Raw genomic sequence first — 144,179 nt, 5'->3', positions numbered from 1 at the left:
TGACGCTGTGAATTGATATTGCAGGCATCATTAGACGGTTTGTACTCTAATGGGTAGAGAGCTCTGTTAATAAAAATATACTTAATACACAGCCTTCATGTTAGCCTTTTTTTGGCTCATTTATGATTGACTTTAGGCCATTTGATTCTCTGAAAAAGATTCCAAAATATCCATTGCTTTTTCAGCTGATGCAGGAACCTTCTATAAATTAGGTCTCTAAGAAGGAAGGACGATGCCAAGGTAATTATTTCATTCTATAGTTACGCAGACATACCAAGACTTCCTCTGCAAATTTCAGTAGACATCAGCTGAAAGGTCAGTATTGAAAGGACACAAACAATTAAGGCCCATAATACATCCCTTCAGAAAGGAAAGGTAAGCAGCACTTACGGTGCTAAAGGATTGTGCTACAATTTATGGCTCAGAATTTTTAGCTGTTTCATGATGGGTTTACTGTAGGTTTTCTGTATGGTATTTAAGACTGGTGGTCAGAAAAATAAGAGCATGTGTGCTCTGTAGAGAGCAAAAATCATAACAGTGACATTTCATCGTCAGGTTAGTAGAAATATTCAAATATGTACTGTTACCTTAAATTCCTCACATCTTGGCTTTCCACTAATTCTTGCTGTTAACATTTTAATTCATAGTCATTTGCTGCTCAATCAATTGTTGTATATGGCAAATAAAAATAAAGATGGAAGAAAATTCTAGAGGTCATCTTAGACACTGCTCAATTTTTTAAGGGAATTGACAGACCTTTCGGGTTGGAGGTGGGGATATAAATCAATTTGATTAATTGATTTAATCAATTGCTAATTTGAATGGAATGTGTTATTGTTTAACAACCATCAAGAGAGATAACTGCATAATTAATGCTAATGAGCTATTTTACAGAGTCATGTTTGCGTTCCTGTAAATAAAATTACAAATGCAGTTAATACAAATATTTTAACCCAGCTTTCAAATCTGCATCTCTGTAATGGCTGACTGTGACTGAACTATTCAGTTCACGGCAGTGTTTTCATGGACCACGTCTGACACTTCATTGACCACACGCCCATGAGCAACAGACAATAATTCCAGTCTAATCCATGCTCCTGCCCCAAGACAAAACCAACAGCATCCAACAGCAGTCCCAAAGTGATACAAATACCCTGTTTGTTGATTGATGATTTCAAGTGAAACTAGTGTGTGTTTAAATATTTCTGCTAACACCATCCAGAAGACTGAGATCTCTCCTTCTGTAGGGCAAGACGAGCACTTGCATCTGCGAGTCATTTGGGTATCTCCTGCTGGATTTCTCAACAACTTCAAGAAGCATCCACAGGCATAATTCTTTCTCTCTAAGACAGTCATCTTCATGACAGCCTGATGCCAAGATTGATGCTGGTAGTATCTGTAGCGCCGTAATTATTTGGACAGTAATTATGTTGAATTGCTGGCTGAAACAGCAATATGAAATCACAGACATTTACTGAACTAATCTAGATTATACATATCAGGTTTAGAAATACAGCATTAAGACTTTAGGCTTGAAAAACATTTTATACAGGATACATTCAAATTACCACAGAGTCCTAGCCTTTAAAACCTGGGTTAGCTTTCGGCTGGCCAGAAAAGCTATTCTTTTTTTATATCTGTGGAGCTTCAAGGCAATCAGTTTTATTCAAGTCTGCTTTGAAAACAATCTTATGTTGATAATTGTCTTTAAAATAAACTGAGGTGCGATGGAAGGGAGTTGTACTGGAAATTTGAATAGAATCTTAACTCAAATGTCTGCTAACAAATGATTGTCAGCGCAGCAAGGAGTAAAATGCAGCCACACAGCCCCTCAGTGGCAACAAAAACTCAAGTCACAGTTTTAAAATCTGATTGAACACTGTCATCTGGTGGCAATTTGAAGAGAGTACAAAAAAACTCCAATGTGGGATTTGTTCCACAGGCTTCTTCCATTTGAAGACATTTATTTTAATAATCAATTAATTTGCTTTAAATTATCTAGAACTCAGCCCAAGGTCTGGATTGCTCACATTGTTAAAGAGGAAGCTTGGCACCACGGATCCTGCTAGTTAAGCCAGAAATAAGTTACCACAAATTACAATTTATATTGGAAGCAATGCCTTAATATTTTGGTTCTGCAGACCATCACAGGCTCCTGCAGCAACCCAGCCAAGAGCTCCTACTGGGCACAGAGCAAATTTGTGCAGAAACTTCAGAGAAAGATGTGGAAGCGATTAGAAGTCTAACAAAATGAAAAATTCACATGTTACACACAGGTTGTATCTTACTTAGCAAACTGCTGAGCTGACATCTGTCTTGGCAATTCAATCAGTAAGTGTGGCTGGGACAACTCTTTTAAATGTTTTTAAACACAGAAGAGGAGCTCAACCATTTAGGTTTTCTAACAGTAAGGTGATACTATTGTTGGAAGTATTTCTGGTTTCTAATTTCAGATAATTATTTTTCAGAGAGAAATCAATAGGTCTCAGTTAAGATCTCAGCAAAGAAGTTTATGATCAAATATCTTTAAGGTCCCTTCCAGCTCTAACCATTCTATGATTCTATAATTCTAAATATGTACCTGATCACCTGTCATCAAGAGAAACCCTAGGGCCGTACAATGACCCACACCACATCCCAGAACAACAATGTGTGACCCTGACAAAGTCAGTTTTAGGTCCATAAATTGGACAGAAATGCATAGGGAGTCTTACATGTATGGTCTCATCAGCTCAGCAAGTGATAACAAGTAAGACACAGCAATAGTGGCTGTCACTGAAGAATCTAGAGTGATGCAAGTGCTCTGAATGCGTTAGAAACAAAGCATGCTTGCAGCTCTGACACAATACAAATGCAGGTAAATTCAACTGTAAATTAAAAGAAAAACAACCCCACATATTAAAGATCCCCTCTGCGTACTCAAATCAGCATGGAAACAAGGCGCATCAGAATAACCAGGGCCGGACACTCAGCTGTGCTGAGCAAGGAGATGGAAGAGGACCAGGTATCTCCAAACCAGCCAATTCTGTAATATAAAACTAATGAGGACTTCAAGGAAGGATATACACTACAACCTGCAGGTTTGTTAAAACAGGCTTCAGTTCTGAGCATTCATAGTTCTCTCTTGCCACAACAGCATAGATAGGAAAAACAATTGTGGTAGACTAGAAGAAGCATCAAAGGGTTAGTCTCTAGATTTGTATTGCGGTATGACATATGCGGAGGTTCTCACTTGGTTTGCAATCACACAAACTTTTGCTGCCTGGAATTAGAGGTTTGCGGGACAGACAGACAGATAACTAGAAAAATTAGCCCTACTTTTGTATTTTAAATTTCTGGCCTTGACCGTATACACGGGATTGTTTGCTGACAACTAAATCCCCTTTGGTAGAGTTAGGTAGTTATCATTAATGGTCTGGTCACAGCAGGGACGTGGGAGGAGGGAGGACTACACAGTTCATCATTTGATGCTGCTCTCTCTGGCAGGATGAACACATTTGTCACTGGCAAAAATAGCTTTAAGAATTTATATTTAACTTTCCCTGCTAATCACAAAGCTGGTAAAGTTTCAAATTAAGGTTAATTATACAGGACAGAGCTCAGTTCTTATGCATGACATTTGGCCAGGACTTTAAGACTGAAGTTGCTAGTTACTAGTTGGTCTTTGTTTAAGCACAGGATTCATTCCTTGTCTTTGCAGTTAAGCTGTTGAGGCTGCCTATAAATTAAATTCACCAATCCAGAGGAAGCAGTAGCAACCTAACAACTGCATTAAACTCAAAATATAGCTGACAAAATTAAATGCTGGATGAATTGCTGCCAAAAATAGCAGTAGTAGCCACCATCTTAAGCTTTTGGGGAAGGATTCAGGATACCTGAATAACCCTCATGACAGGATGGATTTTAGTTACCTCTGTTGACATCCTAAAAGACAGTCTGATCCATCTAAAAATTCCCTGCACAATTGTAGAGGTGATAAATCCTTTAGCCGTCTGATGTGAAGAAAGAAACATTTGTCTTCAGCTTAAAACTCCCTGCAAACCAGTCCAAGGCAGACAAACACCAGAGCAGCAATTCACCATGCCCTGGTGATCAGGGCACCCAGCTAGGATGGGAGACAGATAGATTTCATTAACTTTGGGGTCAGCCAAGGTCGGAAACAAGTGCTGTGACCAGTGGACCACTACACCAGAGACAAGCAGTAGCCTCACTGTCACATGGACCGGCTCCCGTCAGGACGTGTGCAATATTATACAGGTCCCCACATTGTAAACTGAGAGCTAGATCTCTTCCTCAGAAAAGCCAGGGCATCCTTAGGAGGTGTCTCAAGTCTACGTTGCTTCCAGGGAAGTGGGAGGCAGATACTTCTGTAGACCAACACCAGGAGATACGATGTGTCTGAGCAAAGGCGTCCCCACCGGCCAAGAGAGGGCTATCTGGTTCCTGTCCCCACCTTCAGACCTAACAGCCAAAGTTGATGAATTAGCACAAATGCTAAGGACCAAAGCCAGGCAGATGAGATTCCCACCATTTCCTCACTTATTGCTTTAAGCAAGGTTTGAAGTAAACATATTCTTTTAATTGTCATTTCAGCCTCACTCGCATCGAGTAGTCTGCAGGCAGGAGGGAAGAGCAGAGAGGAGGGCGAAACCAAGGCCACAGTTGTAACGCGCTGCTCCTTTCCTTGCAACGTTACCAGTTACCATACCGCTCAGTCCTGTTTATCGGCCTGTAGTTTGCCCCAGGCTCCCAGAGTTTTCCAGCACCGTTTTGAATAACTGCTTTACAGTAGGAAATGCAAATTCATTTAAGCCAAAGGTCATTTGCTGTTCCTCAGAGAAGGAATATATTCAAACTGTAAAGCTATTGTCTCCTGTCCTTGACCTGAAAGATCCCTAAGAATCTGCTCTTCTGCCCACACAAGAGACAGGAGGGGGATTGACCTTCTCCCATCCTTGCACGAGCCACTCCACAGGGAGAGGAACAGCAAACCAGCTGTTCTCGGGTGGTCCCCCCGTCAAGCATTGCGCTGCCGTCACTCGGCACCTTAGACAACTTCAGGCGCCTGCTAGCAGCACTGTTAAGCAGAAGCAGGCAATGCCTGAAACTTGAATGCGCAATCCCAGGGCAGGCTTACCTACACCTGCCAACGCCTTGGACTCCCCTACCACTTAGACAAGTGTCTGACTAGCTGGGGACTACGTACGAGCATTTGAAAGAAGGCCTTGAGAACGTACGTGGAGAGGAAGGAAATTCAATCTGAATGTCTCACGTTGCCTCTTTCCTTTAAACCCTTGAGGCAGAGGAGAACAGCTTCCTGCAGGTAGGTGCAGTTAGGAAGTTGATTTATTTCTTCTCCACTACTCCAAGGATGAAGAAAGAGGAGCTGAAAAAAAAAAGACAAACCAAAAAAAAAAAAAAACAGATTCCTGTCCCCAGAGAAAAGGACATGGAAAAAGATATATTCAACTGCTAGCTGTCTTTCTGATGGTGATGTGAAGATTACTGAGGTGCAACAGCATCAGGTGAAGAGAACATAGTATTTTCTGCCATGGATGATGACGACCACAGGAACCAGTCCCTAAGCACAGCGCTGGAAACACCCCGGAACGCTCCAGAAGTGATCTCAGCCCACTGGCAGCATCAAGAACTGTAAACAAAGTGAGATCCCGTTACTTGTCCAAACTGTGCAAGGTCGCTACACGCCCAATTGCTATTCCTGAAGAAAAAACTAGTTAGCGGTAGAGCAGCATTTGATAAAAAAAAATATGCAGGAGACTGAACGAAGTTTAGGGGAACCTACCCTGCCTGGAACAACAGCAGTAGGCTGGTAAAAGTCAGGAGTTTGTTCACAGCCATATTCCAGACACAGATGAGATGTCAGATAACATAAGGAAAGCATGTTAAATATGTACACAAATTGGCTGGAGGTTTGGGGGTGTGCATGTGTATTTTGTTTTTAAACAAAACATTCAAGTGAAGGAAAAGCAAGTTGCAAAGACAAACTCAGGATACAGAAAAGAAAACGGGATGAAAGACACTTCAAACGTGAGATTCAGGCAATTGTTCTGCAAACAACTTTTCTTGCCTCTGGCAAGGAAATACAGTGAAAGAGAATGAGATTTTATATGTCTGTATTATTGATGCTAGTACAGTCAAGCAAAAAAAAAAAAAGTGTTTATAAAATTCGGGAAAGCATCCACTGTATATTTGATGACAGCCTAGAAGCCCATATGAATGTCAAGCAAGCAACAGAGTCCTGGCAGATGTGCTAGGTTACAAAGACTTCTTTGGCTTAAATACAAGCAAGAACAAGAAAAATATAAGGACTAAAATTAAAGTCAGCATAGACAGCACAGAAATTAATGATTTCAGGTGAAGCACATTAATTCAACTTAATGACATTGAACTGAGGTCAAAACAAGTCCCACAAGAGATATATAAAAAAAAACCCAAAACATGCTGATGGCTTACTATGTTATGTTACTTTCCAAGATAACAAAGCCAAGTAAATTAAGCTAAGCAATGAGTTGCCACCAAGACATCAGCTGCTTTTACATATCTTGTTTCCCAACATTTTACTACATGACCATTTCAGCAGAGAGATTTTGTGCAATCTCCAAGTACCTTCATCAAATTGATAGTGCACCCAGAGCCAGAATCATCAGTGCTTTATGAAGCTTTGTGATTTACATTTTTTGAAGTAGGAGTAACTATGTGTATGACACATCTATGGAGTCCACACTATTAAATACTAGTTGGCTACATCCATGAAGGAATCGGCATCTGTTCTTGTCAGGACTGTAAACATTACAGCCTAAAAATCCAGTCTTTACTCTGGGCCTTCTCTCTTCTTCCAGAAAATCTTGCCACAAGGTAGTTGAATAAAACAGTCATACGTCAGATATGAAAGCTACGTTAAACCATATTAATAAACTTGACACTACACTAAGGTTATCTTCCTCCTTGACTGTATTGTAACATAACTCATGACAAACAACATGATTGCTGTCATTGCAGCTAATGCCTGTCAGAGAACTGAAGGTTTACTTCTCTAAGTTAAGGTTTTATTTGATTTTTCTTGCACATTTAAACATTTAAGCAGTATGACTTTCTTTGATCACATAGAGCTTTTCACATCAAAGGGAGAAAATGCAGTTTTTTCTGCCAAATCTCTTCCCTAGCTGCTCCCCATTCATGGTAGTTTACTCGCCTCCAATTGAGGGGGATTTTTTTAAATATATATAGTCTGCAAGAAAACTCTCACAGCTGTTTAACTGCAAGAGTACTGATTTCTTCTTAGGGGCTGGCTAGCTGACCTGAGACGGCACTGCAACCAACTCAAGCTTGGGTGTATACCACAGCTTAAGCACTTCAGTCCATTATTCAAAGATCTGGCAAAATAACCAGACGCAACTGACTCAGGGGTGTTACTGATGTTAGCATATAACACTGATAGGATCCCGGGTAGCTCTAGTCCAGCCTCCTCCTCAAGCAGGGCCAGCTGTGAGACCAGACCAGGCTGCTCAGGGCTTGATCCAGCTGGGTCTTCAAAACCTCTAAGGATGGAGCCTGCTTAACCTCTCTGGGCTGCCTGCTCCAACCCTTAGCTGTCCTCATGGAGTTCCTTATATCTGGTCAGATAACCTTCCCACACATCCCAGGGTGCTGCTGTTGGCTATCCCCAAAACCATCTGCCCTCCAAGCTAGACAATCCATAGTCTGTCAGCCTCTTCTTGCAGGGCAAGTGCTCCTGCATGACCAGCTTGGTGGTTCTCCTTCTGGACTAGTTCCAGCTCATTAACCATCTTTCTTGTACTGATGTGGAGGGGGAAGCAAAGCTAGATGCAGTATCTAGACTTGATCAAACAAGTGCTGAGCAGAGGGGATAATGGCTTCCCTGAATCAGGCTACACTCCTGTTAATGCAGCCTGGGATGCTGGTGCCCTTCTCTGGTGTCAGGGCACGCTACTGCCCATGCCCAGGTTGCTCCCCAGCCAGTCAGTACCCAGCCTGTGTTGCTGCAAGGGTTTACTCCTTCCCCAAGTTATTTCTTTTATCCTTGAATTTCATATGGCTCAGCCTTTGCCTGACTAAAAGATCTCAAGGAAAAAAGAGTTCATTATCTAGTTACTCAGTAACATTGCTTGCATAATAATAGGTTTTATACGTAGATTTTTTCTGAAAAAAAAAAAAACGAAACCCCAAAACTATTTATGCAAGACTTCCAGTGACTGTAGACTCAAAACAGAGGTTGTACTTCAGAGGAAATTCCCGTACTTCAGGCAGACATCCAGCTGCATCTAGAGCTGCTTTAGCAGCAAGTGGTTCCACTTCTTTGGCCAAAGTGTAAACCAGCGCTGTTCAAATATTTCTTACCTTCAGAAGCGATAAGCAAGAATGCAGTATCTCTTAAGTTTTATACCCCAAGAGACCCCACATTCAGAGTGGCAAGGGATTCTTTTGCCTTGATTCAATATTAACCATAGCATATTGCATTGTCATAAGTACCTCTCAACATCTTGTCTTAGAGAGCTACCAACTGGCCTGGAGCACTTCGGCTGTTTGTCCATAACTTTCTAAGCCATGGGGAGCCCAGATAATCCATCCCTTACGTGCTGAGATACCATGTAAAACCACTTGCTTTTGACTTAGTCACAAATAGGTTTCTCCAGAGAAAATCTTAAATAAAATTCCTTCTCCATAGTTTGTATTACGTGGGGGTACTGAGATGCCCTGTGATGCCTTTCTAGTGCGAAGAAGCCTATGACCTGATTTGGGAATTACCCCTCGGTGCTGTTATTGCAAGGCCATCAAACCTAGAGCTGAATGGCTTCTCCCCACCCTGCCCTTACTTAGGGACAACAGTTATGCCTTAGAAGACCCTAGACATCTAAAATCAGTTTTGTAGTCTGACTTAACCTGCTGCTCCTGGAGTGCCTCATATTAGAGGTATTGAGGTCTATTGTGAAAGCACACCTGAACCAGCGGGGGTCCCAGCAGGAGCGGTGCCTCTGCATCTCCACGGCAGCAAGGAGGCTGCTGGAAAACAGTCAGCTCTCTCCAGGGAACTTTTCTTCATGCGGAGCAAAAGTGCATAGCCCTTGACCGACGGTGCAACTTCACAGGCAAGAGCATCAGTGATTCCTCACACAGGGCAACCACGTGTTAAAACTTAACAAGTTGCGTCTGAAACCCAGATAAGTTTATGGGCTGGCTAGATATGCAGGCAGCTGTAATCATCAATATAAACAGGCTTTCAAACAACCAAGTAATTAATGATTAAGCATCACTAAATAAGTAATCCACAATGCACTGGACAGAAGTAGCAGGCAGAAAGGCATATCCTAATGCACCCAGGGACTTTGCTGGTTTTGATCTCTGGATACTGATTCAGCAGCAGAGATCCTGGCTCACTATATTTAGATCTCAGACGCGTGATGCTTAAGCTGCCATATGCCATGACTAGGGTTGGGAACTTCCAGAAATAATTTCTAAGTACAAAGGATATGTGCATTTAATCAGTTCCTCGACATCTGTTTCATAACATTGCATAACTTCTGTGTGGTTCATCAGTTTAGTTTCTCCTCTTTGCAGCAATTGATCAACCAAGACATTGACAAGTTAATAACTTTGTTTTCTTCTTACCATACCCCATTTGGAGTGCTTTGTTTTGACTCTTGTGACAAAGCAAGTTAGTACTATGACTCTGCTTTGCCCCAGGAAAGTGAACCGAGATCTGTAATTCCAGATTTTGATGAGATTTGTACAAGATGCTTGCAGGAGTGTCTGAGAGAACTCTGCATCACAATTAACTTTTCTATCAAGTTAGTCACATTACAATATACCCTTCCAAATACTCATCTTCTTACAAAGGCCACATCCTATGACGAGCTCCAGCAGCTCTTCACAGATATCAGAGCCATGCCCTAGCCATATGCCACAGGGAAGGCAGGAAGGCAAAGGGTCTAAGCAGACATCTCCCCTTTCCAAGGGAGGGAAAACCAGGCAGACAGCTAGAAGAGAACTAGTCCCCAGGGAACTGGAGCTCACTTACAGATACTTGCAGCTCAAGAAATGTTACCTTGATTTTTGCAAAGCCAGGAATAATCCCCAGATCTAACACAGGAAGATGTAACAAAAACCATCCTGTCAGAAGATCAACTATTTCATAAAAATCATAGAATTTAATCACTTCAGCGCTATTAAGCAGTAACAAGTAGTTGAGAAGGCTGTTTCAGATTATATGTGCATGGCATGCTTATTAACACCATTAGTCACAAAACCTCCATGGGACCTGCATGCAGTCTGACATCCCATCTGAATGTCATTGGCTGTGCAGATGGGGAGACAGCCTCGTCAGGTTATGTCCACCCCTTCTCTCTGCCAGCGTCTGCTAAAATTAAAGAGACAAAACATAAGACTAAGCTTTGCTTGCCAGCAAGGCCCCCTGAGATATTTCCTGCCATCTCAAAGTACGACTGACCCTCAGGAAGCAGAAGCAGCACAGTAGTTACAGACCAGTATTAAAGCTGGTCCAGTACATAGTCCAGCTGTACACCTCCAAGACAAGCTTTGGCACCAGTCTCAAACCCTCCTCTTTTCTGCCCCTCCACCACATCCTCTTTCCCCTGTATCACCAGAAAAGAACAGCCCCAAGCATAATGATTCTATAATGATTCATAATTATTCATAAGCTTTCTATGAATATGAATTCTATGAATCTTTGCAGGTTTGCAGTGTGGAGTCTAGCATGTTGCTATGGATATAGAGTCAAAAGTGTTCTTGGACACTTTTAGATCACTTAACTGAGGGTTGCAAAAGAACATGTGAATAAAAGCACAAGATGGCATGTCAGTCAAGTTAAAGGATGGAAGCTTAAAGAAAGAGAAAAAAGAAAGCCTTGTTCATAGAATCGCCTAGGTTGGAAGGGACCTTTCAGATCATCTAGTCCAACCATCAACCCAACTCTGACAAAAACTGTCACTAAACCATATCTCTAAGCACTACGTCTACCTGACTTTTCAATACCTCAAGGGATGGTGCCTCAACCACTTCCCTGGGAAGCCTGTTCCAATGCTTAATAACCCTTTTGGTGAAGAAATTTTCCCTAATATTGAAACTAAACGTCCCCTGACACAACTCGAGGACGTTTCCTCTTGTCCCATCACCTGTTCCTTGGGAGAAGAGACCGACCCCCACCTGGCTACACCCTCCTTTCAGGGAGCTGTAGAGAGCGATAAGGTCTCCCCTCAGCCTCCTTTTCTCCAGGCTGAACACCCCCAGCCCCCTCATCCGCTCCTCATAAGGCTTGTGCTCCAGACCCCTCACCAGCTTCGTTGCCCTTCTCTGGACTCGCTCCAGCACCTCAGTGTCTTTTTTGTGGTGAGGGGCCCAAAACTGGACACATTGCATAATTCAGCTGCAGAACTTGTGGTCAAGCAATTAGCAAGATTCAAGAAGCTGGATATTTCTCTGGTATCATTAGCTCAAGCCTCATGAATACTCTGATTTTCTCTACTGCAGGACATCTGTACGATGTAGAGGTACTCATAATTACAGTTTAACATGTAGGAAAATAAATGCACAGAAGTGAAAGAATTTGCTAGCTTCATGCAAATAAGCAGAACAGAGGACTGAGGAGTTAATTTTCAAACCTCAGCTCTAACCATTTCTTAAAAGCAATTCAAAAGCACAGTGCTGTGATGCACTTTCATGCAGAAAATGATTGAGATGACTGAGGGTCTATTTCCAGCCTGGTTTACGTGCAGCTTGTGCCAAAGTCAAACTTCTGCAGATGTCCCTAAACGGGACCACATTTCAGCGTGTTTTGCTACACACAAAGTAAATTATCTATCTTATGCCTTAAGCCCTCCGTTTGTTTTTTCTTCCTGTTACCCTCTAATATCGACTTAAAATACAGCTCAATAATTGTGGCGTGCTATGACAACTTAACATTTCTGCCTGTCTTGTCCTTTCAAGAGAGACACTATTCAGAAAATACACTGTGCCTGCGTTCCAGACATCGATCCTCTTAAGGCCTTCCAAAGTTACCTGCAAGTGCAGAGAACATCATGCCAATCTTTCCTGCCCACACATTGGAAGAGCAGCAGCAAAGCTTCATGGTGTCCCAACAGAGAAGTGTTTAGGCTTTTTCAGCTTAACAACACACCGCAGTTTATTTGGACCACGTTGCCATAAGTACTTCGTCTGAAGTATTTGATTCTTGTCATTCCGATGAGATGAACCTGGGTCTCAGTTCAGCTGGTGAATCCGCACCAGCGCTGGATTACAGCTGTGGCACAACACAACAAACACATCTGCTATTCAGGATCAAGTGGTGTCCAGGTGTGGTTAGAGGTGACTGTGGAACAGTTGCTAATCAAACTTCACTTACAGGGGGCTTTGTTTTTCCAGCGTTACGCAGACCTTGTCCACTAGAGTCCAAATCTTAAAGCCTCAGGCTTGCGAGAAGGCTGCTGAACACTACTAGATAAAGCATAACATCTTGCCTAGCAGTGTCCAGGAATATTTCTGTTGCCAGTTGTATGCAACTCCAAGAAAAATAAGATCTTCAAGGCGCAACACATCCTAAAGAACATGATGATCAGAACATAGTATTGCTATTGACAATAGTAAAGGGGATAAACTCATAATATATGGCCCTTAAAAAGGAGAGAGGAGAGGGCTGAACGTACCATACAGTGCTTTGAAGCCAGCTTCAAAAAATGGATGACAGCTGGCAAACTGTAACTCACTTTATAGCTTGTTCAGCAGGTGTAAATCATATTTTTCCTCACCTTTTATAGCTTTCAAGGAGCTACAGATGGTTTCTGAAGCCTTCAAATTGATCCGATCCCTGAGAATTGAAGCCTTTCAAAGTTAAGGTGTACAGACTCAAAGCTTTGATTTCATCTGGCTCAGATAAGCTGTAGTAGTATAGGTTTAATTAGCATGTGAGTTCCTAAGGGAAATAAGGCCCTTTATAGTTCTTATTTCACTGAAAACTGCATGCCAGATGCTATGGAAATCCATATGATCCGTGCCAAAAATAGGAAAGGAAAATAGAAGAATAATTATTACAGCAGAAGTTTCAGCGGGATCCTGGAGTTTTCTGCTTTTTTGCAATTTCAAAAAAAAATTACATATGCACAGTTTCATAAAAATAACCAGTTACTTTTCACCAATTTGAAATTTTCTTTAAGGGCTAAGGTTTTGTGAAAAGCCTGTATGTCCCTTTTCATACAACTAAGTGTAGAGCCAAACAGCTGTGCACTGCCTGCGTGAGCTCCCAGGACACATCCCTGAGGCTCAAAAGCCCCAGGTCAGACTTTGTCAGCTGGCTCCGTATTTCCACTTTGGCTTGGAACGGACACTGCAGATCGCACAGAAGCACCCCCAGGTCCCACGAGCAAGTCAGATTATCCTGTTCATGATCTCGGGGCCCGCAGACCCTAAGCAAACAGGGAGCTATCTTTGCCTTGTTTGAGAGCATGAATAGTCAGAGAAGTCTCATCCCACCGTAGGAAGAAATCTACACAGTATTCCAGTAATGAGTCCACCATAGCAAGAGGACAGATCTGTCCCAGCACGTCTACATACAACATTTCTTACATTACTTAGAGGTCTATAAGGGCCTGATGAACTCGATCCTAAACTGGTTCCTTTCCTGCCCTTGATACAGTTTATTGCCAAAAAAACCTCCAGCGAAATAGTAAGGACAAACTAAACAACTAGCAATTCTATTATATAGTACGTAACTGTATGGAGTAGAAAAGTAATTTGAAAAAAATTCATGACTGAGATAAGAATCCTTATCTTCCACTTTTATTATATAAAAAACCTCTAGAGGTATTTAATGTGAGCACATTCATTTGGTTCAGAACATTGAAGTATGTTGCCCAAAATGTGTACTTTAGGAAAGCAGGATGTTATAGCATATACCAAAGTATATGGTATCATTTTTGTTTGTTTCTCAGCCAAAAGCCATGCACATAGGATAGTTCCTACAGACGTTAACAGAGGAACTAGTACAGTCTGTACAGATATAACACCTGTGTTGGGCTACCTGCTCTCAGTGCCAAAAGAGACTGTTGATCATTAAATTATGTATTCCCCTGCCTGGAGAAGCTCATGGTACAAACAGCCATAGCGATATAATGCACTGGCATCCTGAAGGAAGCTTCTCCTTGATGAAGCATATTTAGGCAGGATCTTAACAACATAGAGACCGAAGCGCACTCAGACAGACATCTCACCAAGACAGGTGTTTTGTCAGCTTTCCTTAAGCAATTCAAATGGCTTTTAGCATACAAGCATACACAATTCATATTAAGTATAATTTGGGCACCACACAAATCTGATCCAAACTTGCATGTTCCATTTCACTTCTGGTTAATTTGGAAGGACATGCTTAGGTTCAACTCACTTGTGCGGGATCCTTTCCCACAGTGCTGTGAGTTCATCTTCTCCCTCATTTCCTGAGCTCAGCCTCCAAGCAGAGAGGCTACTGCCAGCAACGGGGAGGTGTTGCTCTCTAGCAACAAAAGATCTCACTCTGGTGTCAGAGGGTTCCTCCAGCAAGATCTGTGTAGGCAGTGACAAAAACTTCCTGCAGTTTCCAGCACTTCTTGACTTGCACACCTATCCTTTCAGCCTGGTTTTACCTAAGGTTTTAGAGAGTTTGGTAGAGCTGGGAGCATGTCTTCTTCCCTCCATGTCTTCTATTAAGTGTAAAATGGGTACCAGCTGCACAGAAACTCAAGAATAGGAAAGTATCAAACAAGAAAAGCCAAACAAGAACATCCAGGGCAGCAGTTCTCTAGGTGTGGGTAACCTTTACTGGGGTACGAGGCAGCTAAAGACTACTGCCAAAGCCTGTTGCAATTCTGCATCTGCAACCACCAGCAGCAGATACCAAGAAGTTAAGCATGATTCAAAAGCTATTTCCCAGTACTCAGTTCTGTCCTCCAAGGCTGAAAATAAGAAAAATTATTGTACTCTTTTAAGGTAACTTCAAGGTCACTTATGCAAATATTAGCAACATTTCAGTAGGAGCACAGGATGAAGAAAGAAATAATGAGAGGATGCAAGAAGTGGAGATGGTAGTAGTCCCAAGACGTAACAGGAAGCAAGGAGGAAGTCCCAGAACCTAACTAGACAACAAAAAGCTCAGGAGGTTTTTAAAAAAAAAAAAAAAAAGTGTCCCCATCTAGACTATTGCCCTGGGAATGGTGCCACAGCTTAGCAAGAGGTCTCACTGCCATTGTTAGTTAGGCATGGTAAAATTCTACACAGTCTTCCAGTTGTATTTCAGCAATTCCTGACCAGTTGCTGCACAGGTGTTATTAAAAGCCCATATGCCTGCTGTATTCATACCATTCAGCAGATGTTCTCATTTTGTATGGCCGTTCTTGGCTTCGCGATCAATTGCAGTTCCTGGATGTAGGCGATCCTCTGTATTACATAATGCTGCTGAGTTTCTTGCCACATTCACCCCAAACGAAGCTGTTAGCCTCTTGGTCTCACATTTCGACAGCAGTCTCAGCTGCCAGTGTAAGGACCTTCTGGATGCCAAGGCAAGCACAACACTTGGCTTGTCTTGGTGTTTTGTTTCATCCCTATGCTGAGTCTATGAGGCAAAACCAGCTCACATCCACTTTTACCCACCTTAATTAACAATTGCAGTGATTCCTAAAGACTAAGAGATTGTTCACTTTTTTTTTTCTCTCCAAGTGGTATTTCAGTTGCAGCACAACGTAGAAAGCCAGTATTAATTCTTTATTATCATCAGTCTGAAACAGAAAAGGTGACAGTACCCCTTTGCCTTCTGATGGCTGCAACTGCAGGAAACACTGGAGAGATGAACAGGCCAAAGCTTCACAGCATAGTGTCCCTAACACTTCTTCACATTCTGTTCACCAGCAACACCCTTAGTAATTCTTCTCTTTAGCTTTTCTCCGAGCACTTCCCGCAGCAGAGGACAATAATATCTGGAGCTCTCAGAACTCCTCAGATACTTACATCCATGACCAGATCTAGGACAGCCTTTCTGTCCCACAGCAGGATGCCATCAAGTCCTCATCTCCCAGGGCACCCAGCTGCTCTTCACATTGGATTAATCACTCCTTTTCTCTCTTAAAAATGGGTTTAAATACCACAAATCTCTTCTCATATCATCCATGCTCGTTCACATACCTTATCTCACAACTTCTCAATCCAGAGCAACCTTACAGAAGATGTAACCACAACACCAACACCACCCCCTTCTCCAAACTACCCTCTTTCTTTGTCACTTAGCTGGCAGCTGCCTTTTATAGCCCCATCGTTATGTTAATTAGAACTTTCTGGTGCATGGCTGTGGCCTGAGTGACGTCCTAAGGTGCTTGCCTGCTTGCTGGATCAAGACCCCCATCCTTGCAAAGCTGCTCAGAGTTAGGAAAACTCCAAGTGAAAGGGGCTAGTTGATAACAGGCAGCATTTGGAGGTGGGATGTCTCCTTCAGACATCAGTTCTCTCAGGTGTTGAAAACTGGGTGTAGGGATTTCGTCCCAGAACTACTGCAGCTGTTACTTGCTATGATATTCTTTTTCCATCATTTCAGAAAAAAATGTTTTTAAAAATCATCAATGATAAAACAATTCCGCAAGATGCAAGTGTGAATACACCTGTGGAGGGACAGCAGTTCACAAGGCTACCTCAGCAGTGACGGGTGAGTAATGGACAACTGTGGTGCTCACTGCTGTAGGTAAAGAGCTGCCATAGAAACTATGGCACACCAAGTAAAATCGTCCATGTCTGGAATACTAAATGGGAAAAATCCCAGCGCTGTTCCAGCCGTTAACTTTAAGAGGCAAAACAAGGGTTTGGTTCATACTTTAAGAGCAGTCTTGTACCGTAAGGAATGAGATTTTCCAGTTTGTCAGGAATTCAAAAAATCTCTTTAAGTTTTCCTTCCTAACTGGAATGAAGACTCAGAATTTGGTAATTTCCTGCAGAAAGGAGGTGTTGTTTCAGAAATTACAAGAAACTTCATGCGGATTTTTCTGAAATCAAACTGAACAAGGAGTCACCTTGAGACCCCGAGCCTTTTCTCTGCATTGCAGTCCTGGGAGATCCCCCCACGCAGCCTTATCCTGGAGCAGCGAGCTCAAAAGCTTGTTTCAGCTCAGGAAATTTCTGCCTCTCCTTGGAGAGTTGAGGTCACCTCTGCAGGGCCATGATCTCCTTCTACGAGTCACATTCATAGCTCAAAAAGTCTCCATCCTCCTATGCATTCATTTGAGCTCTAGCGCCGAAGTTAAACAAACCTGTTAAGGAGTTATGAGCTGTAACCATCTGAATTCTTCCCTCTGCAGCACGGAAGGTTATAAATAGAGTAGGAAACTTATACAAGTTACCCAAGTCCTTTAACTGGCTGAATACCATGTCCACACAGATGATTTCCACTTTGGGCTTTGACTCTTTAGGTGTGGAACTAACATTTTAGCTCTTTCAGTCTCTGCTCACGTCAGCTGACAAGCGCCAAGTTGTCCAGAGCCCACTTGATCATATTTTGCAAGAAAGTTTCCTGTCCGTGGCAGTCAGGCTGCTGATCACCTCATCAGTTCCTCTTGCTATTCTAAGCTGGAGGTGTTGCAACTGCACTTCCCATCTATCCAACTGTTCCTTTACAAAAAAAAAAAAGTTTTTATTGTGCCGGGAAGTATTTTATCTGTTCTTTCTGGGGAACCTCCAAAACCCAAAGCTCCTTCAACCCTGTGAAGGCCAGCTTCAGTACTAGCCTTAATTACTTCTGCAAAGCTTCAAATCTTTCACTTGCCTTTTCCTCCCTTTAGATTTTCATTGATTCCTGCAAGCGCTCCCACTTTTTGTCCCACCTCATCTCAACAGGAATATCCCAGTTTCTTTCCTAGCAGACGGGACCTCATTTGGCTGTAACACAAATTCCTAGCACCGTTCCCAGAGCAGACCCACACTTGTTTCCAGAATAACATTTCCCTGTACCTTCATTTGACACCACAGGTGATTAACACACAATATTTCACGCACACAGACCGTATGCATGGGTGGCAGGTGACTCAGACAAGCAGGTGTCTCCTTCTCTCTGTTCAGAGATAAAGATGTCCATGGGAGAAGGGACCCCACCCATGCAACTGGGGACAGTGCTCACTTTCTGATGGTAGTTTCTCAGTCATTCCTTTCCAGCAGTCACAGCCTTTGAGGAGGCTGCAGCCTAGGTTTCCGCTGGCTGTCCATTGAGTGCACCTTCAGCCCCTTAGTGACAGGTGGCACTGCCACAGAGGTTGGTTCAAGGCTTACGTGGAGTATGACAAAAGAATCACTGCACTCTTCGCTGTGCAAGGCAAGGAGGGAGCTCTAACCTCTCAAACAGCTACAAAAAGATCAGTGTGGTTGGCCTTTACCACACCTGATACTGCCCACGGGCACAGTCCCAAGAGATGCTGCTCGTCTGAGGAATAGACCATACCCAAGACCATCTGCATACGGATTAGCTGTCTCTTCCTCCCATGCCCTTGCTTATTGTCCCATTGGGCAGGTATTCCAGGCTGCCGCTTACCAAAACCACCTTCAGACACAACAATCGCTCCCTCCTGTGCTTCCCACCTGTTGGTGACTAAGAGGGGAGAAGTCCCATCATGCCGGGGCCTGTCCACTCTTTCACCACCCTGCTCGGAAAGTCTGTACTCAAGCACCCTGTCCAGGGAGATAAAGATGGCTCTTGGAGTCAGGCTTCCCAGCAAGAGGGCTGTGCTGGGAAGGAGGTGCACATGCCTGTACAATCTGCCCAACGTCCTTGCAGGTGCAACCAAGTGAGGGAAGAGGAAAAGGTCTCTGCAGCTGGGTTAGTGGCCAACTAACTAAGTGTCAACAACTAACTCAGCTCTTCTGAATCCCAAACCACAACCTATTGTCTCCTCCCAGGTCGTTCCCCAGCCTCTTGGAGGCTGCTTGCTTACAACATAAGCTACCTGGTGGCCCTTGGACGTGTGGAAACTCTGCCCATGCAGTGGCTGAGCACAGATGAGTCGAACACTGGTGGTCCATAGGCAGTAAGGGCATACCACACCTAAGGACAGGGCACTCACCCTAGAGAACAGATACATGTTTTAAAATACAGAAATACCTAACTGCTAACTGCTGCAAACCCCTTTTTATGTTGCCAAATGAAAGCAGCCATGGAGGCCTCGCGTAGAGGCTGCTGGCAAGATGTGAATCCAGCCAGTCAGCCTGCTCTTCCTGGTGCTGCAGGGACCTCCGGACTCGGAGCCTGGGAAGCAAAGGAGCATAGGACGTGGGACAGCTGTTGCTGGGGCCAGGCTTGTGGCAAAAGGCTGGCCCTGCATGCTGGAGCCAGAACACAACACACCGAGTCCTTAGCTTGAGCAATATTTATTCGCCAGAGCCAGCTCAGATTAGACGCAAATTTAAACGCTGAGGTGATGTCTATACAGCTGGGCAGATAAGCTCAAAGCAAGCTGCAGTTTCTCTGCTGGCCAAGAGGAATGGGGTACAGCCCCATCCCACGGGTACACTCATTTAGACAGAGCTCTCCTCACTGGTGGGGCCACCTGGAATCCCTCTGAGTCCATTAGGCTTCAAGGACATCCATATGAGAGGAGTCTGAGGCAGATAACCCAGAGAACGACAGGCTTTGTAGTGATCTGGCCTTTAAAGGCAAGGAGGACCAAAAAGTGACTCCACAGTGTCTCAGCCCTGAGGTGCTCAGCAGAATTTATAGCTCGCAGAAATGAGCACCAGTCCCCCGGGGCTTGCTGCATGCCTCCTCGAAAGTCTCCGACACCACAACATATAAAATTGTGGCTGCGACGGCCTACCCCACAAAGGCAAAAGCAAAGAAAAAATAAATCACTGTCAGGATCCCCTCTCAGCCTCCACATCCAGCAGCTTCCTCATTACCCTGATCCACCATTGCCAAGGGATTGCCTTGTGGGGGAGATAGCCCTCCACAGAGGCTGAGGACATCATAGATGTTCCCTCACCCATCTGCTAAAGGTAAATCCATCTGTCGGGACCCCCTAGGAGATGGTGAAATCAGGCAGCAAGATGCCCAGCATGCCCAGATGGCTGCTTGACAGACCTGTGGGGATAAAGAGGGACCGTCTGGAGGCCACAGAGTGCTCAGTAGGTGGCTGATCCTGTGCCAGGCATGCTGTTCTGCAGACATCCCTGAAGGTCCCCTTTCCTGTTTTCCTTCCAGACAGCAGCCATCTCGACTCCATTCTGCTGCAGGAGGGAGGTCCTGGGTATTGCAGATACACCATCTGCTCCTCTGCCCCATTCTCCAGGCATGTGTAGGAGGGAATGGGCAGCTTACTCCCCTCCTCCATGGGGAAAGCAGAGAAGGGAGCTGGCTTTGTTGTCCAACAGAGGCCATCCACTCAGGTGGGCTTACAGGCATGCACAGATAGTTTCTGTACGCAGCCTGAGCCCCCTGCATGGATTACAAGTAGTGTGTCCTTAGAGGAAAGGGGTTCATGCTGGGAAAAGAGATTAGTATGAGCTTGGGAACAAGACCTTGGGTTTGCCTCCATCCTGCTTGGGTGGCCGAAGGGCATGACTGTGCTCCAGTGGGATCCTCTAAAAATGTTCCAACTCTTTTCTTCAAGTTTAGGAGATCCCAGCATAGGCTCAGACAAACGACTTGTTGTGTCAGGTTTCCCTCTGGCAGCACCAGTCTCTAGGAGTACATCACTCGTGAAATCCTTGGTGTGTGCCATGCCAGCCATGGTGGCAGGGGGACATGATGGGGCTGACGAGCTGGCCATGGCACAGTCCCCATAGACAGCAGTGGCAGCCTGGGATGTGCTCATGAAGGTGGCTTAAAGAGCAAACACCAGACGTGGCCTCTAAGATACCTGCTCTGGTGCTCTCAGGGTGAAGCTCTAGGGCACTGGTGAAACTGCACCTCATGGGCAAACAGGGGCAACTGCGGGCTGAGTTAAAACAACACTTGATTTAAGCCCAAGTTTGTAGAAATGAAGTCTCTACATGCATTTAAATGATACAATATGCATTTTTCTACAGCCTCAATGCAAGGTTTAAGTTTTAAAAAAACCAACAGTGAAAGTCTTGAAATAAGCTTCGCTATCTTCATTTTGGCCAGAAGATGAGTTGGCATGAGTTATTCAGAAGGAACACGTTTTGGGAAAGGGAACATATGTGCCTAGAAAAGAAAAACAAAAAAAGGCATAGATTAAAAACTTCATGATCTCATTTGGGCCATCTTATGTGAGTTACTGCCCTGGAAAGCAGAAAGTCTTTGCTACTGAATATAGGGGAAACATCATTTGCCAAAACATCCCATTGAAAGATGAAATAAAATTCCTTAAGCTAAAAGTACTCAGGTGCTAGAGAATTTTTGTCCATTGCCTATTTTGGCAATAATTATATATCTGACTACAGCTTAACCAAGCACTACAGAAAACAGAATATTCCTTTAAATATTCCCTTTCACCAAAAGAAAGGGGATTTGTTCCTATTTGGATCCCCAAAGAAACATTTGCCATTGTTTAGCAAACATCCTTTCATCTGCTTTTGAGCAGCTAGGCATATCCAAGGCATTTATGTCAAATTTTACTTGTCCGAGTTTGTCTCTGAAATATCTTCCCTCTCCATATGTCTAGTTATGAGAACCGCAGTTTGCTTACACGTCCTCCACGTTTTTTCATGGGACTAGACTTCCTGCAGTTCCTGGTTAGTTTGGTTGTATGATCCCAGAATCTGTTCCTTGTACGGACACACTGGAGATCGCTCCAGCACATGCAGAGAAAAGCGCTGTGAACTCTAGTCCTGGGGAACAGGAGATTGAGAAGTCGTCCATTGCCAAAGCAGCCAAAACAGAGAAACAGCACAGGTCACTGCAGCCAGGCCCTTGATGGGCATCAGAGTAAATGAGGCCCATCTAGATGGTTATGGCCACTCGTGAGATGGGATCGATATCCTGTTTTTTTCCAAAGCTGATTTAACCAAAATCAAACAGGAGAAGTATCTCCTCCTCTCAATCTCAGCCATCCTACAGAAGAAAAACAGTTTTCGTATTTTAGTTGTTGTATTTTAGTTACGTACCTCAGATATGACTCTTGATTGATCTCACAGGTTGAATCTTTTCTGATGAGTATAATGGACCTTACAATAGAGAAAGCAAAAAAAAAGGCGGGGGGGGTAGAAGTCCAATTAGGAAAATATTATAGTCTCATTTAATTCCAGGTTGAAAGAATAGTGAGGGAAGGATTTTCTTTTATTATTATTTTTGCACACTGTGATGATCATTTAAAATAATCCATTAAAAACAGTCCAACAACATTTTGAGGAGTCATCACAATACCATCTGGGGTGGAATCTCCCTTGCTTTTGGGAGCTGCTATTATATTCCAGTGATTTCATTAACTTACCCCATTCTCTATACCACAGGCAGCATGAGCATGTCAAATATTAGCCTCATCAAAATTTTAAACAGTACAGAACCCCGTCTGGGCAGCACTGCCCATATCATACTATACCAGCCAAAATGAAACCTGAGCTACAACTTGCTGAAAGTTTCATTTTTCTGGATAGAGATTTTCCCATTTCATCTCTTCTCCCATCACAGTCGTCGTTTATGTCTTCCTGGTGTCTCTTCTGCAAGACTGGAAAATAATTAACACCTATTCCAATCAACGCATTTTCTTCATACTCTGTGAATGGGGACTCTCAAGGGCTGCCCACAAGCCAAGGTGTCTTTGCTCCCAGTGGAGTCTCTTCTGAAGTGAGCAGGGCATTTCTGGCCGTGCTCATCTCCTCCAACTCTTTGTGCCTAGCACACTTCTGTAACGATGCCCTGCTTCCCTTCAGCCACAGTATCACACCTTATTTTCAGACATTCACCCTTCCAACCCAAGACCAAAACCTCTGTAGAGAGACCTTGCAGGCAGAAACAGCACACGTTCCTCCACTTGCCTTGCCAGGCATGGCTGGTAGACCTGACCTCGGCTACTAACCTCCAGCTGGGGGACAGTGACTAAAGCCAGACACACTGCCAAGCACGTTGTCTACCTTGAACTGTGCTACCTCCCTGCCTGGCTGCTTTCCCCTGCACTCCTTCCAGCCAGCAGCAGGAGCTTCCCGTGGGCTTTCTCAGGAGGAAGCTGATGGCAGGGCACGGCTCATGTGGATCTCTCGGCTGCACAAAGCTCCCTCCTCCTTCGGTCAAAGGGCATCCAAGCCCACTGACCTCCAGAACAGGCTGGAAATGCTATCTGTTTCCTCCAGCTCTTCATGATGGGGAACAGGATGCAGCCTGGGAGCCTGTGGACTAACGAGGTGTTTCTAAGCTTCAGTTTTCAAGCAATTCACTTTCATTCAGGGGTTGCGGTAGTGAGGAACTACTGTGTTTCGCTTTTTCCTCTTATAGTCTGTAGCGGTGTTTGTGCTATCCAAAGAATCAATGACCTGATTTTTCAGAGGCAGTGACCTCTCGCGGCACTTCTGTTGCTCAGTACTGTAGAAAATATAGCTGCTGAAGTCTGTGGTGAGTTTTACTTACGAAGTTTTTTTCAATCTAAAAGTATAAATAATAACTGCTTCTGAAGCCCTCTGGCATCCATGTGGCTATGAGTGGTTTCTTGCACCTGGAACATGTGAAAACCTGATTCCAAAAGAAGTTACTACTTACACACGCACTAGGTTGCTGGTAACAGACTGGCCGAAGGTTTGCTTCCAGTTCACACTTCAGCTAAAAATAAAAAACGTATGGAACATTTTTTTCTTCCACTTGCTGTAGATTACTAATCAGGTCAGCTGAGGAATTATGTCTTTCTCTACAGCACCTACCAGAGCCCAAACAGAGCATCTTTTAACCCTAAAGAATGACACCAAAGATTTAAATAACATGTTATTCTTAAATTTGAGTGTTGTAGGACCTCTGAAAGCCACCTAACTCCATCAACCCCTCCTATTCTGGGACACCTCTTCCTGGGTGGACAGACTTACAGCCTTTGGGTGTTAAGTGCAGAGATAATCCATATAGAATTAGAGGAAGAGACAGTAAACTTCTGAGTGTGAAGTTTACTTATCCTTATCAAAAATGCCTTACATAAACCAGATCTATGCCCAGAGCTGTGTCTCAATTCATAGTAAGCCCTTAAGAAAGGATATGTGCAGCTAATGGAAAACAAATGTCTGTTTTGGCAGGGCCTGCAGTTAATGTCAGTTATTTTCCCCCCTTTGCTAAAGAAATAAAGAAATCGTCAAAATGAAACAGGCTAACTGAAAAGTTCTGGTTTTCTTTTAACTGTTTGAGTGCTTCTCTGATATACAACATATGCGACAGAGCTTATCTAAGTGGTTCATGAAGAGAAAAAAAACTGCTGAAGAAATCATGTTCTTTTTCATTAAAACATATAATGTCCTCAGGAAGGAAGTTCAAAGTTGAAAACAGATATGCTTCATAGCTTGATAGCTCTCAATAAGGACTGTTTTAATTAGAGTGTGATTTCTAGACTTTGTTTAACTGGAGTCTGGCCAAAACCAGAATAAGAGTACCAAGCAATCTTTAAACTGTTTTCTAAAGAAAACAAAAGCCTAGGGAGGGCAGAATTATTAGCTGTTGCCTAATATCTCAAAGCAAATTAATACAAAGTATAGTTACTTTTCATTTCTCTGGAAAGAACAGTACTGTCAACACAAGCGTAGAAACCACCAGAAGACAATTCATCATCAGGATTATGGTCACTATCTCTTATAAACCATACCGAACCACAGATACTGTTTTTGACCCAGAACACAACTTCAACTCAGTAATGACACAGATTCAGGGTCACTGAACAGCCTGTAAGATGTCAGCTTGTACCACGGTTGAGAAATCAGCAATATGGAAATACTGGGGCGGGAAGGCATTCACTGAATTTTGCCTTCCTTGGATCCAAAGGGTTCGATTCCCCAAAGCCTTGTCTCACCTGGGACAGCTTGGTTTGCAGATCCCAGAAGCTGTGAGGGTGTACAGGAGAAGAATCACTCCTCTTCCATACTCCCTCTCCTTAGGCAACTGCTTGGAGTAGGGTTAGAGGGAGATCAGACTGGCCTTGATTTCATCAGGTGTGGCTGGTGTGTTCTTCCACTCTTCCCCAAACACGTAACTGAGGGTGCTCACATAATCATAAAAACCCTCAGTGATGCAGGTGGAGAGGTGCTGCTGAGTAGTTCTAAGTTCACATATCTTCATATCATGACAGTGTCTTACCATGAAGTGGAAGGCAGTTATAGTCTTTGTCATTAAGACAGAAAGCACTGTTTCATTTTCTGGAAACAAGTAGTCAATAAAACCACTTGAAACCTCAGCAAGTGTCCTCCTGCCCATGTAAGGACACAGGAGGGGCTACTCCAAAATTTGAAATAAGTGCATGTAGGGGCATGACATTACACAGATGTTACAACGGCAAAACAGAGAGAAAGGGAGCAGACAGAACGCAGGTACAGCCACAGAGTCACTGGTGTGTGGCCCTGGGAGAAAGCCACTAGAGAGTTTTCCGTAATAGGTGCTAGAAAACACGGTTTGGGACTATAAGAGAAGAAATAACTAACTGTTGTTGGACTGGTCTTGTGTTCAAGCCAATGAGTTTTGTAGGCTCCTTAAAAATAAGGAGATTTCACCAGAGAAAGAGGTAAGGCAGGTAGGCGTTATAGTTTTCCATACTCAAGGAACAAGGCAAATCACTAGCATGACCAGAAACCTAACTATTGAGGAACAGACTTTCCAAGAAACAGAAGAGGCCAGGGGCTTTTATGTCAATATGGAAGTTGTTAATAAGAGTTTTGTCGGAGTGACGGGTTACTCAGGCACCATTCCTCCCTTCAATACAAGGAGAAATCCTCTGCAAAAGAACAGCTCACAGCCAGCAACGACCAAATGCACCTTCTGGAGAGCTTTCTGTCTGCTCAGACCCTGTCTCTCTGCTGTGACCTTCCCTCCTTGTGCTTCAGCCCAAACACCTTTGTGCATCAGACTTGCCTGACCCACTGACTGAGGCTTTGTTTCGCCTTTACTATGGCTCCTACTTGCCGCCCAGCTGCAACGTGTGGGCTGTCTAATGCTCTGACCTTCAGGCTCAATGCTCACCACATCCTTGCTCTATTCCTGAGCTCATGCCTTGCCTGGTCTCCCTGCTTTTGTCTTCATCACAAATTCAACCCCAGCCTGCCTGTCTGCTGGGCTTCTCTGCACATGTGCTAGACCCACTGACAAGATGAGCTGCTGATGAGATGATGGAGCTAAGAGGCATTAGATCCACAAAGAAATTAAAGTTCAAATACCCCAGTCAAAAGTCACTGCTTGAGTAATGAATTGGACCCACCAGAGAACTTTGCTGGGGCAGGATTTTCACAGCTTTTTTGTAACCTGTGGAGATCCAGGAAGCAGAGATCAGATTGTCTCAGCTCAAATAAGGAAAACATCTGCTAGTTTAAGGAGACCATTTGCTAAAAGGCTTATTTCTCTCTGTTTGTTATCCAGCTCACATAAATTGCTGGGAAGATGAACAGAAAGGAGGTTCCATCTTGAAGTTGTCAACTCTGAAAAACACTAAAGGAAAAAGAAGAAACACTCTTCCAGGATAGAAGCATTCAAGAGTTTAAATTCAGTTTGGCTGAGTATAGCATGAGGTGGATCTTACATGAATGCCTTCAACATAATTTGAAGATACTTTTTGTTTAGGAATTGTCCTTATCTCAGATATTATCAACCGTACAGCATCAGTCCAGCAAAAAATGATGCAAAGGAAGAGGCTCAGTAAACAGCTCCCTCATAATTCAGTAATTGCAAAGGGGAAAGTTATCTTATAGGCCATTAAAAATTGTTTCAGGGGCCTTTGGCCATCACTTGGTGAAGACCATCTGGGGTCAGCTACAGAGAAATAAGCAGTAACTGTGAAGGAATTGTATCCTGTACCACACACAGATTCTACCCTGGGTGCTGTAGTTGACCCACTTGATTTTCCATGCTGGATTTTATAAGCAAGTAATGACAAGTGGACCCAGAAAAGAGGGGAAAGACTATAGTACAGGGTCTGAGTCAATAGAAAAGACTGTGGTCGCAGCTACTTATAGGACACAGAGATCGTTTTGGAATAGCTAACTGTTACTGCCTGGCAGACCTCTCTAACAATCTTTGTTGCATCTAAATTCTAACTTGTTGCTTGCCTGAAAAAAATAACAACATACAGAGAAGCACAATCAGCAAGGAGGGAATTTCCACAAATAAAAGCAAAACAAGACTGTGCAGAACTGGCCAAAGTTCTAGCTTTACAGGTGTGCAGAGCTTTGTAATGTTCTGCTGTGACAGAAAATTCATCTGGGGCTTTTACAGGATCCTGGAAAAACGGTGCACGCTTGGTGAAAAAGGCAGAGCACTTCTCTGGTCACCTGAATGCACTGAAACTTTTCTGGAATTTAAAAAAATCCCTCATGACCGCTCCCATCTTGATTTTCTTGTATCTCAAAACTTCTAATATTGGACACAGCTGCTGCTGCATATGGTTTGAGGGCAGCATTATAACACAAGAACACAAAAAACCATGAAAGAATAGCGGGCTGGTACAATAAAGCCTGGGACCCCACAGGTAAATAATTATGCCACCTATGAGAAGCATCTGAGTACAAATTACTCCTGGCACAGCTCTTCCAGGACAGTCTTATGTTCAGGACACAGCCTGTTTCCCTGCTAGGGTCCTTCTTCTTCAGGACTTCTAAGGAACAATTTGCAACCTGTCTGGAAAAGCCAGAGCACTATGATTTTAGAGTCACACAAAAGCTTTGGCATGAGCAGGAGCAGCCAGGTGGCGTTGGTAAGAGCTGAAGGTGCTTTTGCAGGAGGAAAGGCACCATTAGGTTTCTCAAGGGAGGAGGTGGGCTTGAGAAGAAATGGTCCTTCCTTCCCTTGATGCTATTTGCTATAAATTGCTCCTGGCAATTGCTCCGCTGGTGCTTTCTAGCAGGCATGGGCTACTTCAGAAAATAGCCTCAAACACATAGACTGGGAAACAGAGACTCTGACAGCAGCAGCAGTTCTCATGAACTGATGCTGAACCTGTCCCAGGGTCTTTCATGCATTCTATTAGAATGAACGAGTGCTTTGCATTCTGACAGGCTTGTACAACTCCAGTAGTTCAGAAAACTCACGATTTCTTTTTCCTGTCATTATTTTGCCTAGGAAGCCTAACAACATGCCCGTAATCCAAAGGGAAGTAATTGGAATTCAAATCTGAGTTGTAACTTCCTGCAATAGCATTTCGTGGTGATTTAGCTCTCCGACTAGCACCTCGGCGCAGCCGCCTTGCGACGCATTTGCAAAGTGCTTAACACCAGGAATTCTTCTAGCTCAGCAAGGACCAAGATCTGTTCACGCAAACGGTTTGATTTCCTGGGACCTGCTGGAGCTTCTTAGGAAACAACAGGAGCTTGTGCCCTCCAGTCACCATCTTCCTGGGTTTTGTGGAGTCTTCCTGATGCACCTAGCAAGTCAGTGTTTTCAGAAGATGTTTTGCAAACATGAAGGTTGTGGGCAGTGTAACCACACCATGAAGCAGGTACCAGGGGGAGCACAAGGCAAAACTGCCCCCAGCCATCACTGCGACTGCTGAGACACCCTCTCAGCAGCACTTCTGGCTACACCAGACCACACGTTCTGTTGACAATGACTGAGTTTTCAGTATCAATGCAGCTTTCCTGGTAACGCTGACCTTGGGCTGGTACCTCTCCTTCAATGTCCAACTGCACATTGAGAGGGGACCGAGCTTTTGCTCAGAGAAGAAAAACGCTGGCAAGGAATAGGCTTTTAAATGTTCTGACTAAGCAAGTTTTAGCAACTGTGCTCTTGTCAAAGATAAGACACGGGAACATTTTTTTATGGGGAAAAACAGACTAATAAAAAACGGCATACATTTCCACTCTTCTAATCTGGAAAGTTTTATGGAAAAGGCAAAAACATTTTTTTCATGTTGCTGGAACCAAAAAGTCTTTGTTCTTTCACTCCCCTCACCAATGATAGGACAAAACCATATCAAAAGATCTTTCCATGTTGTCTTCTGTCTCCTGCATCTTCCCCTGCCTCTCTGTCCGCGGCCATGTGGAATCCTGCTAATCCAGCCTTTTGGATGGAGGTGAAGAGATCATTCATAACTGTGCACTTAGAGCAGCTCTCTAAGATGTTTTCCAGCAAACCATTCACTATAGTTCTCTGAAAAAAAAGTATGAAATAATCTCTCCATGTTAGTATTACATTATTTATGCTTCATTCCTGCTATCTCCTTGTTTCCTGTGGACAACATGTTGATTTATTCATGCTGTCAGGCAACCTCCTCTGACTGTGTTTCCAGTAAAAAACTGAAAGGGAGATTTAGCCGCCTACACCCCAGATGTGCTGTGGCTCCAGCGCTATGGCATCTGTGTAAACATCGGCAATAAACTTCTGACATTGAGATTAAATATGGGGAGGCTTTCCTTTTACTCCATGTTCGGGCACCTTGTATTGAAATATTTTAAAGGCATCTTTGGCATTTTTTGTTATGAAAGCATTTTGCACGCTGTTCATCAACAAGGTATGTCCCCAGGAGTCCTGCCACCACTGAGAGACATCAAACCATAGGACACCCCCATTTGAGGTCAAAGCCATGATGTTCCCACCAGGGAATACGCCAAGGAAAAGCACAGCTCTGAGCTGCTCAGGTATTAAGCAGGGCTGGAGAGGCCTGGGTGTGCTGCAGAGGCGTCACTGCTATCTCGTAAACGAGGATGCTGTAAGAGGGGTTATCCTAGGGTATTTAAATAATGGTAAGTTAAGTAGGATAATTCACTAATGGTAATTGCTTAAATATAAGAAAAAAAAAGAGGAACAAAAAAAGAAAAAAAAATCACTAACTTGATGCTTATCAACCTAGTGATTAATTCCCTGAAATCAGCGATCTGGTTTAGTGTTTTATAGGAATCAAAGCAATGCTTCTGTTTAACAATATACTCCAGAAGTGGCCTAGAGGAAGGGCACCAGTGGAGCGTAGCTGCCTTCAGTGGGAAGTGCATGGTCTGGAAAGCTCCTTTCCACATGAGGCAGGTCCAGTTCATTACCCTAATGACATTTTTTGCTCTACTCGCTCAGCTTGTACAAAACACGCCGTTGTGCTTGGGCCCACAACTTGCTGAGGGCTAGAAGAAGGGCTGTAAGAAGTGTTCAGTGGTTGTATGGGGCAGCCAGCAGGGCTGGATGGGTGCAGAATAGCCCGGTTCACACTGAGCCCATCATTGTCTTAATTGTAGCTTACTGCAGTAGTGGATTTTGACCTGCAGGGTTCTGCCAGGGAAGGGCCCTCCATTGCCACCCATATCACTCATTTTGGCTCAGTTTACAACTGCTGGAAAAGGGAGCTCAGGCTGGGAGCTACACTGGTTTTCCTAATGCTTGAGTGCTTGACTTCTCAAACATGGTGATATTTTCATATATTTTAATATAAGAGCTGGAGCAGTTTCTCGTTAAAACCCACAGAAATTGCCCCTCTTCAGTGATGAGTTTAATCCTCGAATTATTAATACCCACCAATAAAAGGCAGGAGATTGATGTTACTGCCACAGATTGGTAATGTTGCTGGAAGAATAAAGCGCTACATTAACAGACAACAGACAGACCAAGGGCTGTAGACTTAGCTTGTGTGGTTGGTTTTTCAGTTCAGTAACAGCTGATCTCAATCACTTCTAAACAAACTTCTGAAGTATTTTGTACAACCAGCTAATGTCTCTATAAATATCTTCTGTTTAACTATGGACAAATTATCTCCCAGCTTGAAAATCTAACCAGGGTTTGTTGGGGGGGGGTGTTTCTTTCATCTGTCTATGACAAATAATTATCAATAAGAGACAAAATGTTGCCTTGGAGCTCACCCAGCTGAATCTCACCATGTGTACTGTGTAGCTATGCAGTACAGAACCACAGTGTCCTATATAGCTTTGTAACTCGGGAAAACTAGCAGCTTTACAATTTAACTGCCTGTCTTGCCAGGGTTTACTTTCTGAGTCAAACCTTGAAACCCAAGAATGCCCCAAACTTCACGTTAAGAAGAGGGGAGTCTTTTGACCCTACTTCATTTTAGAGTGAAGTCCAAGATCTCATGCAACGCATGGTCTCCTTGGGCCAGAGCATGTCCTTGGCCAGGAGACTGTCCCGGCAGAAGGAACTGCTCCCCATTTACATCCTGTCGAAGCCCATTGGGAATTATGCAGGATAATGCACTTCCCTGAGTTAATCTCAGCTCTGTGGAGTAGCCCAGAGAGCCCCTGGGCTGAGGCATGGGCTCCTGGGAGCACTGGACATACTTGTCCCTTTGCCATCCTCTGCCCATCCATGTGCCCATCCCTCGTGGCACACCAGCACCAGGCAAGCTGTGTGCTGGAATGTCCCCTCAAAGCACATGTCAGGCAAGCCAAGGAAGACAGGGAGCCAAGACATCACTGGCTGATGCTGGGCAAGACTCAGAGCCCATCTTGGTGGCAAACAGCCATGGCCAGGGTCCTGTCCCCTTACACAGCCTGAAACCTGCTGCGTGTACAGTCCCCACAGGAAAATTCCCACTGGAAAAGGGGGGATGATGTAACGCAGGCAACCTCCTCCTACGACCCCTTTACATTTGGCCTTGTCCCCTTCTCTCCCCTCCTGTGGCGTCAGACAAAACAAGATAGGTTGGACTTTCCGACTCAAATACGCAGTTCCTGATTTGTTTTGCTGTAAACAGGACCTTCAAAATTATTTTCATAAAAGCTGATTTGGCTGTGAGTGTTGCTACATGTTTTATTTGAGTTAAAGCCATGTCTTCCTTCTAAGAACTTCTGGTAAACAAAAACCTCCTTATAAATCCTGATGGGAACTACTGTAAGGACGTTGGTACATTGCACATACCAGCCAAGGCAGAGAGAGCCTGCCCAACCGCAGCTCTGAACAAATGACCCAAATCACAACTTTTCATTTCCACTGGGAATTGTGGCTGCACCATAAAACACGGCTCCTGCCAAAGGAATTCATAATTTAAGAAACCCGCTATTGGGCCTAAATTCCGAGATAAAATCAAAGAAGTTACATTTCTGTCTTTCCTAAATTCAAAATACGTGGTGATTTGAAAGTGCCATATCCAAATATAAAGGAATTGTCAAAATCTCGATTTATGCTATAGTCAGACCCAGCTTTGGAACATCTGCCTGTCAATGGCCATTATCATTATAAGCAGATGCTGCCTTCAAAGAATTAGACAACGCAGAGGGAGGACATATTTCTTTTTCTCTCTCTCCTGTGTGTATGTGTATGTCCACACATATACGGCACTCAAGAGCTGCATCTGAAGAAAAATATGGAGCTATGCCAAAGCACCCTGGCATAATAAACATATATGAGTCTACTGACACCCATTACACACGGGCACTGTGGCATAGATTCATAACTTTATCACCGTGCAATTCCCCTTGATTATACTGACAGTCCTAAGAAGTTCCAAAGAGTTTGGCTGTCACTATACCCTGCACCTGAAAAAGCCTGGCAAGAAACAACTCAGCAGAAAACTTCAATTTTCCTCTACATATACCTTACTTAAAAAAATAAATAAATAAATAAAGAATGAAAGAAAAAGAAAACTTTAGCATATTATCCAGGTTTAAAAAAAAATAGCATAGTAGTAGTGAAACCTACATCTTGCTGTGATCTGCTGGCAATCAGAGAGAGGTAGCAAAAATACAGTCTGTGCATGTATCGCCTTCTGTTTGCCTCCTTTTAAAGATGTGTAAGTAAGACAGTCCTCCTAGTAAGACAATAAAGAAAAAACATACCTGAATCTCCTTCTTTTCAAACAGGAAATTGTTGTATACTTGAAAGCTGCTGTGCACCAACAGTAACTAGAGTTTTGCTAATATTATCATTACCAAAGAGTTATCTGAGGAATGCAGTGACTACCAAGCAGTAAGGAGTACATCTGGGGTACGTTTAGATAAAAAGTCTGAAAAACACATACCTTGATGTTCTGTGTCCAGAAGAAAACCTTCTTACTGTTATTGTTCACTAACCAGCCCTTTATGAAAGGTGCATTTAGACAATTCACCTATTAGGTCACCACCAGGCTGTGATTTGCTATGACACATAGCACCCAAACGGTATTTACATCACTACAAATAATCAGAGGCACTGATAAAGACTGCCAGCATCATCTGCAAGAAAAACGAGTTTGGATTTTGATATTCTGACTCCAGTTTGGTACAATGGGAAAGGAGAAGACTTATTTGCACAAGAAGGAAAAAAAACATACCCCAATAGGATCTCAAAATTGCTTGCAAATGAGACAAAAAAACTGATTGCTATTGCTGGCAAGGAGAAAACTCTCTCACACTTCATTCATGTGGCTGCACTCTCTTCTGCAGGATCAGGGTTTCCCGTGAGAAGTAACCGGGTAGGGGAATGGCTAAATCCAGCCCATGAGGTTGCTCGTTTTATCAACTTGATCTTGTGAATTATTATGCCTCCCTCCTTTACTAATGAGCCCGTTGTCTCCAAATGCTGCAGATTTGATTTTTTCAATGCAATCTGATTCAATATTATTACTGTATGTTCCGCTATGTCGCCATTAACCAAGGCATTCAATTTCCAAAAGAGTCACTTTCTCAAGTGTACACAGAATTTGAATATTCGTCACTAATATAAGTGCAGAGGCAAAAATATTTATTTTTCATTTTTTATTTAAAGATTGGTTTGATGATTTTCTGTACGAAAAGACCTTTTTCTTTCCTCTCAGAGAAAGGAAGGGCAAAAATCAGTGGGGTCCTCAGTGTAGCCAGGTGCACATGCAAGTGGAATACCCTCCAGGACACTCATTTTTATGGATATCCCATCCAGCCAACTTTTCGCAAATGAAACCCTTGATATATTGAGTGCCACTCTTTCAACATTGGTGGAAAATGGCTTTCCTTTTGCTAAACAAGGATTTTTCCGCTCCATGAGCCTGCATGATACAAAGTTCAGTGTACAGCTGTACAAAAGTCTTCTGCTCTCTGTACTGCCCTGGCCTCTTGGGCAGCAAGACGGCACCAGAAGCCAGGCTGCAAATCAGTCCCTGGTGGGACCTTTCAAATGTTGAGCCAATTCGTGCATAATTGAGCACTACAATTTTAACAAGTTTGCATTTTATTCCAATTCAGTGCAACAACCACCATTAAAACTCCTAAACGTTTATACAATAAAAGAGTAACATGATTGCCTCTCTCTCAGTCTTTTTTCCTGCCCAGAGTGAAAAGCGGTCTTGCTAAAAAGCGGACGGCTAAAAAGCCATCCAGAAGGTTCCAATTATTTCATCTTCTTCACAGAGAGGTAAAAAAAAACCTACCAAAGTCTGATATTTTTCAGTCAGCTATTACTATCACTTTGTCTGTTTATAACAGCAACAAAAGCAAACAGAAATTCCTGTTTCCGAGAGTCACCATGACACCTATAAAACTGGACAGGCTGAAAGATTAAAATGAAAGCCTAAAAAACGATGCGGTATAAATGGTCCATCCAAAAAGACTTTAAAGGTGGTTTCAGAAAATGTCAACACATGCACATTTTAGAAAAATGATGAAAAGTCTAAGTATCTAAAAGCATTTGATTTATACTGCGTGGGTGTTCTTAAGCCAAAACTGGATATTACTCATAAAAACAAGAATAAAAGACACTTCCATACTTTTAAAGCAAGATAATGTTTTATCTATAGTCATCCAGCTTTCTAAAAGCAAGTAATACTGTAATGCATTGCGCTGAGAGACACCAAACCTGGAAAGCATATCAAATGGTTATAGCATATTAAAAAAAAATAAAGTAAAATATTCAGTGATAATGCTCTGCAGAGAGATGTCAAAAATAATTACTTCAGACAAAATACCTGGCCCATGCAGTTAATGACATTTGTCTGCGTGCTGGCTTTGTACAAAGAAGCACAAACAAAAAAATAACACCCCACAAAATTTCTCAGTTAAACAGACCCTGAATCAAAACTGCAGATCTGAACACTCTAAAAGAGTGTCCAGGAAAAAAAAATTTCTAGTCTAATCTGCACAGATGAAGTTGTTCTTCACCCTCCACTCAGTGCAAGTCACTAGAAAAACAAACAAACCAAAATGAAATCGTTATTGTTGTACATCCACCCAAAACATCCCATGGTGATAGAACGTGACCATGTAGGCGATGCTGCAACTCCATGTCTTGGTCCTGTTACTGTTCTCCATGGGAGACCTTCTCCTGCATCCATGGACATCAAATACCACCAAATCCAACAACGGATGTGTTCTGCAGAATGGTAGTGAGCAGGACCTCGTTTTGAAAGAGTCAGACAAGGCAACTTTTCTCTAGGATCAGACATTTCCTTCCAAATCACTGGGAGACAGCAGAAAGGGTGCCATTAGTCACCCTTGGGCAAGCACAATGTTTGAAGGAATCTCAACCCAAGAGCTGAAGTCTCTCCTCTAGACAAATTGCAATAGGTAGTTGCAAATAATGCGGGGGTTTTCCACAAAAGCAATCATCATCAACCCTAAAATCACTAAGGCAATACAGCAAGTGCCGAACTGTGGCTTCAGCACAGAATAGCTGACCTTCATTGAAAGGAAAAAAGTTAAAGGAAACCAGGTGAGCCATACTACGCAAGCCGTGGCCAGTGCTGGCTGTCTTCTAACAGGCAAGAGTTTCAGTTCACACAACAGTTTACCAGACTAATTGGAAACACTGAAAGCTAATTTAGCCAGAAAAACTCACAATCCAAAGCTGCTTAAAGTCTCTCCGTCTTCAGGCAAACTCAGTCTTTGTTAGAAGGTGAAGGAAGGCTAAACGGCCCCATGCCTCCCAGATGGGCACAGGGTTTTACCATTCCTCCAGCTTGGCCCAGTCCTGCAGATTTTCTTTGTCTTCCTCCTTGTTTTGGGCAGAATGCCTTCTCCTTTGCAGCACCTCAACATCTGGTCCAGTCCAAAGGTACATCCCTGCTTTATCAGTTCAGCACCTCTTTTCACATTTCACTTGAAAATGCATATGTTAGATAAAGAGAAATTTCTTCCAGATGTCAGGAACTGAACATGAACACATCCTTGTAGAGAGAGAGGTGATACTTTGTGATGGGAACACTGTGGGATAATCAGAAATAGAAAAAAGTCTTCTTTTAGAGGTCAGTGCTTAAGTCTCCATCAAGACATTTTAAGTAGTTAATATCTCCGCAGTATTCCCTACCCTAACTATGCCACCCAGAATTTGTCTAAATAAAGGAAGTCTTGGGAACATTCCAGAAATATGATCTATGTATTGAAGAACAACAAACTGCAAAGACAATAAATACAAATCTCCCTTAAATCCAGCTTGGTCCTCGAGTTTGTTCTGCCCAGGCTTCCCTCCCAGCAGCTTCCCCTAAGGTGCACCTCACCTCGAGAGACATCACCTCAGTGTTCCCACCTGTGGATAGAGGAGCAAAGAAGCATCCTCTATCTCGTAGTTACAAGCTCCAAGTTACACATGTGGGGCGTTTTCTAGACACAAGGCATGTTTACTCGGCTCCTCGCCACTACGACTTTCCTCGTACAATGAGAACAAAACAAATGCACCCCTTGTTCCAAAATCCAAGCGCGGTAACTGCACATGATTGAGTGATTGCTGCCATAGTAGTGGTTTATGACTTACTACATTTAGCCTGGTTCTTTGTAGCTGCGTGAATATATATTATTCTGCTTCATATGAGAGTTAAGTCTGGTTTTGATTAGGCTTGTAGAGAGCTGTCAGAAAGTCAGACTCGAGCAAATAAGCCCCTGTAGGTTCACTTGGAAAAGCCTATAAAATGTCTGCTGTTCATTTAAATTAGGCTCAGAAAGAAACACAAACCTGAAAGCTGCCAGTGTTTATATATTTGATTAAGAATTTTTTTTTCTTGGGGGGGCAGAGGAGGCTGGGAGAGGAGTTATTCTGGGAATGAGCCTAGTCAGAGAGCAGCCTTGGGCCCAGACCCTCATTCCTGCACACAAAGCAAAGGAAAAACAGGCTTATGCAGGCACCCAGAGCTATAGCATAGCCAGAATAAATCCCTGCCTTGAACCAAAGCCCAGCAGTGGAGGAGCAGCACAGCTACTCTGCACTCATTTCTGAAACCAATAGGTTGTGGCAGTGGCTAAAGCAAGTTCTGGGAACACTTTCCTATACGTGGCTTGCTTAATTACAGCTCTTCTACACATCTCTGAGCCTCGATTGAGGAAATCTGCCTGGGCTGCAACCCAGACGGCAAGGCAAGACGGCTCATGACACCTGAGCTCCTGAAGGGCTAGCTCAGGTCTTCCCATGGGGCTGTTGGTCCCTGTCCCACACACAGATGCCCCTACATGCGGTGGCATTTTGCCTTACTTGGACTGGATATGCCAACCAGTCCCTTTAGCTTGTACTGTGCTTTTATTTTCTAAGTACTTGCTGGTTTATATAGCCATGCTTTAGCTGTCAGGGGCGGGGGGAGGTCTGCATCCCCAGCCTGGATGATGACATTGATCTGTTATCTTCAGCTCTCACTCTGTGCTGTCTGAAACGCTACTTACAGTTGGTTTTACTTAGGAGGCATCGCCTGAACCCCCTGCCTCTGCTCTTCCTGAGCCGAGCAGGCTGGCTGCTCCCTGCCCCTCTGCCTTTCACGCACGCACATCTGCAGCCTCAGCGCTCCCACACCCCTGGCTCGCGCTTTCTCCATATGAAGATAATAGGCTCAAAACTTCCCTTCTTTGCCTGCCTCTGCCTCATCTGCGTCCCACAGGCTCCAGCACGTCCCCTCCCCATGTGCTGATCCAGGGCTGTCCTCCAGATTCCTTCTTCCAGGCGCCTCCCCCCGCAGCCCCGTCTCTCCGGTTTTGGGGACACATCTCCTACTGCCGAGCTGCCGCAAATCCAACAGTGCCTCCCAAAGCCTCCGTCTGTGTGTTTTTTCCTGGGGGATTCACCTGCCCCCTGCACTCGTGTGCACACATGGGTCGTCTTTGCGGTTCCTGCTCGGTGCTTTCTCAACATGCTTTTGGCCTCATGGGCTGGGACAGAGGACAGGCATGGCCTCTGAGGCCCCTGGGCCAAGTCCCAGGGTGCAGAACCTCCCCCAGGACATCCCCCAGCACACCCCATCCCCGTGCGCTGCCAGCACACCAGCCTCCTGGGCTTGAGCTGCCCCTTCAGGGGACAGCAAGGACAGATTTCCTCGGGATTTTGGCATCACGACTGCAAATTATTTAACAGGCTGAGGAATAACTAGTTCTAAACAGAACTTGGAGGTCCTGCACACCTGTGTCTCTGACCACTCCGCATCAGCATTTAAGCCCCCAGAGGGGAAATTGGTACCTTGGACTCTAGAGGGAGAAAATTTCTCTTTTCTTTATTTCTGTCTGGCCATCCACCCAAATGCTTACAGAGATGATGTACCTGCTGCATCTAAGCAACCAGAACAAAGTGCCTTGATGCCCACTGTAGGGTCCTGGGGAGTCTCTCAGTATTGAAACTTTCTAATAATTATTCTTATCATTGCTAGCAGGAAGGTGGGAAAGCACTGGCCTGCTCAGCAGGGCAAGCGAGAGGTGCTGCCCTCATTTTTAATCAGAACCGCTCCTTCATACCGTACCAGGGTCAGGCTGCATTTGGCTGAAGACACATACACTAATTGTAGGAAGAAGTTAATAGGCACAAAGAATTATCTGTATCTTATCTAGTGCTGGCATTTTATTAATTGTTCCCAAAGACTGAGGCTTTTCAGACTTTCATTTTAATTAGAAGGAACAGTTGCCAAAAGCAATTTCTCTCAGGCAACTTTCACCATTTGTTGAAGTCTTCATTTATCTGATATTATTATGAGGCCGGGTTAAAAAAACCCAAAACTTAATATAAGAACAGCCTGTCTATTCAGGTTCTGAGAAGTCTCCTAGGCAGCAGCTGGGGGGGAAGAGCTTGCTTTGCGAAAAACCTCCTGTCTTTGGCTCAGCTGAATCTCCCAAGCAGCTTCGTTCCCTGCGTGCTGTGTCCAGTTCTGGGCTCCCCGGTTCAAGAAGGACAGGGAACTTCTGGAGAGGGTGCAGCAAAGGGCTACAAAGATGATTAGGGGACTGGAGCACCTCTCTTGTGAAGAAAGGCTGAGGGATTTGGGTCTCTTCAGTCTGGAAAAAAGATGGCTGAGGGAGGATCTTATCAAAGCTTATAAATACTTCAAGGGTGGGTGTCAGGAGGATGGGGCCAGGCTCTTTTCAGTGGTGCCCGGGGACAGGACAAGAGGTTACGGGCACAAACTTGACCATAGGAAGTTCCACCTAAACATGAGGAGGAACTTCTTTACTTTGAGGGTGGCAGAGCACTGGCACAGGCTGCCCAGAGAGGTGGTGGAGTCTCCGTCTCTGGAGACATTCCAAACCCACCTGGACGCGTTCCTGTGCAACCTGCTCTGGGTGACCCTGCTCTGGCAGGGGGGTTGGACTAGATGATCTCCAGAGGTCCCTTCCAACCCCTACCACTCTGTGATTCTGTCATTCTGTGTGCACCCCGAGGAGGTTGCCTTTAAGCCTGTTCAAAAAGACGGGAAAAGTGCACCATTACCTGCAGGAACACCTAAAAGCCCACTTACATTTCAGGGGTGACTTAGGGAGGCGCTCTTGTAGAGGCAATCTGCCTTTTGATCATATTCCCTCTAACCCTCCCTCCCTGCCTTTATTGCTCGTAGGAATTTGCGCATGTAAGCACTCACACAGCTACACGGGTTGTTTTCGTTATACTAGATGACGGAACTGCTCGAACTGCACAATACCCGGGCACAGATAGTGATTGATGCCATGCAACGGGAAGGTGGATGGGTCCACAGCCGTCTCATGGGACCAGGGGATCACATTTCACCGAGCGGTGATAATGGTAAGGCTGCATCTGCTGTGCAGACACATTGCCTGCAAAATCCAGCCCTGCTGCACAAGCAGAGGTCCCTGCCCTGGAGATTTTAGTCTGCAAGAGGCAAGGAGCTGTAAGGTAGACAAATCATGAGGACAATAACCACATCTTGTGGGTGCACAGAGACTTAGATACATTAACAGGATACTTCAGTGGCAGAGACAGCCCTGTGCATGTTGCCCACTTGGCTATTGCTGGTTGCCTAGTTCAGACATGAAGTGATGTCACCAAATCATCCCTAGCCTGGGGAAAGTCACATCCAACCAAAGGAAGAAGGACTTCAAAGTTCTGGATGGCCCAGGACTTAGAGACAAACAGCACAAATCCAGAAACATCACAGAAAATACTTTCACAGGGGTATTTTGTCCATGACAAGTGACGTACACATATTGTGGAGATGGTTATGATGGCCCTCAGCAAATTTAAGAGATGGACAAATATGACTGAGAAAAAAAAGCAATTCTCAAGAAATGAGAGCCATGTCATTAATCAATCAAAAGATAAGGAGTTAGACGACTTATAAAATATTTCCATTTTATTTTAAGCTCTTGCTAAAACCATCAGGTACAGGAATTACATTCTTTCCCTGAGGAATTTCTAGTATTTCATTCTGTTAATACTGAAAGAGACCTTCTGTCCATTGATTGGTACCCTATACTTCAACGAGTTTATAGTGACATTCTTAGCATTTATTTCTTCTCTTGGCAAAGTGGATATAAATAGAGCTAAATAAGATATTTTCCTCTGTACTGTCAAGCTCCAGGCAGTTTCTTTTATTGCTACTAAAACTCTGTAAGGTTGGTTGTTAAACTCTGCTATGGCGACTAAACGCAAGGCGTCACCCTGTGGCACTTTTTAGCAATAGAAGAACACACCATGATGCATTACGGCATCCACAGACACCACTGTCAGGGTACGCGTGCAAATGGAGTTCCCAAATTCAGAATTTCTAAAATAACCGTGCCACCCATACAAAAGGCATTTAGAGATGGAAAAATCAAGAGCCCACAAAAAAAGCATGGGGATGAATTGGCGTTCTAGGGGAAAATGATTCACCAGTTTGAAACAACTGAGGATAATAAAGCTTATTAATTGATCACAGATATTGAGCCACTTACCACAGAGATGCTACAATGGTGTAATGAAATTGATAAATGTATGATACAAAGCTCATGTCAGGACTTATCCTGAATACTGTGCACTATTTCTAGTCATCTGTGCTCAAGAAAGATGGATTGAAACAGAAATACACCCAGGGCCACCCAAACAGGATAATCAAGGGAATGAAGAGCCTCTCTCTTCAGAGAAGATGGAAAGATTTGGCTTTTTTAGCCTAGAGAAACAAAAACTAAGAGAAGAGATGATTGCTCTCATCAGTAGCGCAAATACCAAAGGAGGGAACAAGGACTTCTGAAGATAAAGAATGATACTGGCAGAAGAACAGAGAGATATAGCCTGCAAGTGAATAAATTCGGGCTGGGAATCAGAAGAAAGTTTCCAAGAAGTGAAATTCTGGAACGACACTGCAATAACAGATAGAGCGTGGTACAAAACAAACTTGTTTTTAAAACAGCAATTAGTAAGATTAAGAACAGGATTATCCAAAGCAGTTTCTGTGACAGCAGGGCTCCTTCCAGCTCTACCTTGGTGGTTCAATGCAATAGACCCTGTCTTTGATTAGAAAATCAACAGAAAGCACAGCTAAAGGCAGGGTGTATGTTTCTGATTCAGAGACTTTGCTGAATTTATTAGGAAAAAACCCTCTTTCAGTCATAGAGAAAGGGAATAGGGGAGCAACTTACCAGCCAGCCATCACAAATGAACAGTCGCTCGAAGTACAGCAATTTTGCAAGATGGCATTTTCTCAAACTAGATAAGAACTAGACATAATAAAAAATGGACAAACATTAAAAGTAGTTAATTTTCAACTTGATTTTCAGTTTGGGGTTTGTTGATTCTTTTTTTAAAGTGAAAGTTCTTTCAGAAGATCAGTCAGAATATGAGCAGGTAAATACCATTCACCTTAGAGAGCCACATTAATTTCAAAAAATTGACCCCAAAAAAACCTAAATCCAAACCAGTTTCTCCAATAATGGGTTGATAGTGATGTTCATCTCATCATCCATATGCTGGGAATTTTCACATCCTTATCAGGCAGCGACCTTTAACAGATCAATCGGCAAGCTGATTCTCCATTTGAGATCTGTTGATAACTGCTTGGATCTGTAAAAGTTATGCGTTTGTTTGCAAACTTCACTTTGTCAATCTGCTTTTAAAACTGCAGTTGAGGCTAAAACCTGCTTTTTCTGTGCATAAGGCAAGAGTGCCATCTCGTGGGAAATACTCTGCTTCGTGCCTTATGGTAGGCAAAAAGAGCTTGGGAACTTTCTTCACACAAATGTCTCCTGAAGAAAAATAGATATAGATTTTTACTTCTCTTTAAGTTGCCTCCCTCTGGTTAGCACACAGACTTTCATCTAAAATGCCCACTAGCCTTTTCTGGGTAAGGTTTTTGAAGGATTTTCTTCTGCTCCAAGATGCTCTCCTACAAACCGTGAACGCAGCGCCCTGTTTGGGTACAGCCCAGGAGGACCAGGAGGGCCCTGGGGGCAGGAGGGAGAGCACCCAGCTCTCTGCCCGCAGGCAGAGCGATGCTACCCCACGTCCAGCTACCCGGCAATAACAAGACCAGCCTTGCTGGACAAGTGCACGCTATGAGTCCTCAGGTCTGCAGTACATACACACACAATTGCCAGTCACATCTCAACCCAGCTTCTCCTATTGACGTTTTTGGTCCATTTTATCTGATTTTGTGCCTCTTTACATTTTTTGGCAGAGCCAAAACACAAACAGCATTTGACACACCAGAGAGCACAGGAAACCTTTTTCCATTTAAAATGTCATCCGTCTTACAGAGGGAAAACAACAAGGATTCACCTGTTTCTTCCATGAGCAGTGGCAGGAACAAGTGTGGCGGGAACAAGGCCCTTTCTTCCAGTGAGCTCCACCTGCATGGCTCCTTAGTGAAGAAGGGAACTGATTAACCCCAATCGTCTTCCTTTTATGCAAAGCAGGTGTTAAACAGAAACTGGCTGCCTCCTTCAGATTCCAGCCTTTCCTGCAAGGCTTCTCCTCCTACTGCCATGCTGGTCCCCATCTGGGCTCTGGTCAGCCTACTTCTTGGTAGGCAAATAAAGGTACATGTCAGCACAGCTTCTTTTTCTAGATCCCTGATAAAGTTTGTGAGTTCTGGAGCCATCAGATAGATATTAACCATAAATAAGAATTAAATAGGGTCCTGTATTCACAGCAAGTTTCCTTTTGCAGCCTGCAGTCAGTGTTTCAAGACATGCTGAAGAATGAATCTTGGGCTGGTATTTCCATGATGCTGTTGATTCAGCATTACCAATGAAGCCAAACATCAGGAAAAATGATAAACTATTATCCTCATTTATCATTTGTATACTCTTGACAGTATTATAAAATTGTTATTTATATTTTTAAATACCAGTATAATAAAATGAGAAGAAACTGTCACACATACCACTTTTGTCTTCCTGTATGAGACTCTAGACTGTTTCCCCGGACTGTTATACATGTAGTGTAAGACAAACTCACATTCCCAAGATTAAAATTCCTGTGATGGACAACCTATCACAACTCTTGATAAATTGTGCCGGTATAGTTACAGCAGTATCAACAAAAAAGACCACAAGCTTAGAGAGAACAGATGTCACCTTGAGGTTCAGCATCAGATGTCCATTTGCAATAACAGCAATTGCAATCTTGTTTAATTTCGTTTAAGCTGAATTCAGAGCAGATCAGGTGCTGTTGGTGTAATATACAAAGAGCTTAGGCTCCATATTTTATCAATTCTCTAAAAACATAACCAATTTACTATATAGTTTTGAGGTACTATTTTAAAACACACTGTTTATTCAGACTAATTGAAATGGACGTGTTATTTAGATTCCAGTTAGTCATTCCTGAAATTCCAGTCTGGGTGAGAAAAACATATGGTACTAACTGGTATTAATCAACCGAAAATGGTTAAATTCAAAATTTCACATGCATTTCATTAATTTTATAGCTGAAGATGATGAAGACAGTACTTCCTTTAAACCACAAGCTCTTCAGGTTGAGCAATACACCATACACTGACTGGAAATGAAAATACTAATTGTATTTCTATGGTAAAGGGCTGTCACAGCTCTATCTGCGTCTGGTTTTAGTTGCATAGATTCCTGCCCAAATTACAGCAGCATGTAGAAATAATCACGCTTCCTTTTCTGAGCGAAGGTGTGAGGTTCAGGACAAAGTCAAAGGCAGCGACAGCATGCCTTCAGGAAGACTTTGCACAGAACCAGCTAATACTTCACATGCCCTCAAGTAAGCAACTCACCTCAGCCTGAATAGTAATCATTCGCTTACTTGCGGCATGTAAAGTGCTTTCAAAGAATAAAACATTCAATTTCTGATCGACTTACAAAACTGTAAAGAATGGATAAAGGTTTGGGAAAAGAAAGTCTGTCTATGCAACATGCCCTAAAAGCGGTATTACAATGTGAACAAGTTACCCTGAAAGCAGTCACAAAGCTTAGCCCTAAGAAACAGAGAAAAAAAAATGGATAAAATAGTCCTTCAGATTTTCTGAATTTTACTTTTGTGTCACAAGAGATTCTGATAAATCTTTGTTGTAAGCTATTTAACATAACTGCATATTCTAATATTTCAAAAACAATGAGTATAGAAATTTTATACAATAAACTTTGTGTGATTTTTCTAAACTGCAACATTTGGGCTTATTTTTTAATTAACAAAGTACTTAAGAATCACACTTTTTCAGAAAATAGACAAAAACTGAAAAAGACTTGTTACTTTTTAAAAACTGTTCATTTTTTATTAACTAAAATCAGTCAGCCATAAAAAGCGCAAAGTATATAAAAATTCATAGGGCAAAATGGTTTCTGTGAATAGAGGATGATGCTTCCAAATAATGAATGTTTGTCTTGTCCATGCTCATTTGGGGGCACATGTATCAAGAACACAGAAACAGGTTTTCACTGAAGGTCCTGAATGCAGTTCACATAGAGAAGCATCACATCTGCTTGGGATAGATTATAGTCCTCTAATCTAAAGTGCTAAATGCCAGCTACTGTAGTCAGTTGCCGAGGTGAGCTAGTCCCATCCACAGCGGAGCGGCAGAGCTTGATGCACAGGGGCATTTCCCGAGGCAGGGAAAAGCCGGGCAGTGGAGAGACCCACCAGGAGCCAGCAGCTCTGGTGGAAGACAGTGACAAGGTGTGGGCATTGACAGAGCCACAGCAGCTACCCCAAATCTGTAAAAAACAGCCTGGGGACTACAAGTGACCAGGACTGCTGCAAACAGAGTGTGGCACAGTTTGCATGGCAGGGTGTCATCACTCTACCAGCTCAAAAGGTGAGTTCCATTGGTGGTCATCGCACTCTCAAAAGAGTAGAGTTACCGTATCCACCTGGCAGAAAGCCGTGTCCTCTGCACTCACCGGGATGGATGTGGCAACCCAGACAGAGCTCCCATGAAATCATGCAGGTCTTGGGCTGCAGGGCTTGACAGAGACTCTCGCTAGTAATGGATGGCAGTAGTGAGAACAGCAGTGTGAGGTGTGACCAGGTGGACAATCTGCTAAACTTGGTAACAGAGCTACGAGAGGTAGTAGAAAGGTTAGGGAGCATCAGGGAGTCCAAGAAAGAGATAGACCGATGGAATCATGCTCTGCCCTCCCTGAGACAGAAACAGGAACAGTCACAGAAAAAAAAACAAGTTAAGGGGATCCTGTATCCTCTCCACGCCATGCTGAAGAGAGTACCTTCAAGAAAAGGAGTGAATGGAGGCAAGTCCATGCCCGGGGTGGCAGGAGAACTCCCTCCTTGCCCACCCTACCTTCCCAGGTGCCGCAACACATAGTCCAAGGGCCACCAAAAGAGAATTCAGGGCCTCGGGATGGTTGGTAAGGGAATCTGGACCACAGGGTATTTTCTCTTCTCTCCTTCCAGTTGTGGGCAGCAACATGGGAAGAAATAGACAGACACAGTCTATTAATACATGGCTCCGTGGCTGTTGTCACCCACACAATTTTGGGGTTTTTGAGAACAGGGCAGCCTGCACAGCACGAGGCTTGCTGGCGTCAGATGGGATTCATCTTTCTGAAAGGGGGAAGAGGGTCTTTGCTCACGAGTGAACAGAGCCTCATTCACAGAGCCTTAAACAAGGCTTGAAGGGGGAGAGGGACAATATCAGGCTTGCCCGTGACAAGCGGCGGGACAACACACCAAGGTTAGAGGAATGGGGTGCTAGTGAGGGCCCTCAGCCTGTTGCTCTCACATGTGCTGGGTATGCCGGAGCACACTTGAAGTCTTACAGACACGAGGGAAGGGCTCCATAGGAAATAGGAGCCAACAGGGGAGGAGTCAAGAGGGGAGGACCCAAGAGGGGAGACACTGGTGAAATACCTCAAAGGAACAAAGATGTGTTCCTCTAAGAAAGTGACACGGCTGACAGCCCAGAAAAAGTGCGGCTACAACAATGCATGCAGCATGGGCAACAAACAGGAGGAGCTGGAAGCTGCCGTGCTGCTAGAAAGATGCAACATACTAGCCATTACTGAAACCTGCCGGGACGAATCCCATGGCTGGAGTGTGACTATCCATGGCCAGCAACAGGAGAGGAAGGAGGGGCAGAGGCACTGCTCTCTGGGTCAAGAAATGGGTGGACTGTGAAGAGCTGTCACTGAAGAATAGCCAAGAGCAAGCTGAAAGCTTATGGGTAAGAATTAGAGAGCCAGGAAACAAAGGGAGCCTTGTGGCTGGTGTCTACTACAGGCAGCCTGATCAAGGGGAGCCTATTGATGAAGCCTTCTTACTCCAGCTACAGTAGAAGGCATCACACTCACAGGTTCTCGTCCTGCTGGGGCACTACAACCAGCCCAACAGCTGCTGGAAAAGTAACACTGCAACCTGTAGGCAATCCAGGAGACTCCCAGAGGTGAGTGCCTTGAAGAGAACTTCGTAAGCCAGTTAATAGACAGCCCCACCAGAGGAGGGGCCATACTGGACCTGATGGGCATCAACACAAACAAGCTAAAGGGTAACATCAAGATTGGAGGCAGCCTGGGCTGCAGTGCTAAGGAAATGCTGGACTTCAGAGTCCAGACGGGTGTGGGCCACAGGGAAGAAAAGAGTCAGGACCCTGAATTTTAGGAAAGCAAACTTCCAGATCTTCAAACAGCTGGTCAACAGCACCTTCGGCGACACTGATGAACATCTAGTTCAGACCAAACTGATAGAAAGGGCACCTGCAGATTTGCATGCGTGACTTGTAAGTAGAGGGAGTAGGGACTACACATTCATACCGTTGCCCACGTACGCGTTCAGAAGTTTTAAGCAAAGCCTTAACGGTCAGTAACGCTGAGTTTATTTTACAAAGAAAAATCCCTTCTGGCCACTCCTCCAGCCTTCCTGGCTCAGCAGGAATGCAACGTGCTGCCTCCTGTTCTGCAGGTCATGAGCAGCCCATTTCAGAACGGCCTCCAACGTGGCCTCTTCTTTCACAGGGAGCTCATCCTTCTCCAGCAGGCGTTCCAGCTCATGGAAGGAGAGCTCCAGAAACTCTGTGGACACCCTGCTCACCTCCTCAAAGTGATGCAGGATGAACTCACGGGCTGCCTCTCGCAGGTCAGGACAGTGGTAGTAGCCTGTGAATCTCCAGATGCCCACGCAATTTTCCAAGCAGAGCTGGGACTTTGAGAACTCGCAGCACAGTCTGACGATGCCCAGGATGTTGAACTGGTCTGCCGCGATCAGCAAACTTTCAACGTTTTCCGCCGTGACCGACACTGTGCCGGTGTAGGCGTACTCCATAATGAGGCCCATCGTTTCCGGGGAAGTGCCAGGGACGTTACAGACGTTCATCTCGGCATTGCCGCAGTTGCTGGAAAACAAAGCCCAGACAAAAAACAAAGCAGTGCTGGGGAAGAAAGCGGCCTTGCTGCATTAAACCCTGACCCCGTTATCCCCTGTGCCTCCTGCCCCGGGCACCAATTTGGGCACTAGCAGTAGCCGTGCTGGGAGGCCGTGGAGTTTTATTAAGGAAGGGTTTACTAGCCCGTTTTTTGGATAAGGAGCCAGAGGGTGAGTGGGCGCCTTGCTTCACCAAGAACACCAGAGAATAACGGTGCGTGGGGAAGGAAAACCTCCCGCCTGACAGCAGAGCAGCCAGGCTGGCCACGCTCCCAGCCCTGCACCGCATCTGGGGCTTCGTCAGACACCGCTTCCAGTGCTGCTCTTCGATCTGAGCTCGCGGAGGAATTTTGGTGTCCACGGAGGTCCCGGGACTAGGGGGAACTGCTGGAGGAGAGTTGGAGTGCCGACGTAAGCGCTGGAGATACACGAAGGCCATGTGGCACAGAGCAGGAAATACTGCTGGGCCCCGTCCCCTCCTCTGTCAAGCACTCACCTGAAGTATGGACTGCAGCCGGAGAGGATCATCTTGTGAGCGTTGAATGTGACGCCATCCACGCTGATGATCACATCGCCCAGGTTCCCTTCCGGGCAAAGCCCATTGAAGGCCGGGCAAGCCACAGCATTCATCTTCCTCTCCCTGGGTGAGGACGAGGATGCGGTGCGAGCCAAGCTATCGCCCACGTCGAAGCCTGAGGCAGTGGGAGATGCTTCTCTCTCGGGTGCTGACAGCACTGTGTCCTTGCCCTCCCTCCAACCTCCTATTAGAACCCCTGCCTCTCTGCTGGCTCTGGAACGTGCCCCATAATGACATCACAGACGAGGGGAGGGGACGTCAGCCCCTGCGCAGCCCCTCTGTGGGGCCGAGGTCTGGGTCCCCGTGCTCCATGTTGCCATGGGGTCCCTGGGCTCTCTGGACTTCAACACAGCAGAGCAAATCAAAGACGTACAAACCACTAGGCACCGTCTCTAAAAGACTCCAAGCTCCTAAAAGAAAGCAAAGAAGGGGAAAGGGACTTTTGGCACACAGGAAAACTGACAGAGAAAGCACTGCGTTTATTTTACAAAGGGGAGGGGACGTGACCCCCTGCGCAGCTCCTCTGTGGGGCCGACATCTGGGTCCCCATGGTCCATGTTGCCGTGGGGTCCCTGGGCTCTGTGGTCTTCAACACGGCAGAGGAAATAAAAGATGTACACAGCACTCTCTATGAAGGACTCCAAGCTTTTAACAGAAAGCAAAGAAGGGGAAAGGGACTTTTGGCACACAGGAAAATAGACAGAGAAAGCAAGTGTTCAAAGGACAAGTAGAGTCAGGACTCTCGGTTTTAGGAAAGCAAACTTCCAACTGTTCAAGGAGTTAGTCAATAGGATCCCCTCGGAAACTGCCCTCACGGACAAGGGAGCAGAACAGAGCTGGGAGACCTTTAAGTCCACTTTCCGTAGAGTGCAAGAGCTCTCAGTCCCCTGGTATAAAAAAAAATCAGGAAAGGAGGGCAAGACACCAGCATGGTTGAGTCAAGACCTGCTGCTCAAACTAAAGGACAACAAGGAAATGCACAGGCAGTGGAAACAGGGACAAGTATACTGTGAAGAGTATAGGACATTGCCTTGTTGTGTAGGGATAGGGTCAAGAAGGCCAAGGCATAGCTGGAGCTGAACTTGGCAAGGGACACAAAAAATAATACGGGCTATGGGCTTTAAAGGGTAAGGCTATGGGTAAGGGCTTTAAACTAAAAGAGGGTAGATTTAGATTAGATATAAGGAATAAATTTTTCACAATGAGGGTGGTGAAACACTGGCACAGGTTGCCCAGAGAGGTGGTCAATGCCCCATCCCTGAAAACATTCCAGGTCAGGTTGGACGGGGCTCTGAGCAACCTGATCTAGTTGAAGATGTCCCTGCTCACTGCAGGGAAGGTTGGACTAGATGACCTTTAAAGGTCCCTTCCAACCCAAACTATTTATGATTCTCCACTTTGAAGAGAAGGAATTAGCCTAAAATGACCTCTTTTTTTTTATAAAGAGCTTGGAATGCAGGTCAAAGCCCTTTAGGAAAAAACAATTTCACAGGAAGCAATACTAACAGTGGTAAATAGCATCTTTATGCTGACATTTTACTTTCAAGCAGGTAATGTTACTTTGAGAACTGGGGTTTCACAACGCAGAACTGTCGCCTTCTCAAAGCCATAAGAAAGTATAAATACACCACCCACTTCATCTGTGTTTGTGCCTTCATCTGCTAACAGTAAAGTGGTCCATGGTTGTGCTCTGTTTACCAAATGAAAGGTACAGCTTCCACGTAAACAACACACCTGCGTGTCAGCAAGAGCCTGTGATCCATTTACTTACATGTGTGGTTTTAAACTATCAAAAACCAGCATAAAATGAAATGTACATTTCTTTAGTATACTTGCTAACTGCACGACTAAAAGAAACATGACACAGTCTTGAAACTTAAAACATTCCATTTGAACACATGCTAATGTAGCTGCGAGCCATAATGAACAGACTTTCATTTCTTTAATGCTACAGTAAGAAAATCATTGTGCAGTTAACACCAATCAAAAACTGCTGACAAAGGTTACATAAAGCTGAAAGACTATTTAATTCTGATGGCACTTTTACAGGATGACAAACTTTTGCAGTACATACATGCAATATAAAAGTAAAGTTAAAAGGCTCAAATCCCGGAGGATGTACAGGCAATTCTCCAGGGAACATTTTGATAATTTTTGGCCTTCACATTTACTTGATTCAGGCTGTAGAGTATTTTTGCTTTAACTTACCACTCATCTCCAGAGCCTCCTACAAGACCGAATCAGCACCACAGCTCACTGATGGGAGGACTTCACCAACCTCCTGCTCCCAACTTTCTTTCTCCTGTCAGGATGCTGAAAGAATCTATCTAAGATAATTTCTGAATTTAAATCTTCATCGTGCAGTAGCAAATTTAGCTCAGTCATTCACTCTCAGTATCTGCTAACTCTGCATGAATCTCTATGTTATTGAGCTGCAAACATTGAAGAAGACTGAAGATATTTTTATGAGATTGCATTTTCCCAGAAATAGGTGATAAAACATCCACATGTTTAGACTGACTCTGGGACAGCCTTTGAACTGAGACAGACGTTAATCAGCCTTCAAAGAGATGACACGCAGGAGAAATTCTCCAGCAATCTTAAAATCCCTCACAAGCATGTGCTGCTCTACATGAACACCTTGGCCCAAAGGTGGTGCTTTTTTACATCCCGTGCAGCCTCACTTCCACCAGCCCATCTGCACAGTTTAAATTAGCTCAAAAACTGCCTTCTTTTTCCTGGTATTAACATTTTGATCATGATTATACTGTTCTAAAACTATCTTGTAATGGAAGCCTTACTGGCTTTTTAAATTTATTTATTTGTCACCTATTAGAATCCACCCTTTCTGTTTCTACTTTGCTGTATTTACAAGTGTGGCATTATCCAGTCTTGTGATTTAGAGGAAAAAAAGAAAATTAAAAAAATCTTACTTAAGATTTTAGAAACTCTTATTAAAATGTGAAGTCATCAGTTTTGCATTCACGATCTGTTCTTTCATAGGGTCTTACAAGCAATTAGAGAAGTCCCTTTTTATAAGTTATTTTGCATTTGCTGGTTCATTCCTCATAATCTTTATCGGTATGCATTCTCTGCACTGTTGCCATGTCGATAAAAAGCAGCACAGGAGCTGTTAGTGTCTAAATTGGCACAAAAAGCAATCTTCTATCTGACCTGTAGATTTAATTGGCTACAAATAAGCTGCGCAGGCAACGAGTACAAAACAATATATTCCTATAAAAAGGCTATGGGCTGCAGAGTACAACTGAGTAGAGTAAGGTTTGTTTAACTAACTGTTACCATGCTGTGGATTGAGTTCCTACTTTGCTGGAAATGGTTTGCTCCGCTCTGAAACATTATGCAAAAAAAAAAAAATAATAATTCTAGAGCTGCTTTTTTACTACTAAAAAGAATCATTGGCTGTCATTTCATTAGTTTTCTCTTTTACTTTGAGACTAACTAGTTCTCTAGGTACCTGCTGGGGGAGTAAGATGAGATGGTCCACCATGCACTGCGAATTTGTCTTTAATGGCCATTTTGGGAATAATAGTTCCTAGCAGCATCACAGGTGTGTGCAAGTCTGGAACTACTCTTCCTCTCATGCTTGTCAAGAAAAACATACTTCCTTCATGTAGTCTTAGTTTTCTCACAGTTGGTATGGAAACTTAACTTCAGCTCAAAATCATAATACAGACAGGTCTTGGTAATTACATGCAGAAGACAAACACACAACACCTAATTTTTTAAAAAACCCACATCTCCTTAGTCCTTGGTAATTACAAGATTTTGAGAGAGTCTTCCTTTTTCTGCTCAAAACCACACTCGGGACATCCAAATATCTTCTGTTGCCACACACGTTGCAGGTGCTCAGTTTTTCCAGAACTGTGGTGGTTTTAGTCATGAGATCAGTGCAGAAATATGCAGTTTTACTTCAAGCCCAGATCCATAGCTGTGACCAGCAATCAGGCTCTTAGTTGCATTTTCTCTTGTGACTTCCTTAGATAACAAGACCACATAACGTGCATGTGCCTTTGTGTCCCCGTGTTCATTCAGAGTGTCCCTGTGAATGACACTCTATGTACAGGACCTCATTTTGCTCTCATTGGTTATTAATGGGCCTAATTCCAATGAAAACACATCTGTAGAACAAGAGTCACAGCTGATCCATGGCTCATGGGGACACTAAAATCTGCCTGAAATCTGATCCTGTGCCAAAGTCTCAAGCCACATAAGAAGTAGAGAGAAAGAGCATAGATGTGTAAATCTGCATCAGATCCCTGGAAAGGGAACACAAAATCTGCTCCTGTAACTTAACTTCAAAGACAAAATAGTTTCAGACCTAATAAAAATATTTTTGCTCATGTTATTACAGTGGTACTAATGAAGTGTCATGTTCCGGTGGGCTGATTAAAAGAGGAGGCAGAAAGGAGTTTTTCCTCTTTCTGATTGTTATATCCCAAAATTGTGGAGATGAATCTGGGGAAAGCACCACGTACCTTTGAATCATCAGGTATCGACTGGAATGAGACCGTGGAGTTGGGAATTACACATCAGCTCCATTATGACAAATCCTACGTTTTTACATAAAAGCACAAGGCCCCAAGCCATCACTTGTGTGGCTTGTATTTAAAGCTGGTCCTACAGATGAGGTTCTGAGAGAAAGACAGCATCAGTTCTCTCGAAAACAAAAATGCTGATATTGAAATAGACATTTACAAGGGGAACAAACTATTTAAAGTGCCAGAATAAAATCTCTTTAGGTCTCTAATTTTTACACTTAAAATGTAATAAACACCCACAGAGATAACTGGACAGGTGGGGTTTTTTTACTGTGTTCACAAGAATTACTAATCTATCGATCTGGTATGAAAGCCCATTAAAAGTGATACTGAATAGGCCACCTCAAGCAAATATTTCAAGCCCACAAATAACCACTGGCACACTTTCAAAATACTTCAAGTTCCAAACTACAATTTTTTATGATACTCCTTTTTAAGTAAAAACAAATTTAACAAGGACTATTATGGCCTTGCTAAAGCACACACCTGTGCTTTCATAAGTAAATGTCAGTGAAGTCCTGGGGATTGCTGGAGTATTGGTAGTTTATGATCATTTTGTGCAATTTTTGCATTGTAGTTAGAAAATTCAGCTTACCACAAGGACGTAATTTAAAGGATGCTGTGTGAGACTGGCACATCCTAAGATTATTGCTATTTTCTAAAATTGTAAATAAGCACCAATTAATGAAACTGTTTTCAAGTGACAGCTAACCTCAACATTCTGCAACGTTCACCATTTAGGTTATATTAAACATCCTATTGAGATAAATTGCATCATTTGGTATCTGTGGAAAACATTCTAGAAGCAATAATTCTATCTCCATCTGGAGGATTACAGCATGCAGTGCTCTGCAAATTCTGCCAAACAAGTATGATCCTGTATTGCATGCACTTTTGTTTTTTTAAATCAGAAGGGTTGAATTAGTTTCTAAAATTATAAATAAGCCTTTTATAATTCTAAAAACCACACTGAACACAAACTCCATTTGGAGTGACAATTGCCATTCACATTATTGCAAGATTTGAGGTATTCTTGAAGAGAAAAGGCACCAGTGAAGTTGTTGTATCCAGATGTACTGAATGACAGGAACACGTTCCATTAACGTCCTGTTGAAGAAAAGGACACATTTCAGTACAACTATTTTTTTCTAAATATTTAAATTGGCTTGGCTTCAAGATGGGCACATGTTCATATAGTTTGAAAACCATCACATCACCGTTATCACTTAGCTATCTCTTTGGATTTTCAAAGGCATGGAGCCAGCAGGTATGCAGCTAACTGTCTCTTGTGTAGGGAAGAGAACAAGTTTTACTTACTACAAAACTGGCCACAATAAAGGCAACCAGCAGAGAGAACTCATGACTGTGGTCTGAGTAGGGTGAAAAACAAGCTGTCAGAAATTCCAGCCTTTTTCCACACACAGAAAAGAAAGGGGCTGCCCATTTTAAAAATAAGACTTAGACAAGTATTTTAGAGTCAAAGACCTTCAGCATGTCGCTTTGTCTCTTTGCTCAGTTGTTTAAGGGCTTAATGTGAAAACCACGAGTCATGAACTGATACCCCCACTTACTTGGGCTTCCGCTCCTCACTGGTGAAGGGCTGCGGCTTCGAGACAACTGCAAGACAAACAGAAAAGGAAACTCAGGTGCACTAAAGAACTGTACCCAAGAAAGGCACCTGGGGACCCATCAACATTCAGAAAACTTGCACGTGTCACTCTGCCAGTGCAGCTCCACTGCTACAAAGTCAAATTCAACAACTTTCTAGTTTTTCTTTCACATCCTGCACACGCACATGAAAAAGTGAGTCTTACCCAAAGCCTCTCATGTTTTCAATATTCACATTTTAAGTTGAGGGCACCTATGTCAATTTAATAAGATGGGCTAACAGTTAGAAAAATATACATGATTTTTACAGAAGTAATTAAAAATATTGTGTAACTATGCCACATGCAGAACTCTGCTAAGGTTTCACATATTTTATTAGTACCACCTCTGTTCTTCCCCTCTTGCCCACCCTACACTGATTTTCCGCTCCTTTGAGGTATTAAAAGGTAAATTTAGATTACTAATTCCAGAAGGCAGGAACCATATGCTGTATATGTACTGCAAGATGACTAAAACACTTCCAGATGACACAATTAGTTATTCAGAAGGGTACTGAAGCAAGGGGGGTAGGGGGAAAGCATTTGGAGATGCACAGTTGACACTTCCAAGAATTTAATGATGATCTACTTCTCATACAGTTATCTCCACTGATAATTATACCAGGCAATATCTGTCAGTTCAGCTTCACCTCATTCCAGAACCAGCAAAGGCACTTGTTCCTAATGTTAAAACGTATGTGTGGCACATCAGCATTTTTAAAACATTGCCTACATTCTGAGTTTAAAATACTTGATGCTGTTTATACTACAAGCATTCAGCTGGGGCTTACACGATGAGACAGAAGAGGACTGGTGCTGCGGCTGCGGCTTCGGCTTCTGCTTCTACTTCTACTTCTGCAAGACCACTATGAGAGAAGTGTTTGACAAACTTATTAAATGTTCTCTTTTAAAAGAAAGACAGACTCGGCAAGCAGACTTGCCACGCTGGAGGCAAGGCTTGAGGACAGAGAGTAAACACAGTAAACTTTCTGTTGACAGAGCCTGTTCTAAAAAATCACGCATCTGCATAATGACTACATTAAGGCAAATGGAACTATTAATCCTAATTACAGGATGAGGCACTAAAACCTAACTGACATTTGATATACACAGCTCCAGCCATATAAGGAACAATTGAGAATTTATCTTTTTAAAACACTGTTTAAATCCAATGACTTCCCTTAACATGTTGCTTAACAAAGTACGTACCAAAGCTCCTCTTTTTGTGACTGCCTCTCCCTTCACAATTACAACATCGTTTTCCATCAGAGCAGGCCATACATGATAGGCCACCAAGGCAGCTGTGAAATCAGAGTCAAAACTACGATGGTACCTGTTGAAACACAGAGTACAAGAAATGTCTGCATATAAGTGCCAAAAGATAAATATGATGCTTCAAGTCATCCGTGCTGATAAAAAGCAGAATACTAGTTACAGCTCATAAGCATCTTTCTTGACAATATTTCTGTATCACAAAAATAAGTATTCTTTAAGTGAACCTGTAAAAGAAATGCCTCTGTAAGACAAATTTAGCAGAATACACTGTCTACTTGTACTGAGAGACGCTCCAACAAAGCCATCTCACACTTCAGAAGGCCACTTATTCTTGCATAAGCCCCACACAAGCCAAGGTCCTTGAGTCCACTGACAGATTAAATCTCCTAAGCAGCATTTTGGCATCTTACTGAAATATCTTGCTAAAACAAGACCCCTATAAAGGATATTACAGAAATACTCTATCTCAACTATAAAGTTACATCCTAGTATCTTATGAGACAGAAGAGGCAATTTTATTAGCAAGAACCTCAGATATTGGTAACGAATAAGTGACTTTTTAGCTAAGAAAAAATATTTTGAAGGCCTGTATTAACATACCAGGTATATATTACCTCCATAAGTCTGCAATATGGGCTGAATAATATATGTCTGCTTTTGTGGATTCAAACTCAAAACAAATACCAAACAAGTGAAATAAAAAATATCAATGCATCTACACATTACTAATGTATACACAAATGCAATTTATATAAAACAATGTTGTAAATAGAGGCATGAAGCTCTGCATGGAGGAAGGTATCAGGTGTGATGAGGTTTGGCCAGCCCTTTTATAGAATGGTATCACACATAACTAACAGAACTATTTGACTTTCTAAAAGTTTTGCTCCATTCCTGTGTTCCACATATATATGCCCCATATTTATCTATATGGATGGATATATGTGCGTATACGTCTCCCACAGCAGCACATATAGAGACATTACACCTGTTTTGAAGGCCACAGACATCAAGTAGGTGGAGAAGGCATCCCAAGACTGTACCATAGTACTGCTGCCTTCTTAATTCAGCCAATAGCTTTGGGTATCAAGTAGCTAACTGCCCAATACTTGGGCAGGATCATTAAGTAGCCATGTATGACTTTGCACTCTCCTGTCGAAGGGCTACTTTTATCTTCTCTATTTCTCTCCTTGGCTGCTGAAGCTCTTTCCCATCTGGGTTCTGTTCTATTTTAAGGTATTATTAGAAACCTTATTCTTGTGGCTTTTCTTGCTTTTGAGAGCAATTTTTCTCGGAGCTATCAATCCCTTTAGTTTTCTTGAAGGCATGGAAGTACCCTACAGTTCTCTGCCAGCTAGGAAAGCAGCCAGCCCCGACCCTATGGAAAAAAGAAAAACTATGTTGTGGTGTGCATTTTTTAAACAAAATTCCAATTTTTTAAAAGGCATTTTTCCTTTTGCTCAGATCTAAACCAGAAGAGATGGGAGTGTATTAAGATCCATATATTGTACAGCAGCCACAGCCTGGAGGTCACAGCACGCATGTTGATGATCCTGGTATCAGACACCAACTACCAGAACTCAGTAAACATTGCTTTTACAAAATGGGCCAGAAAGGAGGAACAAAGATGCACACATTTTATGAACACTGAAGACAGACAGAGACCAAACAGGGAAAGGAAAGCTGATGATAATTTTCCTCTAAAAAGATCAATTAAATATGCTCTAGAGACTTAAGTTTATCCAGAAAATTGCTCTGATGTGCATTTCAAGAAGCTTTTAATACTGGTCTACATCCTGCAATTTATATACCATCATAAACCTTAAAGACATACCGAATTTTTGGAATATTTGCCCCAAATTATTGTTTAGCGTCAATCTTAAACCTTTATATTAATTAGGAAAGAAGCAGACTATACAACATGATGGGCTTTTTTAACAGCAAGAATCTGACTGAAAATAAAGAGTTCTTACTTGGTCTCACTGAAGAGTTCTCCATCAATACCAAAAGCAATATCAAGAGGAGGAATGAGTGTCTGCATTGAAAAAGCCACACGGCACAACTCTCGAATCAAAGTGCTGATCACAATGAAATCAATTTCTGGTGGAAATGAAATCTTTGGGTTGATGTTCATGGAGCGAATTACTTCCTGAAAATAAACACAACTGAGTAATTTGAGCTCACTAATGCTTTTATTCATGGGCAAATATGGAAATCCCTGCTAAATACGCCTCTCAGCTTTATACATTTAAAAATCAGTATAAGAAACTCCCAACAATGTTGTCTTAGGCTATTCCAGAAAATATTAGCTTCAGAGAGAATGTGCTGTTATTTTAGAAACAAAGTATGAGTGACATCATTGTCATCAGTCTTAGGAGGGAGATGCAGTTTTTCAGTAGAGCACAGGCTTAAAGAAAAATATGAAGCTTAGCTTACGTTTATTTGATTAAGACTGTTACACTGTATCTTGACAAAAATATTATTCTGGCAGAGAGACATTCTAGTCACAGGCAAATAAAACAAGTGGTTACAGCCATACCACAACATTATTTTGCAAAATAAACTGCTACAAGACATAAAATCCATGCAATAAACATTTTTCCTTCTTCAGATTGCAGTGCATTTCTAGTTTACACACTCCGAATTTATTAGCTACTGAAATAGGTCAACACGTCACTTCCCCCACTGCCCTTGACTTACATTGACACTGGCTTGAACGTCATACAGATCCTCATGGCGAACTATATAATCCAGGACAGTGTCTTCAAGAGACTCAGGCCCCGAGTGACCTAGAGACAGAGTCTCTCTTACACGTACTTTGAACTGCCTGTAGGCCATCTTTGCTGCATGAAAAGACTCCTGCAAACATAAAGAACATCTAGCTAAATCCAGGAGACTGAGATTCATTTTTTATCGATTATCTGAGAGGATGAACTTAATCCAGCATCATCATTGCAAGGAGGAATATAAAACACCACCGTAAAAGTGAAAGTTAAAAATAGCACTCATCTGGGTGGACTTCTATGATTAAATCAAGTTTGATTTACTTGCAGAAGACAGGATTGAAAAGCTTCCCACCTAACCTTCTATTTTTATGTAGGATTCCATCACACACCCACGACCAATGGAATCGCATTCAAAGATACCAAGAGCAGAATTCAGTAATAGCATTTTCTGTGCCACAGCCTAACATGTCAGACAGGAGCACCTCTTGTCTGTTGGGAAGAAAGGTTGAGCTGGAGAGCGTAAATTAAATCTCAGTTGTGGGGAAAAAAACTTCAGTAAGTTAAATGTGCTTGGGATCAGGCACATTCAGAGACACACTGCCTCTCTGGCACGGGTATGTACTACATCAATTTTATAGAAAAGAAGATTAAGTACAGAAAAATAAAACCAAATTTCTTCAGACTGAGCTCATAGTAGGTGCGAGGTATCTAGGTAATTTTAAGGGACCAAACAAAACTAGAAAAGCATGTAGCTACAGGTAAGAGGGAAGCATGACTGGAAAGATTTTAACTTTCTAAAATGTAGTATTCCTAAAAGAATTCAACTAGATGAGGTGGTGTTGTTTAGTGCAGGAATCATTTACCTTTCAGAGCCATTCAGTCTTCTTATGTGCCCTTTTTTGGCACCTGTACTGTAGATCACTGACCCTGTTCTAATGCTCGGACAGGAGAGCCATAAAAGGACACTAAATTGAGAGTTCAATGTAAAAGTGTGAGGGAAAGAAAGGAAAATCAAAAGGGAAAAAAGAAGAGAAGTTTTCTTCTCCATACTTCACAGAAATGCTAATCTACATACAATTTAATCCAATCCAGACATAATATTCTATAAAACACTTCCGGCCTGTAAACCAAGAAAAAATATTTTTTTCTTACCACAGCTGCAATGAATATTATCCTCTGCACCATCTCCGTGTCACTGATGTATGTCCTCAAAAGGGTCTCTGCATCCAAGCGTTCCTGAGCATAGATGTCACCAAATCGAGCTACCAGGCGGGCGCGACGCGAAGCGTTTGTACGCCTGGCTTGGCCAGGTGAGCAGCTCCTCAGACAAGGTGGACTAGGTGACCTGTTCTCACCGCGCCTTGGGGAAGGAGAGCGGCTCCGTGCAAGCCTATGACAGACATGTAAAGAAGCATGAGGTCACTTCACCATCCTCAGACGCTTTTTTGCCTAGTGCAGAGTTTTGTGTCAATTTAATTATTACCAGGGTGAGCTGAGATTTTGAGCCAACGTAATTACAGAGGCGTGTCAATACATTTTACGGGCTAGAGCCTGAACAACAAAATTAAAGTAATTCCTAAAGTGTGTACAGCCAAGCACTTTGATCCGGGTAAACACATTTTTAAACGGTAATACTTTGGAGATTTGTCTCTCTTTCAGTACCACTGAAGAGTTGTAAAGCCAAACAAGTGAGAATACAGGAATAAGTTCTGCCCTGTAATGGTACAGTATTTAAAGAGGACTTATAAACAAAAAAAAATAACCATCTCTTTTTATCCCATACAGTTGCTCTCAATGTTTTGTAAAGCTGCTCTCTTTGCTGTTTTGCCAGAAACTTAACATAGCTGCCTGAAATGAAAACATTTGGGCACTAGGAGAATGCAGCTAAAGAGTTTATGTCCCTTCGCAACAAAGTACAAAAGCTTAGCTTTTGTTTATACTTCAGTTTCAAATGAGGAAGGAATTCATGCTGCCCAACACAAACAATTTCTCTGGTTCTGTGACTTCTCTGAATAATGCCTCTACCTGCTCTGGAGAACAGACTTTTGGGCATCCAGGATAGAAATTTCATCCCGCAGTATTTGAATCTGCTGCTCATAGTCATTCAGACGATCTAACTTCCTCAGGGCATCCTTCTCTTGGGCACGGGAAGTCTTCAGACTTAACCACACAGAATAAAGTCAGTCACAAGATGTCCTTCTACCAATGCAAACCATCTATCAATTAGTCCTCCTCATCAAACAAAAAGAACAGAAAAAGAGGAGAAACATTGAGCAAGTTCCTTTTGCTGAAATACAGGGAAATCAAGAGCTTAAAAAAAAGCATTCTCCAAAGGATACTCCTAATTACACTTTAAAAAGTAAAAGTGGCAGGAGATTGGATACACTACACTTTATGTTACAGGACAGATCCCTAGTTAACATTTGGTGTCCTTGCACTAGCTCAGATGATGAGGTCTAAGACAGAAACTGGTTTCTTTCTCATATTTGAGATGTTAAGTAAACCAGCTCAGTTTTCTTTCCTACAAGAAAGTCGTACTTCAAGACTCTAGGTATTTTCTTATATCAGGTCCTCAGGTTCTTTTCTTTGCTGGAATATATCAGTCAGTCAAAGGATATCACCAATGATGTTATTCAAGCAGTATAAAAGATTCCTCCCCTGCTCTCCCCAAGAGAAGCAGTGTTTCTTAAACACTGGCAGACAACCAGTTAGGCAAGTTTATCTTCTGTCCTTTACTCTTACTTAATGTTAGAAAGTATCCCAGCATCTCTGCTTTCCCTCCTAAGATAGATATTACTGTTGTTTTCTTCTTTCCAAAAAAAAAAACAAAAACAAAACAAACAAAAAAAAAGGATGCTTTCTACTAATTTTGGGGGCATTCAGTCTGTCCTTCCTTTTCTTCGCTGAAGGACCCTGGTGAGATTTTTGAGGATCTGAACCAATGAAAGCTGTAACACCTACCATTTGACAAGCTTCCTGTTTGGACTTTTTAAGGAGCAGGCTGACTGAGAGGACCACAGGTAGTAGGGCCAGCACATCTGCTAGGAGGAAAGACCGTCCTTCTAACCTGGGTAGGAAAAGCTGCGGATACTACTACAATCCTGTGGACGTCCTTAGTCAGCTGCTCCAGCAGGGCTTCTAGCAGAGTCCTAGAGGGCTAAAAAATTCTAATATAAAGAACAACTGGGAAAGGAAAGTAGACTTGGGAAGACAAGCTCTAGAGATAGAGATGGGGGAAAATCATTATGTACCAAAAAAAAAAAAGGTGAAAAAAGCCCTATATAATATACAGGCTTTCCTTAAATTGCCATAATAGACAATGCAGACAGACTACACAGTGTTAATAACCATTCTACAGAAAGGATAAGTAAAAAGTAATCATTTCACTTCTGTATTATTTTATCTTTGTTATTTACGCCTATTCACATGGGGATTTTTCAGAGTTTTAAAGCAATTTTTGATGGTATTTATCTCACTGCTGTGAAATCCACAAAGCTTCCATATCTTTTCATCATGACAACAGATAATGATTACAAATACAAACAGATGCTTAATTATAGGTCTGCCTTTATCAGGAGAGGGGGAAAATAACCAAAAAAACCCAGAAGAGCACATGACAGACTAAAACCATCAGAAATACCTGCATCTTTCATTGTTCATCACAAGTCATATGGTAAGTCACAAACATAAGAAAAGCCACCACTGAAAATCAATGTTTCTCTCTTTGCAAGAAGAACTAAACACCAAAAGGAAAAACTTAACACTAATCCTTTCCACGCTAATTAAATCAGTTTCCCTTGTTTTATTGTTCATTCACTCTACTGCTAAATATTAATATGAAATGAAGAAAGTATTATCATCTTTCTGTTAAGGTTAAAGAGATGTAGATGTTAGCAAAACAATAATGGAAACAAATTAGGGCAAAACATAGTTCTTAGAAAAATCAGAACAGTGGGTTTTTATAACCCATTTTTTTTAAAGGCTATAACTAGTGTTTTAAACCACCCCATCTAACCATTTAAAAATACAATAGGTATCTTCAGCCATTTTCACAGGAGAAAATACAATAGCCTTGAGAATTTGTGTCAAGTATCTGCTTAATGCTGTTTGGATAAAGCAGCCCACTGCTACCCTCCGGTTTCAAATGATTCAGTATCGATAAAGTCCCTCACAGTTCCCCAGTCCTTGGGCTGAGCCCGACTCATTCAGTCAGATTGCCCTGAAATTCAAGGAAAGAATAACTCCACCTATCTAATTTTGGCCAGATGCCTGTTTAATCTATTTTTAAGAGCCCACTGCAACAGCGACACTACAAGGTCTTCAGGTAACCAATTCAAGCTACCATATTGGCTGTTACTAATTACAACCACATGTGTCAAAGTTTCTTCCTGCCGATCTACGTAACAGGTCCTCCATACAGCAGATCAAGAAAGAAAAGTCCTCTTGACCTCATTTACTTCAAAGTGAGTCGTCTGGCTTTGTTAAGCTTGATTAGACCTTGGCACGAATCTAAGCATACTAGTAGTAAGTTTCTATTTATAGTAGCACTAATAGGATTTTGTTCAGTCTGCATATAACAACAGTTTTCAGTACACTTTATTTTTGTCTTCCCCTGAAGAACTTCCAATTACTTTTTAAATGTTGATTGTTATTCACTTTAAAAATTTGTATTTTCCTTCATAGTTCTGCAGCAAATAGCTAAATCCTGTTATAATTAATATCTTGATATACCAAAAACTTATACTGGCTACAGAATTTAATTTAATTGAGTCTAGACCACATTTGCTCTAACAACCCAGGAGACCAAAATGTCTTACAAATCATGCTTTGATTTAAGTATGCGAGTCAGACAGACTATAGACAAGAGGAATGAGATCATCAGCTATTCCAAAAGTCTCAAAAAACAAGCCTACAGACAAAGATGCAAAGGACACTCTCAGCAAACTGTTCCTTGTATAAAAAAAAAAAAATCCTGTCCTAAGTGTCACAGATCACTCCTGACCTCGCTTTCTCTACTTTTAGAAAGATTCTGGTTTTGACAGGCAGGTAAAGACTAGGCAAATCTGATTTCACCCAACTAAAAGGGTTCCAATTTTGAAAAGATGATTGACAGAGCATGAAAAATAGCACCTTTGCTTCAATCAAAAGTCAAACGCCCAGGCAGAAGATGCAAGTGTAGAGCACTAACTAAACTGAGAGCAAACATGAACCTAAGTACGTGGAGATTACAGAATTCCTGAATTCATGGGAAGACAGGGATGTTTTGTTCTTCTGTCAGTAGTACAAATGGCAACATGAATTTCTGTCCAGTCTGCGTTAAGACCTACACACAAGAATTGTGAGATGCTTTATATCCTACTAATAGTCATAATCGGGAAGACAGCAGTCAGGTTATATCTAAGAATCAAGGAGTTATATGAGCTACTTTTCACCCAGTAAATCAAACCAGTTTATTTTATGGGAATATGAGTTTATACCTCAGGTAGCCATTCAAAAAATCAAAATCCAAAGTGATCAACACTTGCTAGGAAAGTCCATGGGTGAAATCTGAAAACTGGCATTATTCTAGAAGCAATGATAAACATCCAGGGATGAACAAGTGATATTCAACTTGATATTGGAAGTAGAAATTCTAATGGCCTGAGGTTTTTTGTTTCCTTATCTTTATCAGGAATAGCTCATCCTCTCAGTTGCCCTAAAAGGAAAGATAAACTCATGGACAGTTATATCCTTTCCTACAGCGTAAGCAGCAAAGTCAAGTTTCCTCCATTTTTAAGAGCAGCAATGTTATTTAATTGAAAGGCTGCAAGCATTTATTTAACAAGTATGACTATACTTCCTTAAGGGCGCCTGTATTGAAATGGAAAGGTAGGTCCCAGCTGCACCCTTACTGATCCAGATTAACTTTCCAGACGTGACCAGCACACTTAGAAACTCAAAAAATATTTTTAAAGCAGAGACATCGACTTTACCAATAGCCATTACTTCTGTGTAGACAGACAAAAGGATTTGGCAAAAATGGTCTAAAAGAAAAAGCCACATAAAGAACTTTATCTTAAGGTAGACAGACTGAAGTGTCTTTTATTTAACACACATGCTGCTTTTGAGAGCATCACAGCAAATTGCAAAGAATGATTTCCAGCTATATTCTGAATATGGTTCTCTCCTATTTAACCTAATTTACAAGATTCAAATGCTATTAAGCTGTTAGTTTCAAAGTAATCCCTCCTCTGTCCTGAAGAAAAATAATAGAAGTTCAGCCATAAGGGTTCTTCTCATGTGGATCTACTTATGCTAATTCTCTCTCTATAACACCAAGAAAACAAAGCTACAGGATGTTAAGGAGCTAGACCTATTTTTTGCTATAGCATAGGGCAGTGTAGAATAATCAGAACCCATTCAAGTAAATGACAGACTGTGTCTCTGCATGCTGCCTTTCTGCCATAATTACCCCAAGATTCAATTTTTCTTACGCTGCTTTTAGCTGAACAATTTTGTCTTCTGCTGCCAAGAGTAGTGGCTGATTTGGTCTTTGTGTCTTCAAGAGCCAACTGGGTTTTTGCCAGACTGCAAGAAAAATTAGTAACCTTCAAGGTAGAGGCAGAGATTCTACCAGAGAATTTGACAAACTGACTGTTTAAGCAGACCGAGTCCATACCAATTTAACATATGAAAACAATCACAGTGGGATTTGTGCAGACTATCAGCACACAAATAGCTTATAAAAAGTCATATCTGACTATGCAATAACAAAATTATTTTGCTACGACCCATTATTTTTCATTAAGACTCACTTCCAGTTTCTCCATCGATTTCAACAATTTACAGTGTTCAGAATGACTTCACTGTCCATAGATGGGGTACCTTGGGACACAAACTCTCTTTCTCCTGAACCGGTCCCCTGCCTGCCAATAACTACACAATCATGACTCCATACTGCATCACCTTGAAAGGATCAGTTCTGAAACTTTCATGCATGACTTCATCTCTGCTTGAATTATCTCTTCCCAACCCTCCACCTTCTGGACTTCTGCCTTTGCAAACCAGAGCCAAAACCTCTCTGACCTGACTGCACAGAGAAATGCAACCCACAAAAGCTTTACCATTGATTTCCCACTTCTCACAGGAGCTAGCCCAAAATGACTTTTTCCTGTACTGCAAACTGCCACAGACTCACTCCAATCTGTATTAGTGAATAACTTTCCTTGTACCTCTCATCTTGACCATCCAACGCTTTTCTCCAGCTCATCAAATAATTTCTAGAAAGAAATTATCCACACAGCAGCAAAGGATGAAATGCCTCACCCCTAAACCAACCTTTATATATACCTTAACCACAGAAAGGTTGAGGTTGGAAGGGACCTTTGGAGGTCATCTGGTCCAACCCCACTGCTCAAGCAGACCCACCTAGAGCTGGGTTGCCCAGGACCGCATCCAGATGGCTTTTGAATATCCCCAAGGATGGAGACTTCACGACTTCCCTGGGCAATCTGTGACAGTGCTCAGTCATGCTTACAGTGAAAAGGCGTTTCCTGGTGCTCAGAGGAAACCTCCTGTGTTTCAGTTTGTGTCCATTGCCTCTGGTCCTGTCACTGGGCACCGGATTAAATAGTCTGGGTCTGTCTTCTTTACACCCTCCCTTCAGGTATATACATTAGTAAGAGCCACCAATCTCCCACAGCTCTTCTCTATTATTAGAAGTATCAACAGAAACTCTTTTGCTTATTAAACCTTCCAGGCTGGAATTATTTTGCAAGATTACCTAATTCTGGCAAACCAGTTGAAATGACGAAAACAAAAAACCTCTCTATTCTTCCAAACATTGTGGGGTCCTTCTCTATCCCACCTCGTCACTTTTGGTATTTAATGTATACTGCAAGATCACAAGATTTTTTTTGTCCTCTTACCTTCTTTTCAGGGGGGATGCACTGATCTTTAACTCACTCACAGTTGATGGAGAGATTTTTTTTTTTTTTGATAGTGAAAAAATCAGAATGCTTGCATTCATCCAAGATGACACTTAATAGATACTAACGTGACTTGGTGAGTAAGAGAGCAACTGATGTCATCTCCCTTGTGTTCTGTAAGGCCTTTGACACGGTCCCACACAACATCCTTCTCTCTAAATTGGAGAGATATGGATTTGATGGATGGGATAATTGATGGATACGGATTGGCTGAATGGCCATACCCAAAGAGTTGCAGTCAACAGCTCAACATCCAAATGGGGATCAGTGACAAGCGGTGTTCCTCAGGGGTCTGTGTTAGGACTGGTACTATTCAATATCTTTATTAATGACATTGGCAGTGGGATTGAATGCACCCTCAGCAAGTTTGCCAATGACACCAAGCTGTGTGGTGCAGTTGATACTCTTGAGGAACAGGATGCCATCCAGAGGGACCTGGACAGGCTTGAGAGTGCGCACATGTGAATCTCATGAAGTTCAACAAGGCCAAGTGCAAGGTGATGCACCTGGGTCAGGGTAATCACCAGAATCAGTACATACTGAGGGAAAAATCTGATTAAGAGCAGCACTGCTGGGAATTACTTGTAGATAAAAAACTAGAAATGAGCTGGCAATGTTCGTTCTCAGCCCAGAAAGCCAACCGTATCCTGGACTGCATAAAAAGAAGTATGGCCAGCAGGTCAAGGGAGGCAATTCTCCGCCTCTACTCCCCTTTTGTGAGACTCCACCTGGAGTACTGCATCCAACTCTGGGGTCCCCACTACAAGACAGACATGGACCTGCTGGAGCAGGTCCAGAGGAGGGCCATAAAAGTGATCAGAGGGTTGGAACATCTCTCCTATGAAGAAAGGCTGAGAGAGTTTGGATTGTTCAGCTTGGGGAAGGAAGGCTTCAGGGAGACCTTACTGCAGCTAAAAGACAGAAGATTTAGACTGGATATAAGGAAGAAATTCTTTACGATGAGGGTGGCCAGACATTGGAACAGGTTCCCCAGAGAAGTTGTGGGTGCCCCATCCCTGCAAGTGTTCAAGGTCAGGTTGGATGGGGCTTTAAGCAACCTGGTCTAGTGGAAGATGTCCCTGCCAACAGCAGAGGGGTTTGACTAGATGATCTTTGACGGTCTCTTCCAACCAAAAACATCCTGTGATTCTACAATTCTATGAAAGCTGAAGATTAGGATACAGGATGAAATACTCTGTTGAACCTCTTTCCTCTAATCTAGCTAATACAACGTGTAGCTCCAATTCTTGGAATCACTTAGTAAGAGCATTAAATTATATCACTTATTGTACTGACATAGGGACTGGGAACATTCATTGATCTCATGCTAATAAGATGCATGAGAAAGTGTCTCACTTGGAGCTACTTGTGAAACAGCCCTGGAAGTGGCACTGACTGCACAAATTTGTTTCTGAAGCAATCAGATCATTTTGAGACTACAGGGCTCCACAAAGCGTGTTTTATGCAAGTGGACAAAAACCACTCAGTCCTAGTAACTTTGTCGAAAATCTGTCTTTCTTTCTTCCTCCATTACACCACAGTGGGTTTTGATCTTAGATGTTCACATACCGTAATTGTGATGCGTTGTAGGTCCTTCAATAAATGTTGCACTATAGCTACTCGACTGATATTTATCAAGGTTTGCTCAGCGTGCAACAGTTCACCAACTATAGTTCCACTGGGATGGTCATGCACTATACAAAACCCTTTTTTCTAGAGTACTGGCATGTTTTCCAAATCCTCTGCCAGAAGTAAACCCTATCAAGTCAATCTATGAATGCAGCTATGACTGTATCATTTGTACCCCACTTTGGACACACATGGACAATCCAGAGCGTAGATGTATTTTGAAGCTCTGATTTTAAGCCAGAAATGAAACATTTTACAAATCTCCATCAGTATTTAGATGTCAAAAACATGGCTTGTTGTTGAAAAACAAAAACCAACCAAACAAAAAGAATCCCAGTTAATGCCCCTACTCTTGCTGCACATGGCTGAGCTGTAGACGAGTTGAAGTCAGTTCTTCCTGCAGCTCTTGCAGTTGAAGAGTCTGACTGCTGGCCAGGTCTCTCAGCTGCCTCTCTCTCTCAATTGAATCCTACAACGAAACACAAAATCACCCTGCTTGAACGTTCCACCTTACAGAATCCTTCAGCAATGTAGTTAGCATTATTAGCAGATGTGTTTCTAAACATTCAGTAAAGAACATTTCTAAAGTAATTGAAAACAAAATCCACTGCATACCTTCTAGACACATAAGCAATACCTTCCAGGCACACAAAATGAAGACTCAATTATATTGGAAAAAATATTCACTTCATTTACAGCTCAGGATAGAGAATATGGAAGGTCTGCATAGGCAAATTTACTACCTGTATACACATATCTGAACCAAGTGTTCTTGCAGATGTGTTACCTGGGTTGTTTTTTTTCCAGTCAGTCATCTTCTGACTGACTATGTCATTAACTCAAGTAAAGGTTTTGGGAATTCACGTTCACAAAATAACAGAAAAAAGTTATTAGAACAGGGGAAGAGCTATTGTCATTCCAGAAAGCACACTACTACGTGTGCAGCTCTGTCTTTAACGACATATAGATTTGCCTGATACTACCAGAATGAAATAAGTAACCGTGCAGCAGGCTTTTCTTTAAATTTTGAATGTCATGTGCAATGACAAATCCATAACTGGTGTACCTTCACTTAATAACATCATTATTTTACATTTCGGGGGGGGTGGGGGCGTGGGGGGGTGGGGTGGCAGAACCCTAATCATTTTTCATTTGTCCTTATTTCAATTGTGAAAGATTTTGACAGGTGTAAAAATGAGAAGTCAGAAAACAGAGACATCACTGCCAAATCCCAAGATCTTCAACATTTTCCCCTTGTCTGCATCAACTGACACTCTTTGTTTTCTTTCAAAGCATAAAACCACAGCAGATCTGTCTTTCCTGCCAAACTGTCAGTACTACTCCCCCTTCAGTGAATACCAAATACATACTAACTCCAAACATCAAGTCAGGCACGTGGTGGTATCATGATGGACATGAGCACTTTTCCAGCCACCCAACCCCTTTCTAGAGATATTATAATGCTCAGATACTAAACTAAGGTTTTTTTCTTCAAAAAAATAAAAGGAGCTCACAGATAAACGCATGGAGTTTTATACACACCTTCAGCTCACTCATGTATTTTCACATAGTGTTAGGTTTTTACTAATAGCAGTATGGCATAAATACTTCTATGATGTCTTTGCAAATGTAAATGTAGCATAATTCTTCACCTAAAATAGGAAAGCAGTACAAGAATATAGCTTCTCTTACAAAGCAAATTCTTCCATATTGTCATTCATTGTTGTGAAACAGCATAAGCCCTAAAAGGCCAAAAGCAACTTTACTGACCTCTTTGACTTCCCTTTTGAAGGAAATGTAAGATGACACAAAGAAAAAGCATAGTTGTCTCCATGAGCAACTAAGGACATAACTAAGGCTATTATTAACAGAAAGTCACCAAAGCTCTCCTGCATGTATAAAATCACACAATTCTATTCCTTTAAAATAAATTTCCTACATACCTGAGTGAGAGAGAGGTTGGTTTCAAAGAGCCTTCCTGAAGTAGCACAGGAAAAACAAGTCCCTAGCCATGGCAGGAGACGAGTTTTTATTGTTTCCACGCCTGCATAATGCCCGCCTAAGAAAATACATACATAAAGAAATTGTGAGAGCATGTACAGAAACAGACAGAGCTTGAAAAAATGACACGTGAAATGTGTTAATAATAAGACAAGGCACTGATTTACCTTCTTGAGCTGTTTCATTGAGGATTGTGAAGAGCTGCCCTTGAATCCCAGAGTTCAATTCTATTATTTCACAGCATCGGTTTAGATTCTGATCACAGGAATTAATCTGTAAATTAATGTATATTAATACATCTGCCTGGGTTTTCTTACTTAAAATGATTCCTGTTATGATCGTGACTTCTTTTTTCCCCATAATTACATCTTCACAACCTTTTATTTCTGCATCCACAAATGATCAGAGGGCTGGAGCACCTCTGCTATGAAGACAGGCTGAGAGAGTTGGGGTTGTGCAGCCTGGAGAAGAGAAGGCTCCGGGGAGACCTTATAGCAGCCTTTCAGTACCTAAAAGGGTCCTACAGGAAAGATGGGGGCAGACTTTTTAGCAGGGCCTGTTGTGATAGGACAAGGGGTAAGGGCTTTAAACTAAAAAAAACTTAGATTCAGACTAGATATAAGGAATAAATTTTTCACAACGAGGGTGGTGAAACACTGGCACAGGTTGCCCAGAGAGGTGGTAGAAGCTGCATCTCTGGAAACATTCCAGGTCAGGTTGGACGGGGCTCTGAGCAATCTGATCTAGTTGAGGATGTCCCTTCTCATTGCAGGGAAGGTTGGACTAGATGACCTTTAAAGGTCCCTTCCAACACAAGCTATTCTATGAGTCTAATACTCATCTTTAAAGGTTCACATTGCTAATAGGCAAATGAACAAGACATCAGGACTTCTATCACCCAGTTAATTCACTGCTTGAGAAAAATTACTCCTTTCTCCGTTCATAAAGAAGATGCAACCACAAGTATCTCTAAAAGAAGAATCACAATAAACATGGACCTGTATTAAAATCTTTCAACACAGAATTTTTAAAATAATAAGATAGGAGATTGTTGGATGAAAAAAATTTATTAGTCCAAAACCTGATTTTTCATATTAGCTGAAATAATACATATAAGGCTATTATCTTGCTTTGTTAACAGCCACATGAGGTCTCCATCCAACTTCATCTGATTTTTAAGAGTTACCAACTGAAACAATACTACTGAAGAATGGGCAAAATCCAGCATTATGCCTAGCAAACAGCAGAACAGAAAAACTACAGCACTTTCAGAAAATGCAATTGTGAAAAGGAGCTGATGGCATTAATCTGTACAGGATGCTACTGTACCTGCCAGGAGAACAGACACTTTGTACCTGCTTCCTTAATCTTTACCCATAACCTGCATATCATCTTCAACGTAGATCACCCTCTAGTCTTCAGGCTTTTATGGCTCCATATGGTTTTTACAAGCTTCCAAAACAGCTAAAACTGTTGTCCCACCTGTGCCCCTGTCAGCTTGCATTTTGATTGCTGCAACATGCTTTCCTCTGGCCTCAAGGAGCACAGTCTCACCCTGATAACCTCCACCAGACCACCACTGCAGAGTGCATTTTTCCACCTCATTACACAGACTTAACACCCATGGTGCTTCCATCTGCCACCTCCTCCTTTTCTGTAACGGCAGCCTGAAACAGCTCGTCTTCACTTCCCAAGACCTCAGAGACTACCATCACCTCACTTATGATGAAGATTTCAGCTCCCACTATTGCTCAGCCCTCCTGAGGTCTACCTCCACCATCCATTTGCAAGATTTTAAAATGCATGTCTCTGTTCTTCCTCCTCTGCTGTTCCGCACTGTGTGGTAGCTTTACCAGCTACACTCAAACTCCTCCTTACAACCATCCTTTGCCATGAATCCTGCAGAGAGTTACACTGGCTATTAATATGCTGTAACTCCTACATTCCACGAAGTAAAAAAAGAACTGATTTCCCTTGAAAAGGCTGCATCACTGCTCAGCACCTTTTCTCACCAACCATTGCACAAGATAGATGGCTACATGCTCATGACTAAACCAACTATCAGTAGTCTGAACCTAATGAAACCTGGGGACACAGGAGTGAGAACTCCGTCAAGATTTTCCACCGAGAAAATTCACAATTGTCAAATCTCAGGTCCCTTCATCTCATCTTTCCCTAATTTTACGCCTTCTCTACTGCTTCTGCTGTTTTACCTCCTCAGTCTCCTGTTACCTCTTACTCCTCCATGCATCCCATTACATCCATCTGCAGCCTTCTCCTCACCCATACTCGAAACCCCTTCCTCACGCCTGCTTCCCTCCTTCTGAAGCCCTTCTGCAGCTGCGCCGTCTTGCAGCAGCCTCTTAGCTGTAACAGGTTTCCCACCCAGAAGAGCTGGGAAGCTGGATAACCCTGTTCTCACTTTCAACATACTTTTGTGTTCTCCAGACTGTTCCCAGGCGACTCCTCCTGAGCCCACCCTCACACACGGTCCTTCCATCTGCTGGTCTTTTACCACAAAACTCTTTCCTGATCCAGACTCAGTCATTACAGCATGTCCTGGTTTGAGTGACACAGGACTAATTTCTTTTCTAATGCTGGGGAAGACTGCACTCTTAGAAGACTCTACTGTCTGAATTTGTGAAAATATTTACTTTATAGCTAGACATGGTATGCAGGTTTCAAGGTCTCAGTGTTTTTGAGCTAGCCAGGTGAGGGGATGAGGAGGAGCAAGACCCGGACACTTGACCCAGGCTGGCCAACAGGACTACTTCATACCACGATCATCACATTCAATATCAATTAGAAAGTTTGCTGCATAGTTCTGTCTCTCTCCCTCGATGGCAGCGGTCCAGAGAACTCCTTGCCCCGGTGCTGGAGCCCTGAGCCCTTCCCTTCCTCCCGAAGCCACAGCGCTCCCAGAGTCCCACATTTGCTGTCCCCTGCTGGGAGTGCAGGGCTTCCTGCTGATGGAATGGGCCGAGTATAATCCTTGGATATTTTATATTGGTATTGGGATCAATACTGGTTCTTTAGTATCAGTGCTAATTATTTAGTCTTATACTATTAAATCTATTTATATTTTAAGCCTTGTGTTTCTTTATTTTCCCAAATTCCCCTTCCTGGGTGGGGAGGGGTCACCGAGTGATAGAATAATAAACGACAATAAATCGTTGTGGGTTTCTCAAACCATAACACAGCTCAAACAGCACTTTTAACCCCCAGGCCTTGCTCCCAGCGAACCTTGACACTGGCAAAACCAAAAACAGCTGCAGCTGTGCGCGCTGCAGGCACTGGGTGTTAAAAAGGTGATCCACCAGGTGGATGTGTGGGTCAGTGTTCCACACCGGCTCTCTGAACCCCAAGCAGGCGGCCGCTACCTGCAGGGCTCGGTTGCCTCGGCGGTAATGGCCCCCGGGAGGCGCTGGTGGCCGCCGCTCCGCGTCCCGCCGTCACCGCGGAAACCGCCGCCCGGCCCGGCCCAGGCACCGGGACCTCCCGCTCCCCGAGGGCCGGCGGGACGGGGCGGGCCGCCCTCCCTCACAGCCCCCCCGGCAGAGGCGGGTCCCCCCCACCGAGGGCCCACCTCGTAGTCCCGGTACCAGCTCTCCAGCTTCTCCTGTAGCACCCTGCCGCTCTCCGCGGCTACCAGCCGCCTCAAGCCGTCGGCCATGGCCGGCTGTCCTCTCGCTCCCGGGGTTGGGCTGGGCTGGGCTGGGCTGCGTCTCCGTTTCCCCCCGGGAGCCCTCCGCGGGCCGGCGGCGCGGGGTGGAGCTGGTACCGCCGGCCCGAGGCCCGCTACTCTTTGGGCGGCGCCGCGTTCCCGCCGCCTTTATAATCGCGATGGTAACGTGGGCCGGGCCCGGCGCGGCGGCGGGTGCCACGGCGACGCGGGGAGGGCGCGCCTCGGTTGTGGCAACGGGGCGACAGCCCCACGTTCGCCTGGTAACGCGTCTCCGAACTGGCGGGACGGACCCGCCTCACGGAGCGGCGCCGGGCTCGCCCCTCACCGCCCCGCCAGGGGGTGCCCTCCCACCCCTCCAAGGCGGTGGTGGAGGGAGAAGATGGCGGCGGCCGCCTCTGAGCAGGTCTGTCCCCGCCGGGACGCGGGCACGGGGAGGTGGTGGGGCCATCCCCGCCGGGGCGAGTGGGGAGTGAGGCCCGAGTAGCCGGCCCGACTTGGGGGGGTGCTCCTTGTGGAGGGAGCGCCATTTTTCGCGGTGGTTGCTGAGGCTGGTTGTGGTGCCGGAGCGCTCCGGGGCGGCGGGCGTGCGGGGCCGCGGCGGGCCGCCCTGGACCTCCATGGCTCCCCACCGCCTGCACACACCGGGGAGGGGAGAAGCGGCGATTGCGGGTCGTGCCCGGTGCTGTTCGGGAAGGGCGGCCTTGGCCCGGCGGGGGCAGCCGCCTCAGCGGGAGAGAGGCAGCTCCAGCCCTCTGTCCGGGCCTTGCAGCCGCAGGATCCCTGACAAAAATAATTACTTGCCGTTCTCGAAATAAAGTGTTCTGGCGTTTCTGCACAGGAGTGTAACGGCCGTTCCTAAATAGGCCCTTGCCGCTAATTAGTGAGGCGGGAAAGCAGCAGTTGGTATTTATGGGACGGTGCTCAGTCGTCTGGTTGCGCTGGCACAAGTATGGGAGCCCGGCGGTGGTGTATAAATAAGGCCAAAGCTCAGATTCGGGCTCCCCATCCCAGGTCTCACAAAGGAGAGAAAGCTAAATTTGTCAGAAGGGGTGTTGCTGTCACCCGGTCAGAGAGGTGGGACGGGGACTCTGTCAGTGCTGCGCGAGGCAGAGGGAAAAGAACCGAGCTGTGCACGGGTTCATCTTTCGGGAGCTCCTGCATCGCCACAGGACTTTTAATCAGAGTCAGTCTGTGCAGGTGCATGTGTGGCGGCAGTGGGTGGGAAGCCCCAGATTCCTGAGGGGTCCTGTACCAGCCCTGTCTCGGGTGCCATGGGAAGCACGCATAGTTCTGCATGAATACGCCAGCACTCGCTCCGGCAATCACCATTTCAACTGTATTCTCCCAGTCCTGGTGATGTCTTCTGTTGCCCAAGGTGAAAAAACTACATTGGAGTTCTATCTTGCCATCGCATCCTTTCAAGAGCACTATCCTCAGGAGGATACTTACTGTCCTGTTGAACAAGATTTCCCTTTCCTTTTCCCCAGAGCACAGACCTCTTCTCTCAGTTTCCCTGCCTAGCCAGTTCTGTGTTTAGTTTCGAGGAAGCGCTCCATAAACCTGTTCAGGTCAAGCACCTTTCTCAACACCATTTCCTTGTTCTTTGGCAGCGAAAGAAAACGAGACATTTTTGCCCATTACATCAGTATAGACATGTGTAAATGCAGTAAGCTTAAGGTGCAGCTTTCAGATGAACAAACTTAATCCCATCGAAAAGATTGAGCCCCTTCTGTGAAGAACTGAACCCTTAAATAGCAACCTGTTCCATTCAAAGGAGGTGGAACAAAATTTTGGACAAAGTTACAGAAATATATCAAAGGTTTATTTTCCGCATGAATATCTACAAGACTTTCCTCTACATGTTAATTTGTCACATTGAAGGAATATCCCTTGCAATCTAGTAACTTCAAATGATTAAATTAAAGCTAGGCTGACCACGTTCCCCATGCCAGGTTTGAAGCCTTACATTATTTTTCCTAATGCAGCATGCAAGCAATAGAAGTTGAATGCAAACCCTGCACTATCAGTTACTTTGAAAGTCTTTCTACCACACTCCTTTTGGATAGATTAATTGAGAATCTATCCTGCATCAGCATGGAGGGAACTAAAATCCTGTGTATTGGTAAATGACCTGCAGGATTATAGTCTGTATTGTCCCCAAGAGGTAAAAACTTGATGAAGTTCTTTACAGCTGATTTTTCTTACTGCAACTATGTCATTAAAAAACCATGATAAAAATTACATATAAAAACATATATTGTTTAAAAATATCTGGATTTTCATTTTAGTCATAGCATTAGCAGAGATTGCAGCCTAGTGGTTGTAAATGTGTATTCTAAGTACAGAGTGGCAGATTGAAATTTAGTATTGAATATAATATAGAATATATTCCACTAGTCAATTTTTATTTATTTTTTTTGCATACATACATGTGTATCGTTTTGGTGGATTTACATGCCTTATAACAGCTAATCCATGCTTTGTATTACAGCAAAGTTCCAATGGCCCGGTGAAGAAGTCTATGCGAGAGAAGGCTGTGGAACGCAGGAATGTTAATAAAGAGCACAACAGTAACTTTAAAGCGGGATACATCCCAATTGATGAAGACCGTCTCCACAAGACAGGCTTACGTGGCAGGAAAGGCAACTTGGCCATTTGTGTGATTGTTCTTCTTTTTATTTTGGCTGTCATCAATCTTATTGTGAGTATAATACTTAGGCTGCAAGCAACATTAGGATGTATTTCATTTTGACTGTTCATTAGGGAAGTAAAAATTATTCCAGTATGGCTGAGAAGGAAAATAAATGTACTGAAGGAGATTTCTTCTTTTTCTCCTTTCTTTTTTGTTTCTTTTTGTATTCTGAACAAGATTAGATGGAAGAATATTATAAGTTCAGCCATGATTCTTTCACTTCTCATGGTCCCCGCAAGGAACCTACCATTTATGCAACACAGAATTAGAAACCTTCAAAGTGTCTCTCCATTCACAAAACTCAGTAACAGCAAATGTACAAAGTGTTACTGGCATAGTACAAATACATGTAGGATAAACTGTTACGCCAGGAACATTTTACATATAATAACAGAGCTGCACGTGAGTATTCAGAGCTCATCAGCCACTGCACGTTAAACCTTCATTGTTGTAACTAACACCTTTTTATTGCTTGATCAATGAGAAGTAATTAATTATTTTTCATAACTGGACATCCACCTGTGAAGGTGCTTGCTTGTAGTTCATGGGTAAGTATATCCTGAGCTGAGCTACTTTGTTCAGGAAATTTGTTTAGCTAATGATACCGCTGTTACCCTTAAACAGGAAAAAGATTTACTTATGGACGTGATTTAATTTCAAAAAATATATATATGTGTATATATATAAAAAATACATATACAAATTGTTTTAGTTACTGTTTCAGATGAGTCTAAAGATCATGTAAAATGCTTTTCGTAATTAAATGTGTTCTGATGTTTCCAGGAGGAATTAAACAGACTAAAGTAAATTGACAGCTAAAGCTCACTTAAACACTAGCATTAATAATTATTTCAAATAACACAATGCTTAATTGTGGGAAGGTCCAAACAATCAAAGTAGTCTTTGAAAATGTGTGTTTCCCTTTCAGATTACACTAGTTATCTGGGCAGTGATTCGAATCGGTCCCAATGGCTGTGACAGTATGGAGTTCCATGAGAGTGGCTTGTTGCGGTTTAAGCAGGTTTCTGACATGGGCGTTATACATCCGTTATATAAAAGCACTGTAGGAGGCAGACGGAATGAAGATTTGGTGATCACTGGAAATAATCAGCCTGTAAGTTGTGTCGTGAATTGAAAGTTTGTGAGCAACGCTATGGAAGTACACTCACATTATTAACAAATGTTATATTTGAAACATCATTAACTTAATGACTTTGTTTTCTGAAGATTGTATTTCAGCAAGGAACAACCAAGCTTAGCGTGGAAAAAGACAAAACTTCTATTACCAGTGATATTGGCATGGAATTTGTCGACCCACGGACACAAAATACCTTGTTCAGCACAGACTACGAAACTCATGAGTTTCATCTGCCAAATGGAGTTAAAATCTTGAATGTACAAAAGGCCTCTACAGAGAGGGTATGTCTCTTTTAGCTACCTCTTGTTTTTTGTAAAAGCATTTATCTGTTTGTTTGTGCCTAGATAACTGTTTCAGAAATAAAATTTCTATGAAAAGCTTCTCTGTTTCTAGAAAGAACTTAGAAAAATAATTACTAGACCTTCATTTATCATTTTCCTTCTACTGGAGATCAACTTTCAGAAGTCTGAGTAAAAGTGTAGAAAACAATCACGGCATTACAGGAGTTATGTTAGTTCATGGACTCTAGGTTAAACAAGTTCTTAGTTGGTTTCTAAATTAAATATGCTTTATCAGAAAACTAAAAAAACCTGAATATCAGTGTGCGTACATTTAAAATGCTGATCTTAACGTCAGACTGAAATTTCTTTCTTGCATATCATCACTTGTAATAAAGGCTTTATAGGTAAGAGTACAGCCCCTAGTTCTTTTGTACAACATGAGTAGAGTAGTATCAGTGGTTTTAGAGGGTTGAGTGTGCCTTAGGAAGCACTGAGCAATGCTGTTAACGACGAACAAAACCGATAATTTAGTTTGCTCTTATTTGTGTTTCCTCTGCGGGCTAACAATTAAATTAATAGTATGCGCCAGAAAAAAAAAACAACCAAAACTGTAACTTTAAATACATAAGAGGAACAGATTAAATGAAAATAGAGGAGTAAGTTTACATAGTCACTCCTAACAGGAAGCCTATATTTGCTACCAGTGTTAACTGTGTATCCCATAAAATCATCATATGAATTGTTATTTTTATCACAAAGAAACAGCATGCAAATGTAAACTGTTTAACATAACCTTCCAAAATTAAGTAATCCTTGTTTTCAAATGTGGATGTGGAAATGGGCAGAAGCTTCATAGGTGTAATGGGAGAAGGGCAAAAAGTACATTGAAGGCTTTTATTAAATTGTGTAGCAATGTTTTTAAGGTAACTAAAGCTACTCAGACAAACCCAAGCAGCACATTTTCATTGATCTCTAAGTACACTTTTTTTTGTTTCTGTTGTTAGATTACCAGCAATGCAACCAGTGATCTAAACATAAAGGTTGATGGCCGTGCTATTGTCCGTGGAAACGAAGGTGTTTTCATCACAGGGAAGACCATTGAGTTTCGAATGGGGGGTAACATGGAACTTAGAGCAGTAAGTATTTCAAATCAGCATTTTTTGAACAGCTTAGTTTCAAATTCAGGCTGGTAATAAACTGATGTAGCTTTATATGGATTCAAATTTTATATAAAGTAGTCACGCATAAAAGTTTAGTTGCAGTCAGTGCATTTAGTAAGGTTTTTAAAAGGTGGATTGTTACTTTGCTGTTAATTAGCAGTTCAGTAGTTTTCAGGTAACAATGATTTACTACTATTAAGACACTAAAACCCCACAGTGCAATTAAAGCTAAGCTATTTGCCTCTGCACTGAAACGAATACCAACGGGAATTCATCCTCTCTTCTGGAGGTTTTACTGGGGACAGCAACCTTTGACAGAGGAGCAGAGCATTCAGGTAGGAGCGCTACCTTCTGCGCTGCCGCAGCGAGACTCACCAGCATTCACTTCAGATTTTTGGACATTAAGATTGCTGAGTATATAGAACGATGGAAAAGGTTAAAGGAAGATAAAAAATAGAGATACATGCACATTTTATTTAATGTGTGAATGCATTTCATGTATTTCAAACACTGATTCCCATTTCGCGTACACATTTTTAGATTTACTGCATTTGCTGATAGGTCTGATAGCTACTGCTGGCTGTCTCAATGTCGATCTGCCACTGGAATAGCAAAGTACATTGCTGGCTATAATTGAGAAATTCATGGGCGTTACTCATAGATTTAATTAAAAAATGAAACCTTGTCATATGTACTTTTTTTATTCTGTTGATTTCTGCAGCCATCCTAAAAATGTCATTGATTCACTAAACCAGCTTGTCCTTTTCAAAAACAACCTGCCTTGTTTAAATTAGAAGTTGTACCTTTTTTTTTCCTCCCTCTTAATAGGAAAACAGCATTATCCTGAATGGAACTGTGATGGTCAGCCCATCGCGACTGCCAAGTTCTTCTTACGGGGAACAGTTCAATAACGGCAACTGGCTGCGTTTCAAGCTCTGTATGTGCGCGGATGGGACGCTGTTCAAGGTTCAGGTGACAGGTCATAACATGGGTTGTCAGACTTCTGTCAATCCGTGCGGAGCCACGCACTAAAACACCAGCCACTACCAGGAGAGTTCTCTTTTGTGTTTACATATGTTTGTATGAAGTAATTGCATGCTTTCAAGGATTTCTGTTTTTACAGCAGTTTATACTAACATTTATTACATAATATTTTTAAGCAAAGGCTGTTACGTTCAACAGTATTATGTCATCATCCTGCCATAATAGTGGCACTGATTTAGCACACTGTCAGTCTACACGCCTACTGAAGTACCTTCCTCAGTCGGGATCAGTAGAGTATATTTAAAGAATGTGATCTTAGCAACAATCCTGACTGCCTTCAGTTGCCTTTAGAGGAGGTTTTTGGTTTTTCTCCTACATCCCAAGACCTTGAGGGCTGCTGAGAACACAACTGCGATGTGAAGTACTTCAACAGGAATGTGAATTTGCTGTTGGAAGTGGATTTGCCTAGGATGGCTGAAGCGGCAAATTTTTGTCTTCTTTTAATTTCTTGCCAAAGGTCGATATAATGATTTCCCTTAAAATTGTGTGGTTTACCATATGTTTACGAAGAGAGGAGAAATGGCAGATTCACTTTAAAGTATTACATTATTTCTGCCATACATTTCTCGTGTAAGAAAGAAAAAGTTACGCTAGCACAAGTAATATTTGCAAAGTAATATCCAGTGTGGAAATGTAACTTCAATTTTGAAATAGTCTTGTGATTATTGAAGTGTTGCTTGAGCTCCCATTCTATCTGTGCAGTTTAGGCATTCTACAGTTGCTTAATTTACATGAAGTATTTATACATCTTTATATTAGAAGTACATTTTTAAAAATGTACTTATAACTTGCTCACTACCCAAAAAAAGTATTTTCCTGGGTGCTTTAATGTGAAATTCAACAGGTAATAATCTAAAGCATGACTGTTGCAGTACTGTCTGAGATAGATAGGATCTCTTTTTTTCCCATAAATGTCAGTAGTGATGCATTACTGAGAAACTCAGAATTAAATTCCAAAGTCAAACTTGCAGGTCTTTAATTCTAAATGTGATGGTGTCAAATCCTGTGACAGCAGAGTAAATACACACATCTGGATTTGTCAACAGTGAAACTGTGTCTATGGTGAACTGGGGCCTTATAGAAACCCCCACAGCCTGATAACTGCTTTTGCAGAGATAAGGTGTTCTGTACAAAAAATAGACCAGCTCGTTCTAAGTTTCCCACTCTCCCTCCCCATGTATTTTCTTCAGTTGAATATAGTTTTGTTTTTTAGTAGCATCAAGTAACTTTAATAACGGAAGCCACAAAGGTGACTTTGCAAGTAGCTTTTTGACAAGTTTTTCTAGATAAGCACACACTTCTCTTCCTAAAAGTTGTGCAAATGTTATACATTAACTTCAGAATCGGTCATTTGTTGCAGGAAGATAAACTATCTACCCTTGTGTGATAGCTCTCAAAGTACATAGAATTCCACAAAATACAAAGCAGCTTCTGCTGCAACAAGAACTAAGGTCCCAGTTCCTCTATTTGCTAGAAGTCAGCAAGGGTGTCATGCGGGATGCGTGGGTGGAAGTGATTTCTAGAGGGGGATCCTTAGGTCGGGCATCGCACCATGCGGGAGGTCAGAGGGCTCACGGCTCCCTCACTGCTCTCGGGCAGAGGTGGGTTTTGATGCTCAGGAGTTGTTGGGGTTTTGGGGATGGAGCTATTCTAACAAAATGAGAATAAAATGTAGCAAAGCCATCAAATTGCTCACATTAATTATGGGACAGTACTCACATTTTACATACTTCCTTCATGAACTTCACATTTTCACTAGAGTTACTATTAACCACTTTAACACACATTTTGCAGAAAGCATGCACACACCTTTGCTGCTAAGTAGTGCCCTAATTATTATTTGTTACAATTAAGAGGAGGAAATACACTATAACATTTTTAGAGTTTTCACTCATGCTAATGGAAGTTTGTTACTTTATTTTTATATATATAAATACACAGGTACAAAAATATAAGCAGCAGCAGCATCGAAGCTGAAATAGATCTTGAAAATGACAGATACTGCCTCGGTCAAGTAGATTACACATGAAGAGCGCGTTAAAGCTCTTCCTTGGTTACTACTGACATGCCTGTATGCCAGTCTTGGATTCTTGTAATTGTCAAAGAGTTCTTTTTAAAATACTGTATGCAACATAGCTGAAAGATTTGTCACAAAGGTACTCTTAAATCATGGTCTGGAGAACTGGTTTTTAAGGTGGATTTTTTATCAAAACATAGCAAAACGGATCATACAAATACCAAATGAAATTATCAATTTGTAAGCCGCTGTTTATGGTTTGTTAATACATTTTGTTGCCTTCACTACACAGTTTGAGAAATGTTGGCACCACACATGCCCTGTGTTGTGCCTTTGTTTGTTGTTTATCTTCTAACTGCCTAAGCTACATTCTTCTGTATGTATTTAAAACATTGTGTGGCACTTTATTTATTTCAGTCCCACAGATGCACTTAAGATTTTGTGTGTTTAAAGTACATTCTACAGGCCTCTGTGTAAAATACCATACTGGGGACACTGAAACAACTTACGTGTGAAGAGTTCTCGGCGTACGTAAAGGCGGCGGTTGTTTCAGTAGGCAAAAGACAGCTGAATTCCTAATGTTTGTTTTGAAATGAAACAATAAATTCTAAGATGCACCTGTGGTTCAGGAGTGTTATTTGCAAGAATATAGTTTTTCATTAAAAATACGTGGTTGCGTTATTGACAGGGGAGGTAGTATTTTATTAATATGAAAATCATTCCACATCTATTCGTCATGGATTGTATCTGGTGGACTTTGCTCAGTAATTGTGTCTGATACCTGCAGTGGAGTTCAAAGGTCTCCACTGTTGTTAGTTCCTGAGTTCCTGAGAAGCTGTTTCGCGACCGAAGGGCTCGAAAAGAAAGGAAAGGTTTGGATGGTTTTTTGGGAGAGGTGGAGGGAGGGGGGAGGTTACCAGTTAAGGTATGTTGAAACATACCTAAGACTCCAAAACTGAACGTTTAAGGCAGAATGTTGGTATTGCTTTGGGTATTTGTTTAGTATTGATTTTTTTTTTTATGTCAAAGTATTTCCGCTTTCTGATTAACTCTTGTTGTGCTGAACTTACCGTAATTCTACATTTTACCTCTAGATACTATGGATAACTTTCACTTGAGTGTCATTGTGGTGGCCCTTTACTTTAATCTTCCTGGATTGGTGGGAACCAAGTCACAGCGGATTCTTCTTGATACACATCACCGTTCAGGCTGCCGGTGGGATGTGGAGTTCTCAGTGAATTGTTCTTTTACCGGAATATCTACTATTCCAGAAGATACATCCCAAACAGCAATAACGGCTGATTTTAGTTACAATAATATTAAAACTTTTACGTGCGCTGATGGAAGAAGTGAAGAATGGATGCTAAAACACCTGAATCTCAGTAACAACCTTATTTCTGAACTCTCCTTAACAACTTGTAGAAATTTACCTGTTTTAGAAACTCTAAACCTCGATGGGAATGCCATCCGCACCCTCGCGCTGGACGTACCCACACCTGCACATGGGTCTCAGACGTACGGCAAAGTCCATCGTCTCCTGCCTGCTTTGAAAGTCTTGTCAGTTGAAAGAAATAACCTTAATAGAGTTCCAAGAGGTAAGCATTTCCAGATCTTTACGGACCTCACTCCCAAGGGGTGAGTTGGTTTTGGATACGATTTAGTCTGTGCTGCTGGATTCAGAATGCGACTGTCGGCTCCTTCAGTTACGGTTAAGGTGAGGGAGGGTTCCGGCTGCGTGCAAACACAGAGACTGAAGCCAATGGCTTGTTTCGGATTAGGCTGGCGTTTTTTTATACAGTCTTTGCAAACGTAATGCCTTAATGTCAGTCAAATATAACCAAATTTATCCTCTGAGAGCCCAAGCTGTGTTTTCCCTTGTTGTACAGAAAGGGAAGTAAGGAGCTTTGGAAAAACACCAGCCTCCGCAACCCAGTCGTTACAAATTACAGATAATGAATTTCATACTACTCTTCAGAAGAAAGTCAATCATCTTTCAAACAAAACTTGCTCCAGTTTCAGTATTTCCCGAAGACAGGAAAATACATTTTGTTCAGTCAAAACAATTTTGCACTGTGCCATCTGTCACCCAACCAAAGCCACGCCTTCTGGTGACAGGAGAGGGACTGAAGCTTTCGACAGACTTTTAGAAAGTGTTTGCTGGTCACTGCACTGCGGGAGGCGTCGCAGCCTTCATGAGAGCCTCTGTCCTCGTAAACCGATGGTTCACGTTGTCCAAACGGTGGTTAAATGAGGCAGAAGCTGACGTATGAGCAACACTATCACGTATGTTGTTTGCTAAATTTAATTGATCTCTGGTAACTTCATCAGATTCATTAGCTCTAGATTTTGAAAATAGTGGGCGGGGGGCAAACCAAAAACCCACTTATCTCACAAAGTCAGACAAAGGGAATAATTTTGCACCTAGGCACGGTCCTCAACGTTCTATTTTTCTCCTTTTTTGAGACTAAAGAATTATCTGGTATGCAGGAAATGGTTTTGCTTAATTATTTTGCACTATCTGTAAGGTGCCCATAGACACAGTATAGAAAAGCTTACATTATAAAATACATCGATGCATATATGGTTTGTTTTGATAGATAAATATAATTACGCATTATAGGATGCCTCAGTGGGTCAGACAGGTCAACCCTTTCCTCCAGGAGACTCCATTTTTAGATGTTAAATTCAAATTGCTATCCGTCACGCCACCGCACTTCAAGTTATACTTAAATCCCATATTCATTTAGAGGCACGTTCAGAACTTTATTTTCCCCCTCCCAAACCCCTCACTAACATTGTAGTTTTTAAGAAAACACAAACTGAATTTCTGAAGCGGAGGGGTTTGGCCATAGAGAAACCCTCCTCGCAACCGCCACCCCCGGTGTCGGGCTGCTGCCGCACCCGTGTGTATTTTTGGCACAAATTTAGCTTCAGGGAAGCATCCAAGCTACAGCTCTTCATGGAGGTGCAAGGACGCATTTATGAACTGGCAGAATTTCTGAATGCACTTCCCACCAGCTACCTCCAGTTTCACAGCAGGAACGAATCATTCCTGCTGCTTTTCACAATAAACCCAAAGATCAATTACTCCGCAAACTGGAATAAGGGATTTCCAGTAAACCAGATGACACCAAGAGCAAAATTTTGAAGAACTAGCATTTTCTCAATAATGCTGTATGATCAGCATTTGGGAAGGAAGAATGCCAAACACCAGTATATGTTAGGGGCGGACATGCTGGGAAGCAGCTCTGAGGAGAAGGACCTGGGGGTCCTGGTAGACAGCAAATTATCCATGAGCCAGCAGTGTGCCCTTGTCGCCAAGAAGGCCAATGGCATCCTGGGCTGCATAGGGAAGACTGTGGCCAGTAGGTCGAGGGAGGTCATTCTCCCCCTCTACTCTGCACTGGTGAGGCCACAACTGGAGTACTGTGTCCAGTTTTGGGCTCCCCAGTTCAAGAGGGACAGGGAACTACTGGAGCGAGTCCAGCGAAGGGCAACCAAGATGATTATGGGACTGGAGCACCTCCCTTATGAGGAAAGGCTGAAAGAGCTGGGACTCTTTAGCCTGGAGAAGAGAAGGTTGAGGGGGGACCTGATTAATGTTTACAAGTATCTAAAGGGTGGGTTTAAGGAGGACGGAGCCAGGCTCTTTTCAATGGTTCCCAGCGACAGGACAAGGGGCAATGGGCACAAGCTAGAACATAGGAAGTTCCGTTCAAATACACGGAAAAACTTCTTTACGGCGAGGGTGACAGAGCACTGGCACAGGCTGCCCAGGGAGGTTGTGGAGTCCCCTTCTCTGGAGATTTTCAAGACCCGCCTGGATGCAGCCCTGAGGGATGTGGTTTAGGCAATCCTGCTCTAGCAGGGGAGTTGGACTAGATGATCTCTAGAGGTCCCTTCCAACTCTGAAGATTCCGTGATTCCGTGATCAAAAATTACTTTAGAGAGACACCGCGCTGTTACAAACGGTGGCGATGCTGCATCCAAGTGCCAGCCTTCCCACTGGGACTTGCAGGCTGGAGCTCTGGGGGCTGCCTGCACAGCAGCTGAGAGAACGGAGGTATCGCCAGCATTCGAAAGGGCTGCTTATGGCAAGACAGCTGCTGTCGTAACTAGGATATGCTGAAGAATATGCTGTCATGCTTGATAAATCACAGGCAGACAGGCAAAGGCAACAACACGGCTTTGGTTTCAGTCAGGTTTGCATCCCATGGATATGGTTCTAATAATTCCACGCATGAAAAACTCCCATGAAGTTGCAGATGGCAATGAACAGGAGATAACTGTATCACCGTTTGTATCTCCATCTTTTGTTTACGATTAACATATCTAGATGTTATAAAATCATAGAATCGTCTAGGTTGGAAGAGACCTTTAAGATCATCGAGTCCAACCATTAACCTAACACCGACAAAACCACCACTAAGCCATGTCCCTCGGCCCCAAGTCTACCTGTCTTTTAAATACCTCCAGGGTATTTCCCTGCGCAGCCTGTTCCAATGCTTGATAACTCTTTCGGTGAAGAAATTTTTCCTAATATCCAATCTAAACCTCCCCTGGCGCAACTTGAGGCTGTGTCCTCTTGTCCTATGGCCTGTTACTTGGGAGAAGAGACCGACCCCCACCTGGCTACACCCTCCTTTCAGGGAGCTGGAGAGAGCGATAAGGTCTCCCCTCAGCCTCCTTTTAAACCGAGTATATTCCACCTTTTCCTACCTCCAGTTCTCCAGACAAGCGTGCTCAAAGAAGAGAGCTCACCCTCGGAATAATTTTGATAGCACAAAGGAATGTCACCGCTTTTATGGAGATGTGAATTTTTAAGACGTGCGTTGACTGTGAATGTATTGACGCGCCTGCTGTTGGCACCGCGCCACTTTTAGAATGGGACAACCCCTGAACAGGAATGGCACACTAACTCAAAGCCTGCGCCTGCTCGTTGCCATAGACAGGAACGGAAGGAATTTTGTCACAAAGAATTTAAAAAAGCCGCTCGATGCCAATTGGGAAAACAAGAACGTGAAATGTAAAATGGTTTTGTTCTCCCTAGGACTGGGCCGGCTGCAATCTCTGCAAACCGTCCGTTTGTCGTCCAATGGCATAGGACAGATTGATGCGAGTGATTTTCAGAACTGTTCACAGCTGAAGGACATCCACTTGCAAAACAACAAGATAACTAAAATTCATCCAGACACCTTCAGGGATCTCAACAAATTACAGGTTGTAAAGCAGTAATACAGCTGTTTCAATGTTCTGTGGTAATCGCCATTAAAGATATCAATTATCAACTATTCAGCACGATTATATTGGCCTTTGATTACTGTATACAATTATAAAAACTAAAGAAAATGGTAAAAACAGTAATTATTTTTATCTATTTGCTTTTCATATATAGGGAAACACACACACTTGTAAATATACAAAATATAACCATAAATTCACCATTTATCTATGCCGCAAACCAATCCGTAACTGGCTTAGGCACACACACATCCCCTTTTACCCCAGTCCCTTCCATGGCGAGAGCTCTGCGGCTTCCCAGTCACACAGGGGTAGTCTCCAACGGGAGAACTCTAAATACACCACAATTTAATCTTTTCATTTAAATTAAAAAGCTTAGAACAACATTCTTGAAATCCTAACCAGGCACATTGTTCCCGTAACTGCAAAAGTGCTTGTATGCTAAAGTAAATGTTACTGCTGACATTGCAATCAGGATTCTATTGTAAGGCTTAGCAAATTAACTCTGAATTATTTCCAAACAGGTCGTGGATCTCCGTGAAAATGCTCTGGCAACCCCTTTACCACAGATATTAATCAGCTTGAACTTCTTTCGACTTGAAGTGGGTTTGTCAAATAACGCCTGGGTATTTAACTGCAGACTGAACGCTTTCAAACACCCGTTTCATTTTTTTTTTGACTCCCCGAGGAAAAAATGGAGTATTTCATACGATACATCTGCCAACAACTCACAGAAACCTCTGCTGTACCTTTCAAGCTTCCACTTAAACTGCAGCGACGGGGTTTTGCTCAAGAGGGCTGTAATCCCGGCAGGGACGACATCGGTGCTGGACTGTGACTGGGACAACAGGCGGGGTAGGTAAAGCGGGGACTCCATCCATACGCTGCCAAAACCCAAACGCGGGCAGAACGATCAAAGAAATCTGGTTTAAAAAGTGGATTTCTAAACATACGGTTTAAAAATAACTGAACAACAATTTAACATGCCAATTGTTTCATTAGAAAGTAGTATACCCGTTAGAATTATTTGGAAGTCATGTTTCCCAAAAATAGTCTTCATCTTCTTCCTTACATTAAACTGATAAGTGATGCCGAATTATGAATAAATAAATTTCAATAAATAGTATGCCACAAATTTATCAGTTAATTTGGGAATGCAAACAAAGGACCAGATGGCGGGGTGGCGCTGCTGGGGCATGCAGAAAATCGAGAAGGATACAACAGTGTTTCCAGTATTCAGTGACGGCAAAATGAAATGAAAGTTTATTTGCAAGGGAAAGGATTTGTGTTTCTTTTTAAAATGTTCAGCCTTTACAATTATACGGAGCGCTTGAAGTACAAGTGACAAAATCTACAGAGCTAAGACTTCCCACGCAGAAGGAAAACTCAGACCAAACTCAGAGCAGGTGGTGCATTTGTCACGTACCATAAGGCAAAACGGTTTAACGCTGGTGGACTAACAGCGCTTTGGGGGCAGTCAGCTTTTCCCCTTGGAACACTGTATCCCCAAATGAAAATACGTAAGGTCAACCAGAAATGCCACCTGCTTTGTCTATCAACGAGGAAAGTCGCGGAAACTCTTGATTGTGGGATTAAAATCAAGGCACTGGGTTGCACCAAGGCTCCACTGGGAACACAAGTGGATCCAACGGCAAAGGTGCTTCGTACAACCTTGAGACCTATTCCAGGAGCCAACAACCAGCCACGGCCCGCACCAGCTGAACTTCGGAACAATTGCTCAGTAGATACAAATATCCTTGGGTTTCACACTTTGCTGCTGCAGCCAAAGCAGTAAGTACAGGAGAATCGGTACGGCTGAAATACTGACACTAAATTAATGCAGTTTTATCTCAGCTGCACACAGTGAGCGTGGTCCTGCTAGAGAACGGCTGGCCATAAATATGGATCTTCCTGGAGGGAGAGCAGGAGTTTCTAGTATAACCCAGAACACACTTCGATCATTTCGGTGACCTTCTCCCTCACCCACACCATTCTTCTTGTAAAGTCTGCTACCAAAACCCCATCGTACTGCGTTTTAAATGTCGGGGGTGGGGGTTAGGGGATATATGATGGTTTCACGGATACTCACTACCATGTAGAATGACTATGGATGGATAAAAAGAAAATGGAATTTATAATAAACGGTTACAATTATCAAAGATAGGTCAGAGTATGTTCTTAAAGAAACATATCTTACGGTTTTAGGAAAGATTTAGTTTGTGTTTTCTTTTATTTCAGGTAATGGAGTCTCTTGGTGGACACCTGAAGGCCGAATTTCAGAAGATAACAGCGTTCCTCATATGACACTGGATAAAATGAATAACTTAGTGATACACAATGCTGAGAAAACCGCTGAAGGGTTATATTTGTGTACTTTTAATACAACCAAGAAGAAATACCTCATCTACAGCGTACAGGTGAAAGAAAGGGTTTCGACAACATTTTTGGTTAGAAAAGGCCGGGACACTAACGCCGTTTTTAGCCAGGGGAGAACAGAGCAGGACCTGGCCCTGGCCGTCTGCCTCTCGGTGCTCATCACCTTTGTCTGTGCTTTTTGCCTGGGTGCTTTTGCTAGACCCTACCTTGGGACCCTGTGGAGACTCATGTGCAGGAATAAAACTTCAAGTTCGGAACACACTTATTCTAATCAAGCTTTTTCAGATGAAACCTTGCGCAGAGAGAGCTCTGCAAGCAAACCGACAAACATGCAGGGTGATTTGTTCATCTGCGATGAGAATCCTTCAAGAAAAACAAGCATTTTTGCTACAGAAGCCCCTACTTTGCATGCAAATGTCACCGGTAGCAGCGTACCTGCACCGAATACTGAAGAAGAGTACCAGAAACAAAGCAGCAATGAGAACAACGTGATTTCAGACATCAAAACTAGTATCGGCAATTATGAAAATACAAATGTTGATGAGAATGGACTATTTTCTGGAAGGGCAGATTACAAGAACAGCAATGAAGTAATGCCAGGAAAATTAATGAGTAATGGCACTTCATTACCGAAAGATTCAAAATATGCAAATAAAGACCCAGAGAAGAGCAGGTTCCCTCCCATACCCAGCAGAATGAATGCCGACTCCTACTCAAATCACAATGACTCTTCAGATTTGGATTTATCCTTCACAGGAGAGCCTGGCTTTCCATTTTCCTCAGTACAAACAACACATGCGGTTGCACGAGATTCTAGGAACAGTGAGGTGAGCAACAACTCTGGCCCGCTGCAGTCTGAAATCACAAAGGCTACACCAGACCCTCCTGAAAGAAAAGGCATTTTTTCACATAATGAACCCATGAGCAGTACAGAATTTATGCCTGGAAGGCAGCACGGTGATGAACAACTTGGTCTAAACAGCAACGTAAATACAACCAGTGATGCGGGAGATTTTATTTTACCCAGTAGCTGCAAGAGGGATACAAATATTGAGAATTTACATCTCTACCAAACAACAGAAAACTCTCCTCTTACAGAGTACGACTGTAAAACGGAACGTACCAATGAAAAATATGCTCCAGCAGATCTATTTGGCGATAGTTCTTCAGATGAAGGGACTCCATTCACAATGAGCGACTGTAGTTCTTTAGCAGACTTTGAACTGGAAGAAGCTGACGCCAGTGACAACCTGCCAGCCTGTCAGTCGCCACCAGAGGAAGCCGACAGGAACAGCGGAGCCAAGGAGTCCTCCGCGCTGCCAGAGTCTCCAAGCATTGCTGCTGAACTGCAGCGCATTTGGGAAAACGAAGACGAGAGCAATGAGTACTTTGAAACCACTCTTAATTATGGATCAGGTACCATCATGCCCGAAACAGCATCCCCTCAGGCTGATAAATGTGCCCATGTAAGCACGTCAGATTCAGACACAGCGAGTTCTTCAGGTCAGGAAGTTCCCGATATGTTTGATTATTTTACTAATGCAGAGTCAACAGTGCAAAACCCCGATTCTCTCCACAACCAAAGTACAGATTTTGGTAATACGTTCCTTTCGTTAAAACATCCTCCCACGTATGACACAGACACGGAGAACACTCCTGAAGAGGCTGAAGCGCAGCTGTATCTGTTTCCCATTGAACCACAGCATTCCCTCAGCTCCACTCCCCCTGAACCAGAAGAAAACGCACCAGAGGGAAGCGCAGACGAGCACAAAGACTGGAACTCCTCCGAAAAAGTTCACGGTGAAGGGGACATCACGTTCAGAAGAAACACAAGTACATCCGAGGACAGTGATTTTATTTCTGCTCCCATTGATACTGGTTTGAATGAAACTGTTGAACACACATCTCCACTGCATTCCAGCGACGAATCATCTCTTCAATCTCTGCCTGAACACACAGCCGAAAAACATATTATGGTTATCACAGAGAAAGACGACTTGCTGACACAGGGGAAGGAGGTGAACACAGCTAAGGCTTGTGCAGATAAAATGCAAACAGGTTTTAACGAGGAAAACTGTGATGGATATGCAGAATTACAGGATACCAGCAACTGTAGTCTGCCCGAAGAAACACAGTCTTGCAACCTTAGGGCAGATCTGCTGCATCTTCACTCTTCTGGGAAAATGCCATCAGTCTTCAACACAGAAGATCCCTTCCGACTGGATCAGGGTGATGAGGATGCATATTCCTTCTCAGTCCCACGGGGCTTCTTCGATGAAAGCACGCGATACAGTTCACCTTCAGTCCCACAACAGACTACAGGAAACATCATCTCCGAAAGCACCGATTCCAGCGAGACGGAGGAGGACGCTACTTGGACGGGGCCGGAGAACGATTCTACAGCAGCCGTCGACCTCCAGAATTCAAGTGAAAAACTCAGTCAAAAGAGTCAGACCAGTTTAGGACAGGGCCAGTTTTTCGTTAAGAAGAAAAGAGCGTTTGATGGATTTGCTAACGTTTTGCAAAGCAGGAGAACAAACGTCAACAGTTGAGACACAAAAGCGTAATACTGAGCTCCCACAGTGTTTATGTTCTATAGCAGGCGCAAAAATGATTGTGTCTTCAAGTGAAGTGTGTAGCTTTTAATGACTGTTAAATACCATGGGTTGTTTGGGGTTTGTTTTGGTTCCCCCTCACTACAACTATCTGCCTTTAACTTCAGAAACCCAAGTTACGGAACTAGACTTCACGATGAGATGTTTAAAGCCTGGACCCATCCCATTTAAAAACACCGTGATTCCAAAGGGTAATTCAGGCGAGAAGCCATGGACTTCTGTTTAGAAGGGTATTTGTAAATAAACAAGAATAGATTTTATGAAAAACAATGCTAGGATAACTCAAATGAGTGAACTACTCAGTAGTTATAACTGATAACAGAACTTTTGCTGAGTTATAATAATAATAATATATATTTACTTTCTCATTACTGTTGGTACTAAGGTATTGTTTTCCCTTAGAATTTGCCTCTGATATGCACTGTTTTGTTTCTCTAAAATAAACGTTACACTGAAATTACCATTACATTTATTACTATTATTGTGTGTTCCCATGGGACTCGCCCTATAAAGTGAAATAGTACATATTACTGTCTCCTGCTCTTTGAACCAAATTTGCCAATTAAGCACCTCTGAATTCCCGCAGTTTTGCAAAGACAGGTAAAGTCCAAGCAGTATTCGATTATACTTAAAAAAATTACTTTTTAACTTGGCGAGACATAGAGAGTAATGAAACGCTCCTTTCTCAAAGCAACAGAACAGAATCCAAACCTTGCAGAAGAGTCAGTTATGGAGATCTAGCTACGGATGGGACATCACCTGTAGTTTGCAGATGTGATGACATGGGCAGGGTAATTTAAAAAAGACAACCTACTATTCCTAAGCTATAATTCCCTCTAAAGAAGGATGCTATACCCAACTTCAAAATTTTACTGAGAGGGGCAAATCAAGAGCAGCTCAAAACTGCTGTATTGGAATATCAATAGCTTGATATACGGTAACTTTTTCTAAGCCAAAAGATAACAAATGTCAGATAAACTTTTCTCTGAATATGGCCCAAGGCTCTTTTAACACACAGAGTATCATTGATGTAGTCCTTGAAGGGGAATGTCATCACGAAGGGGAATGGTCCCATGTTCCCAGGAAATGCCGGAGGCTGGCCAGCAGTGCTGGGAAAACTCTGTTATGAAGACACCATTAATTCAGTAAAAACTCCGAACAGAAGGAACGCATTTCAATTCCATCAGACGAGGAACAAGTCCAATGGCACAGTCCATCTTTGAAACTATCTTTAAAGAGAAAGCCAGGAAAGAAGAAAGAAATGCTGACAGAAGCTAGTAATTTCTGTTAGCTTCATATACTTGAAATGTAAAAGTATTGCAAAAAACTTAATAGGGAAGTAAAAGCAACTGAAGGACACCGGTGCTGGTATTATTTCATCTTCTGAAAATTTTCTTTAGCTCCTTGAGTTCCTTTTAAATGTTTTACACATGTAGCATCACAATTATCAGTTATATACTTACTGAGCCAAGTCACCTATGCTTAGATCTTCTATCAGTTTGGGTTTTTTGCTGGCTGATTTTCTCTGAATTTCTAACATAATTCGGAATAGTTATGTTATGGGAAGTGTTGCATGGATTAGATTTAGGTCACCACAATATCTGCAAATAACTCCACCCAGGAACATCCGTAATTCAATTACATGCAATGAATCCGCTGTGATTCACACCGATCCTCTTGCCTGCCAGTTAGTTCCCGCAAGATTTCTGTTCTTTTTGCTGTGGTACTCAGTGATATCAAAAGAACTTCTCAGTTATCAGTTTAAAGAGCTGCTGCTGGCTTCATTCCTTCAGCAGGAGACCGCTCAGGGACCAAGGATGAAATCATCTTCTGAAGAAATCGATAATTTGTCATCAAATTATTGATGAGCTTAAGGGTCTGTTTTCTGTTTTTCAAACACAGGAAAAAGTTTTATACATTTAACAGTCCAGAGTTGTTCATACAGACTGAGTAGACAAGAATTAAATGACAAAACACTCGAGTCTGCAAAAAATCACAGCATTCCCAAAATGTTAAAAATACAGTAACTCTAAAATAAAGCATGTTTCCCAATACAATTCACTCCATTATAGAAACGTCTGGGAATTTTATACCCTGTTCTACTGCAATTTTTCTCCCCTAATCCCCACACAGCCTCTGTACTCACGTAATGCCTTGGCTTCTATTGAATTTAAGGCTGCTGTTCTCAGAGAACAGTGTGTGACATAAAAACCAACCACGATTTTAGAGGCTGTCTAGAAGGAACTGGGTAATTTGAGCACAATTCATCCCAGGAACGGCTACACAGTCGCTAGGAGCAGAAAACAGAACAGTATTTCCCCACCACCACGGCTTTTCTTACCGCCCATAACCAGCTTTCAGTAAAACCCGTTATCCACAGAAGTTACTTGTGGCCAAAGCAACTTTAAAAATGGAATACATTAAAAAGCGCAGACTTGCTCTTTATGGTATGAGGCTTCAAACACTGTGCTGACAGACCTCCAAGGCCTGGCACCTTTTGGCTGTACCAGCTGCTAATGAGAGGAAATCTAACTACATAAGCAACTCAATTTCATCGATCGTGGGGAAAAAAAAAATATTTGAGTGGCTCTATTGATGTCTCACACACAGCAATGTTTTGTCATTTGCTTCTGCTACAGTTCAGCAGGCTTTCAAAAAATATAGATTGGAAAATTATTTTCTCATCTTTTCTCTGACCGTGGGAATGCTGCAGGGGCGATGCAGACCGTACACGACTCGTGAGAAGCTGCGAGTTTTCTAAGCCTCCCTTTATGCCATAAAGTTACAGAAAAAGGTTATCTGCTGTTCTCATCAGAGAAAGTAAGTTTGCTCCTTCATCAAGGGATTTTTAACACGCGACAAAGCATTTCATTCTACTGTCACAATATTGTTCAAGTTCCGTCTCAAACTTACCTTCTTCAGATTTCTGCCTAATCTTGCACCTTTCCTTTGCTACTGATCACTCCAGACACTCTGGTCAGCACTGGTTACCACCTTTGCTTTACACAGATCAACGTGACAGTTCATTACAAGTCAAACAATTTAAACTCTTCTATAAAGTAAAAAAACCACAAGTGTTTAACGTCATGAACAGACCCTCAGATCGAAATATCACCACATTCAAATACTACTAGCCTGGTCTTCTCTTTCTCCACTACATTTGAGTAACTTCCAGAATTTTCTTTAGCATATTCTTTTAGAAATCACAGAATCACAGAAGGGTTGAGGTTGGAAGGGACGTTTGAAAGTCATCTGGTCCAACCCCACTGCTCAAGCAGGCCCACCTAGAGCTGGCTGCCCAGGACGATGTCTAGATAGCTTTTGAGTATCTCCAAGAATGGAGACTCCACCACCTCTCTGGGCAACCTGTGCCAGCACTCAGTCCCCCTCACACTCCAAAAGCGTTTCCTGATGTTCAGATGGAGCCTCCTGTGTTTCAGTTTGTGTCCACTGACTCTGGTCCTGTCGCTGGACACTGCTGAAAAGAGTCTGGCTCTGTCGTCTTTACATCCTCCCTTCAGATATTTACATACATCAGTAAGATTCCTCCCCCCCTCCCCCCAGCACCTTCTCCAGGCTAAACAGTCCCAGCTCCCTCAGCCTTTGCTCGTAGGAGAGATGCTCCAGTCCCTTCATCATCTTTGTGGCGCTTTGCTGGACTCCCTCCAGTATGTCAGGATGTCTCTGGTACTGGGGAGCCCATAGGAGGGGACAGTGCTCCAGGTGTGGCCTCACCAGTGCTGAGTAGAGGGGAAGGATCATCTCCCTCCACCTGCCGGCAACACTTTGTCTAACGCAGCCCAAGATACAACTCGCCTTCTTTATGGCAAGGGCACGTCACTGGCTCATCTTCAACTTGGTGTCGACCAGAAATCCCACTCCCGTTTTCGCCAAGCTGCTTTCCAGCTGGGTGTCCCCCAGCATATATTGGTGCATGGGATCTTCCTCCCCAGGTGCAGGACTTTGCGCTTCTCCTTGTTGAAGTTCATGAGGTTCCTGTCAGCCTGTTCCTCCCGCCTGTCGAGGTCCCTCTGGATGGCAGCGTGACGCTCTGTTGTATCAACCACTTCTCCCACTTTGGTGTCATCAGCAAACTTGCTGAGGGTACACTCTGCCCTGTCATCCAGGTCACTAGTGAAGATGTTGAACAGGAGTGGAACCGGTATTGACCCCAGGGGTACAGCACTAGTTACTGGCCTCCAACTAGACTTTGTGGCACTGACCACCACCCTCTGGGCCCTGCCATTCAGCCAGTTTTCAGTCCACCTCCCACTGGCTGCTCATCAGCCCATACACCAACATCTTTTCTCTGAGGACCTCGCGGGCCGAAAGCCTGTCTTGAGATGAGCGGATAATAACTATGCTTCTTGTAAAATTTTGTCTTAAGGAGACATCCCTGCTCAAATTGGCTCTTTTTGTTGAAAACTTTTGTATTGCAATACTGGTTTACACCCACACACTCCATTTGAAACATACCCTTTTCCAACAAAAGTTTTAAATATTGATTTGCCTTAGTATTAGAAATAAGGATGAAAAGATTATACATACAAGTTCTCCGCTACTAAATGATAAAGGTTGCCAGCTGACGTGATACACGTTCAGATATGAGAATTTCTGAAGGATGAACCACAGAAAAACCTGAAGTCAGTTGCTGAAACCAACACAAACACTGTTTATTTGTGGGATGCCATTTTACATCAACACCAGCAAAAGACCTAAAAATCAACCGGTTGAACTCATGTTAAGTGGCGTAACAGTATTTTCCTCAGGTCGTGAGTCACAGGAGTTTAGCACACCTTATTTATGTAATATCCAAATAACTAAGACACAAAGCATTCACAGTTACAGGTTAACTGCCGTTCCTGCAACAGCAGTGTCAGTAGGTACTATTTTGTGACAACACACGTACACACGCACACACACACACGCGGGGGGGGGGGGGGGGGGGGGGGGAATTAAAAAAAAAACCAACAAATGAAAAATATCAAGCCAAGTTTTGGTCTCAATTACAGACAACAAACTATTTAGTTGGTGGATGGATTCTATACACTTTTACAGCAATACGAAAGGACAAAATATAAGGCCTAGAAAGAGGTATTTTAGCAGTTATAATTAAAACCAGGGCACAAGCTAACCTTTAAAGCTGTCTATATGAATTCCAAGAGTATTAAACAATTTGTTAGACTTGTGACCAAGGGTCAACAGAAATCTGGGAAAACCTTAAAACAACTGAAGTCCATCCCTTGCCCTCCAAAAAAGTAACTTGGGAATATTAACCAAGTAGCCACGAGCTGTAACTGATTTTGATTGTGTGAGCATATTCGTAATGAAATAAAATGCATGTATTTGTGGTAAAATGGGAGAGGCCTCCAGTCCTTTATAAATGTTAGAAAAGGCTACACAAAGGTAACCCAAATACTTACTGTAGCTTAAAGACAACCTTAAAACAGGTTTTAACTGAAAATTCAAGTACATAAAGGAGTCCAATAAATTCCATCCTCTTCAGCTTGCTTCCCTTGAAAAAGATACAAAGTGAAAAAACAACAGTAACAGAATCATATTAATAATTTAAATACTGAACATTATTTTGCTCTGGAATGAAATTTCATTCGTGGAATGTTTTGGTTACTAATATTCAGAGAATCGTAGAAAAGACCTTAAAGATCATCGAGTCCAAAGAGCTCCAAACGTTTGTCATCTATCACCTTAGTGTGTCAACTGCTATAGTCTTTGGATGCCGTTTTCCTTTCACTAACTGGCTTTCCACTTTACGTCTCCCAAATACCCAGCATGAATTGCACGTAGATCATCAAGTTTCTGCCATAAGGACAATAACAGCACACCAGAAAGATCCGCGTAAGACCTGTGAAGCTTCTGCCAGAATGGCCTCTTGGTGTCTTGTCCAAGAAGTCAGCATATTCCGTATGTTACTTTTCAAAAGCAAAAAAACCCAACCCTATTATCAACTATATGATGGCATAACAAACAAAAAACCAAACACCAAACTTGTACTAAATACAAAGTAAACTGAGTAGCTTAGTTAAGTTTCCACTTATTTAAAAATGAGAGAGAACTTCTCCAAAATACAAGAGCTGGCAACGTTAGGATCCTCTGCTTATCAGCACATATAGCAAAATCCAGAAGGATGGATAGCACAGGGAAGTGTATCAAACCATACCGGTCCATTTTAGTTCATTTGTTCTCTATCAACGTCAGTAAAGCCATCTCCTAGCTGTAATTAAATTTGTGGTTTATTTTATGAAGATGCATGTTTATAAACCAGCTGAAAACTACAGATTCATCCTGCTTGCAAAAGGAAAAAAAAAAAATTTGCCGCATCTATCTGATTCCTTTCCAAACACATTCTTCCTTTCCTTCACTCCTGATTACTTTTATCCAAGGAAAAACTGAAGAGTTTGTTTACTTATACAGCGTGAATACTTTCTGAGGTTTCTTTTCCCCTGTTTTCTTTGCTTTTAATTAATTTTTGTGTTCCGCTAAACATTAGCAAAACTTGGAAAAAGAGCACCTGGTTGAGCTGAACAGATTTCTGTTGACCCTGTTACATGAAAATTATACCTATAAGAGTAATAGATTAAAAGTGTCTTTGGCTCTTGCTTCCGTTACTGGAAGCCAAATTATTTGTGACATACAAAACCTTTTATGCAAACCTTGCATTTGTTGCAGGATTCATGCCAATTTGTGTTAAACAGTTTTCTAAAGTCAGTAACTAGCTTAATGTTTAAGAACAATTACAGTACTTCACTTAAAATCTCAGCAACCACTATTTAGCCTAATTTTACATGTTATATTGCTTCTAAGTTCATTCTTTTAAGAACTAAACCAGCAGCTCCACTGATATTTCCTTACGGTTATACTATGGTAATATACACATTTACATCAGAAGTCTTAATAAAACGCGTGTGTTTTAGTAAGAGGCTTATTGTAAACATTAAATACCACACTCCACTGAATTAATTTCTTGTGCAAACTGGCATCAAACATGGAATTAAGGTTATGCGTATTAGTACATACGAAAGCAATGACTATGTATGTTTTACCACTATTAACTTTAAAGGGCACTATTTAGTCTCATGGAAATCCGAACGTGACCATTTCACGGGGAAAGGTAGTATTTCCTTCACAGCATCATGAAATTCTAGGTTTTGTATAGGCATACATATTGTATATTTATGTATATACAAATATACACAAACACACACAATTTTTGTCTTTGGCAGCTGAATTTGACAAACGAAACCCAACAACAACAGACAGATCTGAACACAACCGACCACCTGTAGCACCACAATTACAACCTCCTGGTCCAGGGCAACAAACTAACGTGCTTTTGCTAAACTAGGCTTAATCCTGAAAGTAGTCAAGTTTGCGATAGTTGTTCCTGACTTCAGTGATGGCAGAATAGGACCTTCAATGCAGCTGAAAATTTTACCTTCAACCTAAAACGCTTCCCCCCCTTCCCCTGGATTGCATTCTAGAGAAACAGCAAAACTGCCAATCCCTTGTTAAATATTTCTACACAAAAGTAATGTTATTCTTCATTCCAATACATCCACTGGCCCTTTTTTGTTAAATGCTCCGCGAATCAATATGGAACATTTTAATAAATCCTTAGAGATCAAAGTTTAATAGCACCGGATACTTCAAGGACCTATTTATAAAAATCAACACTAACGTTAATAAAGAAGGGTAAGGCAAAGACAATGTGACAAAATTACAGAGCTTAAACATAATTTCGTTCACTCATTTTCCCCAAAATAATCACTGGAACTGCCCTATAAAGAAATGAGTGAAATAGCCAGTGGTCCCTACTAAAAAGTACTGTCAGTTAATGCTGGTGTTTAACATGCCCATTGCCTGCAACGGACATTCTGCTAGGAAATTCCAATCCCCAGCATGAAAGAAAAAGTAATGTTTTGACTATTCAATATCATATTTTTAATTACTTAGAAACACAAAGTTAGAGACCCTGGTAAAAACTAATGTTACAAAAAAAAAAAAAAAAAACAAAACCAAACCACAAACCCCAAATCTCTATTATCTATGTGCTAGGGGTGAGCAGACTTTATTCCCCAAACCACTAATTTCAGCTAGAACTTTCAATTTCAGAGACCAAAACAATTTCACAGACCAAACACTCTCGGGTACACCAAAAATTAAAAGGAATATGCCAAAGGCAATTTACGAAAGTCTAAAACCCATTTTTAAAAGGTACTTTAATTTGTTCATTTGTACCTGTAATGACTACTGCAGTTTTAACATTAAAAAGTCAGTACTTTTTTCTTCAAATGGAAATCATCTGTGGCATGTACAACTATTACAGTGTTATAATATTTATATGTGTATACATATTTTTTTAAGACACCAATGTTTCGTTCCTATTAAGCAATAGGTCAGGTTTGGCGAATTCCGGTGAAGAAAGTCACAGCACGTCTTCTCCCCTCAGAAACTGGCATCTCAAATAGTAACATTAAAATTGACAATAGTTCTTCACATAACTATGTCCAAGCAGTCTGTTCATTTCATTTTCTGAAATGCTACATTTGAGACCAAAAGAAAAACAAAATAACTGAAGTTTCAACAAACATGTAAGTGATGACTAGAAATATGCCACAAAATTATTTTTACAATACATTTCTGCAGAAATAATCCCTAGGTGAAGCTTCTTTTTTTTTTTATACACATATACAAAATTTAGACAGCAATATACACATAATCACAGTGAAGACGCTGGCAAGTTCACCAATTCGTAGTGTAAATACAAAATGCAAAGCAGCCTTCAAAGAGAACAATGCTACACAGCAAGCATAGCTAGCTTGTTAAATAGCAAACATCAAAAGTTCCCTGCAAAAGGGATGCAGTGCAAGAAAAGCAGCATGCACTTCGATACAAATAGCAGTTTATGGCTAATGGTTGACATAACTGTGGTAACAGTGACTCTTGAGTGGCTGTGCATAGTTAAACTCCTATGTCATCTGTTTTCCTTTATACCATTCCACAAACTCATCCAACAACACTGGCCCTGTAGAGAGATCAAATAACTATATTTTACAAAACTCTGTAAAAGGACACTGAATGATTAAGCTCAGAGAAAGAAATTATTTTAGAACTCCGACATATGGTAGTACTTACAGGCTCCATCTTCATCATAGTTACTGAGGTCAAGGTTAATTGTTCTGCTGAATTCAAGAACGTTACACCATTGGTCCTTATTGATAACTTTGTATTTTGATTGCTGCTTAAGGCAAGAAACAGAAGTTACTAAGATATATTTTCAACTCCCTCAAAGAAAATTTAAACCTTGTGATGAATTATTATTTTAATCTATATGCCATCTAAAACTAAATAGGATTAAAGAAACCACTAAGTAGTCAAACTTGTGCTGATTAATACATGTTTCTAGTTAAGACATCTTTTAGTGGACAAACACACAGCAATAAAATGAACGTCCAAAAGAAAATCAAAGACATTTTATACTTTGTCTTGCATCAAATAAACCATAGCAGCATAGGGATTTGGGGAAAACGAAGAAAGAAAAGATAACCAGCTGCATGTGCTGCTTTGGGGGTTTAGCATATTCTAAATCAGAGCAAAAAACTCTTAGCTGTTCATTCTACCTCTAGTTAAAGTATCAAAGAAGACACATGTAATTCTGTTTCAAACTTCATACCTCTAGAAACTGGTGAAATACTGGAAAAAGAGACCATGTTTTTCCTAAAAGAAGGCCCAACATACACTTGGCAGTATTGATATCTAGGCTGCGCTGGTCCTTTTCCTGCATAAAAAGGAAAAAGGTCAAAAAGGAAAAAAAGAGCATTATTTCAAGATTTTTCACTTCCCCGGCTGGCTGTACTACAGCTCACCCACACTTAACATAAATTAACAAATAAATAATATAACAATTAACTATAAATAGCAGTATCAAACAGTGTTTTTTTAATAAAACACAACTTCCTAGTAAAATTTCCTTCCTCATAGCTAATGACTTGCTATACGGAGATGCTGCTTTCTCTCCCCTTTCCCAAAAGACTGTCACCGCTACTGCACGAGGCATACGCTCCTGTTTGTGACTTCAGACCTTTCCAGAAAGCAATGGCCATTAGACCCATACTAATGCGTGCATATATGCCTCTGCATTGCCATACATCTCTTAAAATAGTATTGCTGTGCATATTTCCTGCATTGTTACTACAACTATATGAACTGTCAGTAGATGGTTAAGTAGCTATCAGGTAACAATGACCACGCAAGAGCAAGCCAAGGAGGTTCTCTGTTCTGTTATTCTACTGATTACACGAAATTCAGATTACATTAATTACCAAATGAGAAAAGGGAAGAGAATACACCAGCACATACAGACCCCTCGCAGAACCATTGCAGTTTTAGTTCAATGTAGCACTAGTACGTTAAGGCTTAAGGGGTGATTTTGTTTGCTTCTGCTAACAAAAAGAAGCGTCATCTGTAGCCAGCAGATTCATTACATCGAAGCAGTGGGAAAATTAAATATACTCGTTAACACAACTTCTGCACATCTCAAAAGTAACATGTGGACATGTAAGATTCCATTCTGTTATTTTAAGTAGTTTATCCATCTACATTTGTTGTCTTGAAATTAAATAAATTTTGGTGAGAGATGGGATGTAAACCCCCACCCTTTTATGCCTTGATTACAGCATTAAGCTAAAAATTCAGAAATTAATGAAATCACAAAAAATAAAGTTCCCTATTAGCTACTGGAGACCATGATCTCTATGTATTCATGATTGCAGACTGCAAAGTCCAAATTAAGAAAAACCAGAGCTATAGGGATACAGAGGATACAGGGAGTACCTAAGAGAACAGTACAAGAGAGCTACCCAAGATAAAGGGAACGGAGGCCGGTGCCTCAGCTGTACAAGTGCAGGTGTATGCACTACAGAACACACCTCTTTATTAAAAAAATCAAGCTCAAAACATAACTGAATTGTGTTCTATCACGTAGGAAGGATGGGGTAGAGCGAGATCCCAGTTCTCAGACAACAACTGAACGCCTTAGCCACAAGGTTAGCCTCTCTTCTTGCAACCCATTTCATACAAAATATACCTCAGTTCTAAAATCACGTAGACGGAATTTAATGTAGATTTGTTTTGGAAGGTAAGTGGGGAGGCCAGCAACTCTGAAAACATCAGAAGCTGTTTTACATTCTGGTCACTAAATCCAAGAGGGACTTCACTCAATCTGATCTAGAGTGAAAAATTAAATTCCAGGATGAACAAAGCTTTGCAATTAGAAATAAAGCTGGGGAAAAAAAACCTGCAAAGGCTTTTTTGTATTAATATAATACAATTCTTCCACTTATTTCCAACATCAAATAGTTCTATAAACTAATCCTCTTTCCAAAGCCCATTTACACCTCTGTCACAAACACCTTTAAGCAGAAATCATACTGTTGCGAGACTACATTTTATTTTCCATACTTTTTGTACTCTGAATTCTCCCCGTACACTCAAGCGTTAATGAAATCAGGCTCTGTTGCCTTTACTTTGGCCATGCTGTTTTTACATTCCTTGCATTGTTAAGTTTCTGCATTCTCCAACTACTGTTGAGAACAAATTGTTCAGATAAGCCCTTTATACCCACCTCCAACTGCCTAATGGCACATCTGCCATGACAGATGTTCCCATTTCATCCTGAACATACATTCCAGATACTTACATTCTTTTTCTTGAATACAGTGGAAAGAATATATTGACCAACTCTGATAAATTTCATTATTTGTTTTACATTGATGACAGTCAGTCTGTCTGAGATTTTTTTTTTTCCACAATATTTTGGACCTATTTAAGCCATGAAATACACGCATCTGTATGTTCTCAAACTTGGCAATGACAATGGCAAACAGGGAGCGAGGAATGTATTTGTGCTTAATACCAACATATGGCGTTTTAAATTATTTCCTCAAATCCATGCTGACTTACATCATGCATGCTGCATAAAACCTCAATGACCCTAAATACCAAATCACAACAGATGCTTTCAAAAATTCTCTTAAAATTTCAGAAGTTTAGACAAGTGGGTTTTGCCATGGAGCACTTTCCTGAAATAATTACCCTTAGGACGGAAATTACACGATTTTCTGAATCAAACCCCAAAACTATGCTCATCAGCTTTTTTCTATGAATCACTTCATTGATTCTGATAAAAATTACATACAGATTCATCTGCTGCATCTACATAAATATATCAGCCTTTGTCAGCATTCACTTCTATTCTCACTGGATGCCATTCTCCTGTAGACTTCCCCGGCTCCGCAGTATTAAAAGTTCAGTAATTCTATTTATCTAATATTGTTTTGACAATCTCCCAGTTGATGCGCCTTTGACTTACAGTTCTACAGTATGGGGGGGGTGTCACAAATCACGTCACAGCATTTGTGTCTCAATGTTTAAATACTCATTCAAGACCACTGTTTGTCACATCAATTTGGTACCTCTTGAAAAAACTCCACGCACCATCTTCTTTTTAAGCTTCTGCACTAACTTTTGACAGGCTGGTGCAGATTTGCTACTAATTAAACATTTTTTTAATTTATTCCAAGTAGTTCATCAGTATCTTGAACTTCTTTGGCAATGTTACTTATTTCCAGCCTTTGCATTTTACGTTTAGCAAAACTGGCAGAATAAATCTTCACAAAGCAAAGGAGGAATTAAGATGTTGATATGGCTTTTTTGCCCTCTCATACTAATAGCATACACTCTGTCATATTCAACTGTAGGCTTCCCTGGTTAAAAGTGAACTACCGTGAATCTCTCTGCGTGCTGACATGCAGAAAGCACTGATGTACCACAAATCTGAGTTAGTCATGACAGAATTGCTCTCAGTTCCATTTCTTCTCATTATTTTTCTCATGTTACTTTTTTTTTCTGCAAATTTTCTTGGTGCTTTTGGTTTTCCTGCACTGAAATCTGAGCTTCAGTTTTGCCTGTGACCATTTTTATGTTAAATCTTCTGTACACTGCATCATGTTAGCAAGACAGATGTCCAAATTCCATGTCAAAATGTTAGCTCAGAAAATTCAAGTTCTTTTATTGCTCCCTTTAAGTAGGAATAGTCTTACGCATATTATGGGTTCCAATGCCAGGTACAATTTTATCAATATGTATTTTATATCAGGAAGACCGACATCAGAATATTGTTTAACAAATACTGAGAACATCATTAATGACCTTCCAACAGTCGTGTGAACCAGTATTTGTATTATATCATATCTGGCTTTTATCATGTTAGTTATTTTCATTCAGAAATGGCTGAATTGCCTTCCTATTTTAAGTATGTTTATGCTCCCAGAATTCATACAGCAAGAAGAAAAACCAGGGTAATTATAAAGCCAGTGGAAGTAAGTGGCAAAGCTCCAACAGGCAACAGAATAGGGCCTAAATGACTTCCTTGAAGTCACAAAACAGCTTGAAGCAGAGAGGCAACAAAACATGTCAAAACACTAAACCACTGAACATCAAGCATCCTATACACATTTATTTTCCAGTTCTGGCATTTTGCACATACGTTTTTAGACCACAAACGGTTCCATTCGTTAAAAGCAATCTTGAGCGGTATCTTAAGAGAAACATATTTAGAAGTACACAGCCTTTCAGTTATTACTTAGGAAGGTAAGGTTTTAATTTCAGAAGCTGGTTTTCCACAGTACTTACCCGTGCAAAGTCAAACGCGTATCTATAAATAAGTTTAAAATTGGTAGGCTCATTTAATAAAGATCTCAAGTAATCCAGAGAATTTCTCAATTTTTCTGTAGTATCACATCTAGAGGAAAAGCACAATGTGAATTTAGAGTCTGCATTCTTATACAGGTGTCTGATATTTTAGAAAAGAACCTCTAACGTCTATCCCCATCAATCTGTTCAAAATACATCACTCAAAAACCATCATGTTTACGAGTTGGTCTGCATAAAATGCCTTGATTAAACCCACTGTGTGAAATGGATTTAGATAAAATGGCAAAGTCTTACGTTGGTACTCTGATAAAAATTTGTTTGGCTTTGTAGAAAATGCACTCTCCAATAGATTAAGCTAAGAGCTTTTCTACACATGACAAACAATCAGCAAACCACAGCAGCGAAACAATACTTCTGTAGTTTTGCTGAAACTATAGAACTTTCTAAACAGTTTTATTGATTCTGTTGTGGAAGATAAGTCAAAACACAGTTCTGTCTCCAGCTCTCTATGAAACGTGATTATTCAACTGTATTTACGTTAATTATGTCGTGGAAATAAGGTCTCAACTGGAGAAAGCAACTCTTAGAAAGAACATGACAATGCAGAATCACAGAAAGGGTTTGTATTAATTAGCATTTTAAACTACAACAGACTAATATCTAATAGATGGACGTCCCTGGGAACAGAAACAATGTCGAACTTCATGACATTTCTGTTTTCTTGACACTGAAGACATTTTAATCCAACTGTATTTAAACACATATCTCCCAGGTTTCAAGTTGTCTAAGTGGCATATCACCATAAATAGGACCAAAAATATATGGCTTCCACTCCACGGTAGAGCTCTCTGCTTTAGGTGTTACAAGTCAAAACATCAAACCGTGTTTTTTCTAAAAAAAATGGGTTTACTATAACAAACTGAAGAGGTTTTTAAAGCACTTACTGTAGTGATGTCATTCCTTTTAACCATTCTTGTAATGTAAAGTAGCCCATGTTTTGTGCATCCAATTTCCATGCTAGTACGAGCATAACTACCTGTTTTGAAGAGAAAAAAAAAATGAAGACTGAAAAAAATTAACAAAAAGATCCATGCATTTTTCAAATAATTACTGTTTAGTAGGCTACAGATGCTTTACTCGTATAAATGGGATATTTGGATCTTTGCTACACTATTTTAAAAGTTAAAAAAACCCTGAAAGCGACAAACCTGCACATAACACAAACAAAAAGAAGAAAGTGCAAAGATCCAGAGTGAACACCCACCCAAGTTACCAGTAGCCACCTTAATTCAAGTGAATGCGCACAGTCACCTAGTGAGCAGTGCAATGAGGAAGGTAACCTGGTGCAAAAGCTACAAAAAAGGTTTCCCAAAACAACTACAAAATCTAAGTACCAATCTGATCACAAGCTACATTTGGCATTTGTTAAACTCTCATCCAGGTGAACATCAGCTGCAATCCCTGAGCTCTGTGAAATCCAAATATTCTAAAGCTACCCCAGGGTACTGCCAGCCTACCTAATTTTGCAGGTCTGAACAGGCGTATAATTCACGTAGATGTTAAGTAAAGCTAGATGAACCAACGTTAACACACATCAAAATAGAGACTGACGCATAAATAGTTCAGTTTTCCCCAAAAGGAAACAGAGCCCTTTTCACATCTTCACACAGAAGACTGAGGCACTAAAGAATTTAGATAGAGTGATACCATAAGATTACTATCTTTTTCAGGAACTTAAGAAACCACTTTTGATATATACATGGAAAAACTTGCAGGACAACTGACCCTGCAGACTAGAAGAAAAAAATAATCAAGTCATTTAAATTTGCAAGTCAGCCATTAACTTGCTAATGTTAGTGCAGCTAATCAGAACACCTACTTATATACCCAAATGTCTGCATAAATCTCAAGGGTTTATTACAGTCATAAACTCCAAAATTAGCAAATTACACCTTATATTTACAGTAAATCTTTCAAAACCACAATTCTCATTTTACTTAGTCAGAGATGATGCTTTATGAATCCTGCAAAAGGTGGAACTTGCATATACATTTAAAGAGCAAAAACTGGTCACTAGGAAAAAGCCTGTAAAATGCACAACCATTCATTTTTAAATTTTATTTACTTCTGTATATAAATTCATCTTTTATATATATATAAAACTATATATATATTCTTTATTTGTGTTTTGAAATGGCGTAATGGGAGCGCTAAACTTGCTCACAATATTTGAAATCCCCTTCTCTCCTAGAAAACCCAAAGAAAACATTACTTTGTATTTGCTACATTAAATCTCCAGTGTTGTCTCATTGTTTCAGAAAAGACAATAGCGAGCTTTCCTTTTTTTTATTCCTTTTTTTTTTTTTTAAATCTCTTTCTTTTGGTGGGGGGGGGGCTGGGGTGGAAAAGTGAAGGAGAAGGGGTGGCAGCAAAGACAAATTTAGTTTTTACAGACTGATAGTCTGGGGTTTAAAATAAAGGCAAGATGTTTCCAAAGGTCTATATAAACCTCCTTGATTTGTATTTCCTTAATTTTTTAAAAAACTCCCAAGAATTTTTTAATTCTTGATGGAGAAATAAGAGATATAAGACTGGCTCACGTACGTCATAACAGATTAGGCACTTTTTGAATGGATTTTGAACTTACATTTTCTGGTTCAACTCCAATGTCTTCACAAAACTTCTCCATACCTTCTGGCCCCACGATGTCATCAGTGCCTGCAAACAAAATGCATTTTACTTGTCTCTGAAAATCAAAACGGTCTGACCTTTACAGCACAAGAGAAATGCAATCACACAGTACAAGGTGAACTTCCATACAGGGTTTTTTTGGTTTGTTTTGACACGCGACAAATATTTCCACACTTACTATCAGACTTGGATACACCTAAATCTTTATCTCACCTTTGGAAACAAAGACAGAAAAACTGTAAAACAACTCTTCATTCCTGTCAGTATCCTTTATTCTACCCATTTACTGAAATAATATTGGAAGAGCAAACTAATAAGATATTTAGGAATGCACTTAAGACTAGCAGAACATCCACATAATATTACCACGGTTAAATTAGTGGACAATGGACAGTGAAAGCCACTTCTTGGCTTGAATTTCTACTGTTATCATAAGATCACATAAGATCATCACATTTTTATGTGATATTTCTTTGCCAACTTAGAAGGAAAAAAAGATTCAAAATATAGATGCTATTAAAATGCACTGCTATTAAAACATGCTGGTAAATCAAGATATTTGTAACTTCTACAATACTCTACTGCAAAAATTATATAGGCCTCAGAATTTTACTGTGCAATTCTATTTTTTTTAAGTACATTTTAAGTATTTGGACTATTTTCTTAGAATTATTTTGGTCACGTTTGAAAGGGCTCATTTGGGGAAAAAAAAAAAATTAGAGGCTGGAATTCCTACTTTCATCCAATATAAGGATCCCATATGCAAGAAAAAAAGGTTTTATAAAGGGAAGATCAAGCTATGTTTTATTATTAGGTGACCTACTATTGGAGAAATAACAAGGTTTAATTATATCTTTTCCCATCTTCGAAAACATCCTCTCACAGTTCTCTGAGCGTACAAAACAATTCTTAAAAAGACTCATTCTGTAATGTAAACACACACTAGGGGAAGAAAAAAAACCCAAATGCAGCGTCAACTGTCTGCATATATAAAGGAGAAGACTCATGAAGCAAGAACACAAAGAGATTATTATTTGAAAATTAATTTTTTAGAATGTTACTCAATACTGTAAACAGATCATACTCTCCGCTTTTCTCTGTTTTATCTTGGTGTATGCATCCAATGGAAACTCAAAAGTTCTTTCATATACAGCCTTCCTTTCATCCCTTCTTTCCATGAAAGTCTTGACAAAAATGAGTTATCCCTGTTGCTAGAGTAAAAAAATAAATCAAGCTGGTCAGAAAAGCAGAGAATCTAACAGGTTAGACTTGGCTTGAATTTGTCTGAAGCTCCTCTCACAGACTGCCACAGACAAGTGAGATCTCAGGGTACTTAATTTAGTTTACATCATTTCACTAGAAGAAAAAACATATTTTGTTACATCAAATTAAGTCACTCTTCATTATGTGTAAGAAGTAGACAAAACATGACAAACTGTGGGCAATGTTATCTGAGATAGCATCAGAAAACTGCAAGACGACCTTATTTTCTTTGTCAATCACCTATTTCATTTCCTTTTGGTCTTTACAGTCATGAGATCATTTTTCCCAGACTTCAAGCTCTCCCCTTCAGAAAACCACGCGTAAAAAATGAATACAATGACCAACTTCACTATTAAAGGATCATCTTTTGTGACAGCAGATCATAATCAACACCCCTAGAAGTAACTTCTGAAGAAAGTTCTCATACACAAGGGCAAGAATGATGGAAAACTATATAATGACAAGACTAGTAATGGGACACTGGAATTCATTCACTTCTTCGCTTGAAACCATAAGCACCAGCTTCAGCAGGAACAAAACTAATGTTACTACCTCCCTCACCTTTTTTTTTTTTTTTTTTTTTTTTTAAATAAAGACACACTTCTCCCAAAGGATAATTCTGTACTATTCAGCACTAACACAGTAGATGACAGAACTTGTAAAGCCAGAGAGGTCACAACATTTTGGACAGAACTACAACTTTAACTATAGATTTGAATAGTAAAGTATACATGTTCCAAAATATTTTAAGTTACACACCTCCTGTGTTCTTTTTACAGAATAGTGACAAAGACAAAATTGCCCCTTTAACTCTTTAACTTCACACTACACAGAACATAAGAAAAGCTTCTTTACGACTTTTACAAAAAAGCCTCATATTCAGTCTTGGAAAAGCTCAGTTAATGCAATTTTATATTCCTACGTAGATTAAATTGTTATTAGGAAGAAATGTGCATTTCACCCTTACCTGCATATTCATAGAACCATTCTAAGCATCTCTTACTTGAAAAGACTTCTTCCTCTGCTTTTATTCTAGTCGAATCATATTTTCTATACATACTTAAAAAAAAAGAAAGAGAAACAAGTGATTAATTCATAAGTTTTTTTAAAAGCAATCTTTTAGTCAACAGCCACTGTAAGCAGCAACGTTCTTCCTTTCATGAACCAGTTTACTCAACATTCTGCCGCCATATCCAGCCATTTGGAACACTGCTTAAGAGTAAGCATCACTGAACCTAAATACTGTGTTTGCTCACTCTGTCACACTTCAGCTGATTCATAACAGTTATCCACGTGCGTGAACTTTTCTTACCACAAATAGTAACTAATTCAAACTCAAACACAAACTGCTTTGTGTAAGTTCAAGTAAGGGTTGTGCACACCATTAGTTACCACAACCAACTGATGGGCTGTAACTTGGCTGTGGGTCTAGATGCAGAGTCATTCCATGTGACAGGCAACACAGGTCCTACCTGCAGTCACACACATACTTTGCACATTCTGAATTATTAACTGCACATACCCTTTTGGCCTCCTCAAAAAATCCTGTAAAAGGCATAAAGGCCAAAATAAACATGACCCACACTTACATTGTTCTAAAGCCAGGAAGTTGGTAACACAAAAGAACCACAGAGAACAGGTTACAGGTCCTCACTGACAGTAACTCGAGGAACTGCACTCATCATAGGGTAAATAGTTAACCAAAAAGCTAGATCCCCAGCGCCCCTTCCCCTCAGAGATGACCGGCAAGGTAATGCCCTCCTTCAACAAGACACATAAGGCTCTTTAACTACATTCAGGACAACACTGAAGTACCAGTCTCCCGAATTTAGTACCTGAAACACCTATAGCACAGAAGGGATAGCAGAAGTTGATGAATTACTCCCCCATGTTTAGACTTCTGAGAGACAGTATCATTTGTGCCTGTTAGAGGAAGGAGACTCATCAGTCCAAGCAGCTGTTCTCTGCTGCGTATGCATTCTCTGATGCATTTCCACCACTCTGCCGCAGCTTGGCCTCATAAAGGCCAAAAAGAGCCAAGCAACAAATGACTTAGACCAGAGGAGGTAGCCAAGAAGGGCTCTGTAAGTGTTCCAAGCACGCAGCCCTTCCTCTTGCAGTGTCAAACCCTGCTGGGGGAGGACAACAAAGTGGCTAATTGCTTCAAGGAGAATTCTGAAACAACCTGATGAAATTAATTTGGAGTTGATTTCATCACCACTTTGTCCTTCTAGAAAGACATGTGAAGGATGTCTAAACTTAACAAACTTAGAGTACACTGAGCCCACTATCCTCCACTGAGCTCAGCTACCAGCTATGGGGAACTATAGCTAGAAGTTAAGGGCACACAGATCATTCTGACAGGAATTCAAAGAACCACTTCATGTTTATTGTCATACTTCCTTTAAAGCAACTAAACATTAGAAAAATAATACTAGTCAGAGCAAAATGATAAAATTACTAGTTGGAAGATGGATCCAAATGAGGCTCTTCAGAAATTTCAAGGTGGAAAGAAAAAATTAACACTGTACTGAAACACACTGATCCGCAACAAACTGGAACACTACAGAATGCCAGCCATACAGCCGTGTCTCAGAAACACACATATTCCTATACCCACAATTTGTAGAGTTTGGTTGGGGTTTTTTTAGGGTGGGTTTTTTTTTTCATTTTTGTTTTGAAAACACTTTTTTTCTATTTGAATTACCTACTTTATATAGGCTTCACTGCAGTTGCAAAGGAACATGCTGACAGCACTGCCCAACTAAGCCAGAAGGTATAAGTCAGAGTTGCAACAATTTTTTATATTTTTTTTTTAAAACAGGTCTGATTACTTAACATTCTCATACTCGCAGAATGAAGTGTGATTATGAAAGACCTACCCAATATTTTTAGGCCATTCTGAACTCAGAGGAATCAAAAAAATGTCTTGAGACAAAGAAAAGAGGCATTCTGCCACTTTGGCAAAGGTCTAATTATTCAGTATGCCCTTGTTTGCAGCAAACGAACGTGACAAACACCAACTGGAACACCAAGTTGAAAACTGATTGTAGCAGGAGCTAGTCAACATCTTTATTCTATTCTATTTATTCACGAAGTCTGTAAAGAGCACTGCTGGGACCTAGGACATGCAAAGCTAATGTGGTTCACAAAAACAGACATTCATCACAAGACCCAGCATTTTTTCTTCCGAAGGGATGATAACCAAAGTGCCTCACCCTGCTTTGTTCACGTTAACTCATCAACACATTAGCTGTCAATATGTGAACAGCAGATTTGGGAAGGAACCCTCAAGGAATAAATTTATTGACAGAGCTCTAGATCATCCCGGTATTTCAGAAAAAGGATTCCTGCATCTACAAGTGGCAGAGCTAAATACTGTAGCCTGAACCAAGACACCAATGACAGCAGTATGTGTAAGAGAAATGGTGAATGAGAACAGAAAAAACCCAGCCTTTTTTATACATTCACTGCATCTACGTATATAAAGTTTTCATAGCACTGATATGCGACTGAAAGTCATTTATTGTGCTTACAGCTAAGTTCACTGTTTAGGGCTGCAGAAAACAACAATACTCATTAGTAAGTCCATGTGCCCAACACACGGCCAAGTAACTCCAAGCAAAACACTCTGGCCTCAAACTTGTAATTGTTCAAAAAGCTCAGTATCTGACCACTGGAGTTTGATTTTTGGGAAACCAGAACTGATTACAGATCTTCCAACCTGTGGTGGTAAGAGAAATTACTTCACAAATTCCGAAAATAAAATCAGAAAGGATATAATCTTGAGCTATTCCAGCCTCTGCTACAAGCTAATCAGACAGACATTCATTAGAAGTGCAGGTGGCACTGTACCACATTTATAATGAGAATAGACTATGGATGGCCAGAAGTATAAAACCATGCAACAAAAATGACTGGATGATTCTCAGATGCCTTTCTCTCAACCTAAAGAACTAAGAGCAGATCACATATTCTGCACGACAAGGATCGCTTGAAAAGGAAGATGACAGAAACAAGTAACACCAATGCAGACCCGGCATTAGTGATATCTCATGTATAAAGATGAAGCCTGTTCTCTCCCTGCTTACTCCAAACACTGAGTTTCTCCCCCCCAGTCTAGCCAAACCAGCTAGTTATATTAGCAAGAGACTCCCAACCCCGAAGTGCTGGTGAAGCAAGATGAGCAGGGAGATATAAGCAAGTAAGTAGGCAAGTATCTGAGATTACAGCCTAAGACAACCTGGCCCGATTATCACAGCAAGCCCAAGCTAGCAGCACAGGGTAAAGGTGATTCCAAAGACTGTCCTCCAAACTATCATTAATACAGATTTGATGGTCTCAAGAACCATATGTACAGAGGAGACAAACACAAACTGCCAGAGTTGTCTAGCATCCGTTTTGTATCTCAGAATATTTCTCCTATCTTTGGAATTTCTCTACATATTGCAAGATGATGTGCCTTGTCTTTGTGCTAAGGACAGTGTCTCTTGCTACACAGACAAATACAAACTGCCAGAGCGCACAGGGTAGACATCCAGGAGCTCCAAACATCTGAACAGATCCCAGTTCCAAACATCAAGTCCTCAACGGCTCACAGCTTCCTCAAGACCAGTACCTTCAAAGAGATGCACAACCATTCCGCTGACCATGCTACAGTGTGGTAATTTGGATGGTCCGTAAGAGGAACCCTACAGGAGTTTCAGTCACACACAAGAAGTGAAAGAAAATGCTGCTCCGAGTCTGGAGGAGGGAAAAAAAAAAAGGGGGGGGGGTGGGGAATAAAAGCAAAAAAAAAAAAAGTAAAAACCTCACAGACACCTTCCCTAAAGGGAGGGCCAATGAGTATACCCTGGTACTTTTGGTACCAGAACTTGTACCACCGTCAGAGAATGCCAACAGTGGAACAGGATTGCTGAAGGGCATTTTCTCCACCATCAGAGCTAGAAAGGTGCATGCAGAACTTTCCGTCAGAGCATCTGCTCTACCTATCACTACTGGGCAACAGCAAACTCCAAGCCTTTGTGTTTAGAAGCACTCTTCCATTTCTGAACCCTGACATGCTGCCCATCAGGAACAGCAAGGAAAAAAAAAAATTACCTATGGGCAAGGAGTATATATTTGTCTCTCAAATGAGACACTCATGCAGGTAAAATGACTCAGAAAAATCTTCACTTGAAAAATAATAGGTGTTATTAGTTTAGCATGATGCTGTCAGTGCCAGGATAGTGACAGCAGACTTCAAAAAAAGTTTCTTTATATTATAACCAATACCTTAAAAAGCATTTAGCTTCTTCTTTTTTATTATCTCTTTCCTCTCTCTGGTTGGCAAAATGGCTGTTAGAAAGAATGTTGGACAGGGCAGGGGAAAAGCAACATGATATTAACCTGCCTATAATTTAATAAAAGTGATATCCACTACTTAACCACATTTAAATGAAGTTATTTCCTCAGAAATGCTTGCATCTCATCATGACCTAACAACTGACTCACCATTTTTAAACCTATCTTTGAAATATTCTTATGAGCTAGGGAATTGTAATATCCCTGCAATAAGGATGAGACAATATAGTTTGTAATTGGAAGTGCTATAGGTAGATGTAAACAAACTAATTAAAAAACCTGAGTGTCTAGGCTTTTTCTGTTTCTTTAAATACAGCATTATCTGTGTATTTCTATTTTCCTCCGTTTGTAACTGATTTGGTGGGAAAGCAAAAGCACGAAAATTCATTCCAGCTACAATGGGGTGCCCAGGCAAGTCATCATAAGAGTACATGGTCACTGCCAGCAAAAAGAACAAGGTCACGGTAATTCTCTTCAACCTACTGCAGTCTTCAAAGTTGGGTGCCTACTCCTGCTCTGAGCAAGCTTCAGCTGTACTGCAATTTCTTAGAGCTCCACCTACCACAGCAGCAACTCCGGGCTGTGCAGCTCCAGAATATTCAAACTTGAGCTTAGTGAAAGCATGGAGCTTAGGTCACACAAAACACGCTCTTGATTGTGGAAGCTGGTAATAGCTCAGTTAAGGCAGGGTGGGGGGGAAGAAAAAAAAATTTTTTAAGGCACAGTTTATTATGGTAAGGCAAAAGTTAAACCCTCATGAAGATTTACAGCCTGCTCATCTCAGGTGGTCAGTGTTTACTGAATGAAAAAAGTAAGAAATCTACCAAGAGTAGCTTTGTTTCTATGCAACCAGAACTTATTTAAAGCCTTTGCCTCATTTTGTTTGAGCTTCAAACTGAGTAACTAATTGCTTTCAGATTATTTATATTTTGAAAGATGCAGACTTTTGATTGAAAATGCCCCCTACTACTTCCATTAATTCTACTTAATTAATTTAAAATTTTGGCTGAGAATTTTCATCAGTGCAGCACAATCAAAGTATTTTTATAAAGCCTTACCTATTCATTCACAGTTATGATTTTAGCAGTAGTTTCATAAATACTAGTAGAAACAAGTGGGGGTGTGGAAGGGAGATGTTTTACGATTCACAAGGAATGACAAAGACTGTCTAAAGCAACCCTCAAGATAAATTTACTTGACTGGTAAGTTTTATAAATGAGTATGTCCTATCTCTCCCTATTTAAAGGCTTACAATCATTTCTAAACTTTTAAGTCAATGTTTCGAACTTCATCACTGAGCTTCATCAGGAGCAGTATGTGTAACAACATACGTGCTGATAGTCCCATGTCCAGTTTAAGTTTCTTCAGAACTATTAAATGAAGGTCACTGAAAAGGTGTGGAAACAGGGAAAAATATACCTGTGCATACTTGAAAGTCTCTACTTCAAGAAATAAGGTCTAGACATCTCTGACAGCTGGTAACACAGGCTGTCTGCATGGGGCAGGACCAAACCAGTTAGTAAACAACAACAGAACAAAAAAAAAAATCTCAACACTAAATGTTTATGAAAGTTTCCAGTGTTAGTACACTCCCATTTTACTTTCCCATGTTAATAATAGTGTGTTGACTATGTTTTCAAAACTTACTTTTTTCCACTATAGATTATGGAGCTTATTCTCAATAAAGAAAGTCTATTTTTCATGTTAATAGGCCCTTATATGGTCCATACGCACATCCAGGATAAACCAGAACTATAGATCTGATTGATTGAGAACATAACTTTCAAGAAAGCAGAAAAATATTCCTAGTTTTCATCCCTCTAAGGTCCAAATATCCATTACTGTAGGATTTTTGCCCTCAGCATGATTCTGGAATAAGGAGTAGAATTATTTTTTAAATGAGACCATCAGAAAGAAGAGAAGACATTACGTTATACAGCTCATCTTTCCCCAAGGCAAAAGCCAATATTTGGCTAGAGATTGTGTAAAAGATACACAGCATTAGATAATTACAGTGAGGACTATATTCTTGGCCAGTATCTTTACATGAAACTTGTTTTACCTTTACTAAGACCCTTAATACAGTGATGGAAGAGAAATGTACAGAAAATGTATTTTTAACTCCCATTTGAGACCACCCTATACTGTGAGAGTTATAAATACAATAAAGTCAAGACTGTGATACTGAGAGAAAATTACAAACTAAGTCTTCAAGCCATTATATTATGGTGAGTGTGTGCTAAACTGTTTACTTTGCATAGCTATTCTTTAAGACAGGATAAATCTTTCTCTGATCCAGAAATGAATACACCAAGTTCTTTTCATTATACATCATTGGGTATAAAAATTCCCTCCCGCTGAAACACTGCATTCATGGTTCAAGGTGACGTTATGAACATTAACCCTGCCTTTACTCCCTCTTTCTGTGCAGAAGAATTTAAGCTTTTCTTATATAAGGGTGGGATGCTAAAGAACATGTCTGGAATCTGTGTTTTCCATAATCAGTCTATGCATGAGGTCAGCATTTCCAAATAACTTCACTAACAACTAGATTTGTTCCTATAAATGTTTTCCCTCCATAGCCAGTGTCATTATTCCACTAATCCTTCCAAGATGAGTCTGTATCCCTAAAAGCCTGGAACTGAGGATGAAGGCTATTACAAGCTTCCTGGTACCCAATGTGTTTAAGTTTGTGAGTTTAAGAGCCTTTAGAAATTATCTTCTCTTTCAGCACAGAGCCTGCTGAAATAAACTTCGTGGAAAGAATACATATCTCAGAAATATTACTATCATAATTGAAGAGACTATAGGAACACACCACAAATAGCGAAGGTTGAAAATATCACCTGACAAAACTATCCATGTAAGGATTAAAAAAATAAATTTCCTTTGTATGGACAAACCAGGAGGAATCATCAACATTTGGTCTCAGCTGTGACAACATCATTAATGATGACACTCCTTTGATAATCTTCAGAGTACTACCTAACATTTCCACACTGAAAACAAACAGGAGACTCTCAATTACTGAACTTAATTTGTTAACATTGCCTCTATAAGTCTGCCACCGTAACTAAGAAACATACAAAACTTAACATCATTCCGTAAGCATTTGAAGTGACAAGTCATCTCTGTTAGGAAACACAGTCTCTTCTGGAGAGCACACACTGTACTTTTTTATTTAAGGTAGACATTCACGAACAGACACTGACTAGCTTTTTTGCTTAATACAGAATCCACACAGGCTAATGTCCCTTGAAGACTTATCCTGAGTTACTAGTACACGGCTTCTAGAAAGTCTGCCTCTAAAACAGAAGCAACAGTAAAGAACCGGGCCAAGAAGCCCCTTATTCCACAAAGTGGCACTGCACTATCCATACTGGTTTTATTGTATACAGCATTCTCTGCATACAATGTAAGTGGCTTTGCAAATAACTAGAATAACACTGCTGTAAAGGGTCCCAGTGTCAGATTGGTATCTGCTTGACAAACTGAGATATCTGACCTCCAAAGCCCAAACGTGACAGGCAGGAGCTCCGCCTGACAAACAAGCATGGAAGTAGGAAAGAGCTTGCTCTTTGTCTAACTTGTTCACAGAAGGTTACAGGGGCATAAGCCAAATTTGACGAAATCCTTCCTTGAAAGAAAACAGAGCTTCAAGACTGAGCTGAACGTTCAGCAAATGATTTCATATTGCCCGTCATGCTGAAATAAAAACTGTTTTATTCAAGACCAAAACAAAAGACACTCGTACACTGGGACACAGAGAAAGCCCAAAAACCTGTAGAAGTTAAGGAGTTAAGACGACAGACAGATAAAAATTGGAACCACGGCAGTGAAGGATACTCCCCTGTGGCCCATCACTGGCAGATCTGGTTTCACCTCCACTTCTAAAAGCAGGCTGAGGTCTTCCTTTTAATAAAGCCTCACGTGGCAGTAGAATGAAGACTAGATACATTAGTTATAAAAAAAATTCCTTCAAATTATGCTTTCAAAAAGGTCTTAAAATTTATTATATCTATACTACTGATAGAGTAAGAAATCAGTTTCTCATAATCTTCTTATTTGAATTACACAAATCAGTATCTCGTACTCACAGACAGCCTTACTTTTTAGGGGGGTTGGGTTGTTTTGTTTTAGCAAAGTAGTGAGGTAGAGTTACATTTCGTGAACCTCTCTACTTAGATTCTGGAAACATTCTGTCCTCGTTTCGCTTCCATATTGTATGCATAATTTTTAATAAGCTGTAATGTCCTCTGTCAACTATTTAGCTTTTATATTTCATTTTTTCTGAAAAGCAACAAAAAAATATTAGGAACATGTATTGCTTTTTTGTTCTTGCTAGCGTTACGTATGCAAAGCAATGAAAGGGAGAGTTGAAATCTCTTTCTTCTTCTGCATCAACAGATCATTTAATAAATTCCAGTGCAGCTACAGTTGTGCAACCCTATTAAACACAATGGAGTTACAGAGGCATAACCAGAGGCTTAATTTGGCTACCAGCACTTTTCTTACTCATGCTAGAGAATAAAAAGGAAAGCACCCAGCCTGATTTCAGACTGACAGGAGAGAAATGAATCTTTTTTACCTTCCTGAAGATACGTGTTATGGAAGCATGTGTTTTCTGAGTCACCAGTAATACATGAATGTAATAGAGCTCAAATTCTACTAAGTGACGCAGTGGCAACCAAACTTTCGGGCTGTATACGTCACTTTTCAACGTCAGGACAGTCCTGCAGCTACCGTGCGGGAGTGTACAGCCCTGTACTCCCACAAGTTCTCAATTTAGTGCACATAAATAGTGACTGTCTTGCACACAAGGAGCACAATCAATGGTTTCTGAATGACTGAGGCTGACTGAACATCTACATACTGAAAACCCAACACTCGCAGAAGTCTCAGCTATGCAATACCTGTTCCAAAAGAATACACTGCTCATGCACACCATTATAACCCACTTGTGCTTCTGTTGCCCAGAGGCAAGCTGAGCAGCACCGCCTCAACCACTGCTCCACCACTGGCCATCACCTTGCCTGGACAACCTTCACCTTTCCCTTATGCGATCAGCATCAAATCACAACATGACAAGGAGAGACTAGCAGGACTTCCAGTTAGAGCTGAATGGGCTACAACTACATTCACTCTTCTGACAGGCTGGAGATTTAGAATGCCCAGTCCAGCTCTTATGCATGTATACAGGGAGATATTACTGTATTTCTTAGAAGTTGTTTCTGAACAAACAAGTGTGTCTATTTTAACAGCTGGCAAACTAAAGCAGGAAGTTCCCTACAAGCTTCTCGTACAACTAGAAAAAGGTGAGATGCACACTGAACCTAGACATGCTTATCAATATCCCACAGTTCCACCACAGGCTATGGTTCCACATTGAGAAACCAAGGAAATTTTAATACCATTTCCATTAATATTTAAAACACGATCATATCAGCTATTCAACTTTAGATATTCCATCAGTCTTAGCTCATGGTAAGATGACATACCCATCATGTCTACTTTTCTTAGCAGATAAATCATCTCCTGCTGCAGGTCTCCTCTTTTTCCTTGGAGGCATCACTTTACTAAAGCAGTCTGATGAACTGCAAGACCGGAGACTTCCTACAGAGGGAATTAAAAACACCAGTACAAGAAATGAAACTGTTGCAGACCAGTTAAACTGCGTCCACTAATAGGCATACTACAAAGGGAAGGGAAGGGAGGAAGTTAGTGGATTTAAAAATTACAGAAGAAATGGTCTCCTTTCAATAGCAAAATCCATCTCACTTTTACATGGTGCTCTATGACCAGATTTCAGTTCAGGCCAGAAGTACTATACCAGAATGTACAGTAGTGCTAGTGCTACTTCAGTCTAACAAAAGGCAAGAACTGAGACTATTCTGAAGAAGTAGTTAAGTCCTCAAAAAGGCGTCCTTATTTTTAGTCATTTATTCATATCAGAACTTCTAAGAGTTGTTCATTACTTTTTGAAATACAGATGTGACTCAAAAACTACAGCACCTACCTCTAGAAAACAGAACCTTTTTATTTTTAAGCCCCAAGTTTTTTGTGATACAGAGAGCAAGGGGTAGGAAAGGTTTTGTTTGTTTGTTCTTTGGAGTTTTTGTTCATTTTTTTTTTATTTTTTGGGGGGAGGGGCACGGGGAAGAGACATTCAGCAACCACTAGGGGAAAAAATAAGTGGCTGGCTGTATCATTTGTACTAGACATTTCTCAATGAATGAAGGTCCCCAAGCAGGAAACAGCCAATTCAAGACACTGATGCCAATCAAGTGGCAGTCTTTCCCTCCCCTTCTCTCTCAGCTACATACTCCTATGTCTCTGGTGACTCTTCAGTGTGCCAATCCAGCTCACCAAACCTGTAGATAATTAACCCAAGCAAAAAAGAATAACAACTTTCTGTACATTAGCACAAGAAAGAGCACAGGACCAGTCCTCCTGACCACAGCAAGTCGTTAAATTGCCTTTGCTGTCTCATGAAAACAGTAGGCTAACACTCCAGGCAAAATTTTGTCCTACTTTCACGTACCGAAGACCACACGGACACCTGAGAAAGGTGTGCGTAAGTGCAGCTCAAAGAGCTATCAAAGCTCTAAGTGTTACGCAGAGAATTTTAAAAGGAAAGGAAGAGAGAGGTGAGGTATAAAAATCCAGACACACAGCGATGCCAAAGAAACTTGCAAGAAAATACGAAGAACTCCAGCATGCCTAAGCTACCTTCTCTTAGCTTCAACAGCATCCAAGTTTAGGTATGCTTCATTAAGATGCCCACAACATCTTTGATTTTAAATCACAGCACAGAAGCAAGCAATAAAACTTTGGCTACTTTTTGACACCAAGGGAGCAGACTGAAATCAGAGGCCCAATTCCCAACAAATACTAACAGCAATCTTTTGCTTACCTATTCTTCGTATCTTTGAAAGTCTCTCTCCTGTTATAGGAGAAACACATGTAAGGAACCTTACAGCCCCACAGGCTTTGCTACATGTACTTTATTTTAAACATGCACTGAAACTATTATGCATATGGCAGTATGGATTTTTCTAGTATTAGGCAAGATGTTCAAACCAGTTTTTACATCAAGATGAACTAATTTGGTTTCAATTAATAAAGCTTTTGCATTTAGTATGCCTTCTCTTTGATCTTACCTTTATATTCATTTTCTATTAAGAAAATTAGTCTCTCTAGTTCAAGAAGTACTCTTGCCAATTCAAAAATTCTTCCTATCTATTCCTTTTTCTTTTTTTTTTTTTTTTTTTTTTCTACCCTAAAGCTTCCCCACCCCAGCATCCTTCCCAGGAAAGTATGGCCATACCTACACTACCTTTCAGAAATAAAGTTTTAAGAGTATTCTAAATTCAAACTGTAATTTAACTGGTTATCAAAAAAAATTCCAAGCATTATACTTCATAAGCTACTAATACATCAAAAAATCATAATGGCTGTGTCAGAAGAAAAAACTTCTAAGAAGCACTGTCCAGAGAAAGTTACAAAAGGAAATTAACAATAATAGTATTTATCTTCTTCTCACCAATATCAGATATATTTGAAATAGGTAAGCCAGAGACCATCAAAAAACTGACATCAAAAACACCCGATGCATTTTACTACTCGGATCAAAGAAACTAAGGAACCTGACCTGCTGAATGTCATTTATTCCATCTTACTATGCCTGAAAATTAATGATACCACAAAACTGTATTCCCATAAGTTATCGGAAGTGTGATGCTTTATGGCTTTTTAGAGGAAGTTTCTAAAGACTCTGCCAGTATTTTTTTTTTAATACCTAAAGAAACTAAAAACACTTAAGATGACAGCAGAACTTAACAGATGGCTACAGACAGCCAACAGACTCAAACACACACTAAACTTAATAAATGAAAATGTGTGCTAATGAACCCTTTGTTTTGGAAAGTATGTATGTACTTGAGTACAAGCTGTAGCTATCTCATTCCTTAGAGAGCAATTTGATTGGTTTTAAATGCCTTTCTATTAAATTTTTAAAAAGTATCCATTTATGATGGCCACAGGCATTGGATGCTGGTAAAATGCAAGAAAAAACACCAACCCCCCACAGGGTTTGTCCAGTTTACTGGTTATTTGATAGGGAAAAGACTAATGCAAGGCCTCTGTGAAAAGAAAAGCATAGCAAAAGATGAAAATAAAATAAATAAAAATAAATTAAAAGTAAAAATAATACAGTTACAGAACAAGAAAATCATTTTGTCAGATCTGCAACCCATACAAACCGAAGAATTTAACCCGAGAACTCCTGCTTGAAGCCTTTTCCTCATTAAATGATAGGACATTTTTAGAAAGATTGCTGAACTTGTTTTGAAGGCTTAAACTGATAATAGACTTCACCATAACCCAATTTCGCCAGAGACTCATATAAAAAACTTGTACCCTTTCTTGGTTTGAATGTATCTAGTTGCAGCTCTCAAACTGACAGAAAAGGGAAGAAAAGAGATAGCTCAGAAACTGGCAAGTAGCTATTAAATGCACACGTACACCCTCCTCACGCACACACACACACAGACACCAGCAGGACAAATATACGGTACATGCTTCAGAGATTTAACATCTTAATAACTGAGGTTTGGACCAAGCCTTCACTATGCTTTAACTGTTGAATGATGTCTAAACTACTAAAAAACAGAGTATAAGAATGTTACTTTAAAAGTATTTCCTTTTGTTATCAGAATCAGTATATTGAATTTGAAGGGCAGTTATAATTTCCCTGTAACAAACTCTGAAAGTTAAACCAACAGAATATTTTTATCTTTTATATCGACCTTTCCTACACAGAGCTTTCTAATTTCTAAATGCAATTTCAGGCCTTTCACAACTAATTTAACTTCTCAAAGGTTTGATCATCTGCAAACGAACATGCAGCTCCCTCTGACTTCATGCAAAGTTTGACAGGAACTTTACTTACCAAGTGCAGCTTCTCTGATGTGATTATCTTCAAAGTTTCTTACTCCTGGGTCTCAACTCAAGATTGGCAGAACCCTCCTAGTTCTCACTGTTTTTTTGACACTTGAAGCTAGCATGTGCAAGGTAGAGCCTCCAAATGGCTGCTGAATAAGCCACCATCAGCCAAAAGCCTGCCGAGTATAAATGTTGTTTGCCAAACGTTCTACTCAGTACTTCCAAATTTGCAGGAGACAAAGCTACCACAGGGAAATATCAGCTCAAGAGCTAAAATTCACCCTAAGAAATTTAAAACAATATGCAAGATAATCACCACAAGGGAGGGATGCTCCTAGAATAGCAGCAAAACCAGAACAAACAAAAAAGAAAAAACAGAGGTCAATAAATAAGAATTCTACAAGCTGTGTCCCTACAGAAGTGATTTACAGACATGTAATTTTCACCTTCTCTCTAGATAATGCCTGTGAATAATCCTGCTCTTCTGATGCTTAAGTAGAGGGATGTTTCAAAGCAAAAAGTAATTAGAAACTGTGAATGCTGAAGCAATTGGAGAGATACAGCCGCTTGCTTCATAATGCAACAAGACCACCACAAGCACAGTTAACAATCACCATTTTTCAGATACAAGATGAGAAAACGAAGATACTCATCAAAACATCAAACAACTTGCAATCTGGCTGTAAAAGGAAAAATCATCTTCTCTATCTTGAATTCCACACTACAGAATTGCTGTGGTCTCAAGTGTGTTTTCTTCTCTAAAACAACAAAAAATAGTAGAGGCAAAAGTAATTTTTTTCCCCAACAAGCTTCAAGAACAGCAATGAAGCTTTGTTTTTGTTGAAGACATTACCTCGTTCTTTTAAACAAGCCAGGTGACAACAGGAAGCGTACTTTTACTTTTAAAGACATTTTAGTCTGGATAGGTAAGTCACAATTTAATAACCAAATCATGACTTTAAGCTATTAACAAGTTGCTGGATATGTAGTTATGACATAAAAACAACTATTATTTCAATTTCTAGAGTATTCCAAGTCAATGCATATAAAAAGAAATTGTTTACAGAATACGAATGCCTTTTCTTACCCCTACAAACAGCTGAAAAGGCCAAGGCCCATGACACATTCACAGCCTGCCTTATTTTTCAGATATATATGCACACTGAATGCTAACACATTTTATGAGACTGTAATCATTACAGGTGACTGGAATTTTGAAGCGAGGTCCATCTTACCTCCCAAATCACTGAAGGAATATTGAAACTGCCACCCTCTAGCTCTTAGACATTTAAGATCTGGTTCCAGAAAAAAATCTGGCTAATATGAAGAAAAGATATAATTTGCTTAAAATAATTTCGATCTCCAGGACATTTATTGTTAGGTCAGAAACAACTGCTTTGAAATAAATGTAATATGCATTAAAAGCTCATTATAAATATTAACCTAAAATGGAAATACTCAGGTTTTTTAAATAGCTTTTAGAAATCTCAACCACATTTAGATATGCATTTATTAAGTCATCTCAAAAGCAGGGCCCGCAATGTAATAACATTAACCATGATAGTTATGTCAGAAAACTAATAGTAATCTTTAAGGATAAGTCTTGCTCCGGAAGATTCGGGGTGGGGGGTAAATCTCAAAACTAAAAAATCGTCTTTAGATGGGTTTCGCAACACTCAAAGAATCTTTTGCAACACAGTCATTAACATGACTTTCAAATGAGTTCTGGATATAGAACCTCAAATTCACAGCATCTATGCAGTTCTATAAATTGCATAACAAAATTAATCGGTCTTGACACTTCTTACTATGCAGTCAGTAATACTGGAGAGTAGAAGTTCCAAAAATTCAGGCACATCAAAATCAAACAATTTGCAAAAGTAATCCTTTTTAGATTTACATAAGGCTCACCAGTAAGATGTTTTGTAAGTGTCAAGTCCAATACAAAATGGACATGGGAGACTTCACCGTACTATATTCACAATGGACAAATAGCTCCTTGCATGCGTATCTGTCCTCATATGAGGAAAACCAAGCACACATTTCAACTGAATTCATCTGGAAGTTATGCAGACATTGCGGCTTCATCATATTCTACAAGGAGACATAAAACAGGGCAGAAGCATAAGAAATACTGGAATTAATCTGAAGATGAGGAGTCTGCCACTATCGACCTCTGCTTCCAGTTCTCATTTCATGCTTGTTTCTGGTTTGAAAGGTTCTTTTACAAGTATTGTAAAAAAATACACTCTTTATTGGGATTTTGTGCCCAAACTCATTCGATGGGCATGGTAAAGCTTTTGAAACAGCTTAATTCGAACACCACAATGCAGGCAAATAGGATAACCATCAGTGTCGGAGTAAAGCAGCTCATCAAAATCAGTTACATGCTCAAACAGCTTCCAATGAGAGAGTAAGAGCTCTGAGGCTAATTTCTTATACTGAGCTTTATGGCAGAAGTGCTAGGCAAGAGATAAGACAAATTCCAAATATCTTAAGCACGCCTACTCTTATTGATTGATTAGTGACAGAAGGGGACTACCTCAATGCTTCACAACAGCTTTTTGCGACCAAAAGGAAACAAAGATTCTGGAATGTATTTTCATATGTGAAATCAGTATGTACCTCTGTGTAGTCCGAGCACCTGGATCACAAAGGGGAAAATTCCAAGTCTCCACTGGAAGATGGGAGAGGACATCAGTTCCAACACACAGACAATAAAACCTCTGGCTATCTTGAACTACCTGCCTCAACCTCTTTTGCAGAGGTTTTTCATTTACTTGGTCAGCTAATTTCAAGTATCAAACCACTAACCACACTGAAGGAAAATATTTGATAGAAGCCTTTTGTGGCTAGGGTAAGATAGTTCAACTATGAAACAAAGTCACCTGTCACAGTATGGAGGAGGGCACATAAGCCCTAAGCGAGCTCTGTGCGACCCCAAACACTGCAGTCCTGTGCGTCTCTTCTCATTGCTTTAGGCTAAGAGTGTGCTCAATTTACAAGCGTGTCCCAGAAATCTCCAGGAGAAGCTGACAGCTCTCTCCGCTTTCTTAAGCGCTCAAAGTAACATCAGTAAACACAGCCAGCACCTCAGGAGAGAGAAAAACTTTGAGACAGATGGTAGGACAGATATGGTCAGTTTTAAAGAACAGTTCTGCTGAGTGAGTGATCAGGGCTTGAAGCCAGTAAGTTATTTTCCTTCCTCCTTAGGTATCATGCCTGAAACACAGAAAGGAAGGAAGAAAAAGAAATCAAGGAAGACGCCAGCTCATAAGTAACAAGAGCAAAAGGAGGTAACAAATGTTGCAAGACATCAAGTCACAAAGCACAAATGCTGATGAATCAAGAACAGCAGCAAGCTAGTACCAGGCACCTGAGATGAAGGCCTTGAAAAATGATGACATTTTATTGAACAGAAAAGAGATCTGGACTAATAAATAGCCCATAGGCACTGACTGAAAATCTGCACGAGAAGCGGGAAGAACCTGCATCAAAAGCACTCACGGAAACAGTTGGGTTGTTTGGAGCACAGCATTTAAACTCGGTCACAGGCATCACGACAGCCACCAGAGGTGTTGCTTCTGCTCGGTTCTCAGCAACGCTCTTTCAAGAGTCAAAACACTGTAAGAACATGGATGTTCTGCTAGTCTAATGGGCTGAGTCCAAGGAGTGAGAGAAATTTTTCATGAAGTCTTCTAAAGTACTTACACTAAGAAACAGTGAAACGACAGATACTGCTGAAACCCCTGCAAGTCCTTCACAACTGGGTAAATTAAAAGCACAAACATCTGTTGTGAAGAAAACTTCAAAAAAATACTGGCACTTGCTTTCTAAATCTCCTTTAGCTTTCTAAAATATAATTATCAGTGATGTTAGAGAGACTTCTTTGATGCAGCGTGTTTAAATTGTTTCAAACTATTTCTGCTACATCCCTATTAAATACCTGTCTGGCGATCGTCTTGACCAACGTCCTCTGTCAGATTCTGCAAGAGAGTGGGAATGATACAGTTAAACAAGATGGTGACCTTCATTGTTCAGTAATGTTTTTAACCTTTATTTGATATTAATATTCATCTTAATTACTTCAGGAGCATCTAGCTAAGACTGCAGAGTCTTTGTGTTTTGAGTTCATATTTATCTAAAAAGTGACCCTTGCAAATTTACCTAAAAAGTTCAAGGATAATCTTTCAATAAATTGAAAAATATTTTTTTTTCTATCAAAACCATATCTAACTATGTTTCAAGAGTGGAAATAACTATCCACTGGATGGGGAATTTTGCATTGTTGTATTGAACAATTCCATTAATAAATGCAGCATTAGAAATACTAAATTACCATTTACCACAGAAATGGCTTTGCTTAAGGATAAACACACGTACGTGTTCTGACGAAAACTGATTTAACAACCAACTGATATCTTGGAAACGAGTTACCCCTTTTTTTTAGGCAGTGTCTTTTCCATTAAATTTGCAGTGTACAAACAGAAGCCATATCGGCATTTCCAGCCATGGCTGCAATAAAACAAATATAAATGCACAAACAAGCACGGACAGTCTTGAAAAAAATCTTGTTTCACTCTTTGCGTGGTTCTAAGAGCAGAGCTTGCTCATTCAATGTGTTTTCCACAAGAACTGTAAGAAATGCTGATGATTACCATTATTTGATAGATCTAGGAAAGCTTCTTCTATGGAGACAACATCTAAATCCAATGTTGCAGTGACCAGTGCTCAAACTCCACTCTGATCCCCAGAGTATAATCTTTCACCTTTTCCTAATACTCCTTATCTCTTAACCGATTCAAACCCAACAGCCTCTCATACAAAAAAGGCAGCGTTAGGGTTTTTTTAAAAGTGTAATCATTTAATGGTTCCAATCCCAAAACATTCTGGACTAAAGCCCTAGCTATTCTGCTTAGAGAAAATGGCAAGTCATTACCAGCCTATTGAGGGTGTGGTAAATCTTGTGAATATTTGCCAGTGTTGATAGGTGAGAATTCAGTTGAAAATCTAGAAGGGGGGGAAAAAAAGAAAGTTTTAAATTCTCTGGTTTCCAGCTGTAGCAACCAAGATCTTCATATGTACTCGTCGTTTAATAAAATTATCATACGACTATAAAATAAAAGCCATCTCAACACTTTTTCAGCATCGACGTTTTCAACACCGAGTGGAATCACTAAGTGAAATCTGCAAAAGATAACCTACGTATGCATTTTTCTTAAGGCATGAATGACTTTTCTCAGCAAAACAGAACTACAGCTAAATGTTAAAAAAATATATATATTTACAACCTTTTTCCTTTAAATTGAGAACCATTATAATTTCCATGCTACCCAGTCCTGTTTCACCTATTCCAAAACCAGTTTAAGTATCATGTAACATTCCAAAATCATTACTAAAAACACTAGTTTTTAAAAAAGATTATTTTAATAAAACACATGTACTTGCCTTTATACTAATTTCCTCGGAAAACTAAGTTACTGTAATACTTACACAGTTGAAACATGACTTTTGTATAATGAACCAAACGTCACAATACAGCAGCTGTTAAGACCAGAGCCAGTAAAACCGAAAATAAAATATTCTGACACTTCATGAAAGAAGCCATAGCATAAATGTTAACTGTGCTTCCATGCTTCAAAAATAAAACACTTGACTTTGCTTCAGTTGCAAAAAAAGTGCCAAAGTAATTTTTCTCTATTCTTTTAAATCCCCTATTTTTGCTAGAAATGCGACAAGGACAAAACCGGAAAATAAGTAATTTACAAAAAAGATAACTGTGATCCAGCCAGAGAGCACACAAACCAACAAGAACCTCAGAAGTTGGACAGAGAGCAGCTGACAGGGATCAAAGACAGCCAACTACTATACAGTATTTCCATTTAAACAAAAAGTAAATTAGTTACCCCACTAGAGCTTGTGCTCAAAACTCTAATTAAATACAGACACGTACTATATGATAAGCAAAGTATTTCAAGCAAAATTCTTCCGTACGTGAAAAGCCGTATGTGTCTAGTGTCACTGCCCAGTTAATGCATTAAAGCATTTCTACTGTAAGACATTTAATTTGGCTTTACTCAGTAGATGATGCTGTACAAGATGCAAGTAAGGTCAAAAACCTAATTCCCACATTTCCATCCTGAGCATTCAAATGAATGCTCTCAAAACACACTTAAGATGACTCAGAATCTAAGGATAAACAAAAATCATAATTAAATATCGGATCCCCAAAGTCAGTGAGCCACACTGCTATGAAGTGAAAAAGTGGATCTGAAGGAACTGCAAATGTTACTTGTCACACACATCGTTATGGAATTCTCTTGTCACAGTGAATAAAAAAAAAATATTCAAAAGATACCTTTAGAAATCACATATTTCATTTATTATGTTAGCTAGAAAGTATCATTTCACTAATTGCTACCTATTTCTTAATGTATTGTCCCCAATCCACCACCGCAGCAATTCAATTTCTGTCAGTCAGAAGTGCCAAACATGGAGTTTCCAACTCTAGATACACTTATCTATATGAAGTCAAAGACAATCCAGATCTTCTTACCAAGACATGATAGCAAGATCTTGCATCTTGAAGAGGGTGCTAGAGTTTTTCCTGCATTAAGTGCTCAATAAAGTTCTATTTTCGCTAGTCAAACAATACTAAGCAGAACCATTCTGCAAAAAGAAAAAAAAAAAAAACAACAACCCCAAGTCTCTTTGTCAACCTTCAATTCAACATAAAGAAATTTAAAAAAAAAAAAAAGGGGGAGGGGGGGGCGCGACAGGGACAGATGGGGGACGGATACCACATAAAAGCCATTCTGAGAAGGGCAAGATTAAAAGGTAAGATTTATTTTGTTAACTGACAGACCAGACCAAGCTTTCTGGAATATGAATTTTAAAATTTCCCTTGTCGCTCAGCCTAAAAAATGTACAAAGAACATGAGTGTTTAGAGAAACCAGTTATACCTGGAGGTAACAAACTGAGAACACTGAGCAAATATTTTATTCTAAACTAATATTAAACAATAATTTTAGACGGTACTCTTAAAAACAATAGAAAAAATATTTTTAAATTAGGATTATATGTATTAGGTATCGCCTTTGAAATAAAACATTCCTAGGGAATTAAACACATTATTCATAGCAGCATGTTTCACACATCCACTGGAAATATCCTTACATAATTCTGATGGACTCAGAGGGGTTACACAAATAAATTTTACAGCTCTTACACAACAAGCGTCACACCTTCGTTCCACAAAGACTGGTTTATCCATAGGAATACGGAGGACCAGAGTCCAAAGTTTTCTCTCTTCCACAGGGAAAGCTTGCAAAGTAGGGATATTATCCAAAACCGAAAAAAGGCTTCTTTTACAGTAACTGTTACAAAAGTTAATGTGAGCAGCAGCCAATGAATTAGGGAAGTTAAATTACAGCCAGGTCACCTTCTGAAATGATCACAGCGTTTGCTGCATTTATATTGGAAGGAAAATCTTGAAAAAAGTCTTGAAATTACATATTTTGAAAAAAGTGTTTTTGAAGAAACGGAATCAAAAAAAAAATAATACTTCCCGTGCTCAAATCTTGAAAATTAGCAAAGGGCCAATGGCGTAGCCAACACGTCAAGCAAGCGATTCAACATCTGGCTGCAACTGTGTGCTCCGGGAACACATTCTCCCCCTCCACCTCCCCGACTTCCACGCTGGGTTATGCAGCTCTGAGCTGTGCCTGCCTGACCCCCGCAGTCAGCCCACTACTCCAGGAATCTTATCCGCAAAAAATCTAAACAAACAAACCCTGCCAGCTCAGCGGTCTGAATCGGATCACCAAGGAGATGTAACACCAGAGAAGCAGAGTTAGAGCAAGAAACAGGAAAGGTCCTCCCAAAGTCGTCCCAAACTAGTCTCTTGTGGCAGCTGCAATGGTTCAATCAACCCAACCATCCCTCCAAGCCCCACTATGAGAAGAGTGACACATCACACGAAGCTACGCACTCAACAGCTGGTGGTATGAGCTTTACATGAAGAAAGCCACCATTTTTCACCTGAATACAAGAGTTTCAAAGCACATGAATTGGTCTGAAAATATTTGGGGTTTTTTCCTGCAGAAAAAAAATTATTTTTTATATATATAAAGTACCACACAGTTTATTGACCTGGGATCAGAAGAGGGAAAGCTGCTTGCTTCATGAATACTGAATAGAGATGTGCTGGAATGTTTGCTAAGCCTTTAAGAGGTGTACATCAAACAAGTGTGCATATTTTGTTGATTAAATTATTTTTCATGCAGATGTTAGCTTATCTTTAGCAAAGATTGAAGCAGTGGAAATTCCAAATAGCACTAAATACTTTGCAATAATTCAGAATGTAATAGCTAAAGAAAAAAAAAAATCTGAGTAAAATAATTGCAAACCCAGAATCCGGAAAGAAATGCCAGAGCCAACCTAATATAATGGAATTTAAACCTTGGCTGCAGTTTATCATTAACACTTAAGTGTTAAAATCTGTGTTAGTCAATTAGTCATGATCATATAAAATTTAAAAGTAAAAAGCAAACAGTTTTAATAGAACTTTTAAAATAATATTGATTAAGATTTACACTATGGACCTGACAGTTATGGAAAGGCAAAATAAACAACAGCCATCTGGACTTGCTTCCATGACAAACTAGACAAAAATTGTTCTACATCCCCTCATTAAGACAAACATATGAAATAAAATGAACAAATAAAAAAAAATCAATATATCTTAAATATAAGTAAATAATATGATACGGGTGAACTGAACTTGGATACTCTACCTTCGTATCTGAAGTGAAAAAACTTTAAAGGTCAAGTCAAATTTTTTTATTGGAGGGAATGATGTGTTGCCAAACTATTCAAATGAAACCATAAATGAATACCAAAAAAAAAAAAAAAAAGAGTCATTATTCTGCCTATGCACTTACTCACACATAGACATGTACCTGCCTGAACAAAAACTTTAACTTAGTTCCTGCTGTCAAAATTACCACTTTAAAGCTTGGACAAAACACAGCTACAGAGTGCACTATAATCTACTAAAAATCCAGTGAAAAATAAACAATAGTACTAAAGCAGATCAGCAGCTGACTCCCAAATTTCCATTAAAACCTTCTAGATTATTTTTCTGAGCAAACAGAAAATCTATACGAAATCTCATAGTAACAGCAGGTCTAAAAATATTTAACTGAGACAGACATGACATATAAATGCTATAGATACAACTCTACTAAAAATTAAGTATGGAAGTAGTCATAGCAGTAGTTTTTATTACTGCTAAGACATATCTGACTTGGTACAACTATTGAGTGGGTAATTTTCTGTGGCCTTCTCAGAAAAAAATTAGACAGAAAACACATACTAGGCAGACTCATGCCTGAAAACTAAAATGGAATGTTTATGCTTTTACTTTTATTTAATTGCTTTCCTTGGTTTCAAATAATAGAACTGGAGAAAACTTGTAGTAGTACTAGAAACAATAGTTCAAAGTACTGTCCTTGTTAATTAGTTTTAAATAAACTTTACTTATCCAAAACAGGAATCATTTTATCTTCTATGAACTACACCATTTCATGCTCTGTAGTCTACTTACAGAATTATCCTAACAGTAAGACAATTTATATTGATTAATGAGCTTAGAAGTTCAGATCCGAAACCTACATTTGGTGAAAGCCTTATGTTCAGGAAGCAGAATTTCTATATCCATTACTAAATGCAGAAAACAAAAGAAAAGCGTGCATCAGTTTTGTTTTCATGTACACAAAAACATCACAACACCCCTAAAAACTGAGATTCCCCAACAGCATTACAGAGCAGCCAGGAGCTGGCCCTGTGTCCCGGTCAAAGATGGGATTAAGAATTCATTTCCGAGGTGGCTGTAGCTGAACAGTGACACCCTTTAGCAGGGGCAGCACCTGCAGAAGAGACTCTCCCAGTCCGCGATGCCAGAGCAAGCGTGCCGGCACGGGCAGGCGGAGAAGAACAGGCTGGGAAAGTTGGGTCTCCCTTGATTTGGTGGGGTTGAACATAGGGCATGGTTCAGAAAGTAAGGAAAACAGAAGTGAATTCCAGCCTGGACAGGAAGGACATGCAGTTAAATGGAAAGAGAAGTGGGATGATCCATCCCAGCCTGAGGAGCAGCAGGGCCAGCCATTAGAGATGAAGACATGGTGCTGCAGGAGGTTTCTCCTGCACGCGTGCACACACAGCCGCACCGAGCTCAGAGCTACTGCTGACGCCAGCGGTATCCAAAGCCACAGTCGCAAATTTGTGTACATTTTCCAAACACAACAGCCTAAAATGTTCTGAAGCAAAACAAAGAGCGATTTAAGCTATTAAACAAAAAACAAAACTTAAAAAAACCCCAAACCCAAACAACAAAATGTGACACACTAAAAAACACTTAATTGCAAGGCAAACATTCACATTAAACTCTACCATTTTGTATTACCACGTGTAATCAGTCACTCGCTTTCTCTGCAACAAAGTATTTCAAAATTACTGCATCCTACGTGGCTAGGGAAAAGTATTAATCTTTTTTCCCCCATAGGAACAAATCCTTATCCTACCTCAGTATTTAAGTACCCTGATCTGAAGGCTTGTTTACAAAAAGAGCTGCAGTTTAAAGCTCGTTGAGAGTTTTAGAGCAATTTATGCAGGGCAAAAGTTGTGCAACTGTTACTTTAGTGTGAATGCATTTCCATTTACCTTAAATTGACTCTGAGCAAACAGGAGCTATGCTATACTAACGTACAGGATAAAACCCCTGCGCGCTGGCTCATGGGGGTTTTTAGGGTTTGTTTTGGTTTGACAGTGGGGGGCGGTGGTTTTGGTTGGGTGTTTTTTGTTTCGTTTTGTATAGAAAAGACCCAACACTGAGTATATTTCTGGTGCAAAATGTCCGTTCCTGTTGCTGCAAATACCACTTGTGTACCTACTAAATGTATTTGATAACTATTCCTAATGGAGATTCTTGCCAGAATATAATAAAGCTGGAGTGACCAGCCACAGGTGGAAACGAATGAGTAAAAGCAGTGGATAATTAGAACTAATTTAAATCTATTTCTAAAGCATCTATTACCAAATCAAATAGCATTTCAGTGATTCCATGTTACTCGGACTGTGAACAGACATTCTTTCAGTCTACAATTCAAGAACATAGGAAACTGAGCTAGAAAGCATTTAATAGAGAAATAATTTTACACCCATTTGATGCAAAATGTTCATCCAGCCTAACTCTTACTCTACCATCAATTTAATTCCAAAAAGCGTCACTGAGTTATAGTTTTGCACTGTTGGCTGCTATGGCCTGAGAGTCATTTGCCAGCACTACTCTTAACTCCATGCCAGATTAGGTGTCATCTGTCATCTTACAAAGGGCATAAAGCTAATAAAAACTTTGTCTCTCATGCTCTAGCTAATTCAGCAGAAATGCAACCCTGTCAAGTACGCACTCCAGGGTATCGAGAACGGTGCAGATCCAGTATACATCACGATGGCTCTGCAGCAGCCCAGGACCAGCCATACCAGGCAAAACCCAAAAGTTACGGACACCCCAGCCCTGCCAGCAGCACAGCTCAGGGGCGCATTCCCTAACCCACTTCGGGCAAAAAAAACCCAACCCTGCCAGTTTAGACTATTTAAGTGGCAAGAGCTAACCCAGACACATTTGACTGAGTGGATTAGAGAGCACTCCTACAAACCATTTCACCAGTTCAGCAAGGGAAGCAGTAATCTACAGCTAATGGGCAGTAATGAGCAGCCGCAGCAGACAGTCCCACAGTCTGTGCAGCCACACATCTGCATCAAGTGACACAGAAGCATGTGTCACACCAGCTGGTTCCCGAGGACAAGCTAAAGCCTTGTAGCTCTGACAATATGTATATATTTTTATATATATACACAACTATATATACACACAAGGATATATATAAAAAACACTGAGCAAACTGGTAGCTATTTCTACCTCTTTATGAGCCCAAAGTAGAAATTCTGTTTAACCTCAGACCTACAGTTTTAAATAAAACAACTTAATTGGACAGTGTAAGAAAAACACTAGCACATTTAAAATAAGGGTTCTGCTTAAAGCCTTTGTTAGCAGCCTGCCTTATTGTAGAAGAAATAACCACACTATTAAACGCTCTAATATTTAAATTGGATACAAGAGTTGCACGTTTTCATGGGATGTACTGTACTTCCTCGTGCAATGCTTTCTGGCAAGCACAGGACAGACAAATTAAGCAAGCTTTCCTCTTCTGCTTGAAGACACAAACAAAACTAGGAAATAATGCTTTGAAAAAGCCTGAAGTCTTTGCTTTCAGTATCTCCAAAGTAAGGGGAATAAAAAGTAAAGAAAACACAGGATTAATAATTCACTTAAAGTTAGCACAAAAACCACTCAGAAACAAATTAAATTTAAATCAAGTGCTGCAATTACACAAGTGAAATCTCATCCTGATACAAAAGAATGAAGGGAAGCTGTGAAAGGAAGACTGTTTACTTGCCCAACTCAACTTATTGCATGGCCTTGCACAGAGGACACATTTCCAATTATAGTTATCAGAGTTGCAAGAAACTTTTAAGAAAACATTTGCAACAGAAAAAAGGAAAATTGCTGTTTCTCATGTAACGTGAAAGGTGTATATTCAGCCTCAGAAAGTAAAACTGAGGCTGAGCAAAAGTGTATTAACGGAGTTTATATCATAAAAACAGGTAAGAATCTAAGAAGGACCAAAAAGAAAGCTCAAAAGAAATATTGAGTCAAGAAATAATCATAAGCCAACTTCTGTATGTGTAAAGATACACTATGAACACTTCTTGTTTCAGGCATTTAAATCAATGAGGAAAAAAATAACTGCTATGAAGCTACAAGTAATGAACTTAATTAATTTAGGAAAGCGTTCCTATTTAAAATAAAATATACACAAGGCCATGAACTGCAAAAAAAAAGAAAAAGGGTATTGAGGTGGAAGATTCAGTCATTCCAAGGGACATTTTTAAAAAGACGCCAGTAACAACTGAAGGCTGAGAAACAGTACTCTTCTTGTTTTCTACAGAGAAATTAAATTATAATTTAAAAAATCACCACATAGCCTTAACATCCTTTATGTGGGAGCACCGGAATATTTGTAACTGTAGCTTATGTGTGTGTATAATGAAGACCTGCACCTTTTTTTGGACAGGGCACATGACAAAAGGCACCGAACAGAAGGCGTTTTCTAGAATAATTATGCTTCCATTTCCAACACGAGGCAGTTATTTGCACTTTAATGGCAGCCTTAACCACCAACACGTAACAATCCCTAAATATAAAGGTAAAATAAACCAGAACCCCTAAAGAAATTATATAACGTTACGAATTAAAGCTTTTACCAGGCCATTTCTCTGATTTTGAGAAACACGGGAGGATTCAAGAAAACCCAGGCCTTACGCAGCGTTTCTGCCGGTAATTGCTTTCAGGACTCTGTCCAAAACTCGGACCGTCGCTCATTAACACGCCACCAAAAGCTCCCACGTTCGTTATTATCTCTGCCATACGCAAGTTCTGCGGTCACGGAGGGTCTGGCTGGTTTCACAGGAGGTTGGTGCCGGGGATGACAGCCTCGCCTCGCCCCCCCGGCGGGCTGCTACGGGGCCTGTCACCGACCCCCCCAGCGCCACCCCACGCAGCTCTGGAACCCACCCCCCCCCCCCTTACCCCCACGGCGGGAACCTGCCCGCAGCACACGCGAGACAAAGCTCCCCCAAAACGGTGAGGTCCCCCCCTCACCCCCGCCGCGCCGCAGCTCAGCGGCCTTGCCCCGGTCTCCCCCCCCCCGCGGGGGTCCCCGCCGCCGGCGGGGCACGGTGCCGCGACCCGCGGGCCCCTCCCCCCCGCAATGCCTGCTGGGAGTTGTAGTCCCTCGGGGCCCCCCGCCCACAGCCCCACGCCCGCAAGAGACTCCACCTCCCACAATGCCTCTCGGTCCCCGTTCCCCTTCACAGCCCGGTTCTCCCGCACCGGCCCAGCGGAATCCGCTACATCAGCCGCCGCCCTCCACACACGCACACACCCCCTCCCCGCTCCCGGGCAGGGAGGCCGCCCGCCCTCCCCCTCAGGCAGCCCCGGCTCCCCCACCGCCAGAGCCGGCCGCGGCCTCCCCCGCTCGCAATAGCCAGGTCGGGGGAAACTGCGTCACACCCTCCCGGCGCCCCCGGCCCCCGCCGCTGCCGCTCCCCGACCCCCCACGGGCCGCCCCACCCCGACACCGGCCCCTCCCGCCACCACCGCCGGGAAAGCCCGCCGAGGGCCGCACCTCCCCCCCCCCAACGCCCGGTACCGCCTCTCTCCCTGCCGGATCCCCACCCGCAGGCCCGGCGCCCGCCACCGGCAGCCCCGACGGCGCGTTCGGCCGAGCCTCCTGCGTGAGGGGCAGGAGGAGCCGCCCCCACCCGGGCGGCGGAGAAGCCAGGCCGGTGGCGGCGGAGGCGGGGAGGGGGTTGCCGGTGGGTAGGTGGGCGGGCGGGAAGGTGCGGCCCGGCCCCGCCGCTACTCACTGACAGCGGCGGCATCCGAGTGCATTTTCGTGCAGCGCACACACCGCCCGGCCCGGCCCGGCTGCCGCTGCCCCGCTCCCAATCACGGAGCCCAAGCACAGACCCCTCCCGCCCCGCCCACCGGCCGCGCCCATTGGCTAGGCCTGCCCCGAGAGGCCACGCGTCCCGCTCTCCTACTGCGCAAAGCTCCTGCCATTCACCGTGGGCCTGCCCCGCTCTTCCTTCCGGCCTCCTATTGGCCCCAAATCTGAGCCGACCCCGCCCCCCTCCGCTCTGACTGGACTTTGCCGCTGCCAGTTTCTCCTGGCCTTGAAAGCGCGTGCAAGGGACACCACTTTGTGTCACCCGGGTCTCCGATTGGCTACGGAGGCCAAGGGCCGCGCCCACGCCCTGATTCGATTGGATGAGCGGAGCGGAGGGCGGGGGCCTCCGAGGATGGCCCGCCCTGAAGAGGGCGGGCGGCCGCGAGGGGAGCGCCTCGCTGCCGGCGGGCGGGCCCGGGGGTAGGCTTAGCCTTCCGGCCGCTCGGGCCCTTCGGCGCTGGCATCGGTCTCCCCGCCTCAGCCCTGAGGGGACAGTTGGCAGCCTCGGCCACCAGGTCAGCACCTCGCGTCCTGTCAGGGGTCAGAGCCCGCCCCGGCCCTGCTGGGTGGTGAGAAGGGGCTGCTGCGGCACCGCCTGTGGACAACGGGAGTATTAAGACACAAATTACCAGTGGAAAAAAACAAACCGAAAAGACTTCCTCTAAGAGGTTAAGGTAAACGAAAGTCAAGGACTCAGAACCGAAGAAGTGCCAGATTTCAGGTATTTGTCTCTCTTTGGAGCAAAGCATTAGCACGCAGTCCCCAATTAACCCATCACACACCTGTTTTGGGGTTTTTATGACCCTGGCCTTACTGAACCAGACACAATGGGCAAGTGCAGCCCATTTGTTTTGCAGAGCAACATCTTATGTTTTCAACGGACTGTTTTACAGAGAAGACTGAGTCCATAAAAAAGTGAATTTTCTCTTCAAAAGTCATGTACTAAGACCATGTCAGAGTAATGAAATACCTCATTATTTGAAATTCTCCTTGAAATTATTTCTGTAGAAATAATTTTTTCCTGCCTCTATCTCTGATCTCTTCCTGTTTGCGCCATCTTTTCTTTACCTTAGCAATTGCATATTTTACACTACCACCTTAAAAAAAAATAGTAATTATATCCTAACGAAAACCAGTACAAACTAGGTTTCACTTCTCTGGTAGTTCTAACATCCCACATGCCAGACATTCACATCCGCTCGTGTCATCCCAAACTCTTATACCCAATAGGGGCACCATTGAGTTGCAATTCATCTGATCTGTTCTAATTCTGGATTGAGAGGAACAATTCCTTTAGGGGTGCCTGTTTGTTCACATTGACCATAAAAAGCACGTAGACCGCCAATTCAGAATAAAAACATATCCAAAAAGAAATCTTCTCCCATGCCTTACGTAGCTGTAAACTGACACAGATCTAAAGAATGGTGGCACAGAAAAACCCTGTCTGATTGTATCTGAAGTCTGAAAGGTTTGTATTTTTTTCCGCCCTATTTACAGTAGTCTAAAATGAAAGATGCTACTTGGCTTTACAAATCTTTCCTTAAGACTTCTTAGCTTCTTTAACTACCTCTATCCGTAAGTGTAAAGCAAATAACACTGTAGGTTTGACAAACAAATGTTCAAAATATTTTTGAATAATTGAATGCACAAGTATAATCTCTGACCCTTAAAAACTAGATTTGCAAAGAGATCCATAGGGAAACACAAAAGAGGCTTTGTTTTCTGCTTCTGCCTGCTAAGCAAGGGAAAGCATGCTTCAGCCAGAAAAGGCCTGCCCCAAGAGAACAAGGCCCATTACAACACGCACCTTCGTTCCAACTCAAGAAGGTATAAATATCCCCTTTGTTACCACTAGTTGCAAACTCCTACCCAAGCCTCCAGGCTGGCAGAGGTTACCAAATCACACCTGTATTTTCTTTCTGAAGCCTGAGTTTACAGAACACAGAAATACTTCATTTCACAGAGAGCACATCCATTGGGGCATGGTCGATCAAGCACTGTCTCAAGGACAGAGACAGTTTAAGCAGTTCCAGTATTAGCCTCTTAATCCCAGCCCTCCTGGCATCCTTTCTTTTGTGCCAATGCAACCACTCACAAGGTAGATCAAAGGGCAAGACTTCCCTCAACACCCCCCAAAAGCCTAAAACAAAACAAAAAAACCTCAAGATTCTTTTTGGTTTTGTTCATTTGTTTGTTTGTTTTTTCCAGACAGATGAATATCCTGATCTGGCTCACTATACATATATGCAAATGCTCCTATCAACACTCAAGAGAGGAATAATAAACCAAGAACTGGAGAGGGGTAGGAAATGCATCAGCCAGTTTGCACGCTGCTAGAGCAAACTTAAAACGGTAGACATTATTATTAATTTTTTTTCTAAGGAGAAAGATTGTCATTGTTTGCATTGTTTTTCTTAATTGATAGCTAAAATGGCAAACATAAAAAAACCACCGTAGACTGGGAAAAATACAGGCTAACATGAGAAAGAGGAACCATTTACTTAACCTTCTTTACTATCAGAAACATAGTGTAGAAGCATCTTTGAGAAAGAGGATCCCCTCTGTTTCCAAAGGGTATCAGACCCCAAATTGCTAAAGCCACTGCATCTCTGAAATACCTTTGTTCATCTTTCTTTGCTTAGAAAAAAGCTTGAAAGTTAATTTTAAGAACCAGAATCACAAATTTGGCATTATGTACTTTACAAGTCAGAGGAGGAAGAGAATTCTATTGAAAATAAAAACATTAGCAAAGCAGAATTTGCTGAACATTAACAAAGCAGATAAAACAGCAACAAAGCAGATAAAACAGCAACAAAGCACAGTACAAGGCATTGTAAGAAAAGAAACAAATTGTCCACCAGAAGCCCTGCAATAGCAGTTCTAAATAATTTGCAGATATGAAAAAGTAACTGATACCCAAGTCAATACAAACAGCTTTATGTAATGCTTGTGAAAAGATTTGTCACCAGACACCTCAACTATGCGTTATTCTTGCCTGGTACCAGCAGAAGGCTTCTGATCAGGGATAAAAGAGGACCTCAGGTGGCAGAAAGTAGCAGCTGCAGATTATCTAACTGCTTTCAAACCACTCCTCATTAAGTAATTCAGGTCATTTTAATTGCCCTGTCGCACAGACTCGTACTGTGCTCCCTGTTTAAGTAAAAAGGTTTGGTTTGTTACACTTGCTCCACAGATGTATGACATTAACCCTGAGGGCCCTTTTGTAACACACTGCAAACAAATGTAATTTTACATACACGAGAAAATATACATGTTTCAGGGCTGTTGGTAGCTCATATTTAAATTGGATTTATAGGTTTTTTTCAGCTTCAGTTTGAAATTTAAAAAAAAATATCTGCTTAATTCATAATTAGGAAGCTCTAGGCAGCCGAGCTTAAGGGAGCAGCTCAGAATTTCTGCCTGAACCCTGGAGGTGCATCAAAACAACCAGCACCTTTGTCTGGGGACGCGAAGCTCCCTCACTGTCAGTAGAGGACCCTGACCTTTTTTGGTGTTCTGTTTCAGTGAGACATGGGGGAGCTGGTCACATAAGCTGCACCCAACTTTTTTCAGTAACATCAACTCCAGTTCAAAACCAAAGGCTTTGCCCCACTTTTGTTTAATAAGCTTGTAGCTGCAACACCCTTTTTGAACGGGAAATACAAATTTCAGGTCCTTCTTAGCCCAAGAGGTTTGACTGCAGTTCCCACGTTTCAGAGTGCTCTGTGACAACACCAGAGCCACTACTCCTGAAGCCGAGCTTACAATACACGTAGAAATGCCTGAGTCAAGGCTCCAAAGCAGGAATATATGTAAGAGAAGAGCTGAGTCTCCACCCTGCTGAAGAATCCAGTACAATTACTCTCAGAAGTTGCTCTCTTACATGTTACCGTGTCCTTTCTTATTCTGAGATACACACTGGGAGACTCCTGTTGTACTGTTGTCTCTTCCTGCACGTTCCTAGAAACTTTAACTGACCTGCACAGAATGTCAGAGAGGATGGAATCAGGAGTACAACAGAATACATATTTAGAAGGGGGTTTTATAAATATACACACACACACACACATATGTATAAAATCTAGACTTTTTACTGCCAGGAAAAGTTCAAAACGTCAGAAAATAATGTCTATTTTACACATTTTATCTTTTCATGCTGTCTCTGAATGCATAGTTAAAGATATCCACAAACTTTTTCTTCCATAACATACCATCTTATGAAAGCCGAGATGAAGAGAGCATGATTAGAAAACAACAAGATTAGTCACATGCCCCTGCAGTAGGACCTGTTCTAGCACATTTCTTTCATAGTTTGAAACACAGTGATTGCGACTGAGATGTATTGCACATTTTTCTAAACCGGGCAGATACAAGGCAAATTTAAGGACAAATAATGCGTAGTTTTAGCTTTGGAATTCTAACCACAGTAGTAGAAGCAGTATACAAACAGACTGTGGTCAGAGGTTTTTTTTTTTAGTCATTCTGACAAAATAATGCAAATGTCAACAAATACTGGCTAATCATAACATTTGCATCGTGTTTTCTGATATTAGGCATTATGAGGTATGGACCCACCAACGTTAAATTACACATGCTACTCAGAAGAGTTCAAAGTTCAGATTTTGTCAATGTCTACATGAACATTTCTAATGGGGCAAACATTTCTAAATTAAGTGTGAAAAATCCATCCAAGTATGCTCATAGACTTTGAAGACTAAACACAGAGGTGACATACAGTCTGATCTGTTATGCAAGTAATGCTTTGGGGCCTGACTTCTTGAAAAATACCCTGATTCTATTTTTTACTTGCTAAAAAAGTAAGGGGTTTTCAAGCTTTTTATGTTTATGAGTATCATTTCCTGCATCTCACATGAATAAACTACTCCCATTACAAGGTATTTGCCAAGTCAGCCTGTGGAGAATGTTAAGTAATGCGGCAAGTTAATGTTATGTTTT

General features: G+C 41.5%; 4 protein-coding genes across 34 annotated transcripts; 2 read left to right on the top strand and 2 right to left on the bottom strand.

Moving 5' to 3' along the window:
• Positions 1-45,031: 45,031 nt before the first annotated feature.
• On the bottom strand, positions 45,032-74,421 carry SPATA18 (spermatogenesis associated 18). 5 transcript variants are annotated; one of them, XR_012587105.1, is made up of 14 exons: positions 73,956-74,421; positions 70,537-70,642; positions 70,312-70,427; positions 68,719-68,837; positions 60,798-60,932; positions 59,925-60,162; positions 58,747-58,905; positions 58,020-58,195; positions 55,981-56,104; positions 55,563-55,637; positions 54,697-54,742; positions 50,775-54,232; positions 48,486-48,976; positions 45,032-47,960 (listed from the first exon to the last, which is right to left on the bottom strand). XR_012587105.1 is itself a non-coding variant. In XM_074588048.1 (12 exons), the coding sequence occupies exons 1-12, from the start codon at positions 74,040-74,042 to the stop codon at positions 54,225-54,227; spliced, it is 1,389 nt and encodes a 462-aa protein (XP_074444149.1). In that variant the 5' UTR covers positions 74,043-74,421; the 3' UTR covers positions 49,237-54,224. The 5 variants fall into 5 exon arrangements, 4 of the variants coding, with proteins under 4 accessions (XP_074444149.1, XP_074444150.1, XP_074444151.1 ...); XM_074588048.1 differs by lacking the exons at positions 45,032-47,960; positions 48,486-48,976 and having other exon boundaries at positions 49,237-54,232; XM_074588049.1 differs by lacking the exons at positions 45,032-47,960; positions 48,486-48,976; positions 55,563-55,637 and having other exon boundaries at positions 49,237-54,232.
• Positions 74,239-83,003, top strand: SGCB (sarcoglycan beta). The gene is made up of 6 exons (XM_074588052.1): positions 74,239-74,457; positions 76,546-76,755; positions 77,675-77,860; positions 77,974-78,165; positions 79,170-79,301; positions 80,154-83,003. Exons 1-6 carry the CDS (start codon positions 74,434-74,436, stop codon positions 80,355-80,357), a joined length of 948 nt encoding a protein of 315 aa, XP_074444153.1. The 5' UTR covers positions 74,239-74,433; the 3' UTR covers positions 80,358-83,003.
• Positions 83,004-83,133: 130 nt separating this feature from the next.
• Positions 83,134-93,079, top strand: LRRC66 (leucine rich repeat containing 66). The gene is made up of 4 exons (XM_074588047.1): positions 83,134-83,981; positions 87,437-87,606; positions 88,152-88,482; positions 89,866-93,079. The coding sequence occupies exons 1-4, from the start codon at positions 83,486-83,488 to the stop codon at positions 92,553-92,555; spliced, it is 3,687 nt and encodes a 1,228-aa protein (XP_074444148.1). The 5' UTR covers positions 83,134-83,485; the 3' UTR covers positions 92,556-93,079.
• Positions 93,080-97,270: 4,191 nt separating this feature from the next.
• Positions 97,271-139,268, bottom strand: DCUN1D4 (defective in cullin neddylation 1 domain containing 4). Of its 27 annotated transcripts, none has more exons than XM_074588026.1 (13): positions 139,141-139,255; positions 131,146-131,258; positions 129,529-129,599; positions 128,536-128,575; positions 122,560-122,589; positions 121,145-121,259; positions 111,271-111,362; positions 108,997-109,067; positions 107,294-107,385; positions 106,329-106,437; positions 102,310-102,414; positions 101,772-101,874; positions 97,271-101,661 (listed from the first exon to the last, which is right to left on the bottom strand). In XM_074588026.1, exons 6-13 carry the CDS (start codon positions 121,213-121,215, stop codon positions 101,606-101,608), a joined length of 699 nt encoding a protein of 232 aa, XP_074444127.1. In that variant the 5' UTR covers positions 121,216-121,259; positions 122,560-122,589; positions 128,536-128,575; positions 129,529-129,599; positions 131,146-131,258; positions 139,141-139,255; the 3' UTR covers positions 97,271-101,605. The 27 variants fall into 27 exon arrangements, with proteins under 27 accessions (XP_074444127.1, XP_074444137.1, XP_074444131.1 ...); XM_074588036.1 differs by having other exon boundaries at positions 129,533-129,599; XM_074588030.1 differs by lacking the exon at positions 139,141-139,255 and adding an exon at positions 134,266-134,308.
• Positions 139,269-144,179: the final 4,911 nt, after the last annotated feature.

Source organism: Larus michahellis, chromosome 5 (assembly GCF_964199755.1).
Source record: "Larus michahellis chromosome 5, bLarMic1.1, whole genome shotgun sequence".
Classification (NCBI taxonomy): domain Eukaryota; kingdom Metazoa; phylum Chordata; class Aves; order Charadriiformes; family Laridae; genus Larus; species Larus michahellis.
This window is presented reverse-complemented; position numbering and strand designations above follow the sequence as displayed.

Excerpts from the sequence above, each read along its gene's own strand:
- LRRC66 (XM_074588047.1), top strand. The coding sequence starts at position 83,486 with ATGGATAACTTTCACTTGAGTGTCATTGTGGTGGCCCTTTACTTTAAT. Across the intron at positions 83,982-87,436 it reads CCTTAATAGAGTTCCAAGAG|GACTGGGCCGGCTGCAATCT; the intron begins GTAAGCATTTCC and ends TGTTCTCCCTAG. Across the intron at positions 88,483-89,865 it reads TGACTGGGACAACAGGCGGG|GTAATGGAGTCTCTTGGTGG; the intron begins GTAGGTAAAGCG and ends CTTTTATTTCAG.
- SPATA18 (XM_074588048.1), bottom strand. The coding sequence starts at position 74,042 with ATGGCCGACGGCTTGAGGCGGCTGGTAGCCGCGGAGAGCGGCAGGGTG. Across the intron at positions 70,643-73,955 it reads GCTGGTACCGGGACTACGAG|ATTAATTCCTGTGATCAGAA; the intron begins GTGGGCCCTCGG and ends ATTAATTTACAG. Across the intron at positions 56,105-58,019 it reads GAACTCTTCAGTGAGACCAA|GTACCATCGTAGTTTTGACT; the intron begins GTAAGAACTCTT and ends GTGTTTCAACAG.
- DCUN1D4 (XM_074588018.1), bottom strand. The coding sequence starts at position 139,165 with ATGCACTCGGATGCCGCCGCTGTCA. Across the intron at positions 122,590-128,535 it reads TCAAGACGATCGCCAGACAG|GAGAGAGACTTTCAAAGATA; the intron begins GTATTTAATAGG and ends CTCCTATAACAG. Across the intron at positions 107,386-108,996 it reads TTGGAGTTGAACCAGAAAAT|GTAGTTATGCTCGTACTAGC; the intron begins GTAAGTTCAAAA and ends TCTTCAAAACAG.
- SGCB (XM_074588052.1), top strand. The coding sequence starts at position 74,434 with ATGGCGGCGGCCGCCTCTGAGCAG. Across the intron at positions 78,166-79,169 it reads AAAAGGCCTCTACAGAGAGG|ATTACCAGCAATGCAACCAG; the intron begins GTATGTCTCTTT and ends TTCTGTTGTTAG. Across the intron at positions 79,302-80,153 it reads GTAACATGGAACTTAGAGCA|GAAAACAGCATTATCCTGAA; the intron begins GTAAGTATTTCA and ends CCCTCTTAATAG.